The 114,868-nt window shown below is 38.2% G+C and overlaps 9 protein-coding genes across 16 annotated transcripts in view; 3 read left to right on the top strand and 6 right to left on the bottom strand.

Moving 5' to 3' along the window:
- Positions 1 to 2,524: 2,524 nt before the first annotated feature.
- Positions 2,525 to 11,297, bottom strand: stard7 (StAR related lipid transfer domain containing 7). 2 transcript variants are annotated; one of them, XM_060896049.1, is made up of 9 exons: positions 11,218 to 11,297; positions 10,368 to 10,959; positions 9,934 to 10,094; positions 9,093 to 9,142; positions 8,829 to 8,939; positions 8,149 to 8,231; positions 7,957 to 8,056; positions 7,152 to 7,236; positions 2,525 to 6,781 (listed from the first exon to the last, which is right to left on the bottom strand). In XM_060896049.1, the coding sequence occupies exons 2-9, from the start codon at positions 10,799 to 10,801 to the stop codon at positions 6,615 to 6,617; spliced, it is 1,191 nt and encodes a 396-aa protein (XP_060752032.1). In that variant the 5' UTR covers positions 10,802 to 10,959; positions 11,218 to 11,297; the 3' UTR covers positions 2,525 to 6,614. The 2 variants fall into 2 exon arrangements, with proteins under 2 accessions (XP_060752032.1, XP_060752033.1); XM_060896050.1 differs by having other exon boundaries at positions 11,204 to 11,275.
- Positions 11,298 to 19,104: 7,807 nt separating this feature from the next.
- Positions 19,105 to 38,301, top strand: slc20a1b (solute carrier family 20 member 1b). Of its 3 annotated transcripts, none has more exons than XM_060895565.1 (12): positions 19,105 to 19,182; positions 19,306 to 19,389; positions 22,505 to 23,267; positions 23,373 to 23,513; positions 24,905 to 24,990; positions 25,243 to 25,339; positions 30,939 to 31,058; positions 32,210 to 32,428; positions 32,684 to 33,221; positions 33,465 to 33,650; positions 34,092 to 34,176; positions 35,500 to 38,301. In XM_060895565.1, exons 3-12 carry the CDS (start codon positions 22,919 to 22,921, stop codon positions 35,653 to 35,655), a joined length of 1,977 nt encoding a protein of 658 aa, XP_060751548.1. In that variant the 5' UTR covers positions 19,105 to 19,182; positions 19,306 to 19,389; positions 22,505 to 22,918; the 3' UTR covers positions 35,656 to 38,301. The 3 variants fall into 3 exon arrangements, with proteins under 3 accessions (XP_060751548.1, XP_060751550.1, XP_060751549.1); XM_060895567.1 differs by having other exon boundaries at positions 19,306 to 19,413; XM_060895566.1 differs by lacking the exon at positions 19,105 to 19,182 and having other exon boundaries at positions 19,203 to 19,389.
- An 8,781-nt stretch (positions 38,302 to 47,082) lies between these two features.
- On the bottom strand, positions 47,083 to 51,386 carry pcyox1 (prenylcysteine oxidase 1). 3 transcript variants are annotated; one of them, XM_060895740.1, is made up of 7 exons: positions 51,254 to 51,386; positions 50,462 to 50,606; positions 49,937 to 50,143; positions 48,755 to 48,929; positions 48,350 to 48,561; positions 48,072 to 48,224; positions 47,083 to 47,943 (listed from the first exon to the last, which is right to left on the bottom strand). In XM_060895740.1, the coding sequence occupies exons 2-7, from the start codon at positions 50,571 to 50,573 to the stop codon at positions 47,273 to 47,275; spliced, it is 1,530 nt and encodes a 509-aa protein (XP_060751723.1). In that variant the 5' UTR covers positions 50,574 to 50,606; positions 51,254 to 51,386; the 3' UTR covers positions 47,083 to 47,272. The 3 variants fall into 3 exon arrangements, with proteins under 3 accessions (XP_060751723.1, XP_060751722.1, XP_060751725.1); XM_060895739.1 differs by having other exon boundaries at positions 51,212 to 51,366; XM_060895742.1 differs by having other exon boundaries at positions 51,224 to 51,360.
- Positions 51,387 to 51,551: 165 nt separating this feature from the next.
- fam136a (family with sequence similarity 136 member A) lies at positions 51,552 to 55,058 on the top strand. The gene is made up of 4 exons (XM_060895746.1): positions 51,552 to 51,665; positions 51,783 to 51,956; positions 53,592 to 53,732; positions 54,323 to 55,058. Exons 2-4 carry the CDS (start codon positions 51,870 to 51,872, stop codon positions 54,509 to 54,511), a joined length of 417 nt encoding a protein of 138 aa, XP_060751729.1. The 5' UTR covers positions 51,552 to 51,665; positions 51,783 to 51,869; the 3' UTR covers positions 54,512 to 55,058.
- A 345-nt stretch (positions 55,059 to 55,403) lies between these two features.
- Positions 55,404 to 63,508, bottom strand: gmcl1 (germ cell-less, spermatogenesis associated). 2 transcript variants are annotated; one of them, XM_060895743.1, is made up of 15 exons: positions 63,235 to 63,508; positions 62,562 to 62,738; positions 61,940 to 62,063; positions 61,042 to 61,138; positions 60,837 to 60,934; positions 59,891 to 60,003; positions 59,743 to 59,808; positions 59,574 to 59,658; positions 59,381 to 59,471; positions 58,953 to 59,093; positions 58,738 to 58,807; positions 58,343 to 58,418; positions 58,080 to 58,225; positions 56,339 to 56,426; positions 55,404 to 56,191 (listed from the first exon to the last, which is right to left on the bottom strand). In XM_060895743.1, coding segments are annotated over exons 1-15 (1,509 nt in total). In that variant the 5' UTR covers positions 63,237 to 63,508; the 3' UTR covers positions 55,404 to 56,056. The 2 variants fall into 2 exon arrangements, with proteins under 2 accessions (XP_060751726.1, XP_060751727.1); XM_060895744.1 differs by having other exon boundaries at positions 63,284 to 63,508.
- Positions 63,509 to 64,517: 1,009 nt separating this feature from the next.
- Positions 64,518 to 72,846, top strand: ggcx (gamma-glutamyl carboxylase). Its single transcript, XM_060895738.1, has 15 exons — positions 64,518 to 64,655; positions 64,908 to 65,099; positions 65,495 to 65,653; positions 66,992 to 67,157; positions 67,562 to 67,640; positions 67,769 to 67,875; positions 68,380 to 68,543; positions 69,072 to 69,373; positions 69,508 to 69,639; positions 69,837 to 69,988; positions 70,902 to 71,071; positions 71,251 to 71,381; positions 71,458 to 71,605; positions 71,877 to 72,081; positions 72,225 to 72,846. The coding sequence occupies exons 1-15, from the start codon at positions 64,634 to 64,636 to the stop codon at positions 72,382 to 72,384; spliced, it is 2,289 nt and encodes a 762-aa protein (XP_060751721.1). The 5' UTR covers positions 64,518 to 64,633; the 3' UTR covers positions 72,385 to 72,846.
- A 987-nt stretch (positions 72,847 to 73,833) lies between these two features.
- On the bottom strand, positions 73,834 to 81,169 carry snx24 (sorting nexin 24). The gene is made up of 7 exons (XM_060895745.1): positions 80,980 to 81,169; positions 80,692 to 80,775; positions 78,622 to 78,726; positions 78,035 to 78,129; positions 77,882 to 77,911; positions 77,550 to 77,614; positions 73,834 to 77,007 (listed from the first exon to the last, which is right to left on the bottom strand). Exons 1-7 carry the CDS (start codon positions 81,046 to 81,048, stop codon positions 76,937 to 76,939), a joined length of 519 nt encoding a protein of 172 aa, XP_060751728.1. The 5' UTR covers positions 81,049 to 81,169; the 3' UTR covers positions 73,834 to 76,936.
- A 1,110-nt stretch (positions 81,170 to 82,279) lies between these two features.
- loxa (lysyl oxidase a) lies at positions 82,280 to 97,449 on the bottom strand. Of its 2 annotated transcripts, XM_060896365.1 has the most exons (7): positions 96,588 to 97,447; positions 95,103 to 95,211; positions 93,514 to 93,651; positions 88,465 to 88,621; positions 86,834 to 86,929; positions 84,686 to 84,801; positions 82,280 to 82,784 (listed from the first exon to the last, which is right to left on the bottom strand). In XM_060896365.1, exons 1-7 carry the CDS (start codon positions 97,180 to 97,182, stop codon positions 82,778 to 82,780), a joined length of 1,218 nt encoding a protein of 405 aa, XP_060752348.1. In that variant the 5' UTR covers positions 97,183 to 97,447; the 3' UTR covers positions 82,280 to 82,777. The 2 variants fall into 2 exon arrangements, with proteins under 2 accessions (XP_060752348.1, XP_060752349.1); XM_060896366.1 differs by lacking the exon at positions 82,280 to 82,784 and having other exon boundaries at positions 84,682 to 84,801; positions 96,588 to 97,449.
- A 7,046-nt stretch (positions 97,450 to 104,495) lies between these two features.
- LOC132863504 (eosinophil peroxidase-like) overlaps positions 104,496 to 114,868 on the bottom strand; it is an 11,700-nt gene continuing 1,327 nt past the window's right edge. Inside the window, exons 3-15 of the mRNA XM_060896350.1 lie at positions 114,086 to 114,182; positions 113,802 to 113,980; positions 110,744 to 110,876; positions 110,362 to 110,491; positions 109,486 to 109,692; positions 108,570 to 108,933; positions 108,214 to 108,374; positions 107,633 to 107,891; positions 107,111 to 107,281; positions 106,394 to 106,631; positions 105,590 to 105,789; positions 105,245 to 105,282; positions 104,496 to 104,875 (exon numbers count right to left, since the gene is read on the bottom strand). Of these exons, the coding sequence (XP_060752333.1) occupies positions 104,861 to 104,875; positions 105,245 to 105,282; positions 105,590 to 105,789; positions 106,394 to 106,631; positions 107,111 to 107,281; positions 107,633 to 107,891; positions 108,214 to 108,374; positions 108,570 to 108,933; positions 109,486 to 109,692; positions 110,362 to 110,491; positions 110,744 to 110,876; positions 113,802 to 113,980; positions 114,086 to 114,182 (2,192 nt within the window). The 3' untranslated portion in view covers positions 104,496 to 104,860. The remainder of the gene's footprint in view (positions 104,876 to 105,244; positions 105,283 to 105,589; positions 105,790 to 106,393; positions 106,632 to 107,110; positions 107,282 to 107,632; positions 107,892 to 108,213; positions 108,375 to 108,569; positions 108,934 to 109,485; positions 109,693 to 110,361; positions 110,492 to 110,743; positions 110,877 to 113,801; positions 113,981 to 114,085; positions 114,183 to 114,868) is intronic.

Here is a 114,868-nt window from a genome sequence, read left to right as displayed (position 1 = left end):
TTATTCATGTCAGAACAACTATTTTGAAAGATTAAACTGGATGCCATTTTGGATCATAGACAAAATCTATTTTGATAGGTTAATATTAGGTATGCAAGAGCACACGCTGAGACAGGAGGTTCACACGAGGCGACATCATAACAGAATAATAACCATAGTCACAAAGCAAATTTGGATTGTCCCTATTGAGCAGCAATTATACTGGACATTTCTAAACTCTAAATATAAAGCTGACTTGTGCAACTTTAACAAGAGAAAAAATTGTATCAGTTAATGACTGCATCAGAGCGTCTCTGATACAGCTGGTCTTGTGGTGTGTTACTGGTATGCAGTAGTTACCAAAAGGGGTCTAAAGAAGGACAAACGTTGAACTAGTCAAGGTAAGCAAAGGCTAGCCCATCTGGTCCGATCCCACAGAAGAGCTACTGTAGCACAAACCACTGAAAAAGATAACGCTGGCTATAACATGCATTCATTCTTTTTTCTACCGCTTATCCGAACTACCTCGGGTCACGGAGAGCCTGTGCCTATCTCAGGCGTCATCGGGCATCAAGGCAGGATACACCCTGGATGGAGTGCCAACCCATCGCAGGACACACACACACACACACACACACACACACACTCATTCACTACGGAGAATTTTCCAGAGATGCCAATCAACCTACCATGCATGTCTTTGGACCGGGGGAGGAAACCGGAGTACCCGGAGGAAACCCCCGAGGCACGGGGAGAACATGCAAACTCCACACACACAAGGCGGAGGCGGGAATCGAACCCCCAACCCTGGAGGTGTGAGGCAAACGTGCTAACCACTAAGCCACCGTGCCCCCCAGGCTATAACATATTCAGATGAATATACTGTATAAGACTTTTGTTTTAGTGCTACTCGAGCTAGCATGGACGTTACAAGTTTGTGTAAAATCTGATCCATATTAGATCAAATCTGAGTTTGTCATTTGAACATAAACTTCATTGGAAGTGACCTAGCAACAGTCCCTAATATTGAATAGGCAAGATATTAAACATTTCTGGTCTTTGTATTGCATTTTAAAAATGTCGTTTTTTCCCCCCATGTAAACATTTTTTTCCACCGTAAACATACTCAGTATATACCATATGCTGTATATCTCACCTTAACAAAAATTAATTCACAGCGCATTTCTAAAATTTACTGTTGACTATAAAGGTGATATTTGTTTGGTTGTTTTTTTTAAAATATAATGTTATTTATTTCGATGATGATGATGATGATGATGATAAAGAGGTTACCGAAGCAAATTTTCAGTATTAAAAAACTTAATTCGAAGAAACTGAAATGTGTCTAACGTGATGTAACTTAAATAAAGGATAAGTACCAACAAGGTAGTACCAACAAATGGGTTCAGACCTTTTTACACCTTCCATCAGAAACCTATGAAAATATTTTATCTCCTAATCCTGCTTGTATAGTTGCTCAGCACTGGAAGCAAACTAAAACATAAACGACGCTGACAATGTAAATATGTCTGATTACACAAACCAACGCTGGCAGTCAATCAATGATCAGCTCAGATGATGAATGATGAACATTGCTCTGGAGAAGAGCTACAAAGCAATGTGCATTAGTATTCTGCGTCAGGGTTTCAGCTTCTTTACCGCTTTGAATAGCGATGACGTCTCTCTGTCTTGTCTCTCCATCACAGCGGTTTCAGTATTGTTTTATGAGGATTAATCAATATTTGTAGAGATCCTCTGAGACCTTGAGTCTCTGCTTTAGATACACAACCCTGTTCAAAAGATTTCAAAGGAATAAACTTGGGCTTTTCAACCAAATCTCTTCCCATTATATTTGAAAGGAAATTGACACTTTATACAACAGTTGAATAATTGAATTTGAAAAGCGACGTTCCTAGTGTGCCTATATTTAGCATAAATGGGGACTTTTCACTGTTTGTATCACTCCGCTTCTAGCAATAATCCTAGCTACTAAAGTAGAATTAAGCAAAACCATCAGATATAGCAAACGATACATTTATCACAAATAAAACAATTAAAGAGTTTCATGGAAATGAAAAAAGGAAGAAGTGACACCAATTTCACCAGAAGCAGCTTTTACGAGAACAAACCAATGTAGGCTAGCTAGCTAGCAGACAAGCTAACAATATGTGTAACTGTTTCTGGATCTATTTCGACTAGCGGAGCTCATTGTTTAGGCATATTTGTTTTTTTTAATTCAGAAAACTCGTATGAAAGCAACATCGATCTTACATTTGTCCAGTGATATAACGAATAGCATTATCACGTGCGTGATTAAGCCGATCCACAACCGTGCGATATTGTATACTTAGTGTAGACTCAGATCATTTACATCCCCATTTGGTAGTGTCACATTTTTAAAAAAATGCTGGAGTATTACTTCAATATGTACATTAAAGCTTCGCGAAGCAGAAAGCTTTACTAACACACGTTATATTGATCTTTCATTTAAAAGAACATGATACTAACACGTCGTGTTAAATCACTGCAGTGGACACAGCAGATGTTAATGGAAATTGTTGTATTGTTAATAAATGCCAGCGTGTAACATGAGAGAAAACAAACGACAACAGCTGACAACATACAGGTGACACTTGCTGCTTCATTAAACTCTAATTCATGTGGAAAAATTCACACACACACACACACACACCCACACCAATTAACAAAGACAGAACCATTTCATTTCAGTCTAGAAAAACCTGTTACATTTATAAGCTGAGCATTAACCTAATCCACCCCTACACACACACACAGTGTATAGAGTTGTTAAAAACATCTACACATCAACACACTCTTCATGCTGAAAGTATGAAACAGCCGTTTGAACAATTTCCTCAAATGCAAATCCATATTTATCACATGCTTCAAACACGAGTTCATTTTATGCTTTGACTCGCTAGAAGAATTTTAGAAAAAATTATATATTAACACACTTTTTAATTTTTTTTTCACTTTAAACTTTACTTTAGAAAAACTCTTTGTTTTGGCCTTGATTCATTCTGAAAATCTGGGTTAAAGAAGTGCAAATTATTTAAAAAAAAACCTCAATGCATTATAGTACATTATTACCTACAGTTCCCTTCTAAGCGCTACGTATTAAAGAAAAAATGCAATTAAGAAAAAATAAATCACTCGAATCCAAATCGAATTTTGATTTCCAGTTAATGTATTTTTGTCTTTTAAAGAAATCGAACAATTTTGCACATTTTACTCATCAACATTTAATACACATCACTCTCATAACCTATCATACTGTACTGTAGCGGGATTACATGACACACGTGTTACAGAGTTCTGGGTTTTGTTTTGTTTTGTTTTGTGAAGTAAATGAGATGAATGAATGCTTGCTTTTAGGTATTTTTAGTAAACAGCACCTGAATGCAAGAACATTTTATACAACTGCTAAAAACAGGCTGGATTTAATAATTTTGCGATGTTATAGCGACAGTGTCTCTGCAATAAAAAGAGAGAGACTTTATATATAAAAAAAAAAAAAAAAAAAAAAAGGGGGGGGGGGGGAGACTGGCCTAAATGGAGAAATCCAATGAGAATTGTGGTCTCTTCATAAAGCTCTAGGAATGCTACTGATTCAACCGGATTCACACACAAAAAAAAAAGCAGAAGAAGAAAAAACATTAAGTCTGTGGGCAAACAAATAAACTGGCCAAAGCCTTCACTTAAACACCAAGCACGCAACTGGGAAAGGTTTAACGTTAAGCTCTCAAAAGGATCTACATTACGTCCACCTCACACCGTACCTGCCTTATAATGGCATCTTCTCTAATCATAGATTTCAAGAATAAGCACATTTTTATATATATTTCAGAGATATGGTTCATCTATACCGTTAAAAAAAATCATCATACCAGTCAAGATAAAGTTCGGAGTGCACTCAAGCCATCAAAAAATTGACTAAAGAAAAAACATAAATGACCTGTTAAAAAAGGTTTCTATCAATCCAGTTAGTCTCAGATAATCTTTATCAGATTCTCGAATAGTGCAAGATCATTTACGGAAATGTTAATTCACACAAATATGAATCTGATACTGGGGATGTGCTGACAATCCCATGTTAATAGTCCGGAGTATCTTGATTACGAAACTGATAGCGATGGAACATCAAGGCCATAAACTTAAACATCTTTCACGACTAATATGACTGAAAATCCGATCTCTCGGCTTGAATACTGATAGTGAAACATAAAGAAATGTTCAGAGAATTGCTTATGTTATTGTCTGATGCATCAGAGTCGATTATGTGAACAAAGTGGAGGTGGGATTTAATATATATGCAGAGAGGTTTTCTTATTTTTAAAGATGAAATGACGTATGAACGCTAGCTCTAGCAGTTGAACAAAGGCGGTGTCAAATATGCGATAAAAGAACACACACATTTCTGAGAACTACCGCAAATTTGCATGTGTGAGAAATCTGTCAGGAAGCTTTTGTTGTGTTGGTACATAATGGGTGAAGATTCAATTCTAACTCATGAGACAAGTAAACACATTAACCCTTCACGTCAAAAAGCCATCCAAAGATCGGCTCCATCAAACAGTTTAAAACAAACACGCTGCCACATTTGAGCACTGTATTCATTTGCCACATATCAAAATATTCCAATAAGCGTCTTTCATTTGTCTCTTGGATGAACGTAGAGATGAGAGGCTTCAAAGTCATGATGCCTTAACATTAAACCACAAGAGGAAAGGTAAAATGTCAAGTTCAGATTGTTTAGTTTTCTCACAGTCCAAAGACACGACTGACACATCCATAGTGTGTGTGTGTGTGTGTGTGTGTGTGTGTGTGTGCCCTGTGATGAACTGCCACCTAGTCTAAAATATTTCCTGTATTGAATATTAGGATACGTAGTACAGACAATGGATAAATATTTACTGGTAGGATTCATTATAAATGCTTATAAATATAAATCTGTGGTGTTTGTTTAGTCAGAGATTGCAATCCATCCCACGAATGGTATAGATCCAGCAATTAAAATATCAACTGGCGTTATCAGAAATCGTGGGTTCTTATCATTAACGCTGCAAGACTACTATTTATAACAATCACGCAAGTATTGTTATTATTACTATTCAGCAATGATGAGCACAAACAGCGTGTGATGCCAAATCAGGAGAAAACAGACACGGATCTTGCAGCAGAAGAGGAAGTGTAGCATGTTAGTAAAGACACTGCGGTCACTATGAAATATCCCCCACTTCCTGAAGACATGCTGCTTTGAGAAATGCGAGGACCAGAGGGTTAGAGTATGTGTGAACCAAGTGATATGCACTTGTGAGCACGAGTGATATGACAAGACCGCACGAGTCTCGTGGGCATTTTCCGACCCCAATCCTCTTCTCTGGGCAGAAAGAATTTCGAGCAGTTACAATTAACATTGTAGTTTGAATTTAACATTGAAGTAAATTCGTCAAGATTTGAAAATCAGTCTCAAGTCTCTATACTCTGGAAAAATGAACTTTTTTTTTTTTTTAGCAAAAACTAGGCTAATAACACATCCTCTACATGACTACCATTTCTTTGTAAACAAAGTTGTCTCTCCAACTCATGATGTTCTTATGTACTCATGAACTCTTATCACGTCGGATGTTATTTGCTGTTAATTCTTTTCAGTGATCTTTGTGCTGTAACTTTTCCAGCTAACATTACACATTGCTCTGTCATCAAAGGCATTAAAAGGCATAAAGGCAACTATGGAAGACGTTCTGTTCATTAAGTGTTCATTTTCCTTATGTATAGGACTTCTGGAACACCAAGGAGTTTAGAGAGAGTTATATCATGTATTAGAAAGACGGACGCTATAGTAATCTGAAACGATCTCAGTTAGATCATTTTTGCTACTAAAGAAACAGATCTATAATACACGGGGGCTCGATTAAAAAAAAAAAAAAAAAAAAAAAACTTTCCTACAGGTGTACAAACTTTTGCACACATGCTTGGTATTGACTGAGGTTTATCGTACATTCTTTTATCTTTGGAACGTGCGGCTCAGAAGCATTGGCACGACACCTTGTGTTAAAGGAACTGGGATATTTTAAGCACGTACGTTTTAATGACGTTAAGTGTTGACAACTCCAAATAGGACGGATATTTTGTGCGCTGCTAGCTTGGTGAGATTGTTGGCAAAGAGAGAGAGAGAGAGAGAGAGAGAGAGAGAGAGAGAGAGAGAGAGAGAGAGAGAGAAAAAGAAAGAAATATCGCTCTCCTACCTCCTCTCTGGTTTATTTATTTATTCTTATTTATCCTTTACCTGAGAAGAAGTTTGGGGAAGTAAAACTTCCAGGAGCAATAAATAGACAGCTGAGTGAGTGCATGCCAATTTGTCCCGTTCTGACTCTCAAAATAATTCCACGTGTACATGGTGACTGACACACACACACACACACACACACACTAATAGTGTAGAATAGAAACAGTGTTGTTGGCAGCAGCAGTAGCAGCAGAAGCAGAAGTCTCTCGCTCTCTCATTTTTCCTCCTCAGGCTCTGTCTCGCTGCTCATCTCTTCCGTGCCTGTGCTGAATCAAACCCGAGGTCTCTTAGATCTAATGAAACGCCCTCCACTCGCACACTTCTCTCATGCGTAAATACGGGAGGATGCCGTCGAGTGCGTTTCCTCCTCCAGCCTCTCCGGAGAGGGCTGCTGCACCGGCTTCATCACACCCACGTAGTCATGAACGCCAACCTCGTGGTTCTTCGCTCGGATAGCAGCCATGTGAAGCTTCTCCAGGAAATCAGGCATGCCTGAGACAGAATGAAAAAGAAAAGCAAACGTTGAACATAGAAGCAGCACAGAAACAGACAAAAGAGAGATGGAACACACACACAGACTCTCTCTCGCTCTCTCACACACACACACACATACACATACTCTGTCTGTGTGCGTGTGTGAAAGAGAGAGAGAGAGACTCACACACACAGAGAGACAGACACACAGACTCGCGCACTCGCGCACACACACAGACTCGCGCACACACACACCCGCGCAGACTCGCGCACACACACACCCGCGCAGACTCGCGCACACACACACCAGCGCAGACTCGCGCACACACACACCCGCGCAGACTCGCGCACACACACACCCGCGCAGAATTGCGCACACACCACTCACCACTAGACACCATCCAGCTCAGGCAGTAACGAGGGAAAACCGTCTGAGGATCATCGCTGTACGTCAACAGATAGTCAAATCCATTCTGAGGAAACATGACAATCAGATCACACAACATCAGACTGAAACAGATCAACTACTAATATATATACCAGTGTATACATAAAAAGATGAATGATGAATAAATAAACAGATGTATAAATAAATAAAATATAGATTTAAGGTATGCATGGTTCAGTGGCAGACAGAATGCTGGACAGATAAAAAAAGATACACAAGTAATAAATATGAATACAGGCAGGAGCAGACAACACTGAGGCAGATTTATGGACTGGCAGACAGATGGATTGATGTACAAACATAAAACAGAAAGAAGAAAAGGCACTAAAATGGATTAGATGGAGGGATGGACAAATGTATTACTCAGATTAGAAATATAGAGGGAAAAGTCGATGGACACAAAAGAGCGATGGATAGCCAAGATGGACAGACATTCATAGAAAAGGATGGATGGATGGATGGCTGGATGGATGGATGGATGGATGGGAAGGGGGTGTGGATTGAGGACAGGACAATCAATCAAAAAAAAAAAAAAAAAAAAGACACAGACACACACAGACAGACACACAGACAGACACACACACAGACACACACACAGACACACACACAGACACACACACAGACACACACACAGACACACACACAGACACACACACAGACACAGACACACACACAGACACACACACAGACACACACACAGACACACACACAGACACACACACAGACACAGTCACAGTTCTCTCACCTCATCAAAGGACTTGTGGGGTCGGATAACCATCCTGGAGCGATACGAGTGAACTCGGATAAACTCTTGCATCTCAGGAACTACAGGATGTTTCACAGCTCTGAAACACACAAACACACACACAAACCCCTCAACAGAGCTGCTATTTCAGAAAGAAACATTGCTTTAAATAGTCAGGGTGAAAACACTTACCTGGACACCAGGACCATCAGGTTGTTCTCTACGTCCACTTTGTAGCGGCGCACGTACACATAATCTCGTGAGTACATCGGATACTGTGCCAGGCAGACAATGAAAAACATTTCAAGTTGGCCAAGTCACTATAATGTGTGTTATTTACTTATTACTTATTTATCTTTAAAACAATAAAGAATACCATGATGGGTTGGAATACCCATAATGCACTGTAATGCAGGTCAAATTCACACACATCATAATACACCACTACAAAAGGTGAGAGGAATGTGTGTGTGTGTGTGTCTAAGAGAAACATTACTTCTCCCTCCCTTTGAGAGAAAATAAAAACAGGCTGGTGAAGGAATCATTACTTCCTCATAGGTTTTAGAATACAAATGATAAGAGGCTACTCTTTTGTGGATTTTTTACCACATAAAATGCAACTATAAATGGAAAAAGGTACGATGCAACATTCTCTAATAGGCAAAAAATTGTGTAAGAGTACTAGAACGTATTAAAAATTTCACTCATCCTAGGTCCTTTCGGAAAATAGAAACGTTTGGATAGAGTTCAGGGGCCAATATTTGTAACCATCTTAATCATTCGTATGTCTATTAAACGCTATTAAAAAATACATTTCTTTTAAACTGTGCTAAAATGACAAATTGTGTCATACGGAGAGGCTTCATGCTTACAGGGAAATGTGTGGCCCAGTGGACGACTTCTGACCCCGTGGTCAGGTCCCGGTCCACCACCTCCAATTTGATCACCAGTGCGTCCCACTTCTTCCTGTATTCAGTGTCCAACTACAGCGGAGAAAAACACAAAGAGGCATGAGAGACCTTACTCACAGATGTTGAAGACAACACGAACACATGCAAATGTCATGATAAGTTTAGGTGATAAGTTTAGAATCAATGGATTTTATTAAATGAGATTATTATTAAAGAGATAAGCACCTGAACATTGAAGAACTGTCTTGGAGTAACATCGGTGTAGGAACCAAATACTACAACAAAAGAAGCAGTGTTGTATAAAGTACTTGAAAGCAATACTTGAGTAAAAGTACAAGTATCGTACTAGAAAAAGATTTTGGTAGAAGTGAAAGTTACCTTGTAGAATATTACGCAAATAAAAGTATTAAAGTATCTGATATTTAATGTACTTAAGTATTTGAAGTAAAAGTAAAAAGTAAAATTTCAGTGATTTTCGGTAGACATAAGAGCAGGGGCGGTTCTAGGATTTCATCTTTAGGGGTTTTAACCCTCAGTGAGAATTTAAAACAAGAAGAGTTTTATATTATATATTATAAGTATTATATATTATAAGACTACATAGTAAGCCAAAAGTTATGGTATTATTTAATGGCAAAAGTAGACACCAAAATTTTATGCATGATGTAATGATGCCAGTCTTGAATCAAATCAGTTCATGTATGTGTGCATTCTCTACAAACAGTGTGTCCAATGAATGCACTGTCCAACATCATTAATAAAAAAATTCACAAGACAAAGACCAAATCAATAAATGTTATTTTTATTTAATATTGAATGGATTGTTTGCATTAATATTTTGTTTGTGCTATCAACTCTGGTAATAAGAATAGTGAAATTTCACTGCTTTTGGTTGCCGTCTTTGCGGCTTTCCGCCGATTAACGTTATATATGCCTCCAGCTCTGACTGCACGTGCACGCTGACGTTACATTACAACACTGAAAAGAAGTAATGAGGACAACATCAGTCTGGAGTTCAGCATCAGTTGATTGCGTTATCTGTGACATGCTCACTATTACCGCTCACCTCGATACTCAAACAAATGGCTTCCTTCAAAGGGTCTCCTCCACACTTTAAAGCTCTTCTTCTCCATTACAATCTCCCAGCCATCCTCAGCCTGCACACTTGCCTTCCCCATGGTGGCCTGCTGCTTTACATCATCCAGAGCCTGGAGTTCCCATGCACACCTAACACACACACACACCCCAGGACGGAAGAGAGAAAATTGATAACGAGGGATAAAGAGAGAGTGGAGAAATGGGGGAAACAAAACAAAGGACAAAAAAGGAAAGATTACAGAAAGGAAGGAAGAAAAAAGGAAAAATAGGACACTTAAAGAAGAGGAAAAGGGAAGGAAGAAAGGAAGGAAGCAAGGAGAGAATAAAAAGCAGTACTTTGAAAAGAATAAGGCTGGTGATCTCCTCATTTAGCGGTAAAACTTACATGGCTTTAAGACTAACCTTCTAATCTCATCGTCTTTTATCTTCTCATCCTCCCACATGAAAACCCCTGCGAGGGCAGCCAGCAGTTTGCCAGTCGGGGCCTGCCTGTTCTGTAGTCCACGCCAAATGTTGCCCACCAGTGTCCGCCTGCTCCTCTCAGAGTAAAGGTTCGAGTAGAGCTCTGCGATCTGTAATGCTCGCCTCAGCCTCTGTCCAGTCACAAAGCTGCAGTGGTCAGCCAAGATAGACAGAAGCCCTTCTCGCTTCTTTTTGCCAGGGACGGTCTCACCATAGCCTCTTCCTGGTTTCTGGAGCCACGTGAAGAGAGACTCAAGCCATGCAGCAGCCCCAGACTTATGAGGTCCTGCTCCACTGCTGTGTCTGAGAGCTGGTGTGCAATGCAGACGAGAGCTCATGCTGCACATGGGAGCACGCTGGAAGGACTTGAACATGTCTGTGTGTGTCTGTGTGTCTAAGTGCAACTTAAGAGGTCTTTTTATTACGTGTAGCAGGGATCACAAAGCTTGGACAGGTTCCCATGCAGGATAAGCAGCTAGCACACAATGTCACGCAGTCCACATGGATATACAGCTTACTGTCGTGACCTACACTAAATTACAGATGAAATAACAGTTGTATTATTCACAAGTTCCCTTATTCATCCAGAATTCATCCAGAAACTGGAATAAACACAGTGAACGGTTTGACATTAGCTAACTAGCCAGCTAGCTTCGTAACACTACAAAAGCCTTTTAAAGAAACCTACAGATATTATAATAATAATAATAGAATAGTTTTCAGACGGTGTTTACGTTTTGTTAATATATAACGTACGTGTAATTAATTCTTCTCACCAGATTTTTCCTACTTTTTAATCCTAACTCTCCCTTCCTGCCCTCCTCATGTTCTCAGGGACAGCGCACGTCCGCGTCCATATTGTCATGCGTGCTCGGTGTTATGAAGATTCTGTTTGGTCCAGGAGAGCGTCCGTCAACTTTTCGCCTCCTACGCACTTTCCGGTACCGCCCATATGTTGTTCGAACAATTCTGATTGGTCAGAGCTTACAGCGCGTGCAGAGCTTATCTGAGCCTCTATATGTTGCTTTATCCTTGTTTATATAAGTTTTAAGGATGTTTAAAATCCTCGAAAGAAATTATATATATCAACATTTAAAACATTTGCAAAAAATGTAATTAAACAAATAAACAGGTTTGAGATTAACAATAAAATGTAGGGGGAAGGACTCCAACTGACTTGAAGGTTAAAGGGTCAAATACAGACAGACAGACAGACAGACAAATACACAAACAGACAAATACACAGACAGAGAGACAAATACACAGACAGACAGACAGACAGACAGACTCCTTGTACACACAAGCATACTTGGCAATAAAGTTCTACCTGATTCTGATTTTGAGTATTCATACAGAATCTGAATCTGAATCCAATTCAGAATCACAACCTAGGCAAGGTGACAGCAAGAATCCATGATATGTGAAATTCAAAACAGACAATGTCTCAAGCTCAAGGTCGTACCAGGGACACCAAAATAGTGAGGCATTGCTATCATGCTACTTACTAAAAGAAGTGTAGGACATATTTGCCGCTTTATTGTTACACTGGTGTAGCTAACAAACAATACATCCCTGCTTCTGCCAGTGAAGCACTGTGTAAACTGCAGGTCAAGAAGTACAATCTCACCTTATATTATATTATGTAATACGTATGATGGCAGATTGTGTATTAGCCCTAAACACCAAAGCTATAATTTACACTGACCACCAGGGGGCGGAGTGATATCTCCTTTCACTTTACTAGTGTAAACATTTCTAAAAGTTTCTTCTCCAACTCTGTTTAAGTGGACATGAATTTAGGGTCTGAGTAGAGCAGGAGCCTCAGCCCCATGTGATGGGATGTGGACACTTGTGTTTTCTCATATATGGTCTAGAATGTTCTACTTATTTAATCTTACACTGAAGTTGCAACGAAAATGATTAGTCAATCAATCTGTTCGTCTGTGCTTCCAAGATATGACTTAGTATGTAATCAGCTAATAATCACATTCAGTATATTGTTAATTTCTCTGTACAAGCTGGTGCATACAGGGAACATATTCTGGCACATTTTGTACTGCTTATCACAGAGTACAGGAGGACTGTACACACCAGACACGGTGATTCTCTCTCTCTCTCTCTCTCACACACACACACACACACACACCATGTGTTAGATAACTTCACTGAGACATTTCGAGAGAATTCGAGAGAACTGAATCCTCCCTTTTAGTTTATCTTTGATATTCCATGCCAATACAAATGATGTTGTAAATGGGGTTAATAAATAATAATAATACCGATGAGTTAATGCACACTTCTTTTATAAAGTTCAGTGGAAAATGTTCTCAGTGCCCAGGTAATTGTTAACTGCTGTGTTAATAATCTTTAAGCCTGGTTTTTTTTTTCTTCTTCATTAACCACATCCTGTTTTTGCCAAAAAGATTAGAAATCAAAATATATTTTGAAAAGTAATAATATAAAAACAAATAGCCATCTATGAGTTAAAATAAACCTCTGGTAAAAAAGAACCAGATGAAAAACTTATTTTAATGACATTTACATGATATCAGTGTTGACGGGTTTATGTAACAGCTTATGTAAGTTATGTAGAACAGAGTGTTTCTTTACATGTGAGCAAGGGTACTAAATAGTATAAGATGTACTTGAAAGAAAGGGTGTATTAAGGAAAATAGCAGTAATATTTTGCCAATATTATTTTAAATGCAATTAAAACTCATATGACAAACAGATTTCACACATCAATAAATTCCTGAGCACCAGAAACACTACTTTGTACATATACTTAAATGACATACTGCGACAAAGAAAAAACAAACACATTTCTACACAAACAAACAAATAAATAAGCTATATGGCCAGTTCTGGAACATATCTCGCAGGGATTTACCTTAGACATATATTTTACCTTTTATATAAAATAATCTATTTTATTTATATGGGTTGTATCATGCATCGCCATTTTCATCTTTTTATACAGTGGTTTATTTCAATCCATTTATGACTTACATTATACAAGCTATTAAATCTTGTTCTCTCACAAGACTCTCTATATTTTCTCTCACTTGAACTTGAATACATTTCCTGAAAAAACCTGAAGACTTTCCTACGAAGAAAAGCTAGCTCAATGAGTGTTACACAGCCGACACCTAAGACGGCTTTCATAAATGGTACATAAACATATCTTTACAGAAAGCTATTTTTATTATTATTATTTGTAGGATGATGTAGGTAACACTCCCATTAATATCAAACATAGAGCTGGGACTACTTTCAGAGCTGCTGTTATAGAAAACGAATCAACAGTTTCTGACCAATCAGATTTCAGAATACACCAGCAGTGCACTATATACTGTATAATTATATAGTACGTGGGAAATTTTCAATTTAAATACTCATTGTTATTGCATCATATTATACACTTTATGTTCTTTCCCTAAATATTTTCTTAAATATTTTTACTATCTTAAAGGGATACTTGAAAGTTGGTTCTGATGACTTAAAATTGTTATGAGATTAATGATAATAACATATACAGCGAATTTTTCTGATCCCTTATTGTTAGTTCCCATGAAATAAGTAGAAGCAGATTTTAAATCCCAGTTTAAGTCCTCAGCTATTGTAAACAATAGTTACAGTGAACTAGATATTTTGTGTAGGTTTGAAATAAATCCACTGTAGTTTACTATGGATTAACTGTGGTACTGTATGATGATCATGGTTATTACATTTTGAACTATAATACTATCATGATATTGTGGTACTTAATTGTTATATTAATAGCACCACTGTATGTAGCTGTATTGTTAAAAGGAATAGTTTAATATTGGAAAATATTTTATATAAAATTAAGAACCATCTGTTATTACTTGTTATTCCTCCATGAATTGCTCTTGAGATTTTAAGGAAAAAAGCAGTTTGAGAAACCTCAAAATTTTAGAAATAATAATTTGAATATTCATATTAATCTAAACATTGTAGCTGGAACTATTGTCTGAGCTGCTGTATTAGACTTTTAATCAACACTTTATGGCTAATCAGAATCAACAGTGATATGAGTGATATGGAGTAAGCAATTTTTATTTATTTATTTGTATAGTACTTAACCATGGCTGCCACACATTACACCATTTCCACATAAACAGGTATTCATTTCGTACATTTTTTTTATCACACTTCATCCCTTTCAATCATCACTTACTAGAGGGAAGACAGAGTAAACACAGTTATTGTGAAACTATTGTAGTTATACCATAATGACCACTGAATAACCACAATTTACAAACATTGGTTTAATTTTGTGCCAAATACATTGGATAATTTTCATAATGGTAGGTCAGTAATGGGTTTGAGGCAGAGACTGAGACTGAAAAATGCATTATTGTGAAATTATGTTTGTAAGTAAGAGAAAGTGTTTACTATGAGTGTTACTTATAAATTCTACTGTGTAGTCTGAAGCTATTCAGAGTTGTGAATGTGTACTGTCTGGGGCTATTTTTGCTTTAGCATGGAGAAACTGATGGCGAGGTTTTAGCAGACCAGCCAATGTGGTAAGAGCATGTGCACTGACAGAAAGCCCAAAAGGGACGGACAAAGTCTGGCGTCTCATGGCTGACCGGAGACTAGACTGGAACCATCCGGTGACTTGGTTTATTGTTTAACATTCCTCTCAGAGACACTGGGGTCCTCCATAAAGTGCTTCTTTTTTGTATTGTTAATAGTACAACAGCTGATGTAATATTTAATAACTTGTCCTGATGGAAAGGCTGACCGGCAGGAAAAATGTCTGGTACAGGAAAGATCAACTGTCCTGTGCCTCAGTTTAGAGTTTAACAGTATTAAAAGTAGGTGAATGAAAAATCATTAATAACTAGTCCTCAGCATTTCTGAAGCATTTCTGAGTATTTCAATAAAAATGTGTGTCATACATATAAAATTATATACATGATAAAATAATTCCCCTAATTTGTGGTGAAAAGTAATAGAATTAAAATATAAATTGCATCACATCACTTTCCACTTGTGCTAGATTTGAAACGTATTGGACAGACAGACAGATAGACACATTCACACACATATACACACACACACAGTCGTATGCAAAAGTTTAGGAACCCCTGACAATTTCCATGATTTTTATTTATAAATATTTGGGTGCTTGGATCAGCAATTTCATTTTGATCTATCAAATAACTGAAGGTAGTGTTAATTTCGTCACCTATTTTTAATTTAGTCTTAGTCTTGTGCAAAATGTCTTTGTTAGTTTTAGTCATATTTAGTCATTCACATATATTTTTTGTTTCAGGTTTTAGTCGAGTTTAAATTGAAAATTTCCCACATACTATATAATTATACAGTATATAGTGCACTGCTGGTGTATTCTGAAATCTGATTGGTCAGAAACTGTTGATTCGTTTTCTATAACAGCAGCTCTGAAAGTAGTCCCAGCTCTATGTTTGATATTAATGGGAGTGTTACCTACATCATCCTACAAATAATAATAATAAAAATAGCTTTCTGTAATGATATGTTTATGTACCATTTATGAAAGCCGTCTTAGGTGTCGGCTGTGTAACACTCATTGAGCTAGCTTTTCTTCGTAGGAAAGTCTTCAGGTTTTTTCAGGAAATGTATTCAAGTTCAAGTGAGAGAAAATATAGAGAGTCTTGTGAGAGAACAAGATTTAATAGCTTGTATGATGTAAGTCATAAATGGATTGAAATAAACCACTGTATAAAAAGATGAAAATGGCGATGCATGATACAACACATATAAATAAAATAGATTATTTTATATAAAAGGTAAAATATATGTCTAAGGTAAATCCCTGCGAGATATGTTCCAGAACTGGCCATATTGCTTATTTATTTGTTTGTTTGTGTAGAAATGTGTTTGTTTTTTATTTTTTTCAGAAAAATGATGTGATTGTGACAGGGGCGTGGGAAGAGGTTTCAAGTTGGGAGTTCTGAGTTTTTTCTGTCACCACTTTTGAATAAGAAACAATATCAAGGCTATAAAACTTGTCAAAACTCCGCGAATCACAAAAGTATCAGTGAGAAGTTGAGAACACTCGTTTAAACAGTGCATACACTCGAACTTGACTGCACATCACATTTTTTACTTTATTGATACTGCTTTTAATCGTAAAGACCGGTCATCGGGACATAAGCTGTCATGTACAGTAAAAGAGCCTGCGCAGGGACAGGAAATATAATTTAACACAAAAAGCCTAGACCAGGGGTGGACTTGTGCTCAGGAGTTTTTTATTTAGTTATTTATTTATTTTTGAGCGGTGTGTGGACGAATTCTTTCTACGCACACACTATTTTATTTCTTGATAACAGACCGCTGCGAACTATAACACACCGTTGCCATGAAAAACAGAACGTTGCTATGGACACACAGGATTCTAACCGTAGAGACGGAGTGCACTATTTTCTGTAGCGTAAACAATACAATCGTTTTTAAATCAATAAACTCCTTTTTAAATCATCATTTTGTGTGAAATTATTGATTTATTTGGTAGGTAGCAATATAATAAACGGGATCCGCTTCGCGGACCTGTAACTTGAGCAACAGCGAAGCCGCGAACTCGTTGTGAATATTTTAAAAGCGTAACAGCTGATGAAAAAGCAGAGAATTGTAGACGAAAATGAAGAGAGATTTTATCTTAGTTTTTATTTTTTACAAAACATTTTCGTCTCATCTTTTTTTGTCAACAATAATGCATGTTAATTTAGTCTTAGTCAGCGTTTTTGGACAGTGGTGCAGTCTTGTCATCGTCTCGTCTTAGTCATGAAAATAAGGTTGTTGACGAACATATTTCGTCTCGTCTCGTCTGACGAAATTAACACTAACTGAAGGACACAGTATTTCAGTAGTGAAATGAGGTCTATTGGATTAACAGAAAATGTGCAATATGCATCAAAACAAAATTAGACAGGTGCATAAATTTGGGCACCCTTGTATTTTTGTTGATTTGAATACCTGTAACTACTTAGCACTGATTAATTGGAACACACAATTGGTTTGATGAGCTCATTAAGCCTTGAACTTTATAGATATGTGCATCCAATCATGAGAAACGGTAATTAAGGTGGCCAATTGCAAGTTGTTGTTCTCTTTGACTCTCCTCTGAAGAGTGGCAACATGGAGGCCTCAAAACAACTCTGAAATGACCTGAAAAAGAAGATTGTTCAACATTATGGTTTAGGGGAAGGCTACAAAAAGTTATCGCAGAGAAATAAGCTGTCAGTCCACTTTGAGGAACATAGTGAGGAAATGGAAAGACCACAGGCACAGTTCTTGTTATGGACAGAAGTGGCAGGCCACGTAAAATATTGCAGAGGCAAAGGCGAAGGATGGTGAGAACGGTCAAAAACAGCCCACAGACCACCTCCAAAGACCTACAACATCAACTTGCTGCAGATGGTGTCACTGTGCATCGTTCAACAATTCAGTGCACTTAGCACAAGGTGAAGCTGTACGGGAGAGTGATGCGAAAGAAGCCTTTTCTGCACACATGCCACCATCGGAGTCGCCTGAGGTATGCAAACGCACATTTGGACAAGCCAGCTTCATTTTGGAATAAGGTGCTGTGGAGTGATGAAACAAAGATTGAGTTATTTGGTCATAACAAGGGGTGTTATGCATGGTGGCAAAAGAACACAGCATTCCAAGAAAAACACTTGCTACACACAGTAAAATTTGATGGAGGTTCCATCATGCTGTGGGGCTGTGTGGCCAGTGACGGTACTGGGAATCTGGTTAAAGTTTAGGGTCGCATGGATTCCACTCAATATCAGCAGATTCTTGAGAATAATGTTGAGGAATCAGTCACAAAGTTGAAGTTACACCGGGGCTGGTTATTTCAACAAGACAACGACCCAAAACACTGCTCAAAATGTATGAGCACTACTCGGGCATTTATACAGAGGAGCAATTAGAATGTTCCTGAATGGCCATCCCAGTCCCCAGACCTGAAGATCATTGAACATCTGTGGGGTGATTTGAAGCGGGCTGTCCATGCTCGGCAACCATCAAACCTAACTGAACTGGAGATGTTTCATAAGGAGGAATGGTCCAAAATACATTCATCCAGAATCCAGACACTCATTACAGGCTATAGGAAGCATCTACAGGCTGTTATTTCTGCTAAAGGAGGCTCTACTAAATATTGATGTGATTTTTCTTTTGGGGTGCCCAAATGTATGCACATGTCTAATTTCGTTTTGATGCATATTGTGCATTTTCTGTTAATCTAATAAACCTTATTTCACTACTGAAATATGACTGTGTCCTTCAGTTATTTGATAGATCATGAAATTGCTGATCCAAATATTTTTAAATGAAAATCAATTTGTCAGGGGAAATTGTCAGGGGTTCCTAAACGTTTGCACACGACTGTGTGTACACACACATACATGAAAGAAGTCGATAGATATGTCGGTTAGTGAGAACTATTAATAATGTAAATACATTATGTATTTAAAACGTACAATTAAAAACAATTACTTAAAGTAATTGGAAACATTAACAGACACATAGCTAGCCTGGAACCAGTTTAGTCCAGTGCGGTGCAGAGTTTTTTTTATTCCATATAAGGAAAGTGGGTGTGGTTTCCAGGCGTCTGCGTCACATCACTCAAAGGAAAGGCTTCCGTCTTCGTAAAGCGCGTGGAAGAGAGACCGTATAAGAACACAGCTGAGCGCTCGTCCATCTAAATCGGATATTTTTTATAGCTTTTCAGCAGTTTGTAAGTAATTAAGCGACATAGTGTTATTTTATATATTAAAACTTCACTTTTGTTTATACGACTGAAGCCAAATTCATTTGGTGTAATTTTTAAATTTAACGTCTTTAATTTTGAAATCTACAGCGCGCGCACCTGAACGTTAATCGGGCGCGCTGTCTGAGGGGGAAGAAGAGACGAGAAGCTCGCGTTCATCAGTCTTTTACCGTGGTAACTTCTGTTTTCTTTAACATCGTACGGTATTCTTTTGTCTACTTGTGTTTAAATGGTATTCGGGTTTAATCTGTGACAATGAATGAATGTTATATGGGTTGTTCTTGGCGCGAGTTAAAGCTAACCGCTAACTAGCTAAACGCGCCTGATTTATATAGGAAACGTGTCTTGGTTCATTTACGCGATGTTAATCTGGTTATATATATTTTTTTTTTTGGTGCGACGGTGTATTTTAAGGTCCGACTGTCTGTTTTTGATTTGGATATTGTTTATTTTTTAGCGGTTGTCAATGTCACGTGTAGAAAGTGAATCTTGCCGGTCGTGTCTTATGAAATAACAAGATCGAATTTTTTATTTTATTTTTAACTACTAAAATATGACGTTTTTATTAACCAGTGCGATTTCTCACTAAACAACAGCGTTTGTAATGCCTACCAAAAAGCGACGTATTAACGTTGAGGTCTGAACTAGCAATTCATTGTTCTAACGTGTAGTCACGAGCGATTCGGCACTTTGAGTCGACTCTCCTCGGTACATCCACGTCTTTTTATTTTTTTAAATTTTTTTATTGTAAACAAAAACGATAGAAATGTATTCGGTTATATTTCTTGCACAAAAACCTACGAAAATTTAGTAACTGTAAAGACTGCTGGAGAACGTGCCGATGAAATCTTGGATTGAAGTATGTAAAGAATTTTCTGGTAAAGTGAATCGATTGATCTGATTCAATAGAAGGGGCTGGAATTCCCATCATTAAGTCATTGTGCGTTTTAAGATAACGCGCTGAACACGAAGTTCATATTGGCAAACTATGTTCATACTAGTGTAATAAGATCACAAGTTACTTTATAGTGCAGGGGGAAAACGGAAATATGAGAAGTTTACAAAACAAACTGGCCGTGATTAAAGAATGGGATTAGCGTTGAGCCGGTCTCGTGCTCCGTAAATTACCCGCAGTTAGCTTCCGAGTTAACGGCTAATCTGGATTATCGAGCGCCAACACGCTGATATGCGTTCTTTTCCTTGGTTTCCTCGTTAATGTAAGTGGCAAAATATCTGAAATGTTATCAGTTGACTTAAATGTGAATTAAAACAGGGGGGTGGGGTTGGTGACGTCAGCTGCATTAGCCGACTAGCTTGCATTAAGGGGAAGTGAACAAGAGGACATGGCTGTTTGCCAATATTGAGCTGCGGCGTTTATCCTTGAGATATAACTAATAGTAATGTGACCACCTCCACCCTGTTTAACTGTAATGTAGTGATACGTGTTTTTAGTCTTTACCCTAAATGATGTCATCTCTAGGAATGCAAATTTGCAAGTGTAAGATTGTATTTTAGGATGTAGGGCTCCCCCCCCCCTCTAAAAAAAACCCTTGTAGGTTTGTGATTTAAAATGGGTTTAGTTTCAACTAACAGATGAAGGACAGGGGGTTAAAACAGCTCAGTATCATCTATAAATATGTTCTGTAGACAGATTTCTGGCCATTTGAAACTCAACCCCTTATTTGTTAGCCTTGAAAAAGTTAAACTTGCACCAGCCGAAACTGGAAAACTAAAGGATAAACGTTTATAATTTTATTCTAAACATGAAGGCAACACGGTGAGAACTCCAGGTGTTGTGGAAAATTCTTTTCTCCTTATGAATATGGCGACACCCAGTCTCCCACATGGATGCTACCTGCGTGTTCCAGACCAAACCAGAGACTTTACTTAGGGTCTGCTGTGGTTATGATGCATGTTTGCCATGTGTCTCTAAGTCCTTGCTTAGTCTACACGGTGTCCGTTATGGCTGGATTCAGACTTAAAAAAACTGTTTTTAAAATATCCAGCAGTTGGACTGGACGAGACAGGAATGAAATGTTTATTGTTGAGTTGTCGTAAGTAAGCTTGAGTGGGTGTTAAATGGTTATCACAGTTAACTCTTTGTGTCCTAGCTACCTTGTGTAAAAGTTTTTTTTCTATTGGCCTTTGCATTTTTCTCTATTCACTTGTTTAGTACAAGTTATTTCTAGAGATTGAAATTTGTTGCAGCACTCTTGGACATGCAGTTTGAAATCTGAGCTGCCATTTGCTTCTTTTTTGACCAGTTATGTTGGGGTGAGGCTTTGAATGGTTGACCTCTATCATCAGTTGTACCATTGGGTGGGGGAGAGAAATTCAGCATATACTAAAATAGTTAGGCGATGGCTAGCAAGCCTGTCTGTACATATAAATTTTGATTAAACTTTTATTACAGTGTAAGCTGTAATGAATCATAAATTTGTTAGATAACAACCGGCAAGGATGAATTGTGGTTTCTAACTACAATATAATGTTTTCTGGTTAAGTGTATTAATAAAGAGTAAACATGTTATGTTTCTAGGGTGGTGCATTGTTTGTGCTCGCTAAAAAGATGCCGTATCTGATCATGCCATAAGGTTTTTTTTTTTTTTTTTTTTTTTTTTTTTTTGCGCATCCTTGTTCTGGTTTGGTGATGCTGCTGTTTTGTTGATCTTCTAATCAACTGTAAATAAAGAAAAGCAAATATTTTTGGGCTTGATATCTGGGTGTTTTTTTTTTTTTTTTTTTTTTTTTTTATTTTTGTTTTTGCTTTGCTTTTCCTCCCTTGTGTAGTAAGCAGGAAAATTGTCTGAAATGTTTTACTTCAGAAGATAGCCACCTTGTTAAATGGGCACAGTTTATCTGCAGAACACAACCATGGGGTGAAAACCCAGACGCTGTGTATCTTAGCAGCCTACTCCCAAACAGCATTTAGGAAGTATTGTATACGATATTACAGTAACTCTTTACACTCGAACATAGCTCAGGAATGTTAAAAGTGAATGTTTGCTTCCATGGAATTATTATGTAGAGCTTGTTTTTCTTTGAGATAAGGAAGTAGAATACTGGTATGTTAAAACGAAAGAATTGTAAAAATGTATTCCATGATGTGAAGCGTTTTTCAAAACCTCTTCGTCTTGATTATGAGCAGAGGAAGGCGGTTAAGTTCCTTAAATGATTATAAATGCCTACATATGATTGCTATCACATGTTTTTCAAGCACATATGACACTGATGCCTCAGTCACACTGTAGTAATTTTTTTTTCCCCTTCTGTTTTTTTTCCTTTTCAGGAATGAGCTTCCATTCATCCATCCTGTCTGTTGCACAATGGATGTCCGCTCCGTCTGCCTAATTGGCCAAACTAAAACGCATTGTAGTAGCGCTAGTATATTCAGAGGATAGCAATAGCCCCCTTACTCCACCCTCTCCCTCAGCATTACACACCAGTTTACAACTTACAGCAGTGCAGATTCTCTCACTAGTGTCTGGATTTGCTCTAAATTGCTGTTTTAGCAGAGGGTGAAGGTAGGTAGGTTTGGGGAATTTCAGAAAGAAAACAAATCTTTAGAAACAATAGTACCTCAGTTATTTAAACAATTCTAGTGTGCTGCTTAAATTAAGGGCTATTAAGGTTTTTTAACCCTTTAAGATTGTGACGCTATTTAAAACTTGAAAGAGAAGAATAAAAAAAGCTATTGCACAAAATGGTTTCAACAACTTTAGCTGCAGTAACGCTGATGAGCACTGTGGTGCTAGCCACCACGGGCCCATTGACCGGATACCTGTGGCTCCTGATTGTCGGATTCATAATCGCCTTCATTCTGGCCTTTTCCGTGGGTGCTAACGACGTCGCCAACTCATTTGGCACCGCCGTGGGCTCTGGTGTGGTCACCCTGAAAGTCGCATGCATCCTTGCTACCGTGTTCGAGACCCTGGGGTCGGTGCTTCTGGGAGCCAAAGTCAGCGAGACGATACGCAAAGGGATCATTGACGTGAACATGTACGCCGGCAATGAGCACGTTCTCATGGCCGGCTCGGTCAGCGCTATGGTTGGTAAGTGGCCTGCTTTATTGAAGTTGATATCTTCTGAGCAAAAAATCTCCTTATACTTGTTAATGATTCCTTTTAATGGTATGGTATTTTTCTTTAAATCTCCAGGCTCTGCTGTTTGGCAGTTGATGGCTTCGTTTCTCAAATTGCCCATTTCTGGTACGCATTGCATCGTAGGAGCAACTATCGGCTACTCCCTGGTGGCAAAAGGCTTACAGGGAGTCAGATGGCTTGAGCTTCTGCGAATTGGTGAGTCTGTCTAAATTACAGTTTCTGGTTTTATAAATTTTTTTGTGTATTTTTGAGTCACATCTGAAGTTTTATATTTATTTATTTATTTATTTATTTAGAATTATTCACACTGTTCAAAAATTTATGTCCTGTTAGTAATAAATGAATAATGACCAAATCTCTTGAAAAGTACATATTTAGGTTGCAGATCAAATTCTTTACTAATGGGATTGTTTTTGTAGTCACATTTTACTGTAAATCCAAATCAATGGGAATTTGCTTACTGTGGAAGTCTAAGGAGTAGTTGCTGGATTTTGGTAGCATTAAAATCTTTAAGGATTATATTTAACAGCCTCACGCCTGTAACGGTTACACTTGAACAGTGCAGGTTTCAGAATGTAATGGAGACACCATTTTTCATCAATAACTTTTTTTTCCTTATGTTTTTTATAACTTAAACAAAAGTCTTAGTTACTAACATTGATGAAGATGCTCTATCTGATCTGGTAACCACAGATTCTTGCCTTGCCTCTTTTTTTTTTTTTTTTTTTTTTTTTTTTTTTTTTTAAAACAGTTTTAGGATTGTGCAGGCTGATAAATATTCGTTATTTATGCCCTTATACTTTCATTCAAAGTGAGTTTTTTGGTTTGATGTGTAGGGTTGGGATTCGAGAACCGGTTCTGTTTAACAGGAACCGGAACCGCGCCGAATTTTTAAGTTTCGGTTCCAAACGTGGGTCCGATGTGATGACGGGCAAAGCGCTGGGAGCGGTCACTTTAAATAGCCATGTCTTACCTCATGAGTATTAATTGTTTACACTGTTTACAGTCACGCACCCAAATTAACGCAGCTTACCACAGAAATCAGTCACTCGTGCTGCTGTGCTGAGGTACGCTTTGTGTTAAACATGTCTTAAAAAAAGGTCTAAAGGTCTAATTCATTTCCAAAGCTACAACAATGAAGCAAATCTCCCCCCCTCTGAGAGGGTTTTCTTCACAGCTGGAGATACAATAAGCCAGGAAAGGTCTTGTCTTTTCCCAGAGAAAGCAGACATGTTAATTTTTCTTCAGAAAAATTGCTAACTGTTTTGCTAAGTTGTAATTCTGGATGTTAAATTTGATGTTGGATTTATTTAAATTTAAATTGGTATGAATTGAAATGCTCTGTTTTAAAATATTTAAAAAGTGATTAATAAACACAAATGGAATTGTTTAAGTATTGCGCAATATTTTTCACATTTTCTTTTATTATGGAATCAGAACCGGGAATCATAAGGCAGAACTGGAACCAGAATCAGAACCGGAAAATTTCTTTGATACCCAACCCTGTTGATGTGTCAGAATTGCACTTGATTGACTGTGTTCTGCCCTATATTCATACCCTGTTTTTTTCCTCCCTCCTCCTTCAGTTGCGTCTTGGTTCCTCTCTCCGCTCCTCTCTGGCTTCACATCGGCTGTTCTCTTCTACTTTGTCCGCATGTTTATCTTGCAAAAGGTAAGCACGAGAAACCTCTCCCTGCTCGCTCTCTTGAGTCACGGCAAAGGTTGTATAAGCATAATGGCCAAGCTGGTACAATGAGGATATTCTAGATTAGAAAGACAGTATGGAAACCGACATCTATTTATTTATTTATTATAGATTATACGGTCGTGGTTGCAGTTGAAGCCAGCCTGTGATTGTGTATGTAATATCTGTGCTTTGTATTACCATTAAGTATTTTTTCTATCATTGTTTTTGTGTTTGTAGAAGGATCCAGTTCCCAATGGACTCAGGGCATTGCCTGTCTTCTATGCTGTCACTATGGGAATCAATCTGTTCTCCATCATGTTTACAGGCGCACCGAGTGAGTTATCCTCCTGTCACTTCCCTCTTTCCTTATGATTAAGCCGTTTCTTTAAAACAAGGCCTAACAGACTCAACACGCAACACTATTTGTGTAGTGCGTTAAAATTACTAATCGACGGAAGCTCTATGAACATGAATTTGGTGTTTCCCCTGCCCCCCTGGATCTTTTTTTTTTTAATTATTTACCTCGGTCAGCCTTTGTCCTTTGAACAGAGGAAAGAAGAGAAAAAAAATCAAAGGAGTACACGTCATCCATCAAACTGAATCTTCATCATTGTAGCTTCCTTTTTCTTTTCTTTTTTACTTTTCTTTTTTCTTCTTTTTACCTATTTTTTGCTGTCCATACGTTTTTTACACACACAATTCTGGGGTTTTATTAAATGAGCACACTTTTACCCCCCCCCCCCCTTTTTTTTTTCTTTCTTTCTTTCCTTCTTTCTTTCCTTCTTTCCTTCTTTCCTTGTATGAAGGCTACAGGCCAGAGTATGACAAAATACACAGAGAGGAGTGTGTATGCACTCCTATTAGGCACGGGAACGTGCATCATGTGCACATAAAACATTAGACCTATCTACACACTCTTTAATTTATTGTGCAGGCTGATTGTTTTGGATTAGAGAGTACTTCATGAAAGATGATTAATAATGGTTGAGCAAAAGATTTGTTTAAACCAATTATTTATTTATTTTAACATTTAGCTTAACATCTAGAAAAAGAAGTATGATTCATACTTGAATTTATGAAGAAAAGTATATTTCCACATGGTCAGTGTCTTGTATCTCTGACCTTATGACCTGCTAATATTTGATCCACTTAAATGATTACCTTTTGTAATTCGTGTTCTAAATAGAGTTTAGATGTCCTCTAGCTTTGTGATCTTTGATATTCAAACCTGAATCTCATTAAATTTTAACTAGACAGGGTTATGAGACCAGTTTTAATCGAAGTCATTCTACTTCACTGACACACACACGTGCACTTTTGGTCAAAATCTCCTGCTCTGGTGTTGGACTGTGTAGTCTCCAGTAATGGAACCAGATTAATGCGAGGATTAGCCCCTGAGCTTTGGCTGCACTCTGCTGACTTCGTCTTATCTGCTACTGAATTAGCTTCAGGATCAGTAGATCTTTCTTCATGATAAAATGTCCTCAAGGCACAGATTACTTGGCTTCAGCCATATTTTTCTCGAACGTTTTCATCAATTCTCTCGCACTGGGAGGGCTGGAACATTTTCAGCTTTCTGGCCCAACTGTACTAAAGGACATCTGCTTCCCTGCACTCATGGTTTAGTCCTTTTTTTTTTTAAATGATCAAATTCCATGAAGCAGAAATATCAAAGCAGCAAATAGATGGTGGGGGGGGACGCACCTGATTCCTTTAGGTGTTAAACAGCTGCTGTGACTTCTCTAGGCTTTTCATTGAATTTTAATACCCTGATCACATGAGATGTACACTTAAATTTTCTGAAGGGTTACAAATCTCTCCTTTACCTGCCAAGACTTAAAAAGCACTACAATCATTTCCACCTCTCGAATATGTTGTGCTGAAGCCCTGCAGGCTTGGGAGTGAGGAATGTTCTGGGAGCTTAATGCAAATAACATGGTTGCACAAAAAACATTAGGGGCGCAGCAGCTTATTATGAACGCTGCCGCATGCTGTGAGTCATCATTTCAGTTCTGTTGGTTAGTTTGAAGTGGTTGTCTAGTTAAAACCTATAAAAATGCAGTCCAGTAAAGAGAAAGTGCTTCCTCTCTGTGGTATGAAGTCTCATTTCTCAACACATCCCGCCCAGCTCTTGCTTCTTTTTAAAAACTCATAAAGCCCCTGCTGGGATTGGCATTGCTGCTGTTGGTAAATTAATGGGAATCCTAACCGATATAACCCTCTCCTCTTTATCAGAATGCCCAGTTTCAATAGCAGTAGTTCTGTCTGGAAAGTTCTCCCCTGGCACATCGTCCTTTCTTTTGTTATGCTAAATTGTAACTGATAGTTTAGAGTAGCATGAATGAAGCCTGGATGGCTCACTTTGCTCTTCAGCTTGTTATTTGTGCTTCACATGAATATGGTAGCATGGCTCACTCGCAGCCAGGCAGAAACTGTTTGCATGTTAATTTTTGCATAACAGCAAGGCGAATCTTCTTAGATTTCACCTTTACCATTAGCGGCACTAGCTTTTTATGATTTTAAAAACAAAAACGCTTCGTGGAACAGTAAGGTTACAGGGTGAAGAAGGTACAGGAGTTTAAGTACTTGGGGTCAACAGTCCAGAGTAATGGAGAGAGTGGGAAAGAAGTAAAGAAGCGAGTGCAGGCAGGTTGGAGTGGGTGGAGAAAGGTGGCAGGAGTTCTGTGTGATAGGAAAATATCAGCAAGAATCAAGGGGAAGGTGTACAGGACAGTGGTGAGACCGGCCATGCTGTATGGTTTAGAGACAGTGTCACTGAAGAAGAGACAGGAGTCGGAGCTAGAGGTAGCCGAACTGAAGATGTTGAGGTTTTCTTTGGGAGTGACAAGATTGGACAGGATTAGGAACGAGTACATCAGAGGGACAGCCCATGTTGGACGTTTGGGGGACAAAGTTAGGGAGGCAAGATTAAGATGGTTTGGACATGTTCAGAGGAGGGAGAGTGAGTATATTGGTAGGAGAATGTTGGACATGGAGCTGCCAGGAGGCAAAGAGGAAGGACAAAGAGGAGGTATATGGATGTAATTAATGAGGATTTGAAGCTAGTGGGTGCAAGTGTTGAGGATGCAGAAGATAGGGTTAGGTGGAGAGAGATGATTCGCTGTGGCGACCCCTGAAGGGAAAAGCCGAAAGAAGAAGAAGAAAAACAAAAACGCTTCCATCTTCCCAATAGCTAGGATCAGCGGCGTGAACTGGGGCTGTAAAGTAAACGGAAACTGGGTGACTGACCTCCTGTTCTTTTATAATGGTTAGTTTAGTGTCACTTTAGATCTGATCTGGTGACCGTGTTATAAATGACTTGGCAAGACAATTATAAGACCATTCTAGATAAAGTATCAAACAGGCGATATTTAGTGTGTGTAACATTGTGAATGACAATATACTGCTTATAAAATGCTTTAAAGTGCAATATATTTAAAGAATCGAAAAGTAAAATAACTTTGCTCTTGGAAGATAATAGACTGATTATTTTCCTCTGTGTGGTCTTTAATGTCTTTTCAATTCGTAACTGTTACACACATTTGGCCATTACATATGTCTAGCCATGACGTAGGTCTTTTATTTTTTGCCCATTATTTCTGCATTGTTCATGTAAATCAGCTTTACCATTTTTATTAACACATTTAATAAGCCATTGTGTCTTGCTGTGTATTATGAGTAAAACACACAGGTTCTTATGTCAAAAAAGAACTAACGCCCAATTTTGGTGTTTGATGAGTAGCGTAGCATTTCTTTTAATTCATTTATTTGATTAAAAAAATCTAGCCCAGTTGTTGAAGAAATGATGTCTTACCAGTTTTAATTACATTATATAATCGATTACTTCATTCCAAATCCCTGTGCTGTCAGGCTTGTTTATTTAAAAAAAAAAAAAAAAAAAAAAAATCAGTCTTGTTGGGTTTCATGTCTTTACCCTGCCAGTAATAATGGTTTATAAACAAGTCATAAATGTAAATTGGACAGAAAACCATGACTGAGTTTGAAATCTTTGCTTCTGCTGGAATATAACTCCTGATTTAATATACAGCCACGATTGTGATCAGATTTACAATTTCCTGTTGATAAGCTCGTGGAGAAATACCTCCATTTAATAGACTTCTAGATATAACTTGCTTATCTTTTTTTTTTTTTTTTTTTTTTTTTCTTTTCTTTTCTTTTCTTTTCTTTTTCTCCACATGTTCACACATGACTTTTAGTAGTAAATACGACTCCTGTAGTGAACACACAACAAACACGTTATGAGATTATACTTTCCCACAAAGCTAAAATGACCACTCCTTTTTTTTCCAGCTGGATCATAAATAGTCATCAGACAGTCGTGGCAATAAAGAATGGCGCTCCGTCGACTCTGAAAACAACTCTTATTATTGTTTACTGAAGCCACGGTTTAGCTGGGTTTATAGATTGTGAAAGCGGTATTTAAGTTGAGCTGCACACATTTTCTCTTTGTTTATCCCGCAGCGTGATTGTGCTACAGTGTCGTCTCTTGTTTTTGTAATGGCTCTTTCTCGTGTGATGAACAGTACATACCTTTCTTTTTATTTACTTATTTTTTTAAACTGAAACCACAGTAGACACTGGGCATGCTACTTATCTACATTCATATATATATATATATATATATATATATATATATATATATATATATATATATATATATATATATATATATAATATATATATATATATAAATATATATATATATATATATATATATATATATATATAATAATTTATTTCCCTCATTTTGCTTTCTTTTCCTAACAATCTTTAACTGACCAAAAAACAACAAATTTTCTATTCCCATAGACTCAAATCTTTAGCTTATTATATTTGGTTTTGGTCAGATGATGCCATCCTGATCTCCTCCCACTGTTTTCAGACACTTGTTAAATCTTTTCCATGAGGCACGCCTGGCTGTGAAAGAGAGCCATTCTACCTTTACCCTAAAAAAAAAAAAAAACAGTCAGTCCTTTTTCTCTTTGCGTAGTGTAAGTGGAGCACGTCGCAAAAGCGTGCTGCAGGAGCACGTGAGTCAGAGCCGGAGGTGGAGCGCCACCAGGCTCGCTACAACCGGTCTCATCTAGAACATTTCCACCCACGTTTACCTCCATCCCTCCCCTCCCTGTCCTCTTTCATTCTTTTTTTTTTTTGGGAGCCACATCTATGCTGACTTGTGTTTTTGGTCCACACATTGCAGAGTTGAATTGAATCCTCCTGTGCCAGCATTTGTCTTCTCAGTATGCTGGTCACATTTATGTTCTGCAGTCTTGGCACAAAAAAGTGGAGAGAAATTTCCCCAAAAAAATACTTAAATTTACATGAATGCTTCACCGTTGGATCCATTTGAAGTCTCCCATACCTATGCCTTTGCCTTTTTTAATTCAGCTTTCTTCCCTAAGCATGGTGTGTAGATTTGTGGGCGATGATCCTGAACAGTGATCTGTAACCCTGCAGAAGCCTTTCTATCAATACATTGTGTGATGTTGTGCCACGGCAGCATTTTGCTGCTGTTCTCATTTTGCCATCTTGCACTTCATACCCAACTGCTACATTTGTCACCTGGTTGCAGATGACACTGGTGGCTTTTACAGTAATTTGAACTTGCTACCTAGTTTTAATTGTCCTTTTTTTTTTTTTTTTTTTTAAATATTATTTAAACAACCGCATAGGTGTCATGATTCCCAAGTCCCTGTCCTTTAGTTACCCTACCTGACCCTTTTTTTATGCTTGTCCCAGTCCTAACACTACTAACATTTTATGTAATTCAGTCCCGTCCTTGAATTATACCTTTCAGAATTCAGTTTTGGTAGCGCACAGTGCCTTTTTGTCTCAAAACCATTTTTGTCTCTTTCTCTCCATTTCCCCTTTGCCCCCTTCTCTGTCCCTTCTGTCTCTTGATGGATCTGCAGTGCTGGGATTTGATCAACTTCCCTGGTGGGGAGTCCTTCTCATCTCTATCGGATTCGGCATCTTCACTGGACTCCTCGTCTGGTTTATTGTTTGCCCCTACCTCAAGAGGAAGATCGAACGTGAGTGACGCTTCTATTTTTCTCTGCAGTTTGTTTTATACGTCTGGGTGTTTTGTTGTAGTTTGCTTTTAATTAGAATACAAGGCCTTCATTATTTCAGCCCACACAGTACCCAAACAAATGTCAGGCAATTTTTTAACTACAAGGTAATTAAGGGTCAGGCAGCATTTAGAAGCACTGTGGGCTACTTTTAAACATTCTCATTTTCTTCCTTAATTATATAAATTGCGTGAGCCTTTTTCTCAGACATTTTTTGTTCTACTTGTGCCAAATATTGCCATGTTGTTGTGAATACTACATCTATGGTATATGATTAAAGTGATCCCAATAATGACTTGTAAATACCTCAATTGATTTGAATTATTTAGCATGCAATAATATGAGTAACAGACTGCAGACAGATCCCTTTCAGTCACATTAGCTCAGAATACCTTAGCGCCTTTGCTTTAGGAAGGAAGACTGGGTCAGTGATTTTCAGAGTTATCCATTAATTGGAATTGGCCTAGAGGATTAGAATAGCCATTCTTGTGACGGACACTAACCCTGTTAAGACTCTTGCTCTACGTTGACATGTCTGTAGGCTAAAGCACAGTGTAAGCCATTTGATTGCACGTTTTCTGTGTCATGATCACGTGCCACTTGGATGTTGGACTAGAGTACATGTCAGCCTGTTTGACCGGCCTTGATAATTGGTTGAACAAGACAACAAGCAAACAGACTCGAGAACAGATTCCAGAACAGGATTAGAGGATCAAGGGGTATTTTTAAAATCACTTTACTATAATACTCCTTGTTAGACAGTAAAACTAATTTAATTTAATGAAACATGACACAAAACTGTTGAAATGCTTCATACTAAGGAATTGACACACATTGGAGAAGTATGGCCCGTTGCCCAGTTTCCTTCTACATAATGGAGGGTGTTTGGGTTAACATTAAGGTTAGATTTCATGGAAATAAATCTAGTACGCATCTCATGTTTGGCACTGTTTCTTTTGGCATCTGTGCATGATTGCGTTTGCAACACACCCACGATAATGAAACCTGTCTGCAATGAGTACAGTTCTCAAGTGCAGGATCACACAGTGACGTGTTTTGGGGTTAGGAATGCGTCCTAATCTTTCACTCTTATTTATTTTTCTTATGTGTAGGTGAATTCAAGTCTTCTAGCCCCTCAGAGAGCCCCTTAATGGAGAAAAGGGATATAGAGGCGCATTGTCCTATCCTCAAACCAGTTCCTGAGAACACTTCTACCCTGACCTCCAGCACTCCTCAAACAGCAGCTCCTTGTGAAGAACGTAGAGTAACCTTCGACATCGGGGACTCGGACGAAGCTGAACCAAAAGAGGGTGAAATCGGCAACGGGACTGGTGAGTTTTGACACAGAGGACGTGTTGGACATACAGGGAATAAAAAACGCCTTGTTTAACAGCCCCATGTCTGCCACCATAATTTAGAGGGCTGTAATCAAAGTACATGAAGGAAAACAAATAATTTGTCACTCAGCTATCACAGTTGCATTTTTAATATAATAAATTAATAGAATATCTTGCTTTAATTTTTGTCAGCATACATTTATAAAGACTTACCTTTTTTAAAATCTCAATTTCTCTCATTTTGACCAGCTTCCAAATCAGCCCACGTTCAGTTTAACAACGGCCCCACCCACGCCCCCAGTAATGGCTACAGTCAGTACCACACTGTCCACAAAGACTCGGGTCTCTACAAGGACCTGCTGCACAAGCTGCACCTCGCCAAAGTGGGCGACTGCATGGGTGAGGGCGGAGACCGGCCCATCCGCCGCAACAACAGCTACACCTCCTATACTTTGGCCATCATCGGCCTCCACAGTGAGTTCAAGCCCCGGGATTCGGATTTCCGTGCCTGCGAGGATGGAGATAAGGACAAGGTGCAAGAGCGCAAGAGGGTCCGCATGGACAGCTACACAAGCTACTGCAATGCTGTTGCTGAGAACGGAGCCCCTGAAGATGGCATCGGAGAAGGAGAAGTGACCCCTGAGATGGCTGAAGAAGGAGGAAACAGCAGCACACTGGAGGAGGACAGGACTGAGGCAGATAAACCAGAAGTTTCCATTTTGTTCCAGTTCCTGCAGATTCTTACTGCTTGTTTTGGCTCCTTCGCTCACGGTGGAAATGACGTCAGGTATGAGCTTTTGAGCTAAATGTAAAACAGACAGCTGGTAATCTGATTAAAAGTTCTATAGCAGCATGATTTAGTATTGAGTGACTTGTTTTACTGTCTCATATTTTTGGCTGTAAACAAAGTTTTTATTGTGTACCAGTCGCATCGTGTCCTCAGGACAGTAAACATACTTTTTTGAAATCCTTCAGGATCATGTATTTAAATCTGATGATTTGTTGTCTCTCTCTCTCCCCACTCCTGCAGTAACGCTATTGGTCCATTGGTGGCGCTGTGGTTGGTTTATGAAAGTGGCTCAGTGGAGTCCACTGCTCCTACCCCTCTCTGGCTGCTGCTGTATGGAGGAGTGGGCATCTGCATTGGGTTGTGGGTTTGGGGCCGCAGAGTCATCCAGACCATGGGCAAAGATCTCACTCCTATCACTCCCTCTAGGTGTGTGTGTGTGCACTCATTTCTGTGTATTGTTGATGATTTATACACTGCTCTTTAAATGTTGTTCTTAGTTTAGCTGTTTTCTTTCTTGCTCCTTTTTTCTTTGTGAATTTTTTTTAAATTCTTTTATCCCTTATTTTTTTTGCCTTGGTCACTTTTTTCTTTCTTTTTTTTTTTTTAAATGTGCTATTGTTTTTGTCCCCGCACACCTTTTTTTTTTTTTATTTGTTTTTTGTTAATGTTTGTTTTAAATCTTTTTTTGGTATTATTTACTTCATTATTTAAGTCTGAATGACTTATTTTTCTAAAGCATCTTTTCAGTAGTGATCCATCCCCCCCCCACTGTATCCTCCACCATGACAATGTGGTGAATGTCTCCACATGTAGCAACTTTTTCCAGCAATGTTCATGTTCTGAACTCAGTTTTATTGTCATTATCAGTGGGTTCAGCATCGAGCTGGCTTCAGCTGTCACTGTGGTCATCGCCTCAAACATCGGTCTGCCTGTCTCCACTACCCACTGCAAGGTGAGTGAGTCACACGCACTCACACTATTCAAACATGAGCTGATGCAAAGCAGGCCAATGGCACAGGTCCATTTGAATAGGGTGGAGAAGTCCAGACTGCAGTGTAGGAGGATAACTACAGGGTGAAACTAGGAGTGTGTGTGTGTATGCGTAACACCGTTTTTTGCTGTGTACATTTCCTTCCCTTTTCTCATAACTAATACAACATCCTTTCTATTTTTTTAAAAATATTTGCACACACCCCAAAGCAGATTAAGCTGCTTTTTATGATTTGATATTTGCTTTAATTCAGGTTTATTCAAATAGCTTGTTACAGAGTATAATAAAAGCACGAGTTAGTCACAAGGTATAAAGTAAACATGGAGCAGCATGCATTGAGTCCATTTGTCATAAGGGTGAGATAAGGCTGCACCTGTCCTTTTTTAACCTCTGTTCTTAATATATTATAGCATGTGATGAGTGCTTTGTTTAAATGGAAGTTTAATAGACTTTTTTTTTTTTGTTTTGTTTACGGATACCTTGCATATCGGTTGCTATTGATCTAGATTGTTAAAGTGAAGTCTCAAACTAAACCATTCATTGAGTGTAAGATTTGTAAGGAATTGTTTATTAAATTACAACCAGGAGAGGAACTAAGTAGATTTTGAAATTGATCGTAAAAGGCCGAGGTCATAGCAAGGTCAGATGTCTGAAGTTGTTTTTCTTCAATAGCTTCCCTCTTGTTTGAAACATCTAAAGGGATTTCAGGCATATGAATTACTGAAAAGAAGGAAGCATGAGTCATGTTGGTGGTGGAGGCATCTTTTTATTTCTGAGCTTAAAAATGTATTTTATTTAACTCAAGCACTACACGGCTGAAATGTGGCAAGTCGTGACCTAATGGTTAGTCTCGGGCTGGCGATACCACGACTGAGGTGCCCTTGAGCAAGGCACCGAACCCCCCAACTGCGGGGGCCGCAGCATAAATGGCTGCCCACTGCTCCGGGTGTGTGTTCACTGCTGTGTGTGTGCACTTTGGATGAGTTAAATGCAGAGAATGAATTCTGATTATAGGTCACCGTACTTAGCCGTATGACGCGTCACTAAAACTGTAGATTTAACAAAGAACAAGAAGCCCAACAAGAAACACAATCAAGTCTCCGTATATAAATAGTCTCTCAGCTTTGAAAAATTCGATATTAGCTATAACATTAGAAATGTTTGGATGATTTCATTTGACCTAAAAATGCGTCACAGGGACTGATTTATAAGATAATGAGGGGATGGATTTATAAGATGTGAGTGGAAATTCTCAACCATTTTCTCTCTCTCCCTCTTCCTTAGGTTGGTTCTGTGGTGGCTGTGGGTTGGCTGCGTTCCCGGAAAGCTGTGGATTGGCGTCTTTTCCGCAACATCTTCCTGGCCTGGTTTGTGACCGTGCCCATCTCTTGTCTCATCAGCGCTGCCATCATGGCGCTCTTCAAATATGTCATTTTCTAAATCCTTGCAGCCTGCTATAATGTAGCTTCTACCGTTCGCAGCTAAGAACGCAAGAGATTTGGCTGTTCTGCCGTCTCTTACTGCCTCACTACCCTTAAAGCTCCACTGTCTATCAGCACTGGGGATTAAGTTATCAAGATGTTTTTTCTTTCTTTTAATTAGGGTTTGTGTTTCTTAGCTTGCATCACGTGTTGACAATTCATCGGTGTTCTGTGTGCACACACGCACCAGGTTTCACTTGCTAAAGAAGCAGGAAAAAATATTTTCTTATTTTTTTTTTTCCTTTTTCATTTTCCAAATGGATGAATTGTTGCCATTTATACATACATACATACATACTCACCTTTTTTGTAAATAATTGATCAGAATAATTTTTTAATGTAATTATGTACATATAACTTCAACTTTTTTTTTGTTTTGTTTTTTAAGTTGGGGGGTGGGGTGGGGAGAACAATTACAGTGCAGTATTAGCTTTCTACTACTTCTGTCACATCTGTCTACACTTAAATCATACGATTCACTGAGACAACACTCTGCCTAGAGCAGTATTTAGACATAAACGAGGTCACCAGTCTGTTTAGAGGTTTTTTTTTTTTTTTAATTTATTATTTTTTTTCTTCCATTCCTTATAATCTGCTGAGCATTTGGGAAGCACTCCTGCAGGTCTTGACTCTTCCATTGCTAATATTTATCATACAGTGATTCCATATCTGTGAGTGTAACTAAAATGCATCAGCTGTTTTGTATTCTCTTTTTTTCTTTTTTTTTTCTTTCTTCCATTATTGCTGTGTTTCTGCTTTATGAATTGATTCTTTGATATTGGATCTAGAAATGCACTGATCCCTTTTTTCATTAGAAATACAATACAGTGCTGGAAATATGACCTTATATCTGACTTGCACTAAATTCTGTCGTCTGTACTGTCGAAACGCAGCTCGGCGCCGTCGTTAGTTACTCACGGCAAAGATGAACTGATTGGATGTTGGAATTGTTTGTTTTGGAATTGATTGTTTGAGGCTGTTTTGCCGTAATTCTTACAAGATCGGTACTTTAAGTATCGTAATGGGTTTGGTTTTGACATATCGTCCCAACTTTAAGTAGTCATTGTATCAACTTATTTTTTAGGTAATAAAAAAGATGCTGGATCATTTCAGATTATCTTGAAATGGAAATCTGAGCCAAACAAAAAGAGTATAAATTAACAGGTCATGATCAGAATCTTGATCCGCCGAATGTCGATTGTAAATTAGAATCTTAAGCCCATGTAGCTTTAAAATTGATTTAAATATAAGCTCCGTTTTAGAAACAGAGCTGCGTCATTTTATATGCCCTCTGCATCTGGTGACACTCTGATCAGCGGAACGTCCTCTAAACGTTTCCAGTCTCCATATGGTGGTTACATGCTTTGTGTTGTGTTGCCGTGCAGCGCTCTTATTGAATGCTGATGAAGTGTAACTGTTACCAGAGGGTTCTCGCACAACCTGTCTGATACGAAGCAGCCTTTCACAATGACCCTGACGTACAAAGGGAGACACGCTTAACTACATGTACTTAACTAACTAATCTCCCTCTACTCCTTTATCGTTGCAGGAAATTCCTTAAGAAAACTGTAGATTTTAAATACGCTAATATCGCTCAGTGGATACGGGACCACTAAACACCACAATAGCTTTTGGTCATTGACTGAAGTGTTGCCCTTTTTATTTTTTTATAGTGGTGTTTAAAAGCTAAGATTAACTCTGCCTTTTCAGTTTTGTAGATTGTTTTTTTTATTATATTTATTTACATCCTCAGGCTTGTTCTGATTGGCTGCTGAGAGCAGAGGGGGGAATAAAAAAAAAAAAAAAACGCAGGCTCTGAAATGTTTAGGTTAATGTCATCGCCACCACTAGTCATAACTACGGAAACGCAAAGAAGGAAAAGGGACGTTTACTTTTAGCATGAATTTGGTTAACAATTGGCGACGGTAGCTTCAGGACCAGTGTGTAAACACTCATGGAAAAATACAACATAAAACTTTCTTCATGCTGCAAACACAAGCTTAACATTCTCCTGTAAAACTTGATCGAATAAGGCAGTGCAGTGCTTCTTTTTAGCATCACATGCTAATCTTGCTAAGCTTTCGCTTGCCTCTTAAACCCTTAGAAACCAGACAAGCTTGATGTTCTATGCTAGCATGTAAATTAGTGTTTATTATGTATATACCCAGGCCATGGGTTAGACATGAAACGCTGCTTTTTAAAGGAATAGTCACACCACACACCCGGATTAGCGTGCTGTGAATTGGTCTCTGGCATTTTGGTGTTTCTCTCCTCTAAAGCAGGAGTGTGTAGGAATTCTGCTGAAGCAAATTTTTTTTTTTTTTAAATTATTTAATTTTTAATTAGCGCCCCATGTTGGACTGATTATGGCCGTGCAGTAACTGCTGTAAAACCTGAGTTAGTGAATGAGTGGCGATTTCGCTGCTGTGTATCTTTAGATTTGCTGTAGTTGCCTTACTATTGTTCTGTATTTTATTTTATTTTATTTTATTTTTTTTAGGTACCAAAGAAAACTGGTGTGTACATTGTAAACATATAATCATTTGTCTTTGGGAGTGATTGGGAAGATTTTTGAGGGAGAAAATAAAACTTTTTTGGGGGGAAATTTGCCTCATTGCCTTATTAACCTTTTTGTTTTGCTTGTTTATTTTATGTGGACCCCTTCATAAACATTAGTTCGTAATTATTTTATTGTATCAATGATTTTAACAGGCACATTGAGCATGTAGTTAATGTAAAATCCAGATTTTATATTAGCGGGTGTTTCTCTGACATTTATATACACAACAGCATAAAATCTAAATTTAATGGCTTTTAGTCACCTGGTCCCGTCACTTCATACTCTGAATGAATCTAATTTATAGAAAACATTTGTTCACATTTTTTAATTATTAAAACCTAGACTTAATGTAGGCTTCAGAAATCATGATTTTAATGATTTATTTTAATGCATGGCTGTTAGGGCTGACACTTCAAATGCTGTTCAAATGTTTAACTAATTCTACATTTAATATATTTTATTCTAGCATGAAGCTGTGACTTGATGGAAAAGAGTTCGGAATTAAACTTTTTTTTTTTTTACAGCAAATATGGATTAGTGAAAGTACATAAGTATATTAATGATAAGTTTTAGATTTCTTTAGTAAAATATATCTTTTAGTAATGTATATAAATATATACTGTTAATACTTCAGTTCATAGTACGCTATATGGATTGGATGTATTGGACACTGGGATAAAGTTCCGGCACAATTATGCAATAGAGACATTTTAAAAATAAATAGAGCATATTTTGTAATTAACTTTTAAAAAAATAATATATATATTAAGTTCCAGTAATTATGCTCTTGTCTAAACAACTAAACAGCATTAAAAACACCAGAGAGCAGACAGTGAGGTTGTAATTATGTTCTTATTCTTTATTGAGTATTAGAAGTTCCTTGTGTTTCTTCAGCAGGTACAGGAGGTGTGAACCTGCTCCTCTTATTGCACTGCTGTGTTTCCTTCACCTGTTGTGAAGAAATTTTCTGATGAATACAGACTTCAGACTTGATTCTTACTGTGAGTCTACGGCTAACTAAATGTAGCAGTCAGATATGATTGATTCCTCGAATCAGGCCCTGGCTCACACTGTTCCTCCTCACTGACTGTAACAATGCATCAGCAATGCTTCGGTCTCAAAATAAAGCAGGACGATGCAGGAGATATAAATCAAGGCATGTAGTGTGGTGTTGCTGTGGCAGAGAGAGAGAGAGAGCTCTGGCCTCGATTTCTGGCCCACATTCGCTGGAGTACTGCATTGTGACACTGCGGCCTATAAAAACCAACAAACATTTTCTCCGGCAGTCTCGACCCAAACCACTGAGCCCGAAAACAAGCACTGTCTGGGTGCTCAAAATAAAAATCTCCCACATGGTGTAACACTTTGTTTTTTATACGTGCAGATGTTTAAAATAAGAGGACCTTTAAGTATTTTGATTTTATTTTTTTTGTCCCAATTATACATTTCCTTTATTTAAGTTGTGGTATATCGCTATAGTTTCAACTAACCAAGAAAATAAAATCTTCCCATCAAACTAAATGTAAAGAAGCCGAGTGTTCGTCATCTCTGGCTTACTCATTATCCATCCATCCATTCAAACTGCTTTGCAACAATTGTTAAAAGTGCCATATAAATAATGTTAAATTTAATTTAAAAGAAAACATTTAAAATATGTGAAGCATAAATATTGTTTTTATGTAACTTGACAAGCTTTTTTTTTTCGGTCTTATAAACGTCATGTTTTTTGGCAGCTGTAATAGTTTTGACATTTCAAACCATTAAATTTCACCATAAATGGCTCAAATTGAGTTCAACTGTTGCCAAATCATAATAACACACTTCAGACCGTTCTGTTTTAGGAAATTAATCAGCTTCGGTGTGGCAACAGTAACTCTCTTGTCCCTCACATTGGGGATTTCACATCACACGGTCACTATTATTATTATTATTATTTCTATAACAGCACATCCCCAGTATTTTATTCCTTGACATCATGCATTAAAAAATCAAATCCTAACAGACATTTAGGGCCCAGAAGACTGAAGCTGAACCAGGACTAGTGAACAGAGCAGCGTCAGCTGTTTTAAGTCCAGAGTAATTCACTAATACGTTTTGTGAAATTTCATATTATCTTTATCTTTCTGTAATATGAAAAAGCCATTTAACTTTCCATCTCAAGCCTGTTATTATTTTTATTGTCCTGTACGTACCTGCACGTTTAAGCACGTCGGTGTCAAAGCGTTCTGAAAACAGAAACAGTTAACAGTTAAAAAGAAAGCAAATTAGAAGATAATTACAGGAGAATAAAGTTGTTTTGTGAAATATATATAAATATACATGAATAAAACGTGCATCTAGGAATCAATTACAATACTAATCCCTATGTTTAATCAGGTTTATCTTAAATTTCTCTTTCTACTTCAACATCATCCCCTCACCTTCTGCATCGTCACGGTCTTCTTCTGCCATGTCTGAGGAAATTAAACAAGGATTTTAGTATGTAACACATCTCTCACATCACTTGCACACATTAATACAAACATACAAACATAAACCCTTCATCCCAAAATGAAACAGTTTGCTTACCCAGACTCTGTGTTTGCACTTCTACTCTCGCTTCCGCTCCTTCCTCTGCTAATCAGATGCCGTGGTTACATTCACAGTACACACGACTAACACACTTTCCCCATGACATAGACATTCTGACTGATATTAACGATATAGTCCACGTTAATCTACAAATTCACCTGAACTACAAATTCTCTCCGTATTTAAGAAGTAAAAAGGTGAGCAATGGAATGTTTGGTGTCTGATGTTTGCATTTTTCTCTAAGGATAAAGTTCAGTTTGTCCAAAAATATTTTCCAGAAATTTCAGCCTCATGTTCTTTCAGTCAGTTAGATTTACAGTACATCTAAAAACATGAAAATGTCACAGTGTACGTTACTGAATACTGGACCATAATGGAAACCATTATGGAGAACCAGACTGTCTTTTTTCTTATAGAGAACAATCAGTGATTGTTGAATATTTTTCTGCTTTTTCACTATAATTAAACTTACTGACAACCCATAAAAAGCCATTTAGGAAATCCTGACCAAATCTAATAATGGCATCTAATAATGGCAAATTAAGGGTTTTTAGTGAATGAGACATACATTAATTAAATAAGATGTAATTTCCTCCACAAATATTCTATTGTTAATAAAATTAAAATTTAAAAAAAAAAAAAAAAAAAGCACCATCTTTTATTTGGAAGCGAACAGGAGAGAAACAATGATATTTCAGAGGGTCTATGATGATAATATTTGTAAATACAATATATGGTATGACTATTATGATGTCTTACCTTCAGTCTTCTCCTCTTTTGTACTCATTGTCTCTGTGTCTCGTGTCATTTCTGTACAAAATTAAATTAAGCACAGGTCATTATAGAAATTTACCCAAAAAAGTCACCCAATCTCTTAACCTTGCTCAGCTTGAACCCTTCTCAGAGTACAGTGGGGTTCAACATATCATAGACGATACCATAACAAATGATACAATTTAAAGGTAAAGGCAAAAAATAAAAAAAGAATTACATGAAATGTATAATTTTATATGAACCATTAACCACCACTACATCCCAAATAAATTCACTACCCAGTAAACAGAGGTTTCAGCGCCATCTGGTGGCTGTGAGTGAGTTTTTACTCCACACTGTCTAACCTTCACTTGATGAAGAGGTGGTGGGGATAAACCTCTGCTCAGCTTGTTCTCTTGAAGTCCCTGTTCAAATAAACAAACAAATAAATAAATGCTATTTCTTATTGTGTATAACATCATCTATTGTCTTATATATTTAGTGAATCAAATGTAATAAAACTATAATTATACCCTGATTTACATTATTATAATCAGTTAAAGAGGTAAAGAGTGTTACTCACCTCCAAAGCAGTCAAACACCATTATGTTGTCTACAAGCCAATAATGAAATATTTAAATAAGTGAATATCATCATAACAGCATTATACAGAGCATCTCAAAAGCTTCCATACTTTGGGGAGATCTTTTTTCAGATCCTGTTTATCAGTGACAAAAGAAGAACATAATAAAATCAAAGAATTCTAATTAATCACCTTTAGATTCTGCTTTAGCCTCAGTCTCATCTGGAAGAAAACAGGCAACAGTTTTAGTTTCTCAGTGAGTCGTGAAACTCAATTCAATTTGTCGCCTGATTGAAGTGACAGAACACACAAATAGTAGAAAAATGAGACGTGTGGTGTGTTAGTTTATATAGATTCATTATTGTCTCATGAACATGTGTAGTGTGCAAGAAAAAGACATTCACGACTGGGACATACCTGATTTCTGAAGGTTCCTAATATGTACTGATTAAAAATAATAAGGTTAATAAGATAAATAAATAGTGTTCATCAGCTCATCATTAGATTTAAATCTATAGCAATAAAAAAGAGTATGGTATTTATTTATTTATTTAGGAAACCCTATTACCGCTCTCATCAGACACACCCTCCTTTGAAGCAACTTCAAGGGATGCAGAAAACACTACAAAAAAAGAAACAGGTAAAAAAAAACCTTTGATTTGATAACCTGCACCATGACATCATTCATGGACCACTTCCGGTGAAGGAACCCCAACTACATGACCTTACTTTTCATTTATGGCATTTAGCAGACACCCTTATCCAGAGCGACTTACATTTTTATTTCAATTTATACAACTGAGCAATTGAGGGTTAAGGGCCTTGTTCAGGGGCCCAACAGTGGCAGCTTGGTGGACCTGGGATTCAAACATTAGACCTTCTGATCAGTAATCCAACACCTTAAACACTGAGCTATAACAATCCCACAGCTAGCTAGAGAATACGTCAAAACAGTTCAATGGAAATAAATCTACTACAAATATATTTATACAACTCAATTTTTAATTTAAAGGAATGGTTTGGGGAATTTTTGATGTGTTTTATTACTCAAATGCAGCCATTCAGCCAGAACAGAAAAATGTCTGAGGTTTTCTTCCTCATCATTGAGGCTGATGTAGATAAGTAATAAAACTTGGAAAGAACCATTTTGGAAACAAAGAACTCTTAACTGCCTAAAAACATATCAGGAAAAGTTTTACCCCATAGTGGAGGATATAATTGCCATCGATACCTAAACCATAATTTAGGTCTTATTATTGCCTCCTAAAATGGAAGTGTATCATAAACTGGAGACGATGGCGTCGGACGCAAATTAATTTCAACTTGAAATTAAATTAGCATTAAATAGTGTAGATGCAAATCACATAAGTTATTGTGTCCATAGCAAGGACTCACACAGGGACGGATGGTGGATGATGGATGGTGGATGCTTCACATAAATGGGCTCTTATAAAAAAAGGTGTGGTGAAGTTTTTTCTTTATGTTTATGTTTTATGTTTTATTTTTATTTATTTTTTTTCAAGTTTCAAGTTTTTCAATGTCAATAAAACTGTATCATTAGAGAGAGAAAGAGAGAGAGACATCGAGAGAGAGAGAGAGAGAGAGAGAGAGAGAGAGAGAGAGAGAGAGAGAGAGAGAAAGAGTGAGAGAGAGAGAGAGAGAGAGAGAGAGAGAGAGAGAAAGAGTGAGTGAGTGAGAGAGAGATGACCGTTTATAGCTGATGTAATTCAAATGATCAACATTCCACAACATGTACCAATCAATTGATAAACAAACAAACAAACAAACAATTATAATCATTGGAAAATTGCTGTTGTATAAGAGGAATATAACACTTCAGGATGTGCTGTTAGAGTTAAACAGTAACTTCAACTGATGTCATGATTATTTTCGTACCGCAGCACAACCTCCAAATGTTTTTTTCTTTCTTTATTTATTTATTTTGAGTAAGACTTTACTTGTACATTTTTGCACTGTGTCTTTGTCAGAGGTTGTAAACTGCAGCACAAACATTTTCATCATACATAGAAGCTCAAAGCTTTCTTTATGGACATGCCAAAAAAACTGAAACTTGAATCGTTTAAATACTAAATAAATTACGTTTATTTTCTATTCTCATAATCTTATTAATCATGAATTAAGCTGCACAGATAATGTGGATCAGTGAGTCTCTTACCACTTTGGCATCCGACGAGCGCCACTAACAGAAGCACAGGACCAGCGGCTCTCATCTTGGAATGGTTTTGTTCAGGATAAGCTGAAGGATGATGGTGATGATCTCAGTTGGTGTTAGATGTGTGGATGGCTCAGTCGGGGTAATTATAGCACCGCTGGGCATCACATGCTCAGTGTGAACAGACGGTGCATCATGCTCAACCTGCCACAAGCACAGAGTGGCTTTATCTCAGCGCTGAACGAGCTCCATTGTCCTGGTCAGATGTCTCGCTGTGGTGCGGCCCGGAGACTGGTGTGCGCTTGGAGAGAGGGGATGTTTTGGTAGGCGCACTGCCAAAACGGATGGTCCTTTCCTTTCTGTAGTGAATAACTAAACACTTCTAAATGATAAATGATCAATACTGACCTGAAGTGGATGGAGAAGTCGGAGGAGTGTTGTTTCACTGATGTTGTTGGACCTGACGTGTAAAAAAAAAAAAAAAGAAAAAGATCACCAAGAGTGTTAGACATGGTCGGGGCAAATATTTCTAATTAAAAATAAAATGTGCCTTATAGTTTCATTTAAAGGTTAATAAGCTGACATGATTGTTAAGCATTAAGTAACTGTACATAAAGCAAACATTCATGAGACAATACGATGCTCAGATAAGCTTTATGTTTGTTTTTGTGAATTTACCCACGGTACAATTTTATACATCTGGGGTGTTAAAATCCACCACCATCAGCATGCATTACATTCATACAGGAATGTAATATAATCAGAGAATCTGAATATATGGAAATAGCTTCCCTGTTGTGTCATGTGCAAATATAATAACATTATAGACCCTAAGTGGTGTAATAGACATCTAGCAGAATGAGTTTAGAGGAACATTGAGGCACAATCACACTTTTAGCTATTAAGCGAGTGGCCACGCTCGGAAACTCACCCTGAAGTTAAAGAAACCAAATAATTCTCCTGTAGGACATTGAATTTCTTGAGATTTTTTCTGAACGCACTTCATGTAGGGACCTGAACACCTCCACAATGAGCAAGGGGGCAGGAAGGTGTTATTAAACTAACAGAGTCATACATCATCTGTCCTTAAACTCAGTTAAATAAAGTCTCTCATACACTATTAACGTTTAAATCACGTTTTTACTGAATGTAAACAAAGAACCATTTTAGTCGACATCTTGTTTTCTCAACCCTAAGAAAACTTTTTATTTAAAGCGTCTTTTAGTACAAATCACACAAAAACAAAAAGTTTTATACTGAAACAGTGTGTTACAGAAAGTTTAAAACATTTCATTTTAGTTCAGTGAAAAAACAACTGTGACATCAAATAAATGAAATTATGACCGATTTGTTGTGCAAGAATACAAACCTGCTACAAACATAAACGGTGTAGGAATGTCTGTACACTCAAATAAAGTAGTTTTTGCAGGATTTTAACATTTAGTTGTTATTTATTTATTTTAGCTTCCTTTCATTTAAAAATGAATCATTCTAAAGCAGTAGTCGTGCTCTTGGAGGAAAAAAATTACATTGCATTTACAATCTCACTTATATACCTTTAATTAGAGGACATTTAGGATGTAATGGATTTAAAGCTCATTAAAGATAAACAAATGGAAAGGAAAAAAATCAACACAAAAAAATTTGTTTCTGTAATCATTTTACATCATAACAACTCATTTTATCTGTTACCATAGAAACATTATACAGTTTATCCAGACAGTGTTGTGATTCTGAAGGTTAACTGGTTCAGTGAACAGCCAAATTTAGTAAGGTACTAAAGGGAGTAATCAGTATGTCATCCACTTTGTTTTGTTAAGAAGACTCGCCTTTCTTCGATGAGTTCTAAAGGTAAAGTTACATTAGATGAAGCGCCAGTAGAAGCTCGGTTTGTTCTTCACAACTTCACGTTGAATTCTCTCAACACTGCTTAATAATGTTCAATAACTGCTCAAAATGGAGCATTAATGCACCTAAAGGTCAGAAAAACAGAGAAAAAGCGCAGGATCCTCACTAGAGCCCCAAAGACTGTACACAATATAAGGAGAGCTGACTGAGATGAACCACAAATGATAATCACTATCTGTAGAGTGCTGCAAATATTCATATCTATAACCAGGATTTAAACCTGAAGTGGGCATAAAGCATCAGAAAACAACTCACAGAATAAATCACTCCAGTTTAAAATTGTGAATGTGTCATTTTCAGTCTCGCCCACATCATTTACTCATTTTGTTTATACATGACTGATATTTCCTAACAAATCTGGTTACCAAAATATAAACAAATGAGTCACGTAATAAACCCGGGTTTACTCAGGATGCTGTAAATGCAGCACGTTGTTCCACATGTCCGTGTTGACGAACTTGTTTGATCTGCTTGCTCACGTCTACAGAAAAGTAAAAAGATGTCATTCACAGTTTTATTGCACCTGCAGGATCCCAGTCCAGTGTCAAAGAAAGGCACAATGAACCTTCACTTACATCAGGCTTCGCTCCAACCTTAACACACCATGTCTTCATAGAACTTTGTGCACAATCATGATGGTACAGGTTTGAGCACATACTTATAGTTATAGATTGCTTTAGTTGTAGAAGGGAAAGGTTTAGGCTCATTTGGTAAAACTGTTCCTGTAGCTTTAGCTTGGATAGTTTCAGAGCAACTTAATTCACAAGCCTTAGCATCTGTACCTTCTGATGCCAAATGTCTTAATAGCTATAATCTCTAGTATTGGGGAAAAATTAAAAATTTGTTCTTACAATTCAACTTTCTTGAAAAACACCCAAAAAGAAATGAGGATGGAAAGCCTCCTTGGATGCTTGGAGCATCATCTTTTTCCTAAAATTAAAAACACACCACACACACACACACACACTTGAACAGCCAGTGGATTGTAAATTTCTTGATTGTCCTCGTTAAAAGCGCCTCTTGCGTCTCTACAGCTCCCCCCGGAGGCGGGCGTGCAGCCCTTCCTGATCCACCTTCATCGTGTGTCCATGCCACTGATGGTAAGCAAGCAGTGCTATGTTTCGTGCTGAGAGAGCGCTCATCTCCATCGCTGATGCTACCCACTCGATGGGGCTGAGGTAGTAGAGGTTTTGATGAAGGATGAAAGGTGGAGGTTGTCGCTCTGGTGCTTTGTAGAACGGATACGCCAGCCAGCGCTTCTCTACCACATGCTCTCGTGAGACAAACAGCGTCCTCAGCTGCTTCTCGGTCAGGGGCTCAGGAGAAAAAACCTTCCACACTGTAGTCTGGCTGGCCGGAGGGCGCGAATAGCCTGGCGTGATGTGAACAGGGTCCAGGGAGCTCATGCTGGAAATGCCCAGTTTCTCGTTATCTGTTGTAAAAACATCAGAGAAGAAAAACTCGCTCGGTTTCCATCTGGAGTCCAGGTAGGAGACGTTGAGACGCCCAAGGACTAGCGTACTCACTGTCTGGTGGTAGCGTCCAGGAAAGTGTGAGGGCAGGGCAGGAGAGAATCCTGAGAAAGTGATATCAGACAGACCCAGGTGGAGAGGCGTGGCCAAAACCACAATGTCGTAAAGGCTGTGGGCGGGGCCTGATTCACTGACGTAGTTCACTTCATAAAAGTTTGTGATGGTGCCTGATTGTAGAAGCAAAGAGGAACGACAAGAGACAGAAATCAGGGTGATTATACTATTCTGTATAAATAAGTATGTGCAAAAGTTTAAGGACAAAATTAAGCAGACATTTAATTTCTAATTTCTGTACCGCTTTTAAAGGGCCTCGTTTTGATAGCGATGTTGGTCACATGAGCTGAAATGAGTTCAGCTTTGCTGTGATACAGAAGCCCAGAGCAGACTCGCTTATTACCTCCATCCACAGCCCAGAGGCCAGACTCAGCGCCAGCCAGGGCCACAAAACCTGCCAAAGAGAACTGTGGGTAATTACTGCACAATAGTAACGTTTAATGTTTAGCTTTAAGGTTCTCATTTCATACAGAAACAGCTACAGCAATACTTAAGGAGACTAATCCTCATCTAGAGTACCAGCGAAGGCGTGCAGGCGAACGCTCTGGCCGTAATTAACACGTGATATCGGGGTGACGATTTCGTTGATAAAGGTCTGAGAGAAGCTATTAGCCAGCATGCTTTCCTCCAGCGTCTGGTTGAGCAGAGCGAGAAACTCGTCTCCGCCCATCGCGTGCAGCAGTCGATCAACGCTCGAGAATGAGTAGCTGAACTGCTGGTACTGATAAATCCTGTCGAGACGAGACGAGACGGTTGCGTTAAAAAAATAATTCATCCTCCTACAGTACAACTAACCTGATAAATATCATAATCAGTACCAACAAGCACAAAAAATCATGTATTCATACACAATCAGTTCATCTTCACCCAGCGCAGCACGCACTATATAGAGTGCACTTTATATTACAGATGACAAGGATTCACCTCATAAACTTGTCCAGAAGTCCCTCCACATACATGTGCATGCGCAGAGCGTTGAAGCCGTAGCGCCACAGCATGCGGAGGAAGTTCACAATGAACCAATCGCTCTCCTCAAACATCAGCTCCGTCCCGTCAAAGATGGCCATTTTCGAAGGGACTTCAGTACGGACTGACAGACCTGACAGACAAACAGAAACAGAGATAGAGTTGGAGTTGGAAGAAACAGAAGCTGCACAAAAACTCTCATGATCAGTGCTAATTATTAAATGTCATTTTACTTTTTTGCAGTTGAATCAGTCCGGTTTAAAAAGTTTGTATTTATTGATATAAAAAGAAGCAGATGTAATAATGTGTACGCTGATATATCACATTGTATTTAAAGGAAAAATCTTTTTTTGGGTGGTAGTCTGGGTAAACCTGTAGGACATTGCTCAGGCTAAAATATAAGTCGAAATCAAGCCGACATGGACGCATGAAGAAAGCTACTGAAGAAAAATAACTTCAGACATCTGACCCTGCTGTGGTCTTTTCCAAAATCTAGTCAATTCATCTGCTGGTTAACATTAAAATTCAACAGAAATCCTAAACACTTGTTCTTGTCATGTCATGTGACATGCAAACACACACAGAGATGATTGGACAGACACACAGATGAACCTACTGCAAAACTGAACATGATTCATGATGAAGGTGTGAGAACCATCTCTGTACAACAAACAGGAAGGAAGCTATTGAAGAAAAAACCCTTTCAGAACATGACCATGTTTAAATAAATCTCCACAGCTGGTTACAATCTCAAATCTATTTCAGGTCCACCAACTTGTTCTTCTAGATATCGCACTATATATAGAGAATGTCTTGATTTTCTTTTTAACATCGCCTAGGATCCAAGGTTAAGGTTCCACAAGGTTAAGGTAACGTTAACAAACTGGAAAGACATCTAAAAGCTTGCCTGTTGCATTTGATTTCCTCAAACACTGAAGGTCATTTTTTCACGTTTTTGGAAAACCTAATCAGTTCATGCTGGAATGGGATCCTGACTTGGGAAATGTCCGCTATGCTTCTGCATTGCAGTTGAAATGAAACGCTTAAAGACTGCTGTTTACCATGTGAAAGGTTTTCCAAGGCCACCACACAAAAGCGTGTATGAATAAGTTAGAAGATGATAAAAGAAACAAAACTCGCCTAGTCTATCCACAAAGTGCTTCATATGCAAATTAAGTGGGTGTATTATGGAGCCTCCCGTTTCATAATCCTGGCCCTCGATGTTCTCTGTAGCAAGGCGTCCTCCAACGGTGCCTGCTTCGTACACGTCAATCTTGACGCCAGGTCCAAACTCCTGCCTGAGAAAATACGCTGCTGCTGTTCCTCCGATTCCAGCTCCAACGATGGCTGAAAGCAATAAAACAAGGACACAGTCAGTAAATGTAATCAGTATATCATCAGTGAACATATCTCTGTAGTGTCACAAGTCAACTTGCACAACACAAAAGAAACAGCTGGATACAGTTCTTCTTTTTTGACACAAAAGCTTTCTGGGAGTATAAACTCCCACTATACTCGCCTTCTATCTCCAGAAGCGGATGTCAAACAACAAACATGAACTTTGAGTGAGACTCATGATGTGTCATAAAGTGCAGTAAGCAGAAGAAAGAGAAGCTGAAATGCAGAACCAGCATCTACATGATTAAACAGGAAAAAGATACCTACCAATTTTCTTCGGCGGTTCCCGTAGATCAGGGGCAGAAGCAAGACCTCGGTATCCAACCTGATACAATGCGAGGAACAGAAGAGCCTTGAATGAAAGAGTTCTCACAGACATGATGAGGGTTTAGACCTTCACAGGTACAGACATCTGAGAAGGAAAAAAGGAGAAAAGCATGTTAATAAAAAGGAGCTAATATGTGAACTCCTGGACTGAGTGATGAAATGACTCCTGAAGGAAAACAGACACTCACACATACACACATACATACACAAACAAACACACACACACACACACATACATACATACATACATACACACACACACACACACACACACACACAAGCACACACAAACGCACAGAGACAGAGACAGAGACAGAGACACACACACACACACACACACACACACACACACACACACACACACACACACACACACACACACACACATCTTATCTATATCAGCAGTCCAGACCTTTCCATCTCAAAGGTCACAGCTCTGGATAAGTGTAAATTTAAACTTAATGTATTCTAATAATTACATATAAATACACAGCATTAACTAATAAACTGTAACTTTACACAGTAAATTAAATCTGCTTTCGATGTCATTCTACAGCTCAAATTAAAAAGTGTGTGATATAGAATCTGTATCTCCCTCTATAGTATAATAACACATCAAATCTCAGCCTGTTACCCCAAAGTTACAGTAAACTAGCATAACAACTTAGTTAGCTAGCTAAACTAACTTACCCAAATATATACCTCTAAAGCAGAAAAAAAGATTGTCTTTACTTGCAATCAGATATTAACCGCTTCCAGCGAAAACTGATTAAAACCGATGATAATTGTAGACAGAAAAACGAGTTAGCTAGTTGTCTAACTTGGAAGTTATCTTTTCCCACCCGTATTCCGAAAAGCCCGCCTCTCCTGCTCTAGGATTGGCTCGTGTCGAATTTTAACAATACGACTGGCTTGTTTTTCATAGTATGACAACTGAACAACCAATCGCTGTGCAGTTGGTAGGTTCGAAGCGTTTTTCCTCCCTACAAAATAAACAACACAGACTCTATACGAGTTTTCGGTGCTCCAGTCCACTTGGGGGCGAAAATGCGCTAAATACAAGCTGAAATGAATAGACGAAGAAGAAGAAAGCAAAGGGCGGAAGTAACGTGTTTAGACACCCGGAAGCGGCATGGACTAAGAGGTGACCTTACAGGATATTTATCAATAATTTAAAAAAAAAAACGATTTTATCGAATAGGATTTTGTGCGATGCGGTAAATACTACATTGTGTTGTTTGTTGTTTGTTTCTGTTTTTAGCTTAGCGACACATCAGGACTGATTAGTGTTTATTTCAGCAGATCTTCGGTTTAATTCAGTAGTTTATAAAGTTATAAATAGAGAATAATGGCCGAGGCGCATCAGGGACGAATGCAGAATGCGGTGGAGGAGATGGTGCAAAACCTGGAGAGGGATCACATTAGGACCATGCAGGTAACATCAGGATACAGTCCTACTGTACCATCATCATCATCATCACTCACCTGGTGTGATTAATATACACTGACATACAGTCCCACTGTACCATCATCATCATCATCATCATCATCATCATCACTCACCTGGTGTAATTAATATACACTGACATACAGTCCCACTGTACCATCATCATCATCATCATCATCATCATCACTCACCTGGTGTAATTAATATACACTGAGATACAGTCCCACTGTACCATCATCATCATCATCATCATCACTCACCTGGTGTAATTAATATACACTGAGATACAGTCCCACTGTACCATCATCATCATCATCATCATCACCACTCACCTGGTGTGATTAATATACACTGACATACAGTCCCAGTGTACCATCATCATCATCACTCACCTGGTGTAATTAATATACACTGAGATACAGTCCCACTGTACCATCATCATCATCATCATCATCATCACTCACCTGGTGTAATTAATATACACTGAGATACAGTCCCACTGTACCATCATCATCATCATCACCACTCACCTGGTGTAATTAATATACACTGAGATACAGTCCCAGTGTACCATCATCATCATCATCATCACTCACCTGGTGTGATTAATATACACTTAGATACAGTCCCACTGTACCATCATCATCATCACTCACCTGGTGTGATTAATATACACTTAGATACAGTCCCACTGTACCACCATCATCATCATCATCACTCACCTGGTGTGATTAATATACACTGTCATACAGTCCCACTGTATCATCATCACTCACCTGGTGTGATTAATATACACTGAGATACAGTCCCACTGTACCATCATCATCATCATCATCATCACCACTCACCTAGTGTGATTAATATACACTGAGATACAGTCCCACTGTACCATCATCATCATCATCATCATCACCACTCACCTAGTGTGATTAATATACACTGAGATACAGTCCCAGTGTGCTGTAATCCAGCAGAACAAACATCATTACAGTCATCACTCATCATCATCATAATATTCATAATCATTATCACCACCATCATCATAATCTTCATAATCATCATCACCACCATCATCATAATCTTCTTCATCATCATCATCATCATCATAATCATTATAATCATAATCATCCTATTTACATTTGGCAATAACATTCTATCAGCATGTAAAGAATAGCAACTGATCAGATTTAGATTTTACACTTGAAAAAAAAAATCCAAAGTTTTATCCGTTTAAAAGTTTGATCGACTTTGCTGCCTGCATGTGAAGTAAAAGAGACGCATGGCAAAATTTTGGACATTAAATCACCCAGGAAGCATTCATCTTCCTTACGTATGGAATATCCAAGCATTTAGATATAACATTTATGTTTTCAACATACTTCCAATCACAGTTTTACAAGACCTCCAAAATTTGTAATGCAGGCTAATCAGAGTTGAGCATTTGAAGATTAATAGGTTTTGTGTTCCAAAAGATCAATTTATAGCACTAGCTGTATATTATTTTTATCCATCAAACTCCAAAAACAGGGCCTCATAGTTACACCTTGCATACACATACAACTAACGTGTAATAATTATATTATCCTGAACGTATTGTCAAACCTGCTTACGTGTGACTTTCAGGGCCGGATGTTCCGGTGCAGTGCAGAATGCTGCGAGCGCAAAACTGCCTCTATGAGTCAGGTTCATGAGTGTATAGAGCGCTGTCACACACCTCTGGCTAAAGCGCAGGGACTTGTCACTAGTGAGCTGGAAAAGTTTCAGGTAAGTGCACACCAGTGTGTCCATGCTGAGGCTTTTATTTGTCACACTGTAATGTTGAGGTGAAATGAAAGTGATTTTGTTTAGTGACGTCCTACTTTATTCGTAGAGACCTGTGATAGTTCAAAAGAAACAGATATTTCATAATAATCTAAAAAGCTCCTAATCTTTAAGGAATTAACATTGATGCATTGATGGATTAAAAGCCAACAGAAGACTTCAGATGTAGGAGAAACTAAACGTACTTGTCCGGTCACACTCAAAGATGTATGATCCAGGATTTAAATGCAGTTCATGGAGATTCTCAGCACAGCAAAGGGGTCACTGTGCAGCTTATAGCACAAAATGACCACATTTTATCTCACAAGCATTGATGCATTTCGGGACAAAAACAATTAAGAAAAATGTTGGTGAGGTAATAATAATGCAACTGTTGGTGAGTCATAGTCTCCGAGGCTAATCCCCTCATCTTCAGTTAAAAATTATACCCAGATATACATACTTATGGAATACATTAAAATACAATATCATTAACATTGTGTGTTTGGTCATTACTGCTGAGTTTTTTTTTTAATGTGTTGTCTGTCTTTCAGGATCGTCTGACACGATGTACTATGCACTGCAACGATAAAGCCAAAGACCTGTTTGACTCGGGGGCGAAGGATCCAGCTGTGCGTGCTCTTATGGATAAGTGTGTAGGCAGCTGTGTGGACGATCACCTCAACCTGCTGCCCAGCATGACACACAGACTGAAGCAGAACCTGGAGTCTATACCACAGTGAGCAGTCAGCTGTTAAATCACTATCAGTGATGAATATGTGAAGGATCACACATTCAACTGAAAGCCAGAGCTTTATGTTGGACATCATCAGCGTTACCGCCTCAACCGCACGTTTTTGTACGGACAATAAAAACAATTATTGTGACGTTAAACAAACTGGTTGTTTGACTTTGTTGACTAATGAAAAATCAAACTTAAAGGTACCTGAAATATTTTGAATGAAATTACATTTTTTTTCTGAAATATTAAGAATAATGACACAATTGATCCAAACAACTGTTCAATTTTAAGCTTAAAAACAAAGTTCTGAAATAGAAAGCAGAAATCTGATCACATGTAATTTTGTCTTTTAAACAGATTTATTAGTCAGTTGTTCACGTAAGAAATTAATGTGGTGTTCATGAAAATCCAGGAAAAATGGAAAAACATTTGTATTTTGTTTGTCCTTGAGTTTGTGTAAACTTCCCTATAAGGACACTAACAGAGTTAAATCTCAATAAAACAGCTTTGAATCACAAACAATAAATTTTATGAAACTTTTAAGAAAGGATTTGATCTCGATCTGTAATAATATGATAACAAATAATATGAGCTGTTCAAGTAAAGGAATAGAGCTCTATAAAAGGAGGAACTGTGTTATTAAGTCTATTGACAGCTGAGATTTGCCTTTTATGTAGTTTTTGGCTGAAATTAAACCAGCTGTGTCATGAAACCTGGCATTTATCAATACAAACAAGTTTATGAAGAAAATTAGCATCCTTTTTTTTATTTAGCCGTCCTCGAGCCTGTACCCCTCTATGGACACACACACAAAAAATAAGTATTTTCTTTCATTCGGTTCGTGGTTAAAACAGCAAATACAACCAGAGATGAAAAAAACTGATACAAAGAGGTAGTTTTTCCATCATTTTATTTTTTGAGAATAGGCTCTCACCAGCCAGCGATGATTATATCCTCATGCCTGAACGATGATGTCATATTATCCCATAATGCACGTCTTCTACATTTAACCAAGACCCACTCATCATCATCATCATCATCATCATCATCATCATGTGTACACAGTCACAATAATATAATTACAGAAAATATGAAATGGCCATTTGTCTGTGTAATGTGAATTGAGAGCTGCACTGGAAGAAAAAGCGACCAGTATTTATATAAAAAAGCACCAGTTTTCTTTAAACAGTACAAAACAGCTGAATAAATAGGAATGCCTGGCAAAATCAGACTCGTGTACAGTATGAACGGACACAAGATTATAACAGTTAACTTCGTACAAAACTCATACAAAACAACAGGAGGAGTAAAACTAAGGTGCTCACCGTGGACGTGGATTCTCTTGGGTTTAATTGTACTAAACTCATAAAAAAAATTTCTGAAATAAATATAAAAGTAAAATAAAACAGTAAAATAATCAGTATAGACTTTTTTTTTTTTTTAAAAAAATGTAAAAATAACAAGGTATAGAAAACTGATGGCAAAAAGTGAGTGAGTGGTAGGAAGTGATGATGTCACAAGACCATGAAGCTTATTGGCCGGAAAGTCACGACTTGCTGCGGGAGCTGCTTTCTGATTCGTCGGCTCGGCGCTCGGGGGCGGGGGAAGTGTACAGGAAATTACAGCAGACGTAGAGCGGGAAAGACAGGAGACGGCTGTCCAGGTTCATCACCACGTACTCCTACACACACACACACACACACACACACACAAAGTCAACGTTAGTTCACAATATTTCACTTTCTTGTTAGAAATCACTTGAATAAGAATGCTATCATATAAAGTGTGTGATTGTTTTAATGGATGTGTGTGTGTGTGTGAGACAAACCTGATCTTTCTCCAGAGTGAGCAGCTGGTAGCATGTAGATCGGCTGCAGATCAGTTTGCCACAGCTGTCGAATGATGCGAGCCGCAACCTGTCCAGAGAGATAGAGAGAGAGAGAGAGAGAGAGAGAGAGAGAGAGCAGAAATAACAATGAACTGAAGGGTGACTTAAGAGCTGTAAAGAAAAAACAAAACCACAAAATTCAGTACATGGCAATACAAATATAGCCACACGCAGCAATTATAGGGGTCCAAGCACACTTCTGTTTCTCAGGGGCAGTTGAGAATTTTGAGAATTTTGTCTCTAGGCCTTACGAGTCAGCAGTTATGAACATGAACATAATTGGATATTTGGACTGTTGGTGGCGCTAGAGAGTTTGAGCTAGACACACCAAAGTTGCTATAGTAACTTCTAAGACTGGCCTCTACATGTGTGCCAAATTACATAACTTTCCTACGTACGGTTCTATGGGCTGCCATTGACTTCAATGGCTGAAGAGGAATAATATTATTATTATTATTATTATTATTATTATTATTATTATTATTAAGAAGAAGAAGAAGAAGAAGACGACTAACGATAACAATAGGTGTTTACGCCCCTTCGGGGATTGACCCCTAATAATACAAAAATACTGCCTTTAAGTCATGCAAGTTAACTTTCAGAACTAAAAGATTCTAAATCTACAGCTCAGGCATAACATAAACCTTTACTATCTAATTTGGAATGCTTTGTGGTAATTAACAGGCAAAAACATGGACAGGAACTTGGACCTAGAGGCCATGCATGGTTTCACCCCGAGTGCTTTAAGCATGTATATATTAATCAGAATATAAAAGTCGGCTTTTACGTAAGCACGTTGTCACTCACACACACACACACACACTAATTGCACAAGAAATGTGACGTGAGCTTTAAAATGAATTAAAAGAGGCTTCGAGGCAGAGGAATTTGCCTCGAATAATTTTTGTAATCGAGTTACTCGAGGAATCGTTTCAGCCCTAGTTATAATATCCAAAAAAACTGCCCTACTGGCGCGCTGACTTTTCCTTTTATTTAAAATTTCCCCGCTCGCCGCGGCTCATTTTCGGCTTATCAGTTGCCGGTTACTGAAGAGGAATCCAGCACGAGACAACTATATGGCGCAACCAAATATTGTTACATGATTGGCTGTTAGAGTGTCACTCCCCAAGTTGCTAGGTTACCAGAGAGCGAGTGCCTTTGTTAATGCAACCAAACTTGCTTCGCAGCCTCTGTTTTCTTCCGACGAATAAAAAAATATCGAAAGTTTTATCGAGCACATTTTTTATTGCTATCAATCACGTGTCTATCGCGATACATATCATTATCGTTTTATCGCCCAGCCCTAAAACAGCCTAAGGTTTCCACTGTCAAATGATTTGCTGATGGAGGCTATTTAGAATGTTACAGTCCAACTGCCCCATTGCTAACAAATACGCTCAGAACTTTTTGCGAACCTTCAAAATTAATCCAAAAATCCCTTGATGGATGATTGATGTGCAACAGAATTGTTCCGAGGAGAAATTGATCAGGTGTGAATTTGTCCAGTTAACAGCATATTAGCCACATAACAGATGACCAAACGTTATTATGCCTTTATCTGCTGGTGGAGAAACCTTTTCTCATAAATATTGGCACACGTTAGAATCACAGGTATGTCAATGAAAAGTAAAAAAGCAACAATCGCAATAACAATATCTTTGTTATTATTCAGGCTTCTTACCTGAAAGCAAGGTGTCGCCGTGGCTGTAGGCTGACGGCGCCCCCGCATGGCTGACTGAGGGTGTTCCTTTTGAACACGATGAAGCGGTTAGTGTAGGTGACCAGCAGGTCAAACCCGTAATTAAATCCTGTCCATCTCCAGCAGTACTGAGGATGAGATTCTCACATTACCTCGTTTCAACTCTTAATGCTGCTGTAAAATTACATAATAATAATAATAATAATAATAATAATAATAATAATAATAATAACAAGTACACTTACATCTCCATCTTTGTTCAGCTTTCGACCGCAGCGCATGCTGTTCTTCTCAAATTCATCCTTATTGGCCTCTTGGGGTCTAAATCATTCAGAGACACAAAGAAAACACTAATAAGACCTTAAGATAACGGATGTCTGCCTTGCCGTAAATTAGAAACATGGAATATTTTTAAAAGGTTGTTTTTGTCAACAAATTTTCTTACTAATCGGTTTTATTTTGTGAAACTTGAGCTTCAAGCTAGTCTCAATTAACACGCGATTATAGCATTTGAAACAGAAGTGCTGCTGGACTAAATACTGAAACACGCCTCTAGGTTGTCTACGTGGTCTCTACGTAGTCTACCGTAGCTTGTGCTCGACTCTGAATGGTGTGTGATTTGGGGTCTGCTCCCACTCACCCATTGTCATTGTCATGCTCTGTTCGAAGCATGGTGAACCACTGCTGCTTGTATATCCTGGACAACCAGTCTTAAAAAGAGCAGAGAGTGTCAGGAGAGTCACATCAATTAATTACAAAAACACTAAGATTCAGTTTCAACATTAAAGTTTTTTTTTCACTAACCTGCTCCTTTAAGATGTGCAGTAAGATGAGATTATGGTGGAAGAATCTTACCGGGCGGAATGATGTTGTCCCTCTCGAGGATGCGGGCCGAGGCCAGGTCGTTGATGATGTATTGCAGGCGGATGTGTCTGAAGACGGGGGTGAAAGGCGAGCCCTGCTCTGTGCACAGGAACGGCTCATCCTCTCCCAGCTCTGTAGGAGAAGCCACGCGGTCAGACATAAACCGATCGCAGACACAAAAATATATAAATAACAAAGTGAAACTGTTGCTCGGCTACTTTGTAAGCACTGGATATTTAATAGTACATTTTAATTGGAAAGTTACGTCATTATAACGAACATACATACGGTGCTAAATAATTTCTTCCTTTATGAGATTTAATGTTTTAATAAGACCTGACCAGCAGGGGGAGCCAATGTAATGAAAAATATTTTGAAAAATAAATCAGTTGGCTGGGAAATCAGTGACGCATACACACCGCTTCTTCTTTTACAGAGCCATGTGTCTGCATCGACCAGAAGCTGTTTGATGGGACCGTCCCATGATGGGTTGAGCTGCAGGAACATCCACTGCACCATCACAAAAACAAAAAAAAAAAAGATTCATTAATACGTATATGATTGACAAGATTGATCGTTTGACAGCTTGTTTTAATATCAGGACAGATTAACCTTCTTCAGAGCGGTGTACACATCCATCTCGACTTGCATGACAAACAGATCTGACGACTGGATCAGCTGCTCGATGATTTCAACCCTTCAATTAAAAAAATAAATACATGTATGCATGTCGAATATTTAACAAGGTCGCTGTGTGTAAATGACCGAGAAGGGCAGATACCCGAGCTCCTTCATCAGCTCCACGTTTTGATGGGTCATGAGGTTATTGAGAAGCCACTCCAAACACCTGGAATACACAAACACTGGGATCATAAGGCATAAGGGAGGAAAAAGAAGTGACTCGTAATGGAAAAAAGAAAAAGACTGACTTCTTCGATACAGAGTCCAGGCCGTACATGTTAGCAGCGGCATAGAAGCCACACACTGTCTTCACGCTAATGTTCTCCTTCATGGTTTCACCACACTGCTGGATAAGTCCATCCTGCATGCGCACGCGCACACACACACACCATCATGCAGAACTAATTACAGATTGTGAATGAGGTCATAGCACAATGGCCTGATTTGTCTAGATCTGAACAAATAAAAGCTTTTACAAGAAACTGATGATCTACACAAACTGTGTATTATATTATTTTATATTGTTCCTGCTTGGAGAAAAATAAGATCAGTGTTTTCACATCCGTTGATCAATTTTCCGAGTGAGCGTCATACTTTTGGATAGTTTTCGCTTCTAGTTTATTTTAGTTTGTTGTTACATGGTACACAATTAAACGAATAAAAAGGGACAAAAATCAGTGGCTGATGTGCGTTTAGGGCTTAAAAACGTTCCATAAAAATCCCAGACCAGAAATACAGTGACGGGTGTATAAAAAAAAAAAAAAAAAAAAAAAAGGGTAAATTTATTTCCTGCATTACATCAAGTGTTCATTTTCTATTTTTTGTTCAAATCTTTAGACCAGATGCCATTTCTGCAGCGTCGTCATACAGCTCAGTTTGTGCCTTGTGGCTGCAGCAGCTTGCGTCTACAAAAATGGACGGGGAGAAGAAAGAGAAAAATTCACATTCTTTTTTCAAAGGTGTTCACGTGGATGTGGATTAAAACCACCTCACCAGACACTCTCTGATTGGATGATTTGGTGTAAAAGTGTGTGTGTGTGCACTACAGTGTACAATGTGTATGAAAATTTGTTCAAAACATATTTTGTTTGATGCAAAAAGGGTGACCAAATTCAGTGCAGGTGAGAGAATGGTTGTGTTTATTTTTTACATGTATGAAAACGTAGCTTCTTGTCACAATAAAAACACACTGACCAGCTGGAGCATGCAGGCAGCAGCCAGGATACTGACAACTCGACTGGGTTTGATCAGAACGTCGTCTCTGTAGAGGGAGCCAAACACCACCTGAAGAGCTACACACACACACACACACACACACACACACACACACCCTTATTTAGCTTTCTCCCAGCAGAAAGATGACTGTGTGTAGCGTTTTCCCCTCTTCACCTCGTCTCACCTTCTGTGTCGATATTCTGATCTGGGATCTCCAACTGGATGACCATCATGTTGGATTCCTTCCAGGAGCCACTGAACATGCTGGAGAAGTATCCAGACTGCACGAAGAACAAGACGGATGTGCGATTAGGAATATTCATGTCACGACAGGGAAGAGGAAAAAAAAAAGAAGACATGCACCAAATTACATTTTCATATGGTGAACATTTTAGCACGGTGTTTTCTGATATAACATGTGGACATGTGGCTTCTCCTGATTGGTCAGCAATTTAACTGGACCTGATCCTGAGCAGAATATTATCTGAATCGACTGAGATTCAACTTTAAACACAGTCGCGATCTTCCTGTGACTTGCAGCCGTGACCAATGATAACAGTTGAACTTCATGCAAGTACGGAGTGACTCGGTGTGGCCACTAACAATGACAGTGAAGACACTAGAGTGTATATGATGTGGTAAAGAGCACATGCTGCTTCTTCTTCATCTCCTAAGAAATGATGATGATACACTGCTGGAATTTATACACAAACACCAAATCTCAAATAGTGCAAACTTTTTATCCGTTTATAGATACATACAAAGTTTAAAAAAAAAAAAAACATTAAACCATGTTATAGCAGTGTTAAACAGCCTCACTTCTCTTTCTCCATCTTTATGGCACAAATAAATAAACATTTTCTCACAGAAAAGCTGTATTTTTTATCTGTTTATATGAAGTCTCCATCATACAAGTCACTGCAAATACGAAAACAACGACGAATCATATAAACCCTGTTCTGTGGCTGTACTACGGTCAGAGCTGCTGGTATAGAGAATGAATCAACAGTTCCTGACCAATCAGAGTGAATTCAACAGCGCTATTGTCATCAAATTAGTAAGAAGTGAAGTATGCACTGTACCTGACACAGGTAAACTTTGTGTAGGTTCCACTCTTGGCCGAGCGCACAGATTCGGATGTCGCTGTTCTCGCCGTTAAGGAACAGCGTCTGATAAATGTACTTGGACGTGCTCTTTAGCTTCTTCCTGTTACAGTGCAGTTTAAACATTGTTACACAAGTAATGAAATGAAATCATTACAGCACGTGTGAGGAATAACATCCAACAGCGTTATTATAGTTAGAGTCGTAACACTGTGTATTTTAATAAAGTCTATCCATACATCTAACTACCTATGTATCTATCTGTCATTTTGTACTGTAATATATCACTAATAAAACATACCTTTAATTATTAACAATGAAGCAAAAATCTGTGAGACCCAATGCAGTAAAAGCATTTAAGGATGTACAAACTTTTGCAATTAACTGTATAGAAACTAGTGTGTGTGTGTGAGAGAGTATATGTTTGTGAGTGAGTGTGTGTGTGTGTGAGAGAGTACATGTTTGTGAGTGAGTGTGTGTGAGTATATGTGTATGGTTGTGAGTGAGTGAGTGAGTGAGAGTGTGTGTGTGTGTGTGAGAGTGAGTGTGTGTGTGTGTGAGAGAGAGAGTGAGTCAGTGAGTGAGTGAGTGAGTGAGAGACCTGCACGGTGTGTCCAGCAGACTGTCCTCTTCCTCTGGTTCACTGTCACACTCACAGTGTGAGCTCCGTTTCCTCTTCTTGCACTCACAGATGTGTGTGTTCCCTGCACAGTGAGGCTGTGGCGTCTCACTGAGGCGGTGGGGAGAAGCTTGGAAACGACTCCCGAGTGACCCCATCCTTTACCACAGACAGACAGACACACAGACAGACACACAGACAGACAGACACACAGACAGACAGACACACAGACAGACAGACACACAGACAGACAGACACACAGACAGACACACAGACACGCTGTAAATGTCTTTCCTGAGTGTGAAAACACTCAGTAAATTATTCGTTCTATTATATAAATAGACAATTAAACTCCCACGTTTTCGTTTGATTTTTACACATGCAAATCAGCACATCTAAATATGCAAAATAAAACGTTTCTTAGCTGAAGCCTGAATTCATTCTTTTTTTTTTTTTTAAACAGAAACAACACTTGCACGAATATCAGCAATTAACTGCTGATACTTGTTAGTATTTTTTAAATTGCCCTATACATGTGTGCTAACTTTAAAATACCTTCAAACACATTTATTTATTTACAGCAACCATATAGAGATGAACTCTTTAGTGACCCAACAAAAGCATACGGAATACAAAGAGAACGTAAATAACTTACATATGAACACTTTTGTTGTAATGAAACAGAATTTAAGTTTCTGTCTCACCTGGAAATCAACTGGAGGAAGAAACAGCACGATGCTAATCAGGCTGAAATGTCCTCAGCACAAAGCTACACTGCAGACTGACACTTATTTACAACAAATTACACATTTAGCAATTCGGTAACAGTCCAGTTTGTTTAGAATAATCCTTCTACACTGCTGTCTACATCTCTAGAAAACATAAACGTCGGGAATACTGAACCAACCAAACACCAACAAACACAACAGTTCCACTCTTATGTCTAGTGAAGAAATACTAACTGTGTGCTGCCACCTGGCGGCCTGGAGACGAAACGCTTTGATTTACAGTACAAATGTTTTTTTTATTTAATATTCGTGCTGTATATACTAATATTAACTTGTTTTAAACAATATGCTTAAATGTCAATCTGTGTTAATTTTGTTAATCGATGCCGACTCCTTGAATCAATTACCAAAATATCTGGAACCAAACAGCCCTAAGTTTTTTTTTCTTCTGTTTTAATATCTAGTAAAAATTTGTGAAGTAAGTGTGGCCTTAATAAAATTTACACTAGAAATGTTTATATCGATTACATATGTTGTGTTCTTTGTATGTTTTAATATGAATGCGTTTAAAAAAAAACTTAAACTCAATTGTCATTATCCGTTTTAACCAACAGGAGGCACTACTGAAACACCAACGGTATTTCGTAGGCGTGGCTTTTCACCAGCCAATAAGGCTATCTGTTTACAATCGACCAACGTCCGTCTGTGCGGTTAAACCCACCCGTATTCACAGACAATCTCGCCTCTTGCTCTGTGATTGGATAGCTTGTCCTCGAGCCCTACTTCAGGACTGGACAAATTAAAAGTCTTTTACGGTTCCGTAGCAACCAAAGACTACGACGGCCATTTAACAGCAGTTTGTAATCTGAGAAAAAACGTGTCTAAACGCAAACGTATTATTTTAGAAACATGTATCAACTGTATTTTACCTTTTTATTTGATTTTTATTTATTTATTTATTAACTTGTCAAACACAAAATCTCATTATAGGTATTTATCTGGTCTTAATATACTGTATACAGTTTATTTGTTATTTGGAATAACTGAGGTATCTAAAAAAGCACGTAAGAAAGCAAATTACGTGAGGATGTATAGTACACGTGAATATTCATGACCTTCCCAACATGGCGGAGCCCACTACGTATCTTTTCACTTAGCTGCAGTACAGCTTGTCCGATGAATGAACGAAGGCGGGATTTGTCATAATACGGGTAGGAAACAAAAATTAAGGGAGTTTAGACAGAACTGCTGCTGTTTGACACGTAGACCATCGGTTTACGTGTATAGAGCATATCCAAGCGCCGTGATTTCAACATCCGGTGCACAATGGCAGCAGGCACGAACGCAGGTAAACAACTGTAGTGCACATGGGCAGAATAAAAAAACAAAACACTAGTCATATGCACTGTTATTTTAATTAGCTAGGTCCTCATCAACAACTTACTGTCTAGCAGATAATAATGTATAATGTTCTTTACTGACAAAGTTGTTTATACACATGCAATTTGCAGAGGACAAACTGATATGATCTTGTAGGATAATGTTTAGTGTGATCATATACATTTTTTTATTTTATCCATTGATTTGCCTACAATCACAGGTGCTCCATCTGCTAAGCAGCCCAAAGGATCAAGTGGAGGAAATGGAAGTGGAAGAGGCCCACAGGTCAAGAGCCGAATGCAGAGTCTGTTTGGCTTTGAGAAGGAGGACCTGTCCTCATGGCACCACTTCGTCTGCCTCCTGAATCGCCCCACTGACCCGGCATCGCTTGGGATCTTCCGCTGCCTCTATGGTGAGCTGGTGATCCCACGATTTTAGCCCTTATTGAGGTGTTTCAGTCTCAGGAAGCAGAAAGGAAACAGTCTTATTCAAGTCTGCAATAAGTTCACACATTTGCATGAGTATTGGGAAGTTTCAAGAATGTTCTCGACCTGGTCAGTTAATCCAATGATTCTTAGTGTGGTCCGTGAGGCACAGCTGAAGGAAAAAATTGGTAATTTGAATGAAATGTGTGCTGCAGACGTAAATAAATTAGATACAACAAAGAGTTCCCTCGGGATTCCTCGTTTCAGGAAGGAAATATATTGGTTTAGTGCTTTACGATTTGGTTTGAAGTTCCTTCTAGCTACTTTGTCCTCTCCCAGTTGTGCAAATGCACTAATGAACACACTGCTCTGTTATTTGCAGGTATGTTGATGGCTGTGGACATCACGCAGGAGCGCGGCCTCAGCCACCTGGACTATAAATACCTAGACGGGGCTCCTGTGTGCCGTTTCCCTCTCTTCAACTTCCTGGAGCCTCTGCCTATGGACTGGATGTATCTTGTCTATCTGGTGATGTTCCTTGGTCAGTGAACTTATTTCTGCTCTTCTGTTTCAGTTTAGTTCTAACTCATGAGGCCTTCTGTAAACATTCTCACAGCTATTAGCTACTACATAGCTTCTACATCCAGAACGACGTGCAGAACTGCTTAGGTCTCTATCATAGGATACATTAACTCTGGTACACTAGGTTGCATACTACTAGCTAAAGATAATATTATTTCACTACACTGTCTTATATCATGATAAATATTTACAACCCTCGTGTTAGAAAGTCAGTAAGTTTGAATTGGATCAATCTATTGGTTCACCAATACATAAGGAATCAGAAAACTAACATATCCAGAAACAGCCCTAAGGGTAAATATGTATATATAAATGGGTTAGAACATGTATAAGATACGCAAATCATAATTATTATAAAGTTAAAGAGAAACCGTGGATGATAAAAAAAAGCAGCAAATGGTCATACAAAAATATATAAAGGCAAAAATTTCTTCACTGGTTTATATCATAATGTCTGGTACTTTACATTAGCAACATTTACTAATTTAGTTTGCTAACTAAATGCTGTGCGAGGCTAATGTTTTCAGATGAGCTTCAATCCAAACATTAGCTCCCTTATATATGGCTAGGTAGCGTATATAGGATATATGACGTTATAAGCTATTTTCCTGTCTGAATGATGTTTTTCAAACAACATGAAGTTATATAATACTCTAATGATATCTCTGACCAACTGAAATAATTGCAATAACTAGCCATTGTTTTAGTCATACATAGCACTTAAACAAATTGTTTTGAGTCAACACGGTTGTTTACTCAGGTGTCTTCTACTAATTTAAATTAATCTATATAATGGATTAATTTAATCTTGATCATATAGGCTAAATAAAATATATAGTTAAATTATCTAGCTAAGAATGAAATTTAATTCGGTGATTTAAAACTATGTTAATCCTCTAGCAAGTTAGCTTACCTCAGGAAAATGATCTAATCATGTAGGATAGGACAAATAAACAGCTAGTTAACATGAGGCAAACTAATTTAGTTCTCTGTTAATGTAAAACCTTTACAATTCAGTTTGCTAGCTAACAATAGATGAATTATGATGGTTTAGTAAGACGTATTTAGCTTAGAAAATAGAAATAGCTAAGCTTTGTAGCAAGCTAGCTAACATTAGGTGAAGTGTGTTATTGTGTAACCAGTAAAATAACTGGTATTTTATGCTAGGTGCACTGCACTGCACTGCAAGTTTAAAGTTAAACCTAACCATGTGTGGTGTGTGTGGGGTGTTTGGTGTGTGTGGGGTGTTTGGTGTGTGTTGGGTGTTTGGTGTGTTTGGTGTGTGTGTGTTATACAGGCGCTGTTGGTATCATGCTTGGCTGTTTTTACCGCCTCTCCTGCCTCATGTTCATCTCCACCTACTGGTACGTTTTCTTCCTGGACAAAACGGCTTGGAACAATCACTCGTACCTCTACGGGCTCATCGGCTTCCAGCTCATGCTGATGGACGGCAACAGATACTGGTGAGCCGATGGACGTAGATAAAATCCGTAACAGAATCATATTTATTTAATTCCTTTTGTGTCCCTTTCACAGATTCCCTTAAAAATGCAATTGGTCAAGTACTTTTTTTTTAAATCATTCAAATATTTAAATCTTTTCCCCATTCAATTAATTAAATTCTTTAATCATTCTAATTCTCATTTCTAGTAAATTCACGATATGCTGTGAAATATGCTGTGTGCGCTACATTCGCGTAATATTAATAATTTTATGTGAGGGGAAAAAATGTAGGATTGTTTCACTCTCACCTGCAACCTTCTTAATCCGTCTTGCTGTTTTGGGTAATAAAACATTCTAGCTTTAAACATTTCAATGAATGTATATGAAGGAAATCTCATCTGTGGGCTTTTCTGCTGTTTTGCAGGTCAATTGACGGCCTCCGTAACCCCAGGAAGAAAAACGCGCATGTGCCGTTGTGGAATTACACTTTACTCAGAACGCAGGTGTGTGTTTCAGTAAATTAAAGTTTGATCGATGCCATTCGTCATTGCACTTGACACGTCGGTTAACATGCTTTGTAATGAATAATACGTCAAATACGACACACCATAATTTTTCATTTGCTTAACAGATCTTCATAGTCTACTTCATTGCTGGGGTAAAGAAGCTGGATGCTGATTGGGTGGAAGGTTACTCCATGAAATATCTGGCTCATCACTGGCTTTTCGACCCTTTTAAGTGAGTCTGAAATAAAATAACATTTTCAGTCTTTTTTTTTAAACGTAATTCGACGTACCACTGAATAAATGACAAAGAACTATTCTCTGCTTCATTACTCATCATTACTCTTCTATTTAAACACTTCTGAGAGGAGGGAAGAATGAGAAGCAGGTTTAATAATAGGAATGCACTTTTACTTGCATGGAAGAAAATGGCTGGAAAAAAACAGCTGCCTTCTTTTTTTCCTAGACACAAATGAAACCGTATAAAAAAAACAAAAAACCTGACTTCTAAGTAGTTATTGTCTAGTAAGTAGGGCATTAATGTGTAGTAAAGTTTTTTGAGGGGAAAATTCTCTACATTTAATTTTTTGTTAAACATAAAACTGATACTTTAATAAATTAAAGACCTGTTTAACTGCAGTCATAGGGATTTAGCTTGTTCTCATATGTTCACGTCTGTAACCAGCTGATCAGTTTATCCATAACAGTATTAAATGTGAATCATGTGTTGTTTTATTAGGGTGATATTGCCTGTGGAGTGGGTCAGTCTGATGGTGGTCCATGGTGGAGGTCTCATCCTGGATCTCTCGGCCGGCTATCTGCTGTTTTTCGACACCACTCGGCCGTTTGCCTTTTTCTTTGTCAGCTACTTTCACTGCATGAACTCGCAGCTGTTTGAGATCGGTAAGAGGCTCAACATGGGTCACATTCAAAAGATAATAATCGGATCACGTATATACTCTGCTGTCGCAGCATCTGTTAGAGAGGAAATACATGTCTGATGTGCAGTACAGTGTCTAAACAATTTATCATTTAATCATGAATTTAATCAGGACTCTTAAGATTAATCTGATCCATTTAACTTCTTTATATAATTATATTACAGAGATTTTGTTTGGCTCGCTTGAGAGATGATATTAACTACTAACTAATCTAGTTCCTCAATGTCACATTTCACAAACTACACAAGATGTATTACAAGATGTATTAAATTGAAATAAATTCTAATATATAATTATATATAATTGTTTATAATACATAATATAATTAGATAAATATATAATATAAATAATAGAATATAATATATAATTCAAATATAATTATATTTGAGACAAAGAGAGAATTTATCAGGGTTTTAAATACAATCTGCAGTAACTTATTTATCTAATGATTATTTAATTTATCTGATGATTATTTTTTGTACCCATACAGGAATGTTTCCCTACACCATGCTGGTTACGAGTCCCCTATTCTGCTACGCCGACTGGCCCAGGCGCTTCTTCAGCCACTTCCCAGAGTTCCTTTGGCCTGTCCTGCCCACTGTGACTCCGCCTCCCCAACCAAGCGCCTCATGTCTGTACCCAAGTCTGTCAAGCGGCTCAACCGAGCGAGCAGACACACAGACAGTTCCGAAACCCTCCACAAAACGCTTTAGACACAAAATAGCTGCCATCTTCACCATGCTGTACATCACGGAGCAATTTTTCTTGCCCTATTCCCATTTCATTACAAAAGTAATTTCTTTCTGTCTTAACTATGTGTGCTGTCTGTTTTTTTTTTTTTGTTGTTGTTATACAATGAGCAAAGTACAATTCGACAATCATATGTTATTTGAAATGCTGTTGTATTTATCTCTGGGTTCTTACAGGGCTACAATAACTGGACTAACGGACTGTACGGCTACTCGTGGGACATGATGGTTCACTCTCGCACTCACCAGCATGTTAAAATCACCTACAAAGACGGAGTAACAGGAGAGATCGGCTACCTGAACCCTGGGGTAATTTTCTCACTACTCGCTTCATTAGTGAAACACATGGATCTACATACTGAAACAAATGTCGTGTTTGGTTTTGATAAATAAATTATTTAACAGTAGATTCGGACTTTAGGACCGAACCGTACGTAACAACAAAACTGCTTACTGTCCACTTCCTTCTAGACCACGCTGCAACAGTGTCATTTGGTATGCTGCAGGTTTTTACACAGAGTCGGAGATGGAAGGATCATGGAGACATGCTGAAACAGTACGCTGCCTGTCTAAGTCGCACTCTACCCCATTACAACATCAGCAAGCCCCAGATTTACTTCGACATCTGGGTGTCCATTAATGACCGCTTCCAGCAGAGGTAAGGATTTCAGGATTGAATGAGGTAACTGGTTGATGTGCATCAACAGGAGGTGGAACAGTCATTCCACACTTTAGCTTTTAGTTTTTCAGTTCCAGGCACTAATTCCCAATCACAAGCTTCAACTGTTTCATTTTCCCAGATTCACAAGTGACTTTCATCCAGAATCTAATTTTTATCAAGGACACATTTGTGGCAAAGATATGAAAGACATCACTTTCTTAGCAGGAAGATTTTATATCATTTGTGGTCAAGGTGGTCTTCAATATGTCTTGTATTATATATTTTCCATAAAACCATGGCAACTACAATTCAACTAAAGATAGGACCATACATTGCCAGACCAGCCTCCATTGTAGAAAGAGTAAAAAAAATCAGTGTAAATGCAGCATAAGACAAAGTATATGGGTAAAAAAAAGCTAAAAGAAAGAACGTTCTAAAACACAAAAGATAAAATTCATTAACACGTGAATACTCTTCAAAGTCCCTTAAGAAATCTGGCCCAAATTCACTCACTCACTCACTCATTTTCTACCACTTATCCGAACTACCTCGGGTCACGGGGAGCCCGTGCCTATCTCAGGCGTCATCGGGCATCAAGGCAGTGCGAACGGAGTGCGAACCCATCGCAGGGCACACACACTCTCATTTACGGACAATTTTCCAGAGATGCCAATCAACCTACCATGCATGTCTGCACCGGGTGAGGAAACCGGAGTACCCGGAGGAAACCCCAGAGGCACGGGGAGAACATGCAAACTCCACACACACAAGGCGGAGGCGGGAATCAAACCCCCAACCCTAGAGGTGTGAGGCGAACGTGCTAACCACTAAGCCACCGTGCCCTCTGGCCCAAATTCAGTAAAAGATAATTCGTCTTGTGTTCTACAAACTTTTGTTCTTCTGACTGTAGGATATTTGACCCCCGTGTTGATATCGTGAAAGCAGACTGGTCTCCGTTCCGTACCAACCCGTGGCTCATGCCGCTGCTGGTCGATTTGTCCCCATGGAGGACGAAGTTTCAAGAGATTGAAGGGACACTGGATAACCAGACAGAGGTGGTTTTTATAGCTGACTTCCCAGGTATGCACCAGTCTCCATACTCAGTTGATCAAGAGCATGATACATGTCTCTGTCTTTTATATATACAAGTCATCTGTTGTATGAGCCAAAATAAATGTATAAAGTATCTTACCATGCAAGACTACTGTAACTACTCATTAGAATTGTCTTGCACTGCCTTTGTGGCACTATTTCGACAGGCCTGCATCTAGAGAACTATGTGAGTGAGGATCTGGGGAACACCAGTGTTCAGGTACTGCAGGGTACCGTGAACGTGGAGATAGTGAACGAGATGAAGAACTACACACTCATTCCAGGGGAAAAGATGCAGGTGCGTATACTTTTAACAAATTATCCAATGTTAATTACCATCTGGTAGAGATGAAATGTTACGTGTGTGTACCTAGCTTCCTGCTGGAGCATATCACAAAGTGTACACCATGAACGATATCCCGTCCTGCTACATGTACATCTACGTGAACACCACCGAAGCAGCGCTGCAGAAGAACTTAACCAAGCTTATGGAGCTTAAGGAGAAAGTCCTCAACGGGACAGGTCAGTGCTCACAGCCTCTTAGCTCCATTGAGAACTAAAGAAAGGACATCGAACATTAGTTAATAAAGATTTTCATAGCATTGTGCAGAACAGGAGCATTTTTTAAGAGGCTTTACGTGTGAACAAATTTGTATATTAGTGTAGTGGATTTGAAAAATGACTAGAGATATGAATTGATTATAAAAAATATGGATTTTTACCGAAATACTTACACTGATTTAAAAAAAAATAAAATAAAAATATTTTATGCATAATTCGAACCATTTTCTAGAGACAGAGCCTCTCCCCCCAGAGTTGCAGCCACTTATAACCGGTGTTGATGATGATGGGTCAGAGGTCAACGCCACAGACCCACTGGTACGGCTCTTCCTCAAGCGTCAAAAGCGCATACAGGAGGTGAAAAAGCGACGAGAGGCGCCCCTAGTCGAAAGGTTCAACCGATTTGCCACGAAAAAATACTACATGATCCGACGAGGGTAAGATTGTTCAGATAAATGTGAACGTTTCATCAGATATCTGATAAGGGTATTAAGTCACATGACACCATAGATCCAACAGGTGGAGCTTCATCAATGTAGGCAGATATCAAGGCTCAACAATTATGCTTTGTCTCATGTAGGTTTCTAATGACTGCCATTGCCATGAGAAACCTGGCCTTCGGTTTGCCTCCTGTGGAACAGCTCAAGAGAGAAGTGGACTACGCCAACATGAAGGAACCTGAGACCTACGTCAACCAAAACGAGCAGGTCAAAGCAGAGATGGGACACGGAGAGCTGTGACATCACGCATGGATGCTATTAAACTCTTGGGAACATTTTCCCAAGGTCTGTGAAAAGGTGTACGGTTATAATAGCGTTCAAATTCCATTAGCAGAACACAAATCCAATTTAGACTACATATTAGGTTTAATTTCTGTATTATTTCAGAAAATGAAATCAGGTACATTTTTGTTACTGAATTAAATTAAAGATAAGTTCTTAACGTTAAGTGATTTCATGCCCAAAACATTAACTGTTACACACTATGCAAACTAAACAATGTATTATCCCAGGATAGATTGTGGGAAATCTCATTGTGCTGCTGTATTTTTATCCTTTAATAAGCTTCCATATGGGTTAGCTGGTTTGTTTACACGTGAAATCCCCTTGAAGCAGTTCATGTGAGCGTTGATGAACAAATTTTTAAATATACAAGATAATTTTTTTAAATAAAAACAACGAAGCGTAAAGTTCAGAATTCTTTTATGAGTGTTCATGATCGTTTATATGATGTCTGACGACATACCTGCTAACACACAGTGATGTTCATTTTTGGATCTACACTTGGCTTCCCTTCATGAGGAGGCTTTAAAAAGGTTTCTCAAAGATTTTCTTTGAATCGTATAACAGTATTAGGTTTATAAATAAAAAAAGGCACACTTAGAGCCTGATAGCAATACCCCTGCTCAAAAAAATCAGAGCCCGTATTCATAATGATTAAAGTGCTTTTAATATCTGGTCTATTATAAGCCTTCACTTTGTCTCTATGTTAAGATATGAGACTATATCATGTAGGGTTTACGTCCGTGACCGATCATATTAGAGATGTTCTAACATCTGTACGTTATAAATGTAAACGTATCCGACACAACGCAGAAATGTCGTAGAGGCAAATTATATCATTTATATCTGCCGCTATGGCATTTAGGCTCTGTGTCAGAGATTTTACCCCTAACATGACTGGTCACAAACAATCCCTACACGATCTAATCTGTATCATCTTATTAACTCGCTATCATTATTAAATATCGTATACAATACATTTCTTTTCTCTTTTCACCATTTGGCCATTTTCTCCTCTGCTAAAAAACTCTTAAGCCTCTCAACTGTCCTCACTACGAACACCTTTTGACCTTATGAGCTCTTTTAAGGGTTAAGATGCTTTATGAATAATTTTTATCTTTACTAGGATCTTCTCTTTAATTTCAAGGGAAAACATCCACATTTCTAAGAAATGTCTTAGGATTACGTCACTAGGAGAAACTCTTTACAAGTAAGAATTTTCTTGAATACAGACCCTGATGTCTCCTTCAGCTCAGGTGATGAAGACAATCCCATCATCCTGATTTTATAGAAAAGTGAATCTATTTGTAATGACATTTTTACCTATATACACAACACACAATGTAATTTTACATGAAAAAAGTAAAAGTGACCAGACTCATTTTCAGAATGTATTATTTTATTGCTTGTAATTTTTTTTTTTTTTAAATATATATTATACATATATGTTAACAATCATAATTCAGTCTAAAGTGCTTTACACGGGGTTCATAGTCGACACTAACCAGGAACCCCGGGCTTCTGAGCATCAATGGCACATTGTACAAACATACATACCAAAAAAATCACAATGTCATATGATGAACAGAACAGAAGCAAAGAATTTGCTCCGAATGTTGAAACAAAACTTCAGGTTTAAATAAATTGTTAAAAGTTGTTAGTGTCAGACGACTTGACCGATCCGAACTGTCGTGAGCTAGTGTTAACATACGTAGTTGTTTAATTCCAATTCTATACAGACATGTTATAACGGTTGGATGAAACAAGGAGTAAAACCCTCGAGGGTGTAATGCACTCTGTCCAAATGCATATTGATCCTTTTGCACCGCAGCAATTTTCTATAAAAGTTTCTATAAAAGTTGTTCGTTTACTAAAGAATGACCCACTCGATTCTGTTATTAACTGTAGATAATGCTGTCGGTAAATTAGGTAATTCCTGGTATCACTTAGGTTATAGCAGCTATAAACTCTCTCACCAGCCTCCCTTTATTAAGTTTAAAAAAAACAAACAAAAAAAACAACATACAAAACAAAACAATGAGAAGTCTCTGTCCTGAAAACTTTCCTGTATCAGAAACTGACCGTTACAAAGTGCTGACGCTGTAGACGCCTTCCATTAAAATATCATATCTTCTCATAGAAAAATTCATGCATGTGCAACTAAACACGTCAAACCCATTTAGGTCGATCGTGAATCGTCGGCTTTAACGATTAGCTGTTACTATAGAAATGAGAAGGTATGAGAACGATGCACACGTTAATATCAACCTGTGATTTGCAGCTGCACTAGTGTCTGATGTTGAAGGAAATGGTTCAACACCTTCTGACCAATCAGAATGAAGAAATCCACAGCGCTGTGGTATAAGACAGTATAACAGAGTCACAGTAAATGATGCCGTTGTCGAAGATCTCGCCGATATGTCTAGACTCTAAACCTCGATCCGTCTGGATACAATGGTGGATTTTTACGTCATCACTTCATTTATTGTCAGGTTTCTTATGAAACATTTTTATAGTAGCTTTACTGTTGTTAGCGAAGGCAGATATTATGATAGATAAACTACTGCTGTGTAATAGCATCGCAGTATGATACCCTTGTCAGATCACTGACCTCTACACACTGTGTACCTTTCAGTTTCGAACGTAATCGTTATGAGTCGTTGCCTGATATTTGGCACAATGACACCTAAAAGAGCGACTGAACAAAAGTCAACCAAGATGTTTTCTTCTCTAATTTTTCACACTGGAGCTAGGATGCTAATAAGTAATACAGATGTGTGCGCGCTTCTTAAATCTATAACATTGACTATACAGTTTGCTGTTTAAGGAGGCGGATGTACATCACGCAGCACGATTATCTTGCTAGCTTGTTGGCTTATTACAAGCTAATTATGTTGGCTTTGTAGCTCCAAGCAGCAAATAACTAACATCAAACATCTTGGCTGACTGGCTTCATTTGCAGTAAGTTTTTCAATTACTTTCACCCAAATGTTTCCAACTGAAGAAAGAAGGAAGTAAATCCTGTCTCTAGCATCAAACTCGAAACCAACCCTTAGACCAGTAAACTAAACACTTGAATTAACTTCTTTCACAGTTTCTAGCAGCTGCAGTAATTCATCAGAGATGCTCAATAGTTTGAGATTAGTTTCCCTTCTTCATAAAATGCCATGATTTGCTGATAATACAGTTGAGGCGAGTTGAGACTTTGTTAGAGAAAGAATGTTTAGTAGAAAGGCTCAGTGAACACTCTATAGTTGTTTGGTCCAAACAGGAAATATTTCCCCATAATCCAGTCAGAATATCTCTCACTACTGAACAGGTACGAGTCATGAGTGGTAATAATTGGGCTGTTAATGATCTGTGAATTAAGCACCTTGTTGGGGTGGTGGTAGCTCAAGTGGTTAAGGCTGTGTGTTGTTGATCTGAAGATCGGGGTTGAACTCGCCCAATCCAGGGGGAACTGCATCATGCATGACCATGTGCTTTGACCCCAACCCCAGAATGGGATATGCAAAGAACGAATTTCACTGTGCAGTAATATATGTGAGACAAATAAAGACAACTTCTTTTTGTAAAACATCAGAAAGAGCTGGGTGATAATATTTAGCAATACCAACAAATCTGGTATATTTCATATATCTATATCTTTTAAATAGTTTGAATACAGTCAAATGAACTCCTGTAACTCAGATAAAGTCTTTCACTCATTGAAAGCAGACAATCACAGCATGCGTGGAGCAACATAACTGACTGGTTAGATGCATTGGCCAATAGGAAGGAGAAAGAAAAAAAAGAAAGAAAATGCTGGACTTGCTGTATCGTGAGTCTGGTGCAATCAAGCATACATTCTGAAACTGATGAAATTCTAAAACCTTCATCAGCATATTTTCTGTACATTTAAAGGAACAGTTTGTAAATTTCAGCACCGTCTGTTGTCTGTAAGGTGAACTGCGCTCACAATTCTGCAGCAAGTTCAGTTATGTTTTAGAGAAGATGCACAGAGCTGATTAGCTCTATTCAGGGCAGAGGGTGAAGCTAATAAATATGCTAACAGAAGTCAAAAATAAAGAAAATATCCAGATCCAGTGAACGTCAAAATTGCAAATGATCAGTATGTTAATATATCCGCAAGATGATGTGATTATTATTACAGGTCTAGAAACACTTTAAAGACTGCACCTTATATAAAGATTTCTTTGTGAAAAAATATCAATAATTAATGGAGTAGTTATCATCACCCAGCTCTAGTTTCTGATATGGTAAAAGAATTTTTCACAGCGCAGTTGTGTTGCCCCGTCCCTCTAAAGGATGGAACGAGAAGACGGTCAACATTTAAAGTTGCTGATGTTCTATAAACTCACAATGTTGGGCCTTCAAAAAAATCTAAACAAAACTCAGTGGGTGGACTTTGTGACTAGGTTCCTGTAGTGTTTGTGTAAATGATTAGAGTGTAAACGTCTCTTTGTCCATGAAAGTGAGGTGTTGTATTTTGGCCGGAGAGAGCGCTGGTCTACCTCGGTTGCAGGTCTGGGTAGAATATTCCATGAATCACACCTTCGGTGATGATGCTTGAAAAGGTGTCTGGGGGGGTAAAAAAAAAACAAACCACCATTTGTAAAGTCAGTGAAGCTTCATGAGGTAAAAAGAACACGGATGTTTCAGTATGATGGGGAATTAATTTACGCAGCTACTTTATTAAAAAGATATTATTAAGGAAATCTTTTTCCTGAAACATGTTAAATATGTTGATAGTGGAACAGCTGTGATTGGTGTGTTTAGTGATTCTGATTCATTAGATCGTGAATCTGATTCAATAACATCGTTATTGTATGGTTATAACAATTCAATTGGTGTTTAACGAGAGAAAAAACAAATCAAATATCCTTTATCTCAAAGAGACGAGATAACGGCCAGGTTATGTTGGATCATATTATTATCAACATGTTCAATCATAACGAAGAGAAATATAACATGCACATAGTTGAGGCTTTAGAGCAACCCTTAAGACTTATTCGTGTTTGTGCTGCTTCTACTTGTATAATCTGTTTCGTTTAGAGTCACCCAAATTCTCAATAAGGATGATGGACATTTTAAATGTTATTTGAAGTGACGTGTTTTTGTACCGCTAGAGGCAGGAAGCAGATAGGGGTCCCTCAGGAAAAGTAGGGCCGGCTGATGTGTCAGTTTACTGCAGACACACAGAGAGAAGTGTAAAAATGATAAGAGGAAGGAAGGAATGAAGGACAGAGGGAAAGCCAAGACATACATGACTCATTGCAACATTTCTCTTTCTGTCTGCGTCACATTCGTTCTGTTGACGCTGCAATACTGGACACGAAGACGTTTCTGGAATCGTTATGTTTTCAGTGCAAATGACATCTGTTTAAATGCAGTCTCTTATTGCTTTATATATAGCTTAAATTATATTTCATACAATATAAAATTACAGCCGTACCAGGAGTCTTCGGATTCGGTTTCAAACGACCTAAAAGCAAAAGAAGAAACCGGTGAAAAAAAAAATTAAATAAATAAAGTTTGATAGACTGAAACTGGCGACAGGCTCTTTTAACATTTCTAAAATTACACGCTAACAGCAGCGGCTCCTTACCCACAACTCTCGGCCTTTGGCAGGGACGGGAAATGGCGGATGTTGAGGAAATCCAGGAATATTTTAGGAAAGACCTCGTTTTCCATGATTATAGTCTAGAGGAAAAAACACCACACATCTATATGGTCATCACAGGAGAGCGAGACGTGATTCAACAAAAAAGGGAAATAAATTCCTCAAATATAGTCATTTTTAAGGGCTCAACATTTTTTAAATCAAATTCTACACAGAATCTATGAAGCTAATGTATTATTCATGAATCAACACACTTCAAATTAATGTAGTTAGCATCTAAAAACAGGTTTGTTTATTTGGATTTTGATGCCATAGGATACACATCTCTAAAACCTGACCAAAAATTATGGAGGTATAAACAGATTGCACAGATGCATCAACATCTTGATACTGCATAATGCACAACCATGTAGGTCCAGTACAGAACTTGGACTTGGAAGTTGACATTTTAGTGTATTCTTTTAAAAACAACAGGTTCCTAATAAATGACTGTCTTTTCGGACATAAGAATCAGGGCTCGTGTTTGTACAATATCTTCTAAGTCTTTTTTCCCTTAAACGTTGAAGCTGTACCTGCAGATAAAGCTCAAGACCGTGTCGTCTCTGCTCCAGAACTTTGGGGATCCAGTTTCTCACATGCTTTGAAGGAAGCTCTGGAGGTTTAATGATCTTCTTTAGCTATTAGGAAACAAACAAGGAATAAATAATTTCAACAGTTTATACTGAACATTCCCTTCAGAAATTTTTTGTGATTCAAAGTATTCTTCTTTTAAACACCTACCAGTGAAGACACAAATATAATTACTTTCTATGATGTCTGTCTTGTGGAAAAGCTTTCATTTTAAACAATTGTAAGCTCCTCCAAATATTGCAGAGTTGACCTGATGTTGGATATTCTGTAATTACAAAATCCTAAATTCCTGGAGGTACTGCATGTAACGGCAGTGGTGTCGTGTTAGAGGTGCATAATATTTAGCACCGCAAACAGAAGTCGAGTAAAACGTTCGCATTTCTGTTATCTGACCACTTCTGTTACTTGTCTCGGTGATGATAAAAGAACATCTGGTGAAACCATGTGCGAAAGAGACATAGACATTACTCACACACACACCCTCGCTGATAATCATACACTGCCACACACTCGCAGTCATCAGGCTACATGTCTCATACTCTTCTTAGAAAACACTAGGAGCTTTAGCATAAACCCAAAACAAAAATAAAACACACTTAAAAAGCTTAAACAAGGTAAAATCCCCAAACAGTATGGTTTAACCTGAGTAAATGGCTGCTTATCTCTCTGTCTGAGACGATACAAAGAGCCTCTCTGATTTCTGAAACGTACATTTAAGGCAGTCGAGCCATTATGTCATGATTTGGAGTTGCGTAAACGTTAGAATATAATTTAGTGCTGTACAAGGCTTCAATTCCAACGGGACAATGTGTTATCTTTGAGGTGTGGGAGGCTACGTCTACTTCACTGAGACTAAGAGTGGGAGCGAGAAGCACACAAGTGATTAAGGTTCAATTTAGTTGCTATTTCCTTCTTACGTTTGGCTGCTTTTTATCTGCGCAACCCTGGGAGCCCAAAATCCCATCCAGCCCTGTGTGTGCACGTATTTAGAGCACTAATGCCCATCTGTAGTTATATTAACAATCTGGTGATTTTTCTAGATCTAACACACTCATCCTCAAAGCTCCATGATGCGATTGTGGCTGTAAAGAGAAAAGAGGCCCAATGAATGTCTTGTTAAATGGAAACAGGGTTACCAGCCTCATGTTTTATGTTATATTGATCTAGTTTGAACTGAATTCCTGGGTGGTCTGCAGATTTTTAGGTCAATTTCGAAAGTCTATGGCTACCTCGTTCATGTTTTTAGGTAATCTAAATAAAACCTAAACGCACTACTGCTGCAAATACAGGCTATGACAAATGAACAGAACATGTAATTGGGTATCTATGATATCCATAACCGTTTTTTTTTTGTTAAAGAGGGAACAAAAACTAGACGTGATGTTCTCATGAAAGCTTAGCGATTCGTTCAATGTGTTGCTTTTGTCGGTCTGTAAAGTTTGAGAGAGGGAAAAGTGGATTGATGTTGTAATGTTATAATGTGGAAACAGCAAATGATACCCATAGACTGAGAAGAAAAATAAAAAAAACAATTAATGTGTCTCTAATGTGTTTAAGGTATTTTTGTGGAATTTCTTTGGTCAATCTCGATCGCAATCTCAAGTGCCATTAAACCATCAGGTGCTTCTAAAAGGAAGCCCAGCATAAAATCATAGATACGTTTATGGCATTTAGCAGACACCCTTATCCAGAGTGACTTACATTTTCATCTCATTTTATACAACTGAGCAATTGAGGGTTAAGGGCCTCACTCAGGGGCCCAGCAGTGGTAGCCTGGTGGACCTGGGATTCAAACTCATGACCTTCTGATTGGTAACCCAACACCTTAACCACTAAGCTACCACATCCCCCGTACACACATACATAAGTACTGTGTAATACTTCTACGTTCAAGCCACAAAAGTGTTTTTATTGAGCACTTGAACTCTGCATAGAACCGCAGGTGTTTTATACCGGAAAACCACCAAAGTGCGCTGCAGCCTGCAGGTACAGAAAGTAAATGAAAAGCTCACCATTTTATGCAGAGCATGAAACTCACTGTAGCGCTTCTCCACGGTGTGCTGCCGCCCGCTCGTTAACACCTCGATCTTAAAAACCTGATGAAGCCAAAATAAAACAACAACACAGCTAATGAACGCAGCACGGGATTCATCAGACCAACGCACGCGCACTGCTGTAATCACTGGTTTAAATGCATTTTCGGGTTTGTATTGATTTATAAACAAAAAAAAAAATTCGGTTTATTTATGTTACGCGACCTCAAAAGCATAAATCGGGTTAAACAGGTTTGTAAAACTCACAGTGTAGCCTTTTTCTGAGCCGCTGTCTTCTGAACGAAAAGAAGGGATGGACACGGATACAGGATGCATTATAGAAATCTGCTATATATAATTAAGATTAATAAGATTAATGTAATAACGGAGTAAAAGCTGTGCCCTGTTGACCGTTTGCTGGCTGTCAGGTTCAGTAGCGCCGGCAGTTACAAAAACAAACCAAACGCATAAGACAGAGAGGAGTGCTCTGTCGCGCATGCGCAGTAGAGAGCATTAAAAGACCATTTAGTACGCAATCGCCTCCGCCTGATTTTAATCCACAGCGGAGTCGGTTTTTGTTGGATTTATACTACAAAGAAATAAAACTGTAGTTTATAAAACATTATATATAAATCTAATACGATATTATTCATAGACAAGGATTATTCAGAGATACCGGATACACTGAAATACTACTAACAAATACATTCATCAGTAAACACAGTCATTGTGATTAGTGTTTAAATACAGTATATTATATGGCTGAATGTTTTGCAAAGGGTCTTTTAAAATAACACTTTATTAAATCCACACTCAGTTTCACTTGACTGACTCAAGAACACACCATCATCATCATGAAGATGAACTCTGTCATCATCAAGATGAAGATCAAGATGAAGATGAAGATGAACTCAGATATCTTAGGTTACTCAGAACACTTGTGGGCAAGAATAGAATGAATCAAATTGAGTGAATCTTTTAAGTGAAACAGAAAATGAATGAATCAGAAAATCACGTCAAAGTCAATTTATAAAATCCCATTTGACTTTTTTGTGTGTGTTTTTGTGTGTGTGTGTGTGGTAGCCTAAGGTGTTGGGCTACCAATCAGAAGAAGCTGCCACTGTTGGGCTCCTGAGCAAGGTCCTTAACCCTCAATTGCTCAGTTGTATAAAAATGAGATTGTGTAAGTCGCTCTGGATTAAGGGCGTCTGCTAAATGCTGTGAGTGTTGATTTTGGCATGCAGTCACATGAAGCTTGCTGGTGTTTATAGATTTAGATACATTGGCGTCATGGAAGCAAAGTACATATACAAATCTTACAGTTGATTACTTGAGACTGATTTGAGGTAAGTGGAAAATCTGGGTAATGTTTAAACTCCAAACAACAACTTTATGGCATTAAATACATAAATTATTTTCTTAACCACTAAGTAAAATATAGGATTCTAGATGAATAGTGTAAGTCATGGCTCTGGCTGTTGTAATGCACATAGTTCATGTCTGTAATTTGTTTGCTTTACTTGTTTAATTGCATTTCTAAATATCCAAATAAATGTTTCAGCCAGAATCAGAGAATGAATATTTATTCAAGTCATTTTCATGTAATACATGTCTTGCAGTAATATGAGCGTTTGTTAAATAACAAATGTAGCGTCACCGACATCTTCAAAGAGCTGATTGTTGTCCAGCGTGGATCAGACTGAACCTTTAGTTGTCCTAACTGTAAAGTTAAACATGGCCTTGTAGGTGAATAAACTGCACTTTCTACCAGAATGACCATTTTATTTTCAGCTGGAAGATTTTTTTTGGTAAAAAATTTATATTCTTTATTGAAAACATGTCATTTCATCTTACATGAAATATCAAATCTTTTAACAAATTGAACCAAAAGAAAAAAAGACATAAAATAAAAGACAGAACTGTACCTAAGCTTCATCTTGTAATATGCGCTAAGTTTCAAAATGATTGATATCAGAAATATCATATTCAGTCTTAATGTGGAAATCTGCCACTTTTCTTCAGGATAGCAGATAGTCTTCATTTGTGAAGTCGACCTGAAAGTGTTTTAATACCTGAAAGAGAGCATATCACACCAGGGTTATTACAGCACTGGTTCTTTTGGTTGAACCCCTCTATAGATTTTATGCATATTTTATATAAGGTAGTACCAAATATCTGAGATGTTATGTGACAGATTTGTGATATATTGAAAATGACCAAATATATATGTATTATATGCCAATATATGTACATTTACTTCCTGCGTATTTCAGATATATTGTTCACGTGTGTGAAAAACACTCTAGCAAATGCATATGTAGTTGGGTTTGAATGAATACATTACTAAGAGGACGAGTGGACAAGAGATGTAAAGCTCTTCTGTGTAGAAATGAGTTCATGAGTTAAGACAATGAAAGTTGTGACTTTTTAATTCTAGACCTTCCTGTAATTTTATGCATAAATAATTTTTCTTTTCCATGAACACCAGTTTCATGAATTGCCCTTAAAATGCGAATCAGTGAAATGTTTGACTGTGCCATAAAAATATAGTAGGATCCAATAAAACTAGAATTTGACTGTATATAGAAAATATATAGAATATCTAGAATATGAATACAGATGATTCAATGAGAACATTGGATATGATTTATATGAATATGATGATGATGACAGATGCAGAAATAATGTTAAAAAATATACACCTAGTTCTATGAGTGAAATAAAATCTTGTATCCCATTCTCGTTGTACTATGCAGCCTATATTAAAACATTTTTTTATGTTGTAACATATCCATTTAAGCTGTATGTGAAATATATAATCCATATACAGTATTCATTTTATTTACTTCGTTAAATATTTTGGGGCACAGTCGGTCATATGATTAGCTACTGTATAGTGAAACTGTGGAAAGTTAACCGATTGACTCTGCAGCTCATGCAACTTCCTTGATGTCAAAGACATCGAAGGAAGTAGTGAAGTCATTTCCATCGTGTACAGAACGTTAATTCTAGACCCTGGCTCAGGAAATGAGAGCAGCATTAACACATGCTAGATTTTTTTTTTTTTTGTAATAGTGAAATAATACTGAAATCACAGCCTACGTGATTTCACATGTGAACACAGTTACGTGTTTGATATTGTATCACTGAATAGCTCATTCGGCCTAAACCAGTAGACTTTTTGACTAAATTTATTTAGAAATTTATTGACTAAGGACATTTAAAGTTCATTATAGAAGATAGAAAATAGAAAATAGATGTAAGCAGCTATCTATAGATTGAATAAGTAAATAATTTGAATAGTAAATAGTAAAGACTCTGTTTATGAGAACAATACTTGCTATTGTAATCGGTCAGTCTTTGTTATACTGAGTGAAGAAAGCAACAGATCCATCACAAGATTACACTGCTCCTATCATTATAAATGACTGAGGATTTGAGTCAAACTAAACCCTGAGTGTATGTAAGCAACTGGATTATTTAAGCATCCTATACATCTGTAACATTTTTTTGTCAGAAAGTACATTTGATGTGGACTGTAATAATATTAACTGGTCATTTTTCTGATTGCATTTACGAAGCAAACAGCATGTACTGTATTAGTTAATGGTGAGGTGAACGATTTATATTTAAATATAGCATAATTCATAAATAGCATAATATGAATAACAAGTTTATACTGTATGTTATATTATGCGTTTACGATATAAATCTTTTTTTAATCAAGCGAGTACTCTACCAGTGTGTGTTGTTTATACAGTTGTACACTACAATTTAAAAAAAAAACAATAATAATAATAATTAGCTTGGATCATGTGATAATCCATGTACACAGTCATTACATAGGGTCCAGGACTCCATTCAGGACTCTGTTCAGGACTCCATTGAAACTGTGTAATGTGTTATATATCCCCTTCCTACGTTTAAAACATAATACAAAACTTTGAAATAAAGAACCAGAAAAGACACTCACGGCGACAACTGACATCCTGAAACGTATACGTAGTTGCCGGTGTAGCGAAGGTCACACCGCACAATGTTGTTGTTGTAGTCGGATTCTTGAACCTGATAACTGGGATTAACGCTGATCTGAAAAACCAACAAACAAAAATTACAGTTTTTTGGTTGCTTTTTAAGTCATTACGGCAGCCTGTCACAAAAAAAAGACTACGGTAAAACTCAAACCAACAGCCAAACTGCTGCAGCCAAACACAACAGCCAAACTGCTGAATTAAAAACACTACATCAAATGCTAAAACACAACTGCACATAAACAACAAATTGACTGCAAACAGCCTGAGGAAATATGAGCCTGTGATGAACTATGTTCATCAGTTCCTTCCAGCTGGGACACACGTAAACACTCACACATCCATTTACACACTACGGACAATTCAGAGATGCCAATCAGCCTACAACATACAATATCTTTGGACTGAGGAAGGAAACCGGACTTCCCAAAGAAAACCCCTCATGTGGAGGTAGGAATCGAACCCCTAACCCTGTAGGTGTGAGAAAATCATGCTAAATAACCATCACTTCTTATATTATTTTAGATGTTCTGTCAAATTTGCATTGATTATACAGAGAAAAATTACTCTTCACTATAATAGTATAAGTAGAATTTTTTTTGCATTTTGTCACCAGACTGACGAGAACAGTTCTTTTAAATTGGGATATTAACACATCATATCTGATCATCAGTAGGTGCGTGAAGAAAATTAATTTAAAAATAAATAAAAAAAATTAAGAAATGTCAACATGTCACTTTCTGATCTTGTTTTAATTTGTACCTGTAGATGAAAATGATGAAAACAACATTTTTTTTATTAAACAAAAGAAATAAACAAAAATGAGTATTTCAACTGAGGAACAAATGAGACGTTTCTTGTAGCCAGTTTATGACATCGAGTGGAAGAACGTCTTTTTCATGCAGAATTATTTTAGCCATGTTTAGTTTCTTACATGCACAGTCTGTTTCAAATCACCACACAGGAAATCAATAGGATTTATATCTGGGCTTTGACTTGGCCATTCCAGAATTCTCCGTTTTTTACTTTTCAGTGAGTCCTTGGTGGATTTACTGGGATGTTTTGGGTCATTGATCCAGTTCAGCTTCAGCTTCAATTTTCTGACAGATGGTCTCACATGTTCCTCAAGCACCTTCTGATACAATGTAAAATTCATAGTGGATTCTGTGACGGTGAGCTGGCCAGGTCCTACTACAGAAAAGCATCTCCAATCCATAACTTTCCACCTCCATGTTTCACAGTTGGTATGAGGTTCTTTTGCTGTAATGCTGTATTTGGTTTATTCCAAACATCCCTCATTTATGGTCTCCAAATAATTTCATTTTAGACTCATCTGTCCAAAGCACATTATTCCAAAAGTCTTGGCCTTTGTCTCTGTGTTCTTTGGCACACTTCAGTCTTGCTCTCAAGACAACAAAGGTTTGTTGATTCATACACTTTGACATCAACTGTTGAAAGAGCTTGCTGTACGTCCCGTGATGATATTCTATGATAAAATGATATTTTTGGAGACTTCTTTTAACATCTTACAGTCTGCTCTTGGGGTGAATTATTGGATGTCCTGACCTGTCCATGTTGGCAGTTGTTTTAAATGTTCTCCACTTGTAAGATATTTTCCAGACAGTGAAATGGCTGAATACAAATTCTTCTTAGATCTTTTTATATCCCTTACCAGACTCATAAGCATCAACAATCTTCTTTCTGAAGGCCTCAGAGAGCTCTTTGGATCTCATCACCTCTCGCTTCAACAATTAAGAGCAAGCCAAACTAAATGTCTGAGCTTTAAATAAGGCAAGCCTCATTCAAAATGCTCTGTAACAATGTTCTAATAATTTGCACCTGATGTGATACACCTGTAGGTCATTTTATCCAGTTTAAGAACAAACAAATGTGAGGGTTTGCTAAATGTAAAGTACATTTTTTTGGTTTTATTTTGTTTAGTTATATTATTTGAATCCTCCAATATTGTTAAAATGAAGATCAAATGCCCATATGTATAAGTATGTTAAAAAAAACACAGGCTTAATTGGGGTGTCCTAATTTTTTCACATGAGTGTGTACACCCCAGACACCTTGTTCATGTCACACACCTTGAGGATGTAATTCCCAGGTTTCACGTCTGTAATGTCGATCCATTGACAGTCGATGTCGGCGTTGTAAGTATCGTAACACCCTGGACTCAGACCCTGTAACAACATACATGCAAACACAAACTCTATCAGCATGCACTTGTCCCTGTTCGCATGTTGCATTAAGCTACGTTAATTTTTTAAAAACACATTGATGCATGTTGCTGACGATGATCATGTTGTTGATGACTAAAACATTTAGGGGCATGCTGTTATAGAAAAATAATCAACAAAAGGCTGGTGCACTACCTCTGTTTCTGATTACATTTTCTGATATATTTATTTCTTTTTTTTTTATATTGTTTTCACTTGTGTCTTATTTTTATTCGTTTATTCTTTTATTTAATTCTTTTATTCTCTACTGTTGGCTATTTGTACATTTAAAAAGTTTGTCGTAAAAAGTATCTCACTACATGTTGTACTGTGTATGATTGTGTATGTGACAATCAGATGCTGATTATTTTCATGTTTAACTCCACGTCTGGAAGTGTGTTCCTCTTAAACAACACCAATTTGCCAGTGATTCATTTGATGCCACATATTGTCGCTGTCGGGCGGAAACCTCGTATGTCCAAATTTAGAAAATTTCATATTTTTTCACATATCGATGCTATTGGTCAGTCCCCACATGGGTCTGTTATTTTTACAAGTTATTAACCAATCTAAAGTCTTGAAAATAGCTTGAGCGCAAATCTCATAACTCCATTGGACACTTCAACTGTCCACCTCTTCCTCACTCTGCGGGAGAGCTTCGCGGCATATTTCTCCTCAAGAAGAGTCGCAACGAATCAACACGTCTTCTGAGGTAAATGTCTTCAAAACACTGGGCTCAAAGAAAAAAAAATCTTGACCCCCGCTAGTTCTGGTGCTCGTCTGAGGACAGGAATTTAGCGCAAGACAATCCACTGCAACGCGGACTAAACCCTGTGTACTGCAGATAAGGTACGGCGTTTTTTTAATTTCCTGAAAAGTAACGGTTTTGGAGATACGAGGATTCCGTCTGACAGTCTGATATACGGAATTGTTTAGTCTTTATCCATTTATCGTCTATAATGTTGCAAATCATCTGTGAAACTAGTTATTTCCTGTTATCACTTGTGTTATAGCAGCTATAAACATTTCTTCCTTCACCTCCCTAAATAATTATTCCCTCACCAGCCACACTTTCTCACTCTCTTATAGTTAATAGTAAAAAAGTAGTTTGTCATATTACAAAATAACCTAAAATCACAGTAAAAAAATCCTCTGTCCTGAAGAATTTCATATGGCAGAAAATGTACTGCCTGCTACAGTGCACTGATCCTGGAGACTCCTTCCATTAAAGTTAAATAAATATCCTTAGAAATAACTTCACTACCATAACAATGGTCAGTTTTTTTTTTAAAGTACAACTTGTTATTTAATCGGATACGATACCAAAAATCTTTGTGATTATTATAACTAATCTGGACATTTATTTTTTTTTAAATGTTTTTTGAAGAAGAAGCTTCTAAAGTAAAACGTGGTGGACTGTCATCCTAAATAAACACAAATTCATTTATACTGACTCCTAAAAATGTGAATTAGACACAGCTGAGGTGGAGCTGCGTCACCTGTGTGTGAGCGGTACAAGCAAAGCGTCTGTAGTAGCCGTAGTCGCAGGACGTGTCCTCCAGGCAGAAGCTTGCCTTGTGTCCCTCAGCCACACGAGAGTGAGAGCTGGAGTCCAGCAGGTCGTAATGGCTGAATTCGTCCATGCTGTGGTAGTGCCTGTGGATAAAGAAAGCCATCAGTTTAGATTATGTAGGAATTATTATTTTCTTACGTCTCTTAACATGCTTTGGGGTCCTGGTAATAACATAAGCTTGGAGGTACTGGAGGTACTGGATTTACTGGTGCTTGAACCCCTGGCGTTCTATTCATTATGCTGGATATGAAACATAAAACAATTCATATAATTTCTTAATCAAAGAAGTTGATTTTCAATCTTATCCACAAATGACCGGTGCGTCTGCAGGCTTTCATTCCAATCGAACAGGAGTCGCACCGGATTCAAATAGCTTATCTATTCAGTTCATATTATCAAATTTTCTTCCTATCTGTCTGGAATGAAAGCCTGCAGCCACACTGGTTATTTGTGAAGATCCTGGTATAAGGATTGGGTCCTTGAGAAAATCTTTAACCAGCTCATATAGGAAGTGGTGGCTCAAGCGATTAAAGCTCTGGGTAGTTGATTGGAGGCTCAGGGTTCAAGCTCTAGCACTGCTGAGCTGCAACTGTTGGGCCCTTAAACAAGGCCCTTAACCCTCACTGCTCTAAGAGTGCTGTATCATGGCTGACCCAGTGCTCTGACACCAACCTTCAAAGTTGGGATATGCGAAGAAAGAATTTCTCTGTGCTGTAATGTATACGTGACAAAAATAAAGGCTTTGTCTATTCTATCCTGTCTCAGTGGCTTAAAAGTCCATTTGGATAGAGTCAGCTGAATGAACAAACATAATGATTTATTTAGCACCAGCTGAGAGTTCTCCATGCTCAGGTGATTCATAACTGTTTTATATTTCATTTCAGACACACACACGCACACACACACCTCAGTTAACCTTTCATCATTATTAATGTGCAATGTGACATTAAATCAAAATAAATGAATCAATGAAAAGAATCAAATCAGTAACCGTGGGTAGAGGGAAGAGAGGGGAAAGCACCTTAAAGGAAAGTTATTGCTCAGTATTTAAGGCTTTGGGCTCCTTAGAAGTTAGGATACTCAATCAAGACCCTCAAACCTCATATGCTCATTTATATCTTGTCTCAGTTGAAGTTTTCTTGATAAATCTTCACCTTATCACCCCACCGAGGGCTAAACTTGGAGCTCAGCAGTCAGGCTCATCTTTCCTAAGGCTAGTTGCCACAATGTTAATTTAAGGCTTAAGATTCTTGGCATTTTTCTGCAAATAAACCTCTGCGAACGAGGCTCAGGGTCCGTCTGGGGAGAAAGGCAATGTGTAGGGATGAGTGCTGGTTTACACTGAAGCCAGATTTCTGTTCATATATTTACTAAAAAGAACATGTGGAAAGAGTCAAGCTGTACAATGCTCTAAAAATAGTTTCCAAATGGCTCAAACTGTACATAATACACATACACTGACTGAAAAGAAGTCTTAACACTGCAATATTCCTTTATGGTTTTCCCCTTTAATTACAGTTTTTTTAATCATGCATGTTTCAAAAATTTGAGTAATTAGAGAACGATTCATGTACAAATGGGAAGTAATTTATTATCCATATCACTTCAAACTTTGGAAATGAAGCCAAACTGTATAAAAAATGTATATATAAATTCTGATTGTCCGTGATGGGTCCCTCTATAACTTTAAAGGCATTCAGCTGTACAGTACTTTTGATAACGTTTTTAACGTTTTACACCTGTGGTAAAAATGAGATTTTTATCTTTAGTAATAGAGTAATAGAGTCAAATAATAATACATAATAAATTAGATATAAAATATCTTTGTATTTCTTGTTATATTTTTTTATATATTCTATATATATTTTTTCTTTACTACTTGTACAGATATAACTTCTGGTTTGTGAAATTTGTATTTTTATTAAATTTATAATTTTTTTAAATAAATATGATTTTTTAAAAAATACTTTAATAAAACTAATAAAACTTTCACTCAGATAAAAAAATAGAAATTTCCTTGAACGTCTTATTGTATAAAGTTGTTTATGTGACCAATATGTGAGTAGAATGATCCGGGCCAGAAATCAACATATCACCAAGAACACACACAGTTCAGTGCTGTGCTAAAAGGACCTTATGGGTGAGATTGTGTGTTAAGTGGAGCTCGGCCACATGTACTCCATACACGGTGGTGAAACATAGCTGACATCAGTGTAAAACTATGCTCCGAAAGCCATTAGGGTGTCTGGAACGGCTGAGCATGCAGAGCAGAGACCTCCACACTGTTTTCCTTTAGACAAGACCACAGACAGTTTTCCTGTAGCACCACCAGCACCAAAACCCTGACACGCTTAGTACAAAGTATGACGAGCTAACGTACAGTAGACTCTCACCTAATCATGTCTTCTATAGTGTAATTCATTTAAATGCACAACTTGTTTATTAGTCAGCACTGGCTGAGAAATTAATGCTGTGATTTGTGTATGTTTTTATGTTTAGGAATACTCACTAAAACCACATCGGCAACAATGTCTGTGATATTTAATTTTTTTGTTTGTTTTTTTGAGTCTGCTTCTCTTCCAATTAGCAACTATGGCAAAGAGTAAAGCTATGCTTGGTTTTGCTTGTAGTTTATTTTCCAGAATAATATATTGAGTAAGTATCACCTCTTGTTTTGTTGTATTTCACATCCCACCCTTCTACCTCTGATGATTACATGTTAAGGCTATGACAGCAATGTAGCTTTAAATAAATTAGCCTGAATAAATATAAAATCCAGATTTTATACCAATATGGATTATTATTTGGAGCTATCTTGACTACAACCCCAGTCCTAGAAGAAGAGAAGCAGCCACAAAGCATGATGCTACCACCACCGTGCTTCACTGTGGCTTCAGTCGAATGAATCCCATACGATGTCCAGAAAATCCAATTCAATCCAATTTTATTTATATAACTCTTTTAATAATGGACACTGCCACAAAGCAGCTATTTGGGTAGAAGTCTGGATAGAAATGTAAAAATTTTGATTTATAAATTTACCCCAGTAAGCAAACCAGAGGTGACACCAGCCTGGAAAAACTCCCTGAGACGACATAAGGAAGAAACTTTGAGAGGAACCAGACACAAAATGAAACCAATCCTCATCTGGGTGACACATGATAATGTGATTATAAATCATTTCCCTTCTATAACTGTCCTGCAGAAACCGATGACCTTTATTTGTGGTTAATGATGTCCTCAGTCATGATGCTTAATTCTAAACATGAGTTTGAATGTGATCGGTTCATTCTGAACACGTGCCCCAGTTTAAAAGGGTGTTTGCAATTATGAAAGTTTATTGTATTTTTCTTGATTGCTATACTGCATTAAACCTGTAAAACTATCTGACATGATTGAACTTGGTTTCTCTATTCCAAAAACCTGCATATTTAGCAGGGGTGTGTTGACTTACCCACTTCTAAAGAACCACAGCAGGAGCTTTTGAGTAATTTCTGTTCATCTCTGTGTTCACACTGCACTCCGCATCAATCTGAAATGAATTCGCTTAGTATGCAAGTTTCTGCCAAAAGCTCTTCCTTCATGCACTGTGCTGTCCAACAGCTGTAACAATACAACAGCTCTCAAAGGATCAATAAGCTGTCTGTCTATTGTAGACAACTGAAGAACTAAATATTGTATGAAAAGTGCTTTTGTTTTGATCTTCTCTCAGTCTCCAGATATTATCTGAATAAGGCTTTGTATAACTGGCAGAGTTACAATAGAAATGTCAACTGAGAATATCATAATATAATGTCCAAAAGCTGCTCAGAGGATATGAAAGAGGATGTTTGAGAATATTTATATCACATTCAGAGAGGGAGATGGGAGATTCAGAGACGACACACAAAGAGTTAAGGTGCTTGAACCCTAATCTTCCAAGCAACAACCCAGAGCCTTAACCACTTCAGATACATGGCAACTCCAAAAGGGGGCTGAGCTATTTTTTCCATCAGCCCCAGCACATCACATATCCAAATAACTTACACCTGTGCCTCATTCTCACTCTGATTAGCACCCTTAAATAAGTTTCAGAGATCACCTCCTCAATGTGACACTGATAAACTTTATACACTTTTCTGGCCACAACTTTCAGAATCATGAATCTGGTTCAGAATCTGATTCTTTTAGGATCATGAATCTGATTCCCCCTCTCTACATTAAATAAACACTGCAACACATTTCTGTCAGATCAATAAAGTGTCATTGGTTTGACAAAACATGCAGCCCTTCTTTTAAAACATTTTCAAGACTTGTTCGAAACAGTCAGTGGTGAGTAAAAGTGTGATTGGCTGTTTGCCAGTAAACCATAATTCAAACATGACCATACTTTCCAGTAAAAGGAGATTGTATTTGGCTCTGTTTACCGATGTATATATCAGACACTAGTGAAAAGCCAGATGTCTTGGCTTGACAGACTAAATGATAATAATGCATGTGTAGCTTTAATAATAATTACAACAACAACACACATGTGGCTTTTATCTATAATCTCTTCTCATAGTTCACCGACCTTTAATTAAGTGTAAGGCTTGAGGCCCATTAAGATCAGAGAAACAAAGATTTGGGTGTAACAGTGAAAGGACTGGACTGTAGGAGGACAGGATACTGTATGAGACATTAAGATAAGGGTCAGTGTGATGCATCAGTCATTTTGTGTTCAACTGCCCAAATTACAGCTAGATCATCAGTTGTGTGTCATATACAGGATAAATCACATAATTCTACATTATCGGGTTTAAGGCAAAGTGATGCACATTTACAAGACAAATGGTTATAATTAATATGCTTATTTTTTTCAATAGGTTGCAGAAAGTTAATCATCTGACTTAGGGACAATGCCAGAAATCCCAAATGAGTTCTTACAGCAAATTCCACACATACTGCACTGTTCAGTTCTGCTGTTACGACGAGAAACATGCAGAGAGAAACTTACTGATGGCAGCTGTGCCACTCCCAGGAATAGCGTGGCCGGCTAGGCAGGAAGTCGGATGTGCCTTGGTTCTTGACTCGTTGTGGGAAGCGTAGCAGCATCCGCGTATCATAATCTCTCACACTGGACCTGTATGCTGAGCTGCTCACAACAAACAAGACACCAAACACAGCACGTTGTCAGACATAACCTGTGCTTCTTAGAGAGATTGAAAAGTCTGTTTTGACAGAGCGAATACAGGAAAATAAATACAGGGAACAAATATTGTGCATTTTTGTATCTCTCTCTTTGGGATTAGAGCATTACAGTATGCTTCAGTGATCACTTGAAAAGTCTGCTGATGGATTTTCCATGTCTTGGAGTCAGCGTTCCTCCTTCTACAGCAAAAGAGTTCATGATTTCCTCCCTCTTTTCACAGAACTGGCTTGAATTCTAGGAATTTCACAGAGGTAATCAGGGTTCATCTGGTAAGATGATATATCAGTCATACTGTCAGCTATCTATCCCATAGCGGCTTAAATATACTTTATTCCTCCTTTTTTTCTATCCTGCAGAACTAAGCTAAGTATGGAGAATGTCGACAGTTTAAAGACCAAAACTGAACTGACATATTGTCGTAATGATAAATGACAGACACAAAAACACTCATACTGTAGATCAATATAAGCCATTACACAAAGCTAAATATCACACTGTCAGCTGTCAAAACAAGCACTGTTTTATTGGCTAGCTAGCTCACCTGAGCAGCGTCACTAACAAGGAGATTTTGCATTAACCATAGCTAACATTCAAGTGTTTCATGTAACTTTTACTGCGGATTTCTGTTCGACCACAGAAAGATAATGTACAGATCAAATAGAAATAAAAGCTATGTTCAGTTATTTAGGTAGCTAGCTAGTGCAGGAACCAGATAGCATAATTTTAGAGATATATTAATAATAAAAATATATTTAACAAAATTATTTTAAAGAACGTCAGGTTGGAAATGTTACTTTTTCTTTTCCTAATGTTTTGAGGTCATAGCCATGTTTATCAGTTCACTTTTCCTGCTCGTGCTCAGTGCTATTACAACACTAATCACTCACTCACTCACTCATTTTCTACCGCTTATCCGAACTACCTCGGGTCACGGGGAGCCTGTGCCTATCTCAGGCGTCATCGGGCATCAAGGCAGGATACACCCTGGATGGAGTGCCAACCCATCACAGGGCACACACACACTCTCATACAACACTAATCAATGCTAAGCCATATATCGGTGCGGTAAAGAGGTAAATTACTGTACATTAATGATAAGACTGTTCCCAATACAGTCTAATCTCACTTAATCTAGTCAAACAAAAGGATCATATCCGCATGACGGTTTTCTCTAGTATTAGCTAGCTAGCTCATGGCTATGATCTTGACTTCTGTCCAGAATATACTGGAATATTCTCCACCAATCGGTGTAGTCAAGACTATAACATTACAATGTCTGGTCACCTTGAGTGATATGACACCATAAACAATGCCACTGTAATAACTGTAATTTAAAATAAAATGAACAGTTTAGTAGATAAATTATTTCTGAAAGGCTAAACTCCAGTTTATACCTGGCCAGGCAGTTTTCCTCTGCAGCACATCGGAGGTTGTACATCGGCACTCTTTGCACATAAGTGGAGGCTTGAATGTAGTACGGATCTGGCACGAGGTCAGGCAAACCTGCAGAACATCTCAACATCTTATCCCAAGAGCAAAATGAAGCTGGCAATGCAAATCTATTCAGCATGAAGCAGTCTAGATAACTCATGCATTCTTATTCATGTTTTTGTGCATATTAAGAAGAGACTGAGATAAAAGAATAATCTAATTGTTGGCTCTTTATTTAGTAGGAAAGCTGCTTGTGTTGTCCCATTGAGAAAGTCAATGAGATGTAAATATTCTTATAGCCCCTGATTAAAAAGAAAAGGAAAAAAAGCAAGAAAAAGTGAGGCGTGTAAGAGCGTGCAGTTTTCGCACTTGACAGAGTCTGATCTACAAAGTGGAAGAGGTGGAGCATTTACAACCAGCTACACCTTCATGGTTGATGCCCAGAGCAAGAAAACTACTCTGAGACACTCAGGTCACTTTGACAGGTTAGAAAGATTTATTATTGGAAGATCATGAGATTTTTTTTATTCTATGCTTGTGCACATTTAATATACATTTTCACCCTTAGATGAATGTTCATTCATTCATTCATCTTCTACCGCTTATCCGAACTACCTCGGGTCACGGGGAGCCTGTGCCTATCTTAGGCATCATCGGGCATCAATGCAGGATACACCCTGGACGGAGTGCCAACCCATCGCAGGGCACACACACACTCTCTCATTCACTCACGCACTCACACACTACGGACAATTTTTCCAGAGATGCCAATCAACCTACCATGCATGTCTTTGGACCGGGGGAGGAAACCGGAGTACCCAGAGGAAACCCCCGAGGCACGGGGAGAACATGCAAACTCCACACACACAAGGCGGAGGCGGGAATCGAACCCCCCACCCTGGAGGTGTGAGGCGAACGTGCTAACCACTAAGCCACCGTGCCCCCTAGATGAATGTTATTCTATGTAAAAGACAGATTGCATGCATTCTTTGTTTGAAAAAGAAAAAAAAAACTGTTGAGGAAAATTAAGTATTCACAGCTAGCTAGTTGAAAATATACTATTCTGCTGCATTGCACTGTCATGTGTAATGATTTTACATGAGCAATGCAATAAATTGAAAAGAATGAATCTGGTCATAATGCTTACAAAGCACTTGTGCTTTGCTGGAGTGCTTATTTATATGTGTAGTGTTTATGATATTAGTATTGTAACTCTGTAAGGACAATTATACAGTTTTTTAGTCTCCTCTCAGGAATAAGAGTACTAAATGTACCATTCCATTTTACTTTTCGAGTGCAAATTTCCAATTTCTTTAGGTTATATTTTACCTGATTGGGTGCGTGTAGTATGAGGCTAGAAGTATAAAGGTGCACGAGTACTAGTCCAGTTATGCACTTTTATCATTAGTATGTGAAAAAAAGTACACGGTACCAGAGCGAGTCCTTACCGTACTGAAAGTACCTTGTTCCGTATCCGGGTCTCTGTCTCGGGCTTGGTCTTTCGTACGCGTCATAGTAGTTGTAGTTGTCCTGTTCGCTGTACTTGTACGGATTATAAGGATCATCTCCGACCATGGAGTCCTCTCGCGCTCTCGGAGGCGGCGAAAACGGAGACGCAGACGGAACCTGCTCCGTAGGCGTGCGCGCGGTTTCGTTTACGCGCCCGCGAGGCGCACCGGCGCGCCTGAGAGGCAACCGGCGCGATCCGTGTAAATGCGATGGCGCGGAAGAACCAGACGGCTCGCTGTGTCTTGCATGGACGCTGCTGATCACGGTTAGGGGTCTGACCGGAGACTGCTGTTGCGGCTGCTCCTGTTGCTGCTGCTGCTGCTGCTCTCCATCTCCATTGCCGTTTCTCCTTAACGGAGGCACGTACTGCGCGCCCTGACTCAGGATGCTGAAGAGTCTGCCGTCGTGCTTCCACTGAATGGTCCGCCTAAGAGGTGTCGAGTCCCGCTGACTCTGTACGCTATGAAGCACGCAGCTTAATAAACACAGGTGCGCGCACGCGTAAAATACCGTGTGGAGTTGTCGTGCGCGCATTTTGTCCGTGAGATCCCACAATGGTTGGTCCCACAAAGCTACACAATGGTTTTATATATATATAAAAAAAAAGCCTACTGCTTTGTTGTTGTTGTTGTTTTATTAATCGAACAGTCAAAGGCTAAACTGTATTTCCTACAGCCTATTCAGTGAAAAAATAATAAAAAGCATCATGTGCATGATGAAAAAAAAAGATCTCGGTGCAGCCTCCAGTTGCTCTGCGTCGTTCCCGACGGATGCGCAAAATGAAAGGAGAGAAAGGAGGAGCCGATGGTTTTTTTTATTTAAATTTTTCCCCAAAAAGTTTCTTATTTCGTCTCAGACAAGCCCCTGCAGATGTGAACGTGAGCTACATGACCTTAAAAAAACTGTAGACAATACTCTCTCTCTCTCTCTCTCTCTCTAAAAAAAAAAACAAAAAACAAATCTTTGCACTCAGCTATGAGCTGAACTTGTTACCTTTGCTCAGTTCAAAGAATAAAGAATTAGATTGTAGCTGTGGAATTATTATTAAATTGTCATATACACTACATGTGCAAAAGTATGTGTATAGTATGAATATAGAGTCCCCCTGTCCTCCATTGCTGCTATAACAGCATTCTACAAGGGAATTTTTGCTCATGAAGTCAAAAGAGTGTTTGGGGTTTCAGGCAATGATGTTTAGAGAGCAGGCCTGGCTCACATCTGATGCTTCAGTTCATCCCATGGGAGTTCCTCCACACCAAACTTGTCAAACCATGTCTTTATGGACGCCAGTCTGTGCACAGGTGCCGACTCATTCTGGAACAGTTAAAAGCCTTTCATAAACTGTTGCCAAAACTTTTGAAGCATACAATTGTCTAAAATGACTTTGCATGCTGTAGCATTAACATTAAACCTTCACTGGTACTAAGGGGCCAAGTCCAAACCCTGAAATAGCATTATTTTCCCAGACCATTATCCCTCATCCACAACACTTTACATACGACACTGTACAGTATATTCCAGTAGGTAATGTTCTCCTGTCATTCTCCAAACCCAGATTTATATCAGACTGCTAGGCAGAAATTTCACTAAGTGAACTTTAGCTCTTTAATATGATTCAGCGCCAATGTTTGTGTATGGAGATTGTTGCTTGTGTGGCAAAAATAAAAAAAATCATTACAGTAAATAAACCTGTCTACAAACCAGCATTAAACAGACTAAGTGAGGAAACCAATGTTTTGCATTTTCCTGTAATATAATGAATATAAACTGCTATAATAGCATTTTACACCTAATTACCTGGCAAGGCTAATCTTATTGAAGCCAGAATTATACATCAGTTTGTTTATGTTTCTATACTCCCCTTAACCAAGTTGGGAGTTTGACACATCTGAACTGTAGTATTAAATAAAAACTAAAATACCTTTTTGAAAATTTGGTGTAATTCGTGAAAGTTTATCTTAAAATTCCAGGATAGTCGCTTATTATAATGGCATGGAAATCATTCTGACAGCTGGATGAACTCTGAAAAATTCAGTCATGCAAACTTGCCAAAAAGGATTCCTCTGTGTTCTTGCTAGTGAGGCCATGATATAAACAGAAGCACATCATGAATGATGTATTGTTTATCCACTCATGAATACAAAACACAATGTTTTCTTCCCTTATTGTTCTCAAATACTTAACAGTTCTTCTTTGCCGTGCCCCAGGTCCATTTAAGGCTTTGTTTAAATGACCATAGATCTTGGTAGCATAGGACAATATTAATTATTGACATAGCCTCAGACAGAATTGTGGAGAGACTATCACACTAGACTTTCTGCTAGTTTTGACTGGCTATGTTCTATTGATTTATTTTTTATAGTAATTCCAAAATAAGCAGCATGAATTAGATTTAGTCCAGTTCCAATGGTCCTCTGTTCTCAGCATCTAGGTATCATAATAGCTGCGGTAGCTAATATAGACAGGCGCACATGCTGCCCAACAATTGGACATCCTCTAGAAAGGTGAGCTTTTGCATCTTATCACTCTAATCAACCCTTGACGTGGCCACCGTGGCTGGAACACTGAGGACTTTTCCCTCAGTCAACGATCCATAACATGCACTTGGAAACACACCACAGCCCTGCATTTTACCTCCTAAACAGCACAGACTTGTGGCAACCACTTAATTGGCAGTTAGAGTAGCTTAATCAGTGCTCTGAAAACTCTTTTGACCTAGGACAAACCACAGGGATCGAGGATACCACTCTCACTTACGGGTTTCTCATGATCTTCCAATAATAAATCTTTCTAACCTGTCAAAGTGACCTGTTTTTTTTTTTTTAGGTATGGATAAAAAGACATAATGTTTTGACTTCAATAATGTTGCAGACTATTTCATTTTCAACACTAAAGTTTAACTAAAGTAAAAATTCCTACCGGAGATTTTCTTAATGATAAACACATATATATTAGACACTAGAGGGCATATTCTAGTACAAGCCAAAGCACAATTGTCTTTAGAAAAACACAAAAATTCATTTGCTCCATTCCAGAAATGTAGCTTTCATACTAACACTAAATGTGCTCCCTGATTGTTGTTCAAGTACAAGAACATTCTGAGACACATAAATGGATTAATCCGGTCATTATTGATTCTAGACAACTAGACAAACAATTTTTGTTAATATCATCTGTTTCATCCTAAGTGCAACAGAGCAAAAAGGAAAAGAAGCAGAGAAGTGAAGCAGGCTTATAAAAACAAAGACAATCACATTATCTTAGAGGAGTGTGTGTGTGTGTGTGTGTATGTGTGTGTGTGCGCATGTGTGTGTGTGTAAAAGGCAGGACCTGGCTATGGAGCCTGACTTTATGCCACAAAAATGTGCTTTTCTCCGTCCAAACGTTCTCACAGCAGCAGAATCTCATTTAAATCTCAGATGTTTGACCCAGTATTAAAACAGTTACTGGCCTGGGGCTCAGCTAAGACTAAAATAAAGTATAAAATACCTTCCGTAAAGTGTGAAAATAAATGCATTTTGTTAGTCCTTCTTTTCTGGCAGAACAAAAGACGCATCAAAAACAGGAAACGAAATCAGAAAGAACACAGTGATCCTTCCAAGACATTTGGAATTTTTAATGTTGTACTCATAAATTATTTTCCATCTCCATCTGTTTTGACATTTTAAAGGGATAAATTAAGAGTGGCGTATTCCACTAGGACTATTTTTTCAACCCAGAATATCCACCACCATCCACAAAGCCAAAACAGCAGCAGTGATAGGGGTCAAGCACCAGAATTGTCATCTAAATGATTACAGGAACTACTGGAAGAATAGCACAGAGTATTATTTGTGTTGATTTTTATACAGTTTAAATTTTCTGCAATGTTTAAAAAAATAGTCCATTTTAGTCTTACAGTAAATTTTGATTGAAAAAAAAACCAGACCAACAAATTTATGGGAAATAAACAAAGGCATAGTGCAGAAAGGGTATGTATTCAGCCATGATGTTGTTGTGTTTATTCGCAGGTCAATCTAGCAGAAATAAATAAAACAGAATAAAATAACAAAAAGTAATAAAACCGATGGAGCCCTGGAAAAGCTAGGTGCTTGGTCCCCTAAAGAAAGCGTTTCAATGCTTCTGTGTGCATTGTGCTAGTTAAAAATAAAAGCATCTTTTACTGATTTTGACCACTGGAGCTTTCTTAAAGTGGAGCCAAAGCATTTAGATCCCAGAGCCAGAAGAGCAGCAGCAGCTGTAATGGGTCAGTGTTGTTTTTTTATATTTTAGACTGTGGGCATCTGACTGGTAGTGAAAGCACATCTGCAAATGATTAACCCAGATCTCCCATCCAAGTTCTTCCTTACTTAAACACAAAAAGTGTGTGTGTGTGTGTGTGTGTGTGAGTTCACAGCTGTAGTGAACAGTCTGGAGGACAATCAGCTGCTAGGAAGAAGGCCACAGAGAGCAATAGAGAGCAGATAGTAGCACATGCCAACATGGTCTTGTGTTACAGTGAGCTCAGATAAGATAATAATTCTGATCAAATGGGAGAGGAGATGAAAAATCATGACAGATTAATAGCCGACACACTCGATTAGGAACACCATACTACTCTCAGAATGCTTAGATCCCTTGTCTTGAATTCTTCAAGATTCTTGTGAAACATCCAAAGACGCCCTTTTAGGTGCATTGTTCTGCCACATTATTGGCTGATTGGATAACTGCATGAATGAGGAATGTAACAGTGAGTCCAATAGACAAGATAAAGTGGACTAATACAGCATGTCTATTTATATTCCCTGCTCTCTAAGATGATTAAGAATGTGGTATTTAAGCAATAAAAGAGTATCAATGAAAGTAATTACTTTCATACTGACACACTAATTTTCTTTAATCTTATTTGGAATCTTTAGGCTAGCTGTTATTGCTAATGTTACAGTGATTCAGCTGTAGTTAGCTAGCATGAGCTGTAAGATAGCTGCATCATTTTGGTGCTTTATTTTAGTTGGAAACTAACATATTTTTTCACCAGGACACATTTATCTACTAATCTGTCAACCTCCACTGAGGAAACTTTTCTCTCTTTCTCATCCGGCTTCATAATCTCTTTTGTCATGTCTGTGGTCTGCGGTGCCTCCTTGACACTTTGCAAACAAACACCAGCAGAAAGACTAAAGATAATTAAATAAGCTGTAATTTAGGCACCAGCTTTGTGTCTTGTTCTATACCACACCGTTCAAAAATTCCAGTGAAATGGAAGCTCCACACAGGCCGATTTTTCCTGCACAAACAGGAGGTTTCCATTACTCATGGTCTAAGAGTGAAACCTCAACACACTTACACACACACACCGACACACCGACACGCACACAAAGGACTACGTGGCACTCCACATGTGTATGCTGCATTCAGTAAGAAATCACAGTGAGACCGGAGGAGGAGTTCAGTAGGAGATCTGGAGCAGGGACTTCCTCCTTGAACGCAATTCAAGAGCATTTCTGAAATTCCACCCAGATTATTTTTTCAGTTCTTTCATTATAAATCGCACTGCTGCGTAACTTTCTTTAGAAAAGTGCAAAGCAGAGAGTCATCATGCTTCAGTGGCAAAAAAATAAAAAATACAGATTGTGCACTGGTACTGAGTGAAACCTAAACACAAGATGTGTGTGGAGGAGGACTTCAGAAGGCCCACAAAGCTCAGCAAAGCAGCAGTGTTTGGCTCGTTGTGCCAGAATGGGGTGACAGTGGACAGTATTAGATCTAGTCAAGCAGCTCGAGTATGTGAGTTTAGTCTGGAAGGTCTAATATACAACAATGAAACCAGGTTAGATGGGGAAGTCGTGGCCTAATGGTTAGGGAGTCTGACTCCTAACCCTAAGTTTGGGAGTTCGAGTCTCGGGCCGGCCACGACTGAGGTGCCCTTGAGCAAGGCACCAAAATCCCCCCAACTGCTCCCTGGGCACCGCAGCATAAAAATGGCTGCCCACTGCTCCGGGTGTGTGTTCACGGTGTGTGTGTGTTCACTGCTGTGTGTGTGCACTTTGGATGGGTTAAACGCAGAGAACAAATTCTGAGTATGGGTCACATGTCACGTATGTCACGTCACATGGGTTTCAATACATTACCCACAATGCCGTTCGTCTACCTGCTGATAGTGGTCCAGTGGGATTTAGCCCTAACTGCATATTTACATTCAGAGAATGATGCAGCAGCATATTAGTCTTTTAGTCTCTCTAACTATCTGTAACATTCCTCTAACATTCCTACTGAACCTTCTCCACAAAACCTGACCATCATGGTGCAAGACTCACAGGAATAATAACAAAAACACAGCACTAGGATCACTGAACACATCACAGATATTTCAATATTAACTTATTTAATGTGGTGGACTTTTCCTTTAATGTAGCTGATAGAAGCTTATCATACACTCAAACCAAAATGTTTCCCTTTTTCCCGTCATACCTCATCTAGTTGGTTCAGTGATGACATGCAGACTTGCTGATGTGGTTTAGGAAACTATTTTGTAACAACACTGACTTCTGGTAAAGCCTCTAGATCTATCACGACCTTGACCAGTTGGCATGAGTCACAGGCTACTAGATACTAACATTGGGATTAAACCCATTCACATTAATGGTCCAGTCAGTCTGGCAGATTAATGATGTCAAAGACTCAATAATTAAATAAAACAATAAACTTGGAAAATCACAGACCTCATGATTCACAGACACCAACCAACCTGGACATGCTGTGTATGAAGTCACTTTAGCGCCATCTTCTGACAATAGCTCATCGAATCTCACCATCTTAAATCCCACACTTATTGTACAGTATGTACCAAAAGCTGATTCATAGAAGCTTTTAACAAATTTTTGTAACAATACACATCTGATGGTTCACAACTTGTTCACAGAGACTCATTACTCATTGCTGTTATATTTAGAGTTATAGTAACTCTAATAAACTCTATTTTCAACTGCGGTGAGCAGAAAAGCAGCTCAGGATTCACAACACATTGAACTTTCAGCTGGTTTGTCTACAGTTAAGGGGCAGTGGTTGCTCAAGCATTTAAGGCTCTATGTTGTTGATTGGAGTGTCAGGGTTCAAGCCCCAGCACTGCCAAGCTGAAACTGTTGGGCCCTTGAGCAAGGCCCTTAACCCTCACACTTCCAGTGGTGCTGTATCATGGCTGACCCTGTGCTCTGACCCCAACCTCCAAAGCTGGTATATGTGAAGAAAGAATTTCACTGTGCTGTAATGTAGATGTGACAAAATAACGGCTTCTATGAATCTGATGAATTGAACATTAAATAATTCTTTTAAAAACTTAAATGCTTGTTTATTTCAACAAGGATGTGGTGTAATGTATAATATAATACACGCAGGCCACAGGGGCAGTTTAAATAACTCCATATATGCTAAGAGAAAACGCCACCATCTGGCTCATGTGAAATGGTGCTAGCGGCATCTAGTGAGGCATCTAGTGACATTGAATTACTCCATATTAACACTGAACATTTTAGTTTCAGACAATAGGAGAGCATTAACTCATATACTCATATCCCAAGATACAGTATAAAATTAACTATAGCACTGATAAGACTGTATTCATTTCTTATATACCATAGAATGCTAACTAATATAATGTTTCAGCTTAGTTAGCATAACTAAAATGCATAAAAATATATTTTATTCCAGATGTGTAGATTATTTTAAATACTAAAATTAGACAACATTATCAAAGAAGCCAAAGGTTGTACAGATGATGTGCATCATTTTATTTGAAACTGGTTTGTAACAGAACGTATGTTAATGTTAATAAAACACAACATGTAAAAAGGAAAAAAGAATGGAAATAGAATGTGTGTATGTAATGATGCGGTATTTGTAAAAACATGCATGAAATTTTATAACAAAGATCAGACTGGACTGCTGTATACAGATCATAGATACTAGTGAAGTGAAAAATATTTAAAAAATATATCAGCAGTTGACTTTTTCAAAGATACTACAGATATAATGTATCTCAAGAAATTACACTCATAGATGGCAGGTATGTTACAGGTGAATTTTTTAGCAATTTAGATATTTGTAGATTGTTCTTGCAGAAGCGATAGCAAGGAGAAAGAGATCTGGAGGTTCACAGACATTCAGGATTCCATAAGGAAAGAGTTCCAGTGGGGTCTTTGGGGGCAGTAGGTTCAACATGGACCACTGGGGCTTTTCACTCCTGACTGAACTGTAATTGTACAAGAATAATTGGAATAAATGGGAAGATTGGAAAATCATAATAAGAAAAACGGTAAGCTTAAAGTAGGTGAACTGTATATATGTGCAATATGCTCATACGTGTCAGTACACTCAGTGTACTATTGGGCATCCTTTCAGTAGCACTACACATTATATGCAGTATGTACTTATATATGTATATGTGTAAATATATGTAAATATATTATATATAAAATACTATAAGGTGCAAAACAGATTGTACAGGTACAGATTTTGTATATGTAAATACATTATATATAAAATACTATAAATACTATTATATATCATTTCTTCTTGATTGATTCAGTGAGTAATAGTTGATAAGAAAAACATTACTGACCCCATGTTCATCAGACGCCTCTTCACTGCTTCTGTCCTCTAGAAGATCAAACACCAAAGGTAAGCCAACACCACAGAGATCACACACGATGACACAAACACACCCACAATTTTTTTAAAACCCATTCATAAGCTCATGATGAAAAACAAGGCTCATCGAACATGTCATGTCCTGCACTAATGACTCTATATATCTCTATATCTTAAATATATATTACTCCTGCCACTGACATATGTGTTTTAGCTACAGTTTACTTATTCCAGTGATATTGGTTTTGTCATAATGCACCATCAATATGTATTCCATAAGAGCTCAGATATATATATCTTCAAATTTCTTGCTTACTTGACTCTTTCCAAGGACTGAGGTCAATCCCCAGGATGTTCCTGCAGTTGACAAAGTTTGCTTGGTTCCGACTCAGGATGAAAGGGTTTCTAGGAACTCTGCTGATGCCCGTGTTGTCACAGATGATGCGAGACAGAGACACTCTAGAAAGTGCGGATGTCTGTGCCTGGGTGAAAACACCCATGTTCTCCCACCAGTGCCTGGATGCAGAAATTACAGATGAACTTCTCGATCTAAAGTCCAAGTCACCTGCTCTTCGGTTCATTACACAGGCATCATTCCAAACATGCCAATTACATTTATCTATGCATTGATAGTGTACAATTATTATGCTAATGTTTGATGCTGTAAATAATTTTCACTGAATGTACGGAGTATAGAGATTTTTATGACCTGAAATACTGTATGTTTATATCCTGCTATAACTTATAACCTATCTTTTTTAAGTGTGTTAAGACAATGCGGTATCAGGGCTAAAGCCCAGGGCCAGGCATTACCCCAAATTTAATTATTTTCCAATAACAGCACATTTTATTCCTCTTAAACCACAACATTTTTTTAAAAATAAAACAACACCTTTAGAACTTTCACTTACGTACAGTTAAATTCATACTGTGTAATGTCCATGGAAAAAGATGGTTTCTGTTATCACTTATGTTAGAGCATCTTTCAATGGTCACTTTCTAACTTTTTCTACTGACAAGTTACTCTGGAATTTGTTACAAACTGCTGCTATGCTGTTTCTGAAAATTAATCACTAACTTCTGACCAATCCAAATCTTAATTTTGTTGAAGACACAGTACCTGTCTCCTTGGCGGATCCTCTGGAACTGCGTGGCAATGATACAAGCGAACAGAGGTCCGACTCTGCCCCCACGGACAAACGGTTCCGCAATACCTCCCGCCCAGAGGTCGATGTTATCGGCTGTCCCATAAAGTTGGATGAGCTTCCGTGCCAGATCTGTGTTATTCAGCACCCTCCCCAATTCATTGACATCCTTGGGAGTGGACAGACCACAGAATCTCCTCCATGCATTATAGCCTAATGGGCAGAAGAAAATATGTTCATGATGACGTGAAAGTTTTTTAGACAATTATTTAGGACAATTAATTATAGTCGATATATCCACTTCACATTTCTACACACTGTATTATGTCTTTGGACTTTGGACCCCAGTGTTAGTACTCTGGCCCATGTCTCTTGGTAAAATGTTTTTCCAAATGTTACAACTGTCTCTCTGATTGATTGATTGATTGATTGAATTACTCCTGATTAATGGGTTTGTAATACAATTACAAGTACAATCTGTGGGTATATGCATTGGAAGTCGATTATATAACAAAAGTGTTTAAATACTAAGTCTGTCTATCTGTCTTTCTGACCAGTTTGCTTGTCTACCTATTCTACTGGTCTGTCAATCTACTCTGTTTTTCTGTCTGGCACCTTTTCAGCCTGTCTGTGCTATCTATTGTGCTTTGTGTGTGTGTTGTGCACACATGTGTGTGTGCATGTGTGTATACTTTGCAGGGCGTGGTCTCTGCCCCGCTGCAAGTTGAGCGAACCCAGGTCCTGGGCGATTTTGCTGGTGAAGGCGAACAGTCTTTCTCTTACCGCATCCACCAGTATGCCATCCTGCTTGTTCAGCTTAGCTGGCCGACTAATCAGCCCCCGAATCTGAGGATCAATCCCACCTGGGGGCAATTTACAGGTGAGATTTAGGCTCATTTTTTGCAATAGGGCAGTGGACATACTATAATATGTAATTGAAGAGAAAAGAGAAAAAAGAGAGACTAGAGTAAAGAATGATTCTAGAAAACCTACATCAATACATCAACATCCATCAATGGAAGCTCTATGCTACTGTCATTAACTATGGTAGAAACATTGGTATTCACTTTCTCACAAAGTCACTCTCAAGTTCCATTTTTATTTCAATGGAACTATATGATCTTCTATTTTACTGATTGGGAAAGCTTATATTCAATGAGACCATTATGTTTGATTGAAAATAGTTTTGCAAAACCTTAATTGTATTAACTGACCTTCAAATACAATTCTCCATGGTGTAAAGAAGGCCGTTTGCAGAGGAATGCTAGGGAACCGTCCATTCTCCTGGAAGTTTTCATTCAGACGGAAGATGAGGGGCTGGATGGTGGCGTGGGCGAAGCGGTAAGCGGCAGTGGCGAAAACATTGGCGATAGATGGGTTGACGTTGGGGTTGTAACCGGGATACCTGCCGAGCTGCCTGTTCATGGCATCCATTCCCACAATGTGTGGCAGATAATCCCTAAACACTATGATCTACAAGACACAGAATGAATATTTACTGTAAGTCAGGACAAAGTCAGGATTTTGACTATAAGGATCACCCCAAACAGGAGCCTTTTCCAAATTTGAATTCAGCTACATAATCTTAGTATAGAATATGAAAACTTTATAAAAAATTATTTTGTGTTCTTGGCCAGAAAGAAATCAGCCACAGACTCTCTTCTTTATACCATTTACTTCCACATAAATGCACTTGATCCCACCAAATACAAAATGATAAACTTTAAAACATTCATTAACAGGAAATAATCTGCTGTGGGTTTTTTGAGTATGTGTGTATGTGTGTGTATAGTACCTGATGGTAGGCTCCCATGATTTTGCGAGCTTCCTCATAAATCTGCTCATTGTTCCATTGTTGGTTTAGGCGGCGCAGAGCACGAGCAAGCCGGTTGTGTTCTCGCAGGAAGAGTGTGTGCAGCGAAGTGAGAGCGATGTTCTCATCCACACGCCCATCACCTACAAACATAAATTGCTATTAGCAGTTTGGACTTTCACTAATCTGACATTCAGATACAAGCATACAAAATCAGCATTTTCATATTTTGTGGTGCTATTTATTCTCCTTGCAGTGGATCATTCCCACCTAAGGGCAATTTACTATAACCAATCATTGGTTTTCAATAACCATATTGGTTTTCATTGCAAACCCACCTGCAATAAAACACGGCACTTCCTCTAGGCCAGTGGTGTTCAGAATGCGATTGCGTGTGGCACACATTTTGCTGACTACCTTGCTGAAAGGCAGCAGCTCACGTCCATTGTCCTGGAATCTTTCATTGACACGCATGAGGCCTGCATCATTCGAGAGATCTCTGAGTTCTCGGGAGAGCGCCTCCTCTGCACCATACACCTGACCCGCATCCAGGAATGATGTCAGAGTGTTGATCTGCTCTCGCACCTGAGGCACACCTCCAAACATGAACGCGTTGTTTCCAGAGCCACAAGCGGGTGCAGAGCGAAAAAAAGGGAGGCAGCTTTTGGGACTGGAGGGCAGGCGCGGGTCATCTCTAGGAATCTAAGTCAAATAATGCAAAAGGAAATGTTCTTCATGTCATGTCATGTTTGTATGTTTATTTATTCCATGTTGAGTTAGGAATAGTCCCTCAGAACCAAATCTACTTCCCCTATTACACTAACTCCTAAACAATAACTTACAAAATGCTGTACAACACAAAACTACAAACACGTTTATCCAACCTGAAACACACTGAGTTGTTAGCGGAAGATCTTTTATGTGTCCCAGAATTAGCTATTTTTTATGTAGCTTAAAAGGCTATATATTTTCTTCTATATAGTCATGAGCCCTTAGCACTTGGAGATTTTATCTCAGTAAAATAATTCCCAAATATTTTTAGGCCTTTATTTTGTGTTATATTTTCTTTACATAACTTCTGTGTAATCTTTAAATGACTGATTCAAAGGGGTGGTTGAGAAAATTATTAAACCTAATCTCGGAGATGTTCTTAACACATTAAAGTCATTTTGACAGTTACACAGTGAACAAGACCTATAAGTGAAATAAATTGTGCGTGCGTGTGTGTGTGTGTGTGTGTGTGTGTGTGTGGACCTGGATGGGGAAGCATGGCTCAGAGCGCTCACAGCTCTCATCACATTGAATGCCGTTGCTATAGGACCGGATGCTGGGTGAAATGGGGGTGAAGGACAGATCGTGGTCATTCCACTGGCCGAAGAATGTGATGAGGAATGTGTACTCATTGTCTCCCACAACATTTTCGGCCTGTGTGCTGAAAATTTGATTTGACACCTGCCTCACCTGGAGAAAAATATTGATATTGTGCTTCAGGAAAAGTACAATTGTTCCACATGAGAAATGGTAAAATTAGAAAATACACATATCTGGAACCCTGAGCCGCACAGGGTGGCAGATACCACTATGGAATAATCTTTTGCGGTTCATATGGTTCACACTAAGCAACCAGTATTGTGATTTCATTATGTGAAGGGTTTTCTATGAAAAACTCATTTTAAATCTTAATCTATCCCCAAAACTTAAAAAAGATAACGGCACAACTCTGCCTAGGAAAGGACTTGACTTGACCTGATTACATTAGCCAGTGAAGTAACCCAGAAGCCAGTGTTAAACTGTTGGAGCTGTTAACCTGACATTCATAGACCAGACGGCTGTTGGAGAATTTTTGTCCTTAAAGTGACATGTTCAATGTGACCCCATTGCTGCTATCCATACATTGAAGCATGGTGGTGGTAGCATCCTATTGACAGTTACCCTTGGGATATTGGTTATTTCTCTGCCTTAAGTGTGCTTTTGCCCCACCTATACCCCCATGTCCTAAACCTGGACACGCCCCTGAAACAAGTATACATCTCATGTTACAGTTATCATGTTAAGCCATACATTTAAATTCCAGTCTGTCTTAAACTGACAATAATCAACATGCCTATTCAATTTTGAATGCTCTCATACCAGAGGAAGCACAATATTATTATAGAGTCTTCCAGGGTTCCATCCTTTAGGTTGGGTGATGTTATCTTCATAAACAGGAGGCAGCCAGCGGGTGAACGGTGTGTTTGAAGCACCTTGAAGTGGATTTATCCTGTAGATTTAAAACAATAGTCTGAGAGCCTTATGACACAGCATTAAGCCTTAAATACATGTACACTGTGGGTGGCAATATGCCACTGTCTAGAATTAACAACCCATAATAGATATTTTTGAGTAAAATAATCTTGCTAAGCCTCAAAGCAATAATATATATATTTGTTTCTACTACAGTAGCTGTCCCCAGAACCCTGTCCAGCATGGTGGCAGTTAATTATCAGTGTTCCTGTTTTGACGTGTGTCTCACAGGTTGTTGCAGACGCTGTTGGCCGTGCGATATCTGTTTAGATTCTGTGTCGTTCTGCATGGAGGAGGCAGGGTTTGAGCGGCACAGCCAGTCAATCTGTGGATCTCCTGAAGTTCTTCTTCAGATAGCAGTGCTAGGAGAAAGAACAAACAAAGATGGTTAAATCCAAATCACACAAACAAATTGTGTCTAGGCATTCAACAACAGACAGTTTATCTTAGTGCTGCATTTTGTCCCCAACTTTTTAGGGCTGCTATATATAAACAGCATTCTTCTATATAAATATATATTTAAGTAAAAAATAAGCAACACTAGGGGGCACGGTGGCTTAGTGGTTAGCACGTTAGCATGGTAGGTTGATTGGCATCTCTGGAAAATTGTCCCTAGTGTGTGATTGCGTGAGTGAATGAGAGTGTGTGTGTGTGTGCCCTGTGATGGGTTGGCACTCCGTCCAGGTATCCTGCATTGATGCCCGATGACGCCTGAGATAGGCACAGGCTCCCTGTGACCCGAGGTAGTTCGGATAAGCGGTAGAAGATGAATGAATGAATGAATAAGCAACACTAGCCAATCACATGCTTCCTCGTATTTCCTACGAGTGTGTAATGCTGCCATGTGACTCATTCAACTCACTTGTTCAAAAAAGGTACAGCTGACAGACATTGTGTGTCTATATCAGGGGTCGGCAACCCGCGGCACCGGAGACAAGTGACTCTGCCCCTTTTCCACCAAGGCAGTTTGAATGCTGGTTCGGAGCCAGAGCCTAATTTAGAACCAGTTCTTTCTTTTTCGACAGCCAAAGTACCGGCTCTGAACCAGGAAAAGTGGTTCTTAAGTAGCACCAAAACGCTGCTGGTCTAGACTTAAGAACCGCTTGTGTCAGGGGCTGTGGGCGGGGCTGTGGGCGGGGCTACTGTTAGCGCATGATAATATACCTTAAGCATACCAATGTTTAATACACTTTTACTTTACCGCAATATGATAAATTTTCAGCAGACATGATAGTAGGTAGCTACATGCTAAGGCTAAGTTTTTTCTGTGTTAATGATAAAATAACGTTATGTACTTTCTCGATTACAACCTCCGTTTATACAGATTACATGGAGCTGCACGTACACGTTGGATTCGCCGCGTTTGGGTGTTAATGTAGGTTCACAAAGCCATGAGCATTAACAGTAAAGTAACATCCACCATTGTTGATGTGTTTGTATTTGCCGCTGCTGCGCTAACGTTGCTGTGTACTGTGTACAGTATACTGTGACGTCAGACTCGGCTCTGTGACGGCTCTCTAACCGATGGAAAGGCAAACCGGTTTTTAGAAGGTTCGCCAGTGGAACCAACTTTGAACCAGCACCAAAAATCAAAATATGCATCAAAATATGCGTCATAACTGCCGACTTGCGAAATCCGACACACAGAAACAGACGAATTTTTGTTTTGCTGCAGCCGGCAAGTTAAAATTTTGATGTCATGCAGGGCTGTCAAGTGTCACGCATTGAGAGTGACAGTCACTCATTTCGGTCTTTTGTCACGCTCTCCCGCCACACATCGTATTTCTCACGCAGAAGAACTTTTTGACTATTTATCATATATTTAATAAGCCGCAGCACCCAAAATGTATCAGTCCGCACCGCTGTCTCTATGGAACCGTGCAGGAATGAAGCGCGTCTCAGTTCTTAGTCGAGCCTGTCACTTATCAGCCAATCAAAAAAGAGGGGGGTGGAGGAGATGTCACGCTTGCCTGTCTTTGGCCACGTTCACGCTGCAAGTCTTAATGCTCAAATCTTATATTTTGCTCAGATCTGATTTTTTTGTTTGGCTGTTCACATCACCTTTTAAAATGTGGCCTTTATCAGATACCAGTGTGAACTGTTTGCTGTTTCGAACTGACCCGCATGCGCAAACGAACAATAACAATGACGTCACACGCAGCACGCCCTCGCGCTAAAGTTGGCGAGGTTATTTTCACATAGGAGATATTATATTTGGAACAACAAAGACATCTACCTACGGAAGCGTATTGCATTCACTTGAGGAAAAAAAAATCTACTCTTTTTTTCTGAATTAACGACTTAATTATCTCAGAATTATGAGATAATTTTCATGAATAAAAAGTTTTTTGCTGTTTTTCTGAATAAACGACTTAATTATCTCAAAATTATGAGATAAATTTTTTTTGAAAAACATTTTTTCACTCTGTTTTTATGAATTAATGAGTTAATTATCTCTGGATTATGAGATCATTTTTCATAAAAAACAAAAATTAATTGTTCGGTTTTTCTGAATTAATGAGATCCCTCAAAATCCTGCCAGGAGCTCTATTTTAGGTGGATTGCATGGAATTAAACATGTCCCGCCTTTCAAGTTTAATCCGGTTTTATTTTACTTTGGGTTTGAGACATTTCAGACAAAAAAATCAGATTTGGGTCTGATTCAGGACCACATATGGAAGTGGCCTGAATCTGATTTGAAAAAAATCAGATCTGGGCTAGATTTGAGTGTTCATACTACTACTGAAAAAGTCTGACCTGGTCACTTGACCCCAAAAAAAATCGGATTTAGGCTTTTACCTGCAGTGTGAACGGGGCCATTGAGAGCCCTGGTCATTAGACATTGAACATTTTATTTGAAAGTAACCTTCAACCCAGCATCTTTTTTCTTAAGGTTAGTTCAAACTGTTCAAAATATTTTTGTTTGCCTGCAGAAATAAAATTTTGTTTACTCGGTAGCAGTTCATTGATTTCATAAATGCAACACACTACAGTTTTTTCTATACTTTCCATAAAGCTAAAAAACTATATATGCAGTGTTATCTTCATTTTAGATGTCAAAAGGGTTTTGTGGCTCCCTGTGTTTTTTTTCTGTGCGAAATGGGTCCAAATGGCCCTTTGAGTGTTTAAGGTTGCCGACCCCTGGTCTAGGTGTAAGTGTGTGTTAGACCTAACTATCCCTTGTTGGTAGCCGTCTTATGATACAGAGGTGGGATTAATAAAACTTTTTGACTGTAAGTTCTGCTGTTTAAAAAAAATATATTTTCATAAGATTTACAGTGTCAGACCTGTGGCGTTAATAGATCTCTTGTGTACATGGTGTGTTTTCTCTGAGATGATCCTCAACGTCTGCTCCATGTAATCTGCAGCTCTCACAGCCTCACGTGCCATCCGTTTTGGCTGCTTCATCAGACGCAGTATATCAGATGGCTTGACAAAATCGGTACTGCGCACCTTCTCAAGGCTCCTGCAAACACATGCACACACAGATAAAACAAATATTATTCAGTATGATAACTTATATAGCCCAGACCAACTTTGCTTAAATATCCTCCTTAAAGTGCTGACTCACTTTTGACGAGAGTACAAATAAGACTCATCTACGATTTGTTTAGCTTCCTTGAAGGCATCCAGAATGAGAGGCCTGGTGAAACCTTTCTCTTCAGATCCTGTACACACACACATCACAGCAAAGTCAGCAAACATTATAAAATCAATATCACCACTAATACGCAATACCTCTCCACATAATCATACATCTATATGAACCTTTTGCTATTATAATTCAAAATTAATACATACACATTGGGAAATAATGATGCATATATGTTAACAATTAACTGGATCATTTACAAATAATTATTAATAATAATTATTATTTACATATTAACTCATTCTGTTAAGAAATACCATGTTAATTAATTATTTGTGGCCCTTTTAGTAAAGTTATATAGATTTCAACAGTTAATTTGAATACATTGATAGCTTTATCTTTTTGTCTATAATAAATAAATCGATATAGTCATATTTATTTATTTGGAAATTGTTAGTTTCACTCCAGATTAGAGATAGCTGACTGTTTTAGTTATTAAAAGCTGACTAAATGTCATTAGTCAATGAAAATGGTTTTGGTGTTAAAAAAATAATAATTACATAATAATTCTAACCATATATGTACTCAAAAACACTTTCCAGACCTTCTTCAAAAGAGTTTTTATTTATACACTGTCTTTTATATATAAATACAAATAGCAATCACTGAAATCCTTCCTGATATCCATATATGGTAAACACTCCCCTGCGTTGCCCTTTTATTGTCTTAAAGACACGCCCACAATGCATTAAGGTCCCAAAG

This window comes from Tachysurus vachellii, chromosome 20, assembly GCF_030014155.1.
Source record: "Tachysurus vachellii isolate PV-2020 chromosome 20, HZAU_Pvac_v1, whole genome shotgun sequence".
Lineage (NCBI taxonomy): Eukaryota > Metazoa > Chordata > Actinopteri > Siluriformes > Bagridae > Tachysurus > Tachysurus vachellii.
This window is presented reverse-complemented; position numbering and strand designations above follow the sequence as displayed.

What these genes read in the sequence shown, in the direction of transcription:
- loxa (XM_060896365.1), bottom strand. Translation starts at nt 97,182, where the DNA reads ATGCGCGCACGACAACTCCACACGGTATTTTACGCGTGCGCGCACCTG. An exon ending in GAGTGGCACAGCTGCCATCA is followed by an intron (nt 88,622 to 93,513) that starts GTAAGTTTCTCT and finishes CTTTATCCACAG; the next exon opens with GCACTACCACAGCATGGACG. An exon ending in CTTGTACCGCTCACACACAG is followed by an intron (nt 86,930 to 88,464) that starts GTGACGCAGCTC and finishes ATGTTGTTACAG; the next exon opens with GGTCTGAGTCCAGGGTGTTA.
- stard7 (XM_060896049.1), bottom strand. Translation starts at nt 10,801, where the DNA reads ATGTTCAAGTCCTTCCAGCGTGCTCCCATGTGCAGCATGAGCTCTCGT. An exon ending in ACTGGGCCACACATTTCCCT is followed by an intron (nt 8,232 to 8,828) that starts GTAAGCATGAAG and finishes TGCCTGGCACAG; the next exon opens with TATCCGATGTACTCACGAGA. An exon ending in CCCACAAGTCCTTTGATGAG is followed by an intron (nt 7,237 to 7,956) that starts GTGAGAGAACTG and finishes ATGTTTCCTCAG; the next exon opens with AATGGATTTGACTATCTGTT.
- slc20a1b (XM_060895565.1), top strand. Translation starts at nt 22,919, where the DNA reads ATGGTTTCAACAACTTTAGCTGCAGTAACGCTGATGAGCACTGTGGTG. An exon ending in GCTTGAGCTTCTGCGAATTG is followed by an intron (nt 23,514 to 24,904) that starts GTGAGTCTGTCT and finishes CTCCTCCTTCAG; the next exon opens with TTGCGTCTTGGTTCCTCTCT. An exon ending in ACTCCTATCACTCCCTCTAG is followed by an intron (nt 33,651 to 34,091) that starts GTGTGTGTGTGT and finishes TGTCATTATCAG; the next exon opens with TGGGTTCAGCATCGAGCTGG.
- snx24 (XM_060895745.1), bottom strand. Translation starts at nt 81,048, where the DNA reads ATGCATCCTGTATCCGTGTCCATCCCTTCTTTTCGTTCAGAAGACAGC. An exon ending in GCTCAGAAAAAGGCTACACT is followed by an intron (nt 80,776 to 80,979) that starts GTGAGTTTTACA and finishes TGGCTTCATCAG; the next exon opens with GTTTTTAAGATCGAGGTGTT. An exon ending in CCAAAGGCCGAGAGTTGTGG is followed by an intron (nt 77,912 to 78,034) that starts GTAAGGAGCCGC and finishes TTTTGCTTTTAG; the next exon opens with GTCGTTTGAAACCGAATCCG.
- ggcx (XM_060895738.1), top strand. Translation starts at nt 64,634, where the DNA reads ATGGCAGCAGGCACGAACGCAG. An exon ending in CTATCTGGTGATGTTCCTTG is followed by an intron (nt 65,654 to 66,991) that starts GTCAGTGAACTT and finishes TGTGTTATACAG; the next exon opens with GCGCTGTTGGTATCATGCTT. An exon ending in ACACTTTACTCAGAACGCAG is followed by an intron (nt 67,641 to 67,768) that starts GTGTGTGTTTCA and finishes TTTGCTTAACAG; the next exon opens with ATCTTCATAGTCTACTTCAT.
- fam136a (XM_060895746.1), top strand. Translation starts at nt 51,870, where the DNA reads ATGGCCGAGGCGCATCAGGGACGAATGCAGAATGCGGTGGAGGAGATG. An exon ending in ATCACATTAGGACCATGCAG is followed by an intron (nt 51,957 to 53,591) that starts GTAACATCAGGA and finishes TGTGACTTTCAG; the next exon opens with GGCCGGATGTTCCGGTGCAG. An exon ending in GTGAGCTGGAAAAGTTTCAG is followed by an intron (nt 53,733 to 54,322) that starts GTAAGTGCACAC and finishes TCTGTCTTTCAG; the next exon opens with GATCGTCTGACACGATGTAC.
- pcyox1 (XM_060895740.1), bottom strand. Translation starts at nt 50,573, where the DNA reads ATGTCTGTGAGAACTCTTTCATTCAAGGCTCTTCTGTTCCTCGCATTG. An exon ending in GCACTTTGTGGATAGACTAG is followed by an intron (nt 48,930 to 49,936) that starts GCGAGTTTTGTT and finishes TTTGTCTGTCAG; the next exon opens with GTCTGTCAGTCCGTACTGAA. An exon ending in CTTCTGGACAAGTTTATGAG is followed by an intron (nt 48,562 to 48,754) that starts GTGAATCCTTGT and finishes TCGTCTCGACAG; the next exon opens with GATTTATCAGTACCAGCAGT.
- gmcl1 (XM_060895743.1), bottom strand. An exon ending in CTGCTGGACACACCGTGCAG is followed by an intron (nt 62,064 to 62,561) that starts GTCTCTCACTCA and finishes GCACTGTAACAG; the next exon opens with GAAGAAGCTAAAGAGCACGT. An exon ending in TCACTCTGGAGAAAGATCAG is followed by an intron (nt 56,192 to 56,338) that starts GTTTGTCTCACA and finishes GTGTGTGTGTAG; the next exon opens with GAGTACGTGGTGATGAACCT.